Below are 144,179 nucleotides of genomic sequence, written 5' to 3'. Positions count from 1 at the left end.
CCTCACTAAGTAGAATGAGCTGTGCCTGTGTTGGAATTCAACAGACACTGGAATGGAATGGCTGCCATACATGTAGAGATGCTAATTTTTAAAATTTTTGGAGTTGTCCATTTTTTTCCAGAGCTGTATATATATATATATATATATATATATATATATATATATATATATATATATATATATATATATATATATATATATATATATATATGTAAAATTAGGTCATCTCTACCGAGATGACCTAATAAAGCCGGACCAAATGTCCGTCCGTACGTCCGTCAATTTTTCTTTCCGATCTTGATGAAACTTAGTATGTGGGTAGAGGTCGATGAGTGTTGCACAACGATATAACTTTTGTCCGGGTTCAAGGTCAGGGATGAGGTCACGTAAGTTATAAAAATCGCCATTTTCAAAACCTATCTAGTCTGCCATTCTACAAGATATTCAGCAACTGTTTATTGATTATGATAGTAAAAAAATATTATCTTGTATATAACCAGACATATTTTTGAATTTCCTTCCCGTTTGATCGTCACATGATCTGGAAGATGGCCAAAAACGCCGATGCGATTCGCAAAGAAGGAAGGAAGGAGAAATGAAATATAAATAATATGGAATAAGCAAAGCCTAGAATCGAACGTAGAATTCTTCTTACATTCGCTTCTGACTTTACATAAAACTTGTTCACAACTGTATACTTGCCAACGATACCGTGGCACGTGTAAGCGCCGCACAGCTGATGATTTTGACGCAATTTCCGGTTACTTTGGCCTGGATTCTGGATCAGCGAACAAATAATGTAAATCACAATTAAAAAAATATTTTTTGATGATGCGGGAGATATCTTTATTAAAATTAACTTTGGGGGAAAAATAATTGAATAAATAAATAAAGGATCACTTCTGGTCAAAAATAAATTAAAAGTTCCGGAAAGACTTTCAAAATCACTCCCGGAAATGTTAAATACTAAATATACACTTCCTGTCATGAAAAAAAAATCACCTTTGGAAGTATAAATTAACTTTGGGAAATAATAATTGAATATATAAATAAACACTTCCGGTCATGATCTCCCGGCATGCATCATTCTCCATGAAAAAAAACGGAAACAAAAAAACCCAGCAACAAAACAAAAAACGGAAGCAAAATGGTTATAGCCAATGACACGGATTCACAATTGCCAAGGTATTGTGTTGTTTTTGTTGTTTCCTATTCTCTCATGTGTACGCGTTAAGTAATATTCACATGATTGAAATAGAAATCTCTCAGGAGAAGTGAATTCTTGCAGAATATTTTCTGGAGGGCCCACTTGGCTGCGCTTGGATAGTTTGAGGGTTGGGGAGTCGCAGCTGAAACCCGAATCCTATCCAGGTTCCTCCTGATGACTCCATCTTTGCTCCTTACTTCTCTGGGTTCCTTCTTGGTCTTCTGTTTCATCAAGCTCGATGGGGAACGTCGGTGAACAGCAATCTTCAATTCTCTCCACAGATTCTCAATGGGATTCTAGTCTGGGCTTTGGCTGGGCCACTCAAGGACTTTCACATTCTTGTTCTGAAGCCAATCCAGTGTTTCCTTGGCTGCATGCTTGGGTCATTGTCCTGTTGGAACGTAAACCTTTGCCGGTCTAAGATATTTTGCACTCTGAAGCAGGTTCTCCTCAATGATTTGGCTCCATTCATTGTTCCTTCTATCCTCACAAGTCTCCCAGTAAATGCCACTGAAAAGCATCCCCAGAGCATGATGCTGCCACCACCATTGTAAACGGTAGGGATGGTGTTAGATGGGTGATGAGCTGCGTTCTTGGGACCTTTCAACACTCGAGAAATTGTTTAAACCCTTCCCCAGATCAACGCCACCTCACAATTCTATCTCGGAGTTCTACAGACAGTTCTTTGCACTTCATGGTAGAGTTTCTGCTCTGCCATGCACTGTCAACTGTTGGACCTTGTATAGAAAGGTGTGTTTCTTTATATATCATGTCCAGTCAATTGGATTGGCCACAGGTGGACTCCAATCAAGTTGTAGTGACATCTCAAGGATGATTAAAGGAAATTGGATGCACCTGAGCTCATTTTGGAGTGCCATAGGAAAGGGGTTGGATATTTATTAACTCAGGACATTTCAGATTTTCATTTTTATTTAATTTGGAAAAATGTCTAAAAACATGTTTTCACTTTGTCCTTTTGGGGTATTTTGTGTGGCTGTGACATTTAAGTTTAATCCATTTTAAATTCAGGCTGTAACACAACAAACTGTGCCTTAGTCGAGGTGGTGAATACTTTTTGAAGGCACTCGCTGTAGAGAAGACAGAGATGGCTGTCCGTTCGTCTGTTTCGCAGTTTACGTTGATTGGCTGTGTGAGGCTGGATGCAATGTGATTGGCTCCTGGCAAGATTGAATAATGTATCATATAGGCTTATTAAAAGCTGATTATAGAAATCAATTTCCATATTTGACAATCGGAACTCATGGCCTAAATAATTGTCAAATTGGACATTTTTTTTTATTTTTTTTTTTAGGAAAGTGATTCCCCCCTCCCCCAACCCAATATAATTAAATAATAGGCTCCTTGGGTCATGAAGTAAAATGGCTCCAAATTTTTTTTTTCACTCTTTTAAAGGTAATTGTTGTGTCTGATTTTATTTTACACCGCCCAGGGACACCAGTTGTGATCTTTTTGAATTTGGATTCTACCTTTTGGATCTTTCTCCCCTTGAACGTCATTGTCTGTTCTGTGTTGTTGCTCTTCCGTGAGCGTCAATCTGATGCATAAGACAATATAACATCCAGCATTCTTTTATTATGTATATTTCTCATGTTCACGTTTCTCGAGTTGGAACTTCAAAAGCTTTTACTATTTTGGCTCCAAATTGGAGAACACAAAATGGTGTTTACCCAGAAATCTTGCATATACGACTGTCCAACTGATGTATCACATCCAAGACAAGTGTGCGTGAAAATCTAGAATCCTGAGAACTTGAACAAGCATGAGATACAGCACAGAGGCAAAAGAGCCGGTTACGACAACTCTTTGGATCTGATGAGCAGGTCCAGAACAACTTTTTAAAGTCAATGGGAAGTGAGAAGGAAGGGTGTTGGTAGTGATGAGACTTGAAATGCCCATTCACATTTCCCTTCACTGCTGGGGAGGGGGCAGGTGGGAGGAGGTAGGGGAAGGTGTAGGAGAAGGGGTGGGGTGGGAATCCAGGGGAAGGGGTGGGGTGGGAGTCCAGAGGGATGGGAAGGGATCGGGTGGGAGTCCAGAGGGAGGGGAAGGGGTCGGGTGGGAGTCCAGAGGGAGGGGAAGGGGTCGGGTGGGAGTCCAGAGGGAGGGGAAGGGGTCGGGTGGGAGTCCAGAGGGAGGGGAAGGGGTCGGGTGGGAGTCCAGAGGGAGGGGAAGGGGTCGGGTGGGAGTCCAGAGGGAGGGGAAGGGGTCGGGTGGGAGTCCAGAGGGAGGGGAAGGGGTCGGGTGGGAGTCCGGAGGGAGGGGAAGGGGTCGGGTGGGAGTCCGGAGGGAGGGGAAGGGGTCGGGTGGGAGTCCGGAGGGAGGGGAAGGGGTCGGGTGGGAGTCCAGAGGGAGGGGAAGGGGTCGGGTGGGAGTCCAGAGGGAGGGGAAGGGGTCGGGTGGGAGTCCAGAGGGAGGGGAAGGGGTCGGGTGGGAGTCCAGAGGGAGGGGAAGGGGTCGGGTGGGAGTCCAGAGGGAGGGGAAGGGGTCGGGTGGGAGTCCAGAGGGAGGGGAAGGGGTCGGGTGGGAGTCCAGAGGGAGGGGAAGGGGTCGGGTGGGAGTCCAGAGGGAGGGGAAGGGGTCGGGTGGGAGTCCAGAGGGAGGGGAAGGGGTCGGGTGGGAGTCCAGAGGGAGGGGAAGGGGTCGGGTGGGAGTCCAGAGGGAGGGGAAGGGGTCGGGTGGGAGGGGAGGGGGAGGGGAGGGTGGGAGTCCAGCGGGAGGGGGAGGGTGGGAGTCCAGCGGGAGGGGGAGGGGAGGGGTCGGGTGGGAGTCCAGAGGGAGGGGAGGGGTCGGGTGGGAGTCCAGAGGGAGGGGAGGGGTCGGGTGCGAGTCCAGAGGGAGGGGAGGGGTCGGGTGCGAGTCCAGAGGGAGGGGAGGGGTCGGGTGCGAGTCCAGAGAGAGGGGAAGGGGTCGGGTGGGAGTCCAGCGGGAGGGGGGTGTTTAGGAGGAGAAGGGGGAATTGATGTGAGGAGGGACGTTGCGTTTCCTGGCAACACCAGGTACTCTTGCTCGTTATTAATACTACCATACATTACAATGGTTGATCAGTTTGTCAATAGCTAAAATAAAGGTCCCCCAATTGATGCATCACTCCTTAAAATACCATGATGGCCCTTTATTTCAAAGTGGAACCTTTTGACATTTATACTTGTTATTCTTGTCTGTGACATGTGAAAACACTCGAGTGGATATGAAAACTTTTTGCTTTTTTTAGTCTTCAAGGCTTATTAATTTTTTTTCTTTTTTTTTTTTTTCTTCTTCACATTCCTGTTTGAAATCCTTATTTGACTGAGCACTTCCTTTAGTTTCCTTCAAATTTTATTGATGTACCCACCATTCTGTCAGTTGTACAGGAAGCAATTTGTTCATGCCTACTGAGTGTTGTTGTTTACATGAGCCTTGTTATCCTCATGCTTTAAAGAAAAAACAATGGGGGATATTGTGATTAGTTCTGTCTGTCTCTCTGTCCGTCTTTCACACTATCTTCTCAAATGGTTGTGCAGAAATTCACGAAACTTTGTAGTTATGATCACGTAGCAAAAAGGTGTGAGAGCTGTATCATTTTGGCCCTGTTCCCTGGGGTCTTGGGGTAGGGCCAAAATGATAAATACCAAAAAGTATAATTGTGAGCACATTTTAAAACTTTTTACAGCACATGCGCTGTATACAATTGCACCGAGTTTGAAATGTCCCCGGTGTCCCCCCCCCCCCACGTGCCTCAAGTGAGCCAATGACGGCCGTCCGGTAGATGGCAGTGCGTAACCTAGACAGAAATGGCAACAATTGACGGAAATACCCGAGTATTTCAATGGAAATTTGTGAAACTAATGTGTTATATATGTGAAAACCCTTGAATTTATTGCTTGATGGAAAAAAAACAAGAACGCTCCCCTCTCATGTACGAACGAACGAAAGACGTCATTTCCGCCCACCATGGCATTTCGTGCCGAACGCTGAAAGCTAAGTTCTTATGCCATCATTCTCTTTAATATTAGCCATAAACAAGTGTTTTGTCATGCATTAGTAGTTGAAATGTACTTACAATTATGGCAGATATTGGTGGCAAAGTGATAAGTGGTTCTTTCAATGACATTGGTGTACTCATTTGCTTCACCACACGTGCTGTAGTGAATGATTTCACTTGTTTTAAATGAAACTTTGTATATCAATAAACATTGGGGATGCATGAAATATGTAACAATTTTTTTTTTATTATCCCGCCCCCCGGAGGGAGGTAGCGGGATATTGTAATCGTCCTGTTTGTTTGTCTGTTTGTTTGTCTGTCTGTTAGCAACTTTACGGCAAAACAGCTTTCGCAAACACTATCAAATTTAATCCACAGGTGGGCAATGAACCTTGGACGACCCCATTAACTTTTGGGTCCAATTGGATCAAAGGTCAAGGTCAAGGTCACAAAGATCAAAATCGTTTTTTGCTCATAACTTCGTCAAAATGATCTGATTTACTTCAAACTAAGCTTATAGTGAACCTTATTATATTTGTCACTTATAATCCTACCCATTCCTATAGTGAAAATGCATATTTGTGAAGATCGGTAGGGTCCGAAGTTTTGGGGGTCATGGTCATCGGTCAAAATTACAAATTTTCCATTATAAATCAAAGAAGGTTAGGAATATGCATGTTTACTATGGAAGACATGTATCAAGTCCTTTATTGGCTTTCATTTGACACCATGACCTTTGACCTTGTGTGGCCTTGAAAGGTCAAAATCATTTTACGGTCATAACTTCGTCAAAAATGATTTAATTGACTTCAAACTAAGACTAAAATATTCCTTATTATATTCCTTATAATCAACATTCAGGTTGAGGATGTATCAAATTTTAATTTGATCCCCAAAATAACTTTATGCCTTTAAATGGGTGGTATTTGTTGTGCCTGGCACCACTTATTATTATTTAATACAGTGGGGACTTAAGTGGGTCGTTCATGCTCCAAGGTGTGAGGACTTAGGGTCACATGGGTCAAAACAGAAGATTTATTTTTGTAATTCAAAACTTGATGTTGGGTCATTCCTGGTAGAACCTTTTGCCATCTTTCAACTTTGCTTTTGGTGGGAAGCGTGGGGATTTGCGATGTCGTGCCATCAACTTAACTTCAGTTGTAGCTGTATACTGTAATGACGAGAAACGAATGCAGTTTCTATTGTGGTGCAATATTTTTCTTGTTGATCGACTTCTGTTTTTTTTAAAAATCTATTTATTTTGGTCTGGCCACAGACTTGCTAATCACTTGTTGAATGGCTTTACTCAATCACTGCGAAGATATTTCAATTTCTGCAACTTGTTTGATGATTATCAAAGTCAAGAATGACAGTCGCTGTTGATGTGAATGGATGCTTGATACTTATTAGGCTTGCGTTTTCTGCTGAAAATTGTTTGATGTTCACATGCAGCAACATGTACCACTGAAGTGACTGCTTGTGCAGGAGAATTGGATGAGCAGATGAATACTGGTGGTGCTCCAAACTTCGACGATTTTACTTCATCCTTATCAAAGGAGCTTGAAGCACTACAGAGCCCTGTAAAATTTGAGGTAAGAAGAAAGAGTCTAGCTGCTTAATTTTGTTGCAATTTGAGTTTTTCTTGGTATGTATTGGCAGGGTGGTGGAACCACGCTTGTTTTGTTTGTTTATTTGTTTGTTTATTTGTTTATTTATTGATTGATTGAGATCACGCTGAACAGCACCATTTTGCAAATGTCCTCACTCCCTTTTCTGCCTTAACTTGTACTCAAGATGAATATCATCAATGAAAAGCGTTTGGACAAAGGGTGTAGCAAAAGGCACAGAAAGTTAAATGTACCACTGATAATCGTGTTTGATTGAATACCGTCGAAGGTTGAACCCTAAAGCAGCACGACTCGCTATTTTTCAATAAAGAGCTCTTCTCGGTGGTCAACTTTTCCCATCCTATGATGCCAACCCTTTCACTACGAACACCGGCACTCGGCCTGCTTCTCCATGCGATTGGAGAGATGACCATTTTTAACAGTGGTAAAACATTTGGGAAGGAACTTGTGCATGTGTCGCATGCACAACAAAGACAATTGGTGCACATCAGTGTAGTTTTTGGATTCATTACAACAGCATTGGTAAATCGTGAACAAATCAGTGCAATAGATGAGATTTGTCCCTGTGATCCCAGGATTAGGTGGGTCTTTCTGTTTGTCTGTGTTTTGTACCATTATTTATATTTGTTTGATATTCTTTATTATATTTATAAGATAATGTGATACTTTTTGTAACAAATGAATTGCTTAAAGCCGCTGTCACACCTTGACGATTTAGCCAGCGTATGCCGATTTATGAAAAATTTGTCTAAAACGCTGGCACACGTCGAATACGTTATGGGTACGTTTTGTATACGTTAAGAGCACGCTGAAAAACACTGCCATACGTCATATTACGCTGGCTTTTAACGTTGTACTTTTGGGTTGTCCTCAAATTTTTGCATGCTTTAAATTTTACGCTGTATGACTCACACGTTCCGCTACGCTGGCCATAAGTTGTAGGCACGTTATGCGATCGTTGACACACGTCGACACACGTTACTTGTAAGTTACTCAGAAGTCGAAACGCGTCGAGGTAATGTTTAGCGTACCCGAAACTTATTTGTAACCTATGAGTAACGTTTTGTAAGCATGCTACACTAACGTTGTTCACACTTCAACACGTTACTTGAAAGTTCCTCATACGTCGAAACGCGTCAAAGTAATGTTTAGGGCACCCGTGACTTATTTATAACCTGTGAGTAACATGCTTGGGAATTATTTGTAAAGCATGTCCTACGCACAAATACGTATGTCGACGTATTTGACGTCTTCAGGACGACCACAGAACTTACTGAACGCGTTTCTAACTTAGAGATACCGTATAATGGCGTATTGGCAGCGATTAGGGGAATTGGTATATAAAAAGGGGCTTCGCAGGAGGAACCCGTCTTTTTATTAGACTACGTGGTGAGTACATGTACATGTCCATGTCATTCCGAGAGATGGAGGATACGGCAAGGCTGAGACGACAATACCTACCTGTCCTCGAACATCAACATGACCTCATCGAGTTGACACTGCCCCAGTTGCGTGCCAATAGAGCCGGCAGAAGAAGACGTGATCGGAGGTGAAGGAACTGGGTCAGACCATGGATCGGGAGTCAACGCCATTACGGCATATATGACCAGCTCATGGTGGAACTCCGGAACGAGGACCATGCATCCTTCATCAACTTCCTGCGAATGCCCCCAGCGATGTTCGACGAGCTGCTAGCCAGAGTGGGTCCAAGGATAACCAAGCATTATCATTAAATCATTTCAATAGTCGAGTGGAAGCGATTTAACTCGTTCAATGGAAACTATTTCAATTGCCGAGCATCAGCGTCCAAAAACAATAGGCGAGTGACAAGCATTTATTAAAAGTGAAGTTGCAGCCTATGAATAGAAAACCTCACGTAATCATCGACGATGCGCTGCCACGCTATGCATACGTTAGACTATCGTTGGGCATAGGTTGTGGACGCCTAAAACGCGCTAATCAATCGTTGGTATAACTTATCTATAAGTTATCGAAGCGTTCTGTGTTCATTACTAGTACATTATGCATTTGTCCAAGTCGTTTTGAATACTTTACAAACTGAAAAAAAAAAATAGTTCATCGTGGGAATGAGAAAAAAAAAATTAGCCGAAAAGAACATCGAACAATGGTGCAAAGTAGTCTCCTATTCGTGGACGCAACGAGGATCCATCATCACCCACACCCTCCCCATCACGCTCACCTACTACTACTGACATGGACCTACGACTACTACCAATACTAATACTACTACTACTACTGACACGCTCACCTAATACGACTACTACTGATACTACTGACATTGACATCTACTCAACATGGAGTCTGGAACACTGACGGGTTCCTCTTGTGAAGCCCATTTGTACATACCAATTCCCCTAAACGCTGCCAAATCGCCATTATACGGTAGATGTAAGTTAGAAACACGTTCAGTAAGTTCTGTGGTCGTCCGGAAGACGTCAATCAAAGTCGTCTACATACGACAATGTGCGTTTGAGATACGCTACTCATAGGTTCAAAGCACGTTACTCATCAGTTAAAAAATTAAGTTTCGGCTATGCTAACCATTACCTCGACGTGTTTCGACTTGTGAGTAACTTACAAGTAATGTGTGTCAACGATTGCAGAGCGTGCCGAGAACTTATGCCAGCATATGCGGAACTTGTGAGCCATACGTCGAGTACGTCATAAAATTTTCAGCATACTTGAAATTTCACGACGTACTAGACGTACCACGGAATATGACAGCGTACTTCATTGTTTTTCAGCATGCTCCTAACGTATACACAACTTACCTATACCGTATTCGGCGTGTGCCAGCGTTTTAGACACATTTTTCATAGGTCGGCTTACTCTGGCTAAATCGTCAAGGTGTGACTGCGATGTTGACACTTCCAATTCTCAGGCGGTTATGATTTAAATTGGCGTGCGGCAGGGTTTTAACAGGCTACGCCACGAGTTCGTCAGCGATACGTGCAGCGCGCTATGCCCAAGTTAAACTATCGTTGGGCATAGGTTGTGAATGCCAACAACAGGCTAAGCATTCGTTGGTATAAGTTATCTCTAAGACACCGAAACGTTCTGTGCCTGTTACTAATATGTTATGCATACGACCAACACATTATGAATGCGACCAAAACTTAAAAAAAAAAACTCAAAACTTCAGCGTACACCAACGTTTTACATACATTTTTATGCGTTGCCATTGCTGGCTAAAACGTCAGGGTGTGACAGCGCCTTAACATAATGCAATACATTTGACTGTTTTTTATTTTACAACCTTTTTTTGTTCTTTTCTTTTTTCTTGTCTGTGATATTACATAAGCATGTTATTATGAGACCCCATGCTTCAAGCCTTCTTGTTGACCCAAATATCCCTTACTCCACCAGGCTCAGAAAACCTCTGGAGATGTATCAAACAGCCCTTGGTCTGAACCACAGAAGGAATTTGCAGATGCAGAACAGGTAGAAACTTTCTACAGGATTACACTGCACAACAACGATTTAGCTACTGGGGTGGAAACATATGTTCTACATCAGTAATTCTTAACCTGGGGGAAAATTTGCGGATTTCAGGGGGAAAATTATTTTTTAGGTTGAACAATTTTCAAACTATTTATTGTGTTGAATACGTCGTCCGAATATGCTTCCCAAGCGATGAAAAATTAGCGGAACAAAAATTCACTGAAAGTGAACGTGCTTATTTGCAACACTATAAAAGAAAATGTCATACTACGACAGTCAACACGACAGATTTTAGGAATGCTAATGTTAAAATAATATCAGACTGTTAATGTTAAGCAATAAATTGTGTATCAATATTTTAATGAAAATATTTATTGGAATAATTTGTTTAAAAAAAATAATTTAGTGTTAATAATGTGGTGGGGGGGGGGTAGGGGGAATATCATTATTCAGCAATTTCAGAGGGAAACAATACTAAAAAGGTTAAACCCTGTTCTTGATAAAATAGAGTATGCTGAATCTGAAGTCGGAATTTTCTTAGCACGTCAGGATGTTCAGTTATACATATGGTCCAATTATTGGTGCTTGTCCTGGTGGGTGATTGGGTGATCATAAATTATTCTTTTTGTATTTTTGGTTTCAATTATAGCAATACAACTGATGTAGAATTCACTTTAAATTATTTAAAATGGATGAAAACTGACGAAGCTATGAATTTTTAAGTGAAATTTTCCATGCGGCATTACAATTTTTAACTAACCCTAACCCTTATGAAAAACTTTGTAAAGGCATCGGATTACGACGGTAATGACTTCCGATATCTCGGAGAGAAGTTTGGCACACAGAAAACTGATGCTACTCGAAGCAAACATTTTTGTTGGGCCCCAGATATGACAACTGATGTGTGATCCTGAGTTCAAAACTAAACTGAACCCACTCGAGTTTGCAGCATGGGCAGCATTTGTGTTGGTTGTGTAGAACTTTCTTGGGAACCATAGAGCTGAACAGCATGTGGAATTAGTGGATAACATGCTGAAGGCCTATCAGTGAATGGGCTGTTGGATGCCTCTTAAAATGCACTTCTTGCATTCTCATCTTGATTTCTTTCCACCTAATCTGGGTGAGGTAAGCGCTGAGCATGGCTAAAGGTTCCACCAAGACATTTTGGTCATGGAAATTAGGTATCAAGGCTGGTTCAACCCAAACATAATGGGTAATTACTGCTGGTTCCTCCAATGGGAGAACAATTGCACACACAAGCACAAGAGCAAGTGTCTCACACAGTTCTGAACACATCTGAACAGTGCCTACGCTGACTATAGTGAAAGGAAGAGTGTAAACTTCAAGTGTTGTTTCTGAATCACTCACAATGGGGCAGATTTCTCTATCAAGTTTACACCCTCACTAACATTACCATGTTTTATTTACTTATTTTTCTGCAACTTGTTTATGTTCTTGGTTTGTATACTACACATTATACACTGAGATCAATCTTTGTTTTCTAAATATGACGTGAATGTAATTATGAAGCACTGATATTAGATGTACAATGTGGCAATCTGCAACAATATAGTATCTAATATTGTTGTGGGGCCGAGTTTCGGTGGCGAGCACAACCGCTAGATGGAGCAGTAGAGTTGGCACCACCGAACACCCGGAATTTATAGGTCGTCACCCCGGATAACTCCGGAGCCGACGGGTCCCTTATCGGACCGAAGATCGCCAATAGGTCAAACACGTGGGATAGGGTCGATTGCCAATTTCAATTTACCGAAATACCCATGTCGTTCAAACTACCGGGGAAATTCACCCTCGGCGGAGCTCGAGCAGTACAAGCCGTTAGCGTGCTCGAACCATGCGTAACCCGAGAGGATGGTTACTGAGGTCCGTCGGTCCAAATGCACAATTTGCCGCTTCTCAATTTCCCAACACGCACCGTGCTGAACCAATGAAAGAAAACACAGAAACAAGCTGAAACATTTAACAGGGGATTTATTTCTGGGGCGGGGGGGGGGGAGGGGAGAGGGTGAACACACTAAGAGCAGAGTTATCCGACTATAAGAAATGAAATGCAAATTATGTACAAGGCACTTAAACAATTACTACTTATAGACTAGGCCCACAGACACACACATCATAAGAAATGATGGCTGCGGCCTTTATTTGGCCCTTCAGCTCAGGAGGGAAGGTGAGCCGAAGGGGAGAACCTGTCTCGCACCTCTTCGCCTCGTGCGGTTTTCGATGATCCGGTTCGGCGGGACTCGAACCCGCAACACAATGCAATGATGGACGCCAGCCGGTGTGAAGGTGGATCAGACAGAACGCCGGCAGGCCAGACAAGGCGACCAGGCGACGAGGCTGATCAGGCGACGCAACCTTCACTTCAAGACAGAACGCCCCGAACACTTATTCACCCCTTCTCCAGAGGGGAGGAGCCGCCTCTTTGGACCTGCTCTCGCTCACTGGACGGTTTTGGCGTGCAATTGCGCTCTTTGCCCCCGTGATTGGCTGAAAGGTGTGCCAAGTCAGCTGATTGGACCGGCGTGGCGGCCGTCACAGTGGACCGCCCCTCAAACGGGGAGAGTAACATTGTCCTGCGTTGTGGCGCTCATTGGCCAACTGACGGCAACCTCGCTCGCATCCCCCTGATTGGTCGAGAGCTGCCACAAGGTCCCTCCTTGAACTCCGCCCACCGCGAACTCCGCGCTATGACGTCGGGTTGAGGAAGCGCGATGAAGGCGTGTTGTTGTTATTACAAGTGTAAAAATCGTATCTATAAAATAACATCGCAGCGCATGTACACTTAATTCCCATTTGACATAGGGGAAAAGGAGCTATCTATCTACAATTACTTATCGAAATAACTGAGCTATGGGGACCTGAATGTTGAGTGCTCATGGCTTCCAGATTCGCAACAATATGACATGCTGGGTATCATTAATATATGTACATATTTTGAAAACCTGATGTGCTGGATAAATTATGACTACAGGTTTGAAATCGGTTGGCCAGATTTAGCCAAGAACATCTGCATTTTCCCTTGGTAGCAGATGATTTTTTTTTATATTTTTTTTGCCAAATTTGCATGCACCTGCCTTGCTCCTTCTCTCACACAATCACCCGCAGGATGTGATCCCCTCTGAACTGCTGGCCCAGTTTGTGTCCATGACAGACCCAGCACGTGCTCAGAACGTTGACACAGAGATAGCACGGCATTGCGCATACAGCCTTCCAGGTGTCGCCTTCGCACTTGGCCGGGAGCACTGGCGTTACTTGAGGCGCACGTTCAGCTCTCTCGCTGCAGACATGCAGGTTTGCACTGAAACCCCGTGTGCACTTGATGCGCATGTTTGTGTGTGGGAAGTTTTATGAAATTTTTAATCTTGACTTTGCTCCGTGCACTTAAATGAACTGCACGTGTTCTGCTTGTTTTGAGATTCACTTGAATGATAATTTTCTGTTTTGTACTGACTGACATGTTGCTGTGGGCCACGGTACATATGGTCAGTGGAAAGTCCGCCGCACACTAGCCTTTTCCATCCATGAGCTGGCGCTCATTCTAGGGGACCAGGTCACTGCTGCAGACCTTGTACCAATCTTCAATGGCTTCCTCAAGGACTTGGATGATGTCCGTGTCGGCGTTCTTCGACACATGCACGATTTCCTCAAGGTGTCTGTTTCCTCACACCCCCACCATGCCCACACAACTCCTCTCTGTCTTTACTTGTGTTGGTGTTTCTTGTTATTCCTTTTTTTTCTTTTCCACCCCACTGAGATATACGTTTTGGTAAAAACATGATGATGCAAGCGAACTTTGCGGAAGATTTAATGTCTCTGTCTTTCAAGAATCTCTGAATTTGTTTTAATAAGTCTCCTGTGTGAATTGATATTTCAATACAAGATCTAGATTCATGGAAGAGCCTTGATTTTTTTTTCCGTTTGCAGAGACTGACAGGGTAAAATCCAATAAAGTTATTCTGAAAACAAATCTTAAATTAATTCAGTTTATTAGGAGCAGAGTGGGGTGATGGGTGGATGTTTCCAACTTAAAAGCTGCCGTGTACGACTGGCATGATTTTATAGGAAGCATTTTCAGATCATATAGTAAGGATGGATACATATTATTGGGATTGAAAGGGAGGGATGAAACGTAATTGGTGAGTTAGAGTGCGTGCTTGTTATTTATTGGATGATTACTTCATGTACATGAAGCGAAAAGTGGGGTTAAGCATTTGCTTATTTCCATCCATCCGTCCATAAACGTCAGTTTGGTCGAGGAACATCTTGATTTCAATTGGAAGTTATATTTTGAACACAAATCAGAAAACAAATCTGCAACTTAGTAGTACTTTGGGTCTGAATTTGGCCCGATCACACATACGCATAGAGGAGTGATAGTTTTTTTTTTTAATAGTTTTTATAATTCTGTCCATTTAGGAGTCAAAATTGGGAACCATTCAAAACAGGAAACTTGCTGTTTTTAAGGACATCATAAATGACACAAACAGGCACAAATCACTAATAGAAGGTATTTGATTTAGGGTGGTGTAATAGCTGTGCATCAATGGTGGTAAATTTCTGCAATCTTTTTTGTATCTGACCTTGACAATCTTTATTTTATTTAAATTGAGTTATATGCTTGAACATTGTAGAACACAAATCTCCTTCCTACAGCTTCCAAAAACCTCCAGTTTTGCAGTCCTTGGATATGTTAATTAAGGTGGTGTATAAGACTGCTTCAACGGCACTAAATTTTCAGATTTTAAAAAATTATCTTGTATACGACTTTTAAGATCATTATTTTATTTCAATGAATTGTATACTTGATCACTGCTTGGGTCAAGGTGTTCTATGAACTCTCTAGTTTTGCATGCGTCAGTCAGCAGATTAACGTTTCATTGCACACCCTGCTCACCCAATTGGCAAATGCTCTGGGCAATGATTTCTGTAGTGTTTTTATACAATTCATTTCAGAAAATATCACTTTGCATTTTTGTTTTTTAATTTATGCAATTCATTGTCTTAAACCAGAGACGAGTCGATTTTGAGTTCAAGTCAAGGCCGGGACTTCCAGGGAAAAAGTTATCAACTTGTATGCCCAAAAATTCCAGTATTTTTTTTTTGGCAATCTCATCTGTATTTCGACGATTTTTCACTGTAAAAAAAAGTTTCTCCAAAACTGCACACATACGCATGCGATTACTGACATTTTGCTTTGGCCAATGATCATATTTTTAATAAAGTGTGGCTTTTTTTTTTCTTGTAGAATTTCACTTTGACTCGGCTCTTCAGAGATTATTTGACAGAACTTTATTCAGTATTTAGTGCAAGCAATCAAGATCTAGATTCGCAGCACCCATCTTCTGAAGCAGCTGCGATTAACATGAGTGGAGCATTTATTGGCTGTGCTCATGCTCCGGCTGTAGATGGTATCCCTTGTGCATAAAATTGCAAAATACTTTTCATAATTGCACTATCGTACACAAAAATCAAGCGATTTAGTGAAGATTATATTTTAATTTGACCTACCTTATAGTGCACACTATTGCGTTGTATTTTATGTGTATAGTGCACACTTTGTTCCCTCAATTTCTCTTTTCAGTAAGCAGTGCGTATTATACATGGAGATTACAATGTCTACCATAATCATGAGCGGTACGGCCCAATAATAATGTACAGTGCTTTAACCTTACTAGCAAACAAGCATTGAGAACAAATAGTTTGTTTTTATTTGCAAACTGAATTAAAAAAAAAAATCAAGTGCATCACTCTGAGTGCAAAGCCCATGCATGATGTCACAACTCCAAGCCGAAGTAGATATGCGAGGCGTGCCCACATGTCGAGTGCAAAGGAACATGACATTGTTTACCCTTCCCTTGGAGTCGAGCTGCTCATCACGAGTGCTGACTGATTCCAGAAAAAAAATTCTCACACTAACTCTGCGCAGTACAGATGGCAAGGTTTTTTTGTTTGTTTGTTTGTTTGTTTTTTCAGACTTTTAAGTAAAATGTTGGGGATGTGCACTGTATATGTGTGACTGCCACATTCGGGTTTTTTTGGTTTTCTATACCAAGTCATGAATTCTGTCTGTTCTATGATTGAGGAAAATCACTGGCTCTACAAATTGCACTGACATGATGCCCTGCACTTTCCCTTCCTTCCTTTTCCTCAGCTCCTTCCTGAGCAGAAACGTCGTGAGTACCTTTATCATCTGCAAGAATTCCTTGTCACGGATAACATCCGCAACTGGCGCTTCAGATATGATTTGGGAGAGTGAGTTGAATGTGCGAGGGAAGGGTTTTTTAAATATTTAAAACGTGTCTAAGTCTTGTTGCAGATTTTGAAGCACAAACCAACATTCATTAAGATATTAAAATCAAGTGAACTATAATTGCCTTATCAAGCTGAAACCAGTTTAATGAGAAGTAGGCAAAAAAAATATTTATTTATATTTATTTTTGATACATCTACATATGTCTTGGAGTTTGATACAATAGTGTGGTAAATCGCCATATCAAGGGTCTGAAAGGATGAGAAGGACAACCAAATTGAGGTGGTGGTTTCACAAGAAGGGAGCAATTAAGTTGAGGTGTGGAGACAAGTTGCAACTTATCGGTCTGATGAGACTGATGGCAGTTGATGCATCCATGACCCTGAGGTGCTTTAGAATGACTTGCATGCTAAGAGAGCAAATGCTGTAAGACCATAATGGAATAGAGAGGAAATGTGCAAGAGCAAATGGGCTCCAATCCCAGCCTTCCTCATGGGAGATGTTTTTGTCATTCCTCCGTGACGAAGTCGCCGGAAGCATTGTTCTCTAGTGCTTCCGTGCTTCAGTGACGCGTTTTCGTTACCGCAATAACTTTAGAACGGCTAAAGGGATCCAAGTCAAACTTGGTACAAGTATGTATAATGATGTAAACATGAACTACTAAGATTATGGGGCTAAGAGGTCAAAAGTCAGAGGTCATGTTCGGTAAAAATTCTGTTACCAAGCTAACTTGTGAACCAGTGGTGGGATTTTGACCAAACTTGGTATAAGTGTATATAATGATGCAAACATGAACTGATTCGATTTCAGCATCAAAAGGACAAAGGTCAGAGGTCATGGCAGGTAAAAATGTGATAGTTGAGAATGCTGAAGGGATTTTAGTCGAACTTGGTACAAGTATGTGTAAACCTTTAAGTGTGTGCAGCCATGTTAGATTATTTGTCACTAAAAGGTCAAGGATCAGAGGTCACATTGAAACTCGTGTTCATGTGATACCTTTCACGATGGGATTTGAACTAGGCTAAGTACATGTACCATGATAAACATGTTCACATTAGATATTGAGGTCAAATGGTGTTGAGGTTTTAGGTCAAAGTTGGAGGAAGCAAAGACTTGATGTGGGTGGAGGTTTATCGGTTTATGTCTAGTTTTACCTTTGGTGGATCACAATATCCAGAGCCGAGAGGCCAGATAGTGTATTTAATTTAATTTTTACCTCCACCACCTAAGGTGGATGAAGGTTATGTCTTCATCTCTGTCTGTTTGTCTTTCTGTGAAAAGGATGTCTCAAAAAGTTGTGGACAGGTTAAATGTGACAAGGAAGAATTGATTCATTTTTGATGAGGATCAAGATGTGAGAAAAAAAAAATTCAGTTTTTTTTTTTTACCATTGGAGCGATTAGGGGTAAAAAGTATAAACAACACGACATCTCAAACTTATGGACTGATTTGGATGAAACTTGGGTGTATGACAAGGATAAATCGATTCTATTTTGATGAAGATCCAGATCCGGATATATATATATATATATATATATATATATATATATATATATATATATATATATATATATATATATATATATATATATATATATATATATATATATATATATATATATATATATATATATATATATATATATATTTTTTTTTTAAAACCATTTTTTTTAACGGATTTGGATGAAACTTGGTGAATGAGTTGGTTTGGTGATGAAACAAGCTGATTCCATTTTTGCTTCAGATCTGGATCCAGATCCGGCCTATCGGGATGCAAAATATAAACTGGTCAGCCTAGCAGAGGTATGCGCTCTACCGAGTGCCGTTCTAGTTTTGTTTTGTATATGGGGTCGAGGCTTGTAGAGGGGCTAGAACACAGAATGGACCAGGACATAACAACACAAAAAGAACAGTGGAAAGAGGGGGAGGAGGGGCCACATAAATAGCAGGGTATATGGACAAAACAGAGGGAGAATTGTAGGAGTAAAGGACATTGGGAAGAATGAGAGCAATGGGAGGAGGGCACAGAGGGTGAATAAGCTGGATATAGTCACAAACTCTCAATCACAGAAGTGAAAGGGAAAACGGGAAGAGGCAGGAATGCAACAAAAATAGAATCGAGGGTGAGGGAGGGGGTGGGGAGGGGGGACAACATGGAAAGAGTAGAAAAGGTAATAGGTATGAATGGAAGTGAATAGATGTAAGGAATGGCAAATGATAAAGGAACCCCCACCCCTCACCCCTGCAACTCCCCCTCCCCTATGACCTCTTGTAGCTTCTGCGCTGTGTCCACTTACTTTTGAACTCACATGAATGGCTTGTGGAGTTTGTGGTGAAAAATACATCTAACCATGGTATCATTGGTATCTCCCGTGATGAGGCTGAGTCTTTGGGACGCTCACTTTCTCACTGCAAGCAGGTCGGTGGTCTTTCTGTCTTCCACCATCTCCTCTCGGGCCTTGCCCCTCGCACCCCCCCCCGGCTCTGTCCGTGATCTGTCTCACCCATATTTCCGCAGGGCGCTGAAGGTCTGCCAGCAACCCCCTTCTGGTAAAACTACGAGAATCAAGAATCACTGCTCACCTTCATTTTTTCATTCCTCCTTTTTCCCCACCTTCAGAACAAACTCCCACACTCTCTTCAATCCCACTCTTCCCTCCAGGTCTTCCAAACAGCTGTTCACCACAATCTCTTATCTTCCCCCATCCAAAACAATAATCTTTTCTATCCTCATTAATCCACCCCAAACCCACCTCCTTCATATTCCCTGCTTTCCTTCCTGAAAGTCCCTGTAGTGTCCATCTTGTTTACCCCGTGTACCCCACCCCATCCCCCTTCCTTCCACAGATCGCATGTCTTTTCCCCACTGTTTTCTACTTCCCTCTCCCGTCCCTCTTGTCTCCTCTCCTTGTGAAACATTGTGTGTGTTGGCTCTTACACGAGCCTCGACATTGTACATTAAAAAATATAAATGAAAAAACGATTTGGTGCTGCAGATAGCTTATGAAACGTGCGCACACAAATATTCACCTCCATATGACTTGTAGTTTTATAGTAGGCTCTCAAACGGCAGCACACTTGAATTGAGAGTTTCTGGATTTCATTACGGCTTGCTGTTTTCGAGAGTACATTAAACATCAACACAAGTATCATTTGTTGACGAAGCATGAGATGCTTCTCAAGTTTAGTCCTCCATTGCCTCTTCCTTTTGAAGTGTGAGCTACCAAGCATTTAGGCCGAAGTCACATTTGCTCTACGGCGGCCATACGCCCTCTGAATTGACAGAAACGTGCGGCGGCCACAGAGTTTCTGAGGTGGCCTCATGGTGGCCCGACTCCGTATGGCTATATTTTACAGGCCGTAAGGTCGCCGTGGAATTATAACGTGGAGTTATAACTTTTTTCATTTCTACGTTCGCCGTAGCAATTCGACAAGCCGAAAAAAAAAAAAATGGTTAAAACAAAAAATTTAACACATTCGTTACCGTCCATCTGGCCACACATTCGCCTTAGGGTCCCCCTGCGGTCGCCTTGCGGGCGCCTTGCGTCTGCCTTGAAAATTCTATGGCCGCCGCAGGAACGCCCTAAGGTCACCCTGTGACATCAAATCAAAGACCGTACGGCAACCCCACGTTTTCGGTCTCCACAATTTATAAATACACTGTGCAGCTCCCCGAAAAATAAAAACATATGTGACTGCTACATTGTGTGACCGTGGAAATACTGCGGCCGCCGCATAATTGCTAGTGGCCGTAGATTTTGGAGACCCCACGGCCGCCGTGGCAAATGTGACTTGGGCCTTAAAGTTCATTGTTGTCTGTTGGAGTAGGTGAGGAAGTAATTTTTGCTCGTTTAAGAACATTTTTATGCTTTAGACCATGTACTTCCGAGTGCATGACCACAAAGAGGCTGATGCTCCCTTGTTTTTCTTGCTCTTCCAGGCAGCTCATTTTGTTGCTGAGGCTTTACACTGCACCCGATGTGTACGATCATCTTTGTCCTATTGCAATCTGCCTTTGCGTTGACCATGTTGCTGAGGTGCGCTGGATCTCTCATCGCCTGGTAAGATCTCAACCAGAAACATCGGATAACTTTACTCACGTCGGCCGAGTAATGGACCATTGATGAAATGGGAAACTTGGACTGCACGGGACAAACGTTGAAACTAACCGGCAATTTGATCACGGCCCTTCGTTCACACGTAACAGCAAAATTGCAAATCATTCGACCAAATCGGAATATTAGCAAGGCAGTAAAAGGAAATGTGGATCGCTCAAGTAATTTTAACTATTATTGTCATGCTTAAGTTTTCAATGTGTAACGATGGAGCAGCGGCTTCGTTCATTTGGGAGATTGCAGACTCGTCAAGTGAAGCCAGTTTTGATAAACGGCCATTCTGGTTCCAAAGTATCCCTGTAGAGTGCTGCATGCGAGGACAGGGACTGGTAGATTTCGCATCTTTCAAAATTGGAGATGAAACATTAAAAAAAAAAAAAAAATTTAATTGTGCCTTGGGAGAGGGGAGGGTGGGTAGGAGGGTATTAGATCAGTATTTGGTGATAGTCATTGACAACCTAATTTCCTTGTATATATGGGGAATAGCAAACTCTTTATTACATACTAAACTGATGTTGATATTACAAATTATGTGCTATTTATGGGTGCAAGGATACACCTGTGTCATGACACAGTGAACACCTGACGCTACAAAACCTAGTGCAACACATTTAGCCTTTGATATCAAATGAGAATATACATTAGTGCACTATCTTATGTCTAAAACAATATTTATTTGCACCTCTACCTCGATGCTGTAGCTGTTGAGGCTGTTGACATCAGACATCAGAAAAGTATCTTGTTTATACCGTGTTTTGAATGTTTACACTTGTATTGATAAATGTCGAGGCAGTGCAACAGTATGGAATCTACTTTTCTTCTTCTTTTGTTTTATTGATTTTTTTTATCTCCCGCTGCGTGGCGAAAGGGGGATATTGTTGTCACCCGGGTCTTCTGTCCGTCGTCCGTCTAGCTGGCTGAGCGTCAACATTTATAGCTGTGAGTGCAATAACTCATAAACTGTTCGCCATATCGATTTGAAATTTGGGTCACGCATGAACCACCTGAAAAGGAAGAACCCTATTGATTTTGGGCGAGGCCGGATCCAAGATTGCCGAATGGGGCGGTCGTCCGTCCGTCCGGCTGGCTGGTTGGGCGTCAACATTTATAGCTGTGAGTGCGATAACTCATAAACTGTTCGCCATATCGATTTGAAATTTGGGTCACACATGTACCATCTGAAAAGGAAGAACCCTATTGATTTTGGGCGTGGCCGGATCCAAGATTGCCGAATGGGGTGGTCGTCCGTCCGTCCGTCCGGCTGGCTGGTTGGGCGTCAACATTTATAGCTGTGAGTGTGATAACTCATAAACTGTTCGCCATATCGATTTGAAATTTGGGTCACGCATGAACCACCTGAAAAGGAAGAACCCTATTGATTTTGGGCGAGGCCGGATCCAAGATTGCCGAATGGGGCGGTCGTCCGTCCGTCCGGCTGGCTGGTTGGGCGTCAACATTTATAGCTGTGAGTGCGATAACTCATAAACTGTTCGCCATATCGATTTGAAATTTGGGTCACACATGTACCATCTGAAAAGGAAGAACCCTATTGATTTTGGGCATGGCCGGATCCAAGATGGCCGACTGGGGCGGCCATCTTAAAAAAAGTTTTTTTGTGATAAATGGAAAAACGCTTATCTGATTTCAATTATTTTTCAATGGTGGGGGATTCCCCATCTCTGATGGTATATATATATTTTTTTGCTAATTGCAGAACCAGCACTAAAAAGTACTTGAAAGCTGCATGCACTCGGTGCAACATCAATTGGCAAGTTACATAACTGCCTATTTAAAGGTGTCTCGATGCAGCGCTGACTGATTCGCGTCGCCATCAACTCCTATGCTGCACAAAGCCAATTGCATCCGCATCTTACGATTGTCACACGAAGGAGGCATAAACACCCAAACTTGCTCGACTGAGTCAATTGATCTGCTTTTGGAACTCGATTATCACCCATATAAACTGTATTTTCACAAATCAAATGCCACAACCATGTTGTGTTCAAAGACCGTATTATAGTTCGCACCGTTCATGCCATCAGTCGTATCATCGTTGCCAAAAAAAAAACTACCATGTGATGTCAGATGTTCATGCACTGCCATTTGATGTTGTTGTTGTTGTTGTTGGTCTGTCTGGTATGTGTGTATGTTTGTTTTTATTTTTTATACATTAGGACTGAGATTAATTTAGTGAATGCAAGTCATTCACAGTTCTCATGTAAATGCATTCGGCTATTATTGCATAATGCTCATCCTCCATGGATGGTCTCAGATGGGGGAGATCATTCGGAAGCTGGCTGCCGTTGAAGACCGAGGCTTGGCAGACTCGCTGCTGTCCACATTTTTATTGCAGCTAGTGGAGAAATTCTGTCACAGTGGCAAGTGGATCCAACGCAAGACCTTCGTTCATATTTGTCAGGTGTGCGTCACCATTAACAGGCAATTTTAAATTCCTAACTTTTGTGGTTTCAATAAGTTATTGGGTTTTTTTGTTTTGTTTTTGTACTTTTGGAGTTTATTTACAGATGTTGAGAGAGTGCCATGCTGGAATGATTATGAATGAGTTTTGTGGTGGTAGCTGGCAATTCTGTTTTGCAGACCGTGCTGGATGAGAACTGCTTGCCCATGGAAGACTTTTCCCGGGTCCTATTGCCATCTTTGTTGTCTCTTTCCATTGACCCTGTTGCAAACGTTCGTCTGCTGCTTGCACGTACTCTACAACGGGCTCTGCAACTCCCAGGCAAGAACCATTCTCCCACCAAGTCCCTTCGCATTTCTTTGCCATTTTTGGTCCCCATTTGCTTGTTCCTATAACCAGATATAAATTCTGACTCAACCCGGGACTCGAACCCAAGGACCTCATCACTTGAGTGGTGACGGTCCACTGAGCTATTGAGTCTTCGGATATCCTCACAAATGTCTCGCACAAACACAGCAAGCTTTATAATGGCCAACACCGTGTGCGTGCGCGTGCGTGTACGACTAAATATAGGTAGTTCAGGAGATATGTTGTATGGAGAGTAAAAGCATGCTGATCCACAAGAATAAAATTGTTAAAATCCAAACATTTCAGAAGAACGCTGTCTTCCATCCTCAGAGGGAACAGACACCAGACGTGTAGTTGCAGGGACTTTAGCTGCACTTTATTAATTCATAATCTATTCCAAACCTCATGCTGATTGGTCCCCTTCACAGCTCAATTATGGAGCGTAGCCATTCCCATCGGACATAATAGGTACAGCTGTCTCTGCAGCTGCACGTCAAGTGTCTTATTGTTACCTCTGAGTATTATTCTGAAATGTCAGGATTTTAACAAAGAATTTTAATCTTATGGCTCAGCGTACTTTTACTCTCCGTAATGTAATGTGTGTATATGTATATGTATATATATATATATATATATATATATATATATATATATATATATATATATATATATATATATATATATATATATTTATTTACGAATTCGCGCCCACTGGCGTGCGAACTGCCGTCTTCTACTAATAGTAGCAGCTCGCCCACCGGACGGACAATTCAGTCGTGACCCTCCTGGAACTACCGCCAGGAACCAGTCACGGGTGGGGGTTTAACCTCACCACAGCCCAGTCCGCATTCTACCCGCGCGAAATAAGGTGAATTGCTGAATGTCGATATACCTAAATACCCACGCGGGTAACCTACCGAGGGGCTGCACCGCGCCGCAGGTCGGCTTGGGACACGGACCGCTGAAGCGGCTCGTTCCGTTCTAAAGCGATAACCGAGCGGTGTTATCGCCGACCTCGACGGATCCGATTCTCTTTAACGGGTGTTTAAAACCCACTACTCATTCCACGATGCAAGATGGCTTTCAAAAGGGAAATAGGACATGACGAACGGGATACATTTCACACAAGGACATTTATTATAAAGCACACGTATTACACACACAACACAAGCAAGGCAGTAATGCAATGTACAGGCAAGAAATAGAAAACAAAAGCAATACGACTGACTAAGCAAGGGTGTATTTACAGCATAGTTACTTAGCAGGTTCTACTTACAGGGACACTGCGCCACAGCAGTCATACAGAACAAAAGAAATGGAAAGACCTCCTCACAGGCAAGGGGGTAGACGGGGTCCGGAGACCTTTATGGTCGTGGGCCGTGGATGACCGAAAAGGCCCACGAGACCGTGCAGGTTACCTGCACCCTCGAGGTGTCTCGGTGGGCAGGTCGCGACGTCTGCTCCCCACGGCAGCTAGCGTGGCCGCGCCTGACTCCGGGCCTTGCGACGATGGGCGGTAAGCTCTCTCCGGCGCTCCTCGCCAGACGCGCAGGTTCGCACCACACAGCCGGCAGAGCTGCGCCTCCCGTCTGCGTCCCCGATGCGTCGCCCGGACTCGCCACCGGCCCGCGCCTTCGCCAACAGGTCGCTCAACAGGACCACCGGGAGACAGGGGAAGAAATCAGCGCCAAGACAAGAGGGAGGGAGAGGGATCACGACCCGACCTCCACGAGAGAGAGAGAACTCGACCTCGACCTCGACCACCAAGAGAAGAGAGAGCCCGCGTGCGGTCCGCCTTGTATAGCGCGGGGCTCCGCCCTTCGCTCCCAGTTTTCGGCTCCGCCTCCCTTCGAGAAGCTTCCCGGAAAGGGGCGTTCCCTCACTCCGACTGCCTCACGCCGTGCATCCACCAATCGGCAGTGAGCTGCCATGCCCCCTTTCCTTCACGCCAAGCGCGGGGAAAATTGGCGGGAAAAACCCCACAGGCTCCGCAAGAGCTTTTGTTCTGCAAATCCTGCCCGCGTTCTCGGACGGTTCCCGACGCGGAAACCGTCGTAGCTTGGACTGTGGAGGATGGCGTTCGGAAGCGAGGGTAGTGGTGAAGATGGCAGTGGTTGTTGTGAGGGAAATTGTAGCATGGTTGGCGTTGTGACGTACTTGGTGGTGGTTGTTGTCTGTGTTGGTTTGTTGCGTGCTTGGCGTTACGGCGTACTTGGTGGCGGTTGTTGTTTGCGTGTAGGTTCAAAATAACGATAGGTAAAGAAAAACGGCTATCTCAAAGGGTCGCAGACCGGTGAACACGAAGAAATCCCTCGAAACAACGGTGGCGAAAGCTATCTGAACACTCACTTACCGGCATAGCTAATCTAAGGAACCTTTATGGTGTATTGCGAATTTCCACAGCCGTAACTATATATATATATATATATATATATATATATATATATATATATATATATATATATATATATATATATATATATATATATATATATATATATATATATATATATATATATAGTCGAGGTTTGTAGAGGAGCTCTAGAACATGGGATGGATCAGGGCACAACGGAACAAAACAAACAGCAGGGTTGAGGGACAAACTGGAGAGAGACTTAGAAGGTAAGGAATATGAGGAAGAGGGGAGAACATGGGGTGGCCAAGATGGTTACAGAAACTCTCAGGAAGTTGGAAAGAGGTGGCTTGAAGAAGATTAATGGGTAGAAAAGAATATAATTTTGGATGGGGGATGATAAGAGATGGTGGTGAACAGCGATCTTGAAAACCTTGAGGGAGGAATGAGGTTGAAGAGAATGTGGAAGTTGATTCCACAGGCAGGAGAAAAGAGGAACTAATGAGTTGAGGTGAACAGTTATTCTGGATTTTGGGAGTTTCACCAGAAGTTGGTTGTTGGCAGATCTTGAGTACCTTGCAGAAACCTGCAGGGAACAAAGGGTGCAATATCACAGATGAGGAAGTAGAATACAGAGACCACTGACATGTGTCTGATGGGAAAATGATAGGCCCATAGACTAACCTTCATTGAGGAAGGTTCCAATGATCTTGAAGGCCTTGCCTTTCATGGTCTCAAGCTGAGCAAGATGTGAGGCAGCGGCACCAGCTCAAAGGGGAGAACAGTACTCCATTAAGCTGCGGATGAAGGCAAACCTTGGTAGGTGAATTGGGGTTCAGGTCTGCCAAGGAAGGACCTTGCACGATGGAGGATGCCCAGTTGGTGACTGCCTTTGGAGGCCAACTTAGAGATATGGATTGACCAAGAAAGATAATGGCTTGATAGTGAGGCCCAAGAGTTTGAGTGACTGAACTTCAAGAGAATTGTTAATTGTGAGGCTTGAAAGACATATTCCAAGTGTTTGACCAGCTTTTGATTTTGTCAAGGACTGAAGAGAGGCAAGTGGCTGCTGCCAACCTAACTGGAGGATGGGGATGTAACAGCAGAGGGTGGAGTCATCAGTAAAAGAGATGGAGGATTTTCCAGGGAATCAGGAAATCAGGAACACTGCCTTGGGACACTTCAGCCTTGATGGGGAGAGGAAATGAAAGGATCCTGTTGCGAGCCACTGGTTGGCGACGAGGATGGAGAAAATCCAGTAAGCCAAGTGTGGAGTTGGCCTTGTATTCCATAGGCAGAGAGGGTGCCAGACTGTATCGATTGCTCAAGATGTGTCTAGAGAGATGGCCCTGATCTCATGTCTGGCATTGAGGGCCTCCATCTATTGTGATTGCAGAAGCAGCATTTCCAGGGTAAAGTGACCTGATCTGAATCATAACTGGTTGTCAGAGAAAAGGCCATTGGAGAAAATGAAGGATTTGATGTCTGTTGTGATGTTGAATCCCATGACCTTGCTGATGATTGGAAGTAAGCTGATGGGTATAGATTTAAGGGCATGAGTTGTTTTTTAAAATCTTTTTAGCTCACCTGGAACATAGTTCTCATGAGCTTATGGAATGGCGCATCGTCAGTCAGTCAGTCTGTCCGTCCACAAATACTTGCGACAACTTCTCTGAAACTATACATACGATTATGATGAAACTTTGCCACAACGTTCATCACCGTGCTGTATGTACCAAAGTTTGTTCATGGCATTAAAAAAAACAAAAAAAACATGACCTGAGGAGGATCGACAGGGGTTGCCCCACAAAATAGGTATTTGCTTTCTTAGAAACTGCACATGCAATTCTGTTGAAACTTTACCACAACCTTCATCACCTGTGATTTACAAAATTTGTTCATGGCATTCAAACAAAAAAAAATCAAGGTCTTAAGGGGGCTCTACGAAGGGAGTTTATGGGAGGGTTGCCCCCCCCCCCAAAGAGTTACTTGCTTTCTTCTCAAATGCACACAATTTCGATGAAACTTACCCATAACCTTCATCACCAATGATGTACCAATGTTTGTTCACGCCATTAAAAAAAATTGAGGTCTCTGGGGGTTTGCCTCCCAAAATCGTTGCTTGCTTTCTTCTCAAACTACACACACACATAATGCTGGTGACACTTCACCACCACCTTCATCACCCGTGCTGAGCTAAAGTTTGTTCATGACATTAAAAAAATGGGGTCTTTGGAGCTCTACGGGGGGATGCCCCCCAAAATAGGTATTTGCTCTCTTCTTTGAAACCACACACACAATTTTAATGAATCTTGACCACAACCTTTATCAGCCATGATGTACCTAAGTTTGTTCACAGCATGAAAAAAAATCCATAGGTATTTACTTTCTTCTCTGTTACATGTTTTGTCGGTCATCCATGCCTACCAGTGGTACCCTGGTTATCTTATTCAGCTGCTACCAGGTGAGTGCCCAGGGGTATTGCCCCTATGTTTATGTTATGTGGTTGTTGGCTGACTTCAAAGCAGATGGAAGATGACCAAGGTCAAATGATATGGTGAAAAGGCAGAAAGAGGATGTGCAAGAGCAGCAGAGCAAGTTTTTGGGAAACGTGAGCTGATGCCATCCATTCCAGTTGCAGCATCAGAGTCGAGGGTTGCCAGAAGCTTTACCTTCTCAGGTGCAAATGACAGAGTCCAGAAGCAGTTGGATATAACTGGGTAGGGTGGGTACAGAGAGCGAATGGTTGGGGACATACAATTTGTCAGCAAACACAGAATTGATGCATTCGGCCTTCTCACGAGCGGAGTCGGCTGTGGTGCCATTTGAAGTGAAGGAAGGGATGGAGTGTGAGCATACACCAGAGACAGACTTAACAACGTGCCAGCAGGTTTTGGAGGAGAGACACGTTTGAAAGCTTATTCTTGAGATTGGACAGATGTTGTTTTCTTTCTCTCCTGAGAGTGGACACACACTTCTTGTGGGCTTTGTAGAATGATCTGAGGTTGCCCTAGACTTTTCTGATGTTGCTCATGTTGTTGTCCCTAGATTTTCTCTCTGACATAGAGAGCATTTATCAAGATGTGGCCCAGACCTTGGCAATGTTACAGCGAGATAGAGACCCTGATGTAAAGTTTTTTGCCAGTATCCCACCATCAACACTGCAAAGTTCCACGGACGATGGTGGCACTTCCACACGGGCCTCCTGCTGATGTCCCAGTCGTGTGTGTTGACTCGAGGTTGGACTATTCTTTTTATCCTGTCCTGCTGGTGCTTTGGTGAACTGCAATATCTGATGCAGGGGGATTTTTCTTTTGTTGTTTATTTTTATATCTCAATTTTGTGCCTGCCTTCTTGTGAATTTATAGGCTTGGGCTTGCAATAGAACTGCTTGAAGGTATAGAGCAGAGGGAAATGTCTTTACATGAAAAGGAAAAGTGACAAAGTTTCATGTTTTGTTATTCTGAACAAAAAAATCCAAAGTTCCCTTGTGAATTTTGGACTTCCTACATCATCTCGATGCTGCTGTCAGAACCTTGCCGTAAGAACGTTTTGTTTTATGAATTTTTTTTTCCAAAAAAAACTGTATAAATGTCTTTGGGGCGTTCTTTTTTTTTTTTCTTCTTTTTTTTTCCTCGCCAATGCGTTCTTCCAATTGCTGCCGATGTACTTTGGATGTGTTTTTTTTTTAATTTTATTTTGAGTGAATGTTTCGTTTTTGTACACCTATTCACTCCTTGATACAGATTCTTAATAAATTATTTCAATAGGGTTGCTTATGGCATTGTGTATCTTTTTTTTGTTTTTTTTAATTGTGGTAATTGCATTTTGTTTGCAACTTTTGCTATCCGCTTCTAGACTGCTAGTCTAAGCAATGAACGATTTAGGTTGGACAAAAATGTTATCAAAACTTTCTCACCTGAAATGACTTCATTGGCGATATGTCTTATCAGAAAAAAACCCCACCCGAATCCTCCCATGGGAAACCTCGTTTTGACCTCAAATCCAAGATGGCCGACATTGTACAGGCACAAAACTTAAAATGGACCTAATTTTGGAAAGAAACAACAAAGAAACACTTTTAAGGTGTCATTTTTAACTAATTTGAGGACCCCCATTCGTTTAGTGATACTTATAAGATCGTTAGATATCAAGGTCATATGTCAAGGTCAACGTTAAACTTGACCAAAGCAACATTAAATTTGACCGAAATTGTATCAAGAGTTATGCCAAAATTATAGTTATTGATAAAATATATTGGTTGTTATTGCCACATGTACCATTAAGATGCTCATTCATTTATTAATAGTTTTGAGGTGATTGGATATCGAGATCATATGATAAATTCAAGGTCAAGGTCAAATTTGATCCTAATTTGATCAAAATGATGCAAATCGACTCAAAATAAAGTACATTGGATGTATCATTTTCAATGGACTCTTTCAAGATGTCCATTCACTTATTTATGAGATTGGCATAGAGATCATAATCATAGCCAAATTTAACCAAATAAGTAAGAATCCCAACAGATTTTGTGACCTTGCAGTGACATTATTTTGAAACCCGTGTTAAGGTGTCTAATAACAAAGTTTACTATGTCTGATCACTTAAATGATATTGTATGAGTGATCATTTTTTAAAGTCAAATTGCAATGAAAATCCATTGTATTATTATTGAGATCTACATCCTGGTCATCATCATCCTGATTGTCCACATGTGGCACATTCATGCATGTTATTCACCTGCATTGGCCACAAGCTGGTGTGCACTGTAGTCCATTCTTGCGGCAGGTGCATGTTTTTTGTCACACTGGCCACCACAATTGCACCGAATTATCTTGAGTCGCTCTGGTGCTGCTGGCTGAGTCATCCTGATGGGCACAAGACCACCGGGAGTGGCTTTCCAACCCCAAACTGCAGAGGCGATATCATTGCCACGCCATCCATGCACTTGGTGATAAGTCCGATGACTATGAAAGGTGGCTGCGTCACTCGTCGGCGGAAGCTTTTCTGGAGATACATATTGTGTAGAAGTAGCTGCCTTCAATAGGAACTTCGTCACCCTTGCTGTGTTGAGGCTGAGTGATGTAGTGCACCCATATATCTCCAGCATGGCATCTTCTCCTGCCTGTTCGATGTCCTGTTTTGATGAAGACTGAGACATAAAAACGGTGGCTGACTTGCTCAGTGCTGCATACTTCGTAAAAACAGTCACTTTGCCGATTCCATATGGCCTTGATGTGCACCCACTGAAAGCGTGCAGGAAGAGTAGACTTTCCGAGAGGGCAGGATCCAGTTTCTTCTTCAACGTTGTGATGCACACAGTCTGTTTTGCGGTCACCATGTACAGGTTGTCACTGTTATCTGTGGCATCAGCATGATGTATCATCAACTGAAATACATCAGAATCTTCTGCGACAACGGCTGTTTGACTTCTTCGCAGACAAACATGCGAGCATACAGATCTTGTAGTCAGCATCCCCTTCTGCATGCTCAACAGTGATGTCTGCTTTGACCATATCCTCTGCAAGGAGGTTGATGAGGGCCTGCTTGTTTGATGTGTTGGCAAGGAAAGCTTTCTTACTCGTGGTTAGACACATTTCTGCAGAAACTGAGACAAGCACCAATGTCACTCCCTGTCCTACGGCGATGAGCTTCGTCCTTAGTAGTGGAGCCGTGATACCCATCAAACACAACCAGTGCACATCCATAGGTGCTGCGTACATGCCGGACATACATTGCACATATCTCGGCATAACTAGAGTGCTTAGGCCACAAGAATTTGTGGAGCAATGCCCCTCCATCGAGAATGAACTGCAATCCCTTATCCAGTGTGGTTGAGACAACGCATTCTGGAACAAGTTTCAGGAGATGATGTATGAGCTTCGCCTTGTCCCCAGTCCGCATGCACATATGATTGTTGAACAGAGATGTTGGAAAAGAGCATAGCTCGTATTTCATGAGATCGGTCACAGGGATATCGCAGATACCAGTAACAAGAAGACGCTGGTATAGACGCTGGGGATCCATCTCAATTCATTCTCCAGAAGCAGTTTTGGCATGAACAGCCGAGGCCAGAGTCTTCACTTGATTCTTCTGAGAGAACTTGTACTCTGCTACAGAATGACCGACCATGGAGGTTAATATATTCTCGCCCACACTTTGAGCATCTGCTGCATTCATTGACTCCTCCGCCACCAGACCTGTTGAGAGACTTAAGTTTTTCCAAGGTCTTGTTGAATGGTCCCCGCTCAACAAATACCTGAAGCAGCTTCTGTATGTCAGCCATGTCACATCGGATGCGTGATGCCGCCAGGTCACGATGCCCATCTCCTGAATTTGAAGAGATACCAGCTATCTCGAATATGGACTGACTTACGTCAGCACATATCGGTCTGGTGAGTAGAAACAGAAGATGGGTGCTTTCATTGAACCCACGACCATGCGTTAAACCTCCAGTTGACTTTATACCAGCCATCAGAACTTGTTCTATGAAGAGATCTGTGAATATACCTGACCATGCACCATCAGTTCTCCTGACTGGGAAGAGACCCTTCATAAAAGCTGAATGTACATCTGGATGTGTGTGCTCGAGGTCCAGCATTTTGGGGATGAACAGTGCAAGAGACTTTGTGTAGTTGTTGTGCCCAGCAGCTGCAAGATACACCTGCATATCACACAGTGACTGTAAATATAGAGGCCAGCTTCCTATACGTGCAGATCTGTTGAGGGTCCTCAGAATTGAAAGCATTCTCTGATACTGCATCCACAACCTGGCAGTTCCATGTTTTTCAATTGAGGCACGCCAATCCTCAAGTGCAACTTGGATGTGACAGAGTGTGCTGCTCTTAAGCGCACTGAGCGATTTCCCGGGTTAATACTTGTCATTTGGTGAGCTTTGAGATCAAATTTTGATCAAATTTTACAATGACCTTGACCTTAACACATAATCGTGACCTCTAATGGTTCCGAAAATTTCACTAAATAAACGGGAGTCCTCAAATTAGTTAAAAATGACACCTTAAAAGTGTTTCTATGTCGTTTCTTTCCAAAATTAGGTCCATTTTAAGTTTTGCACCTGTACAATGTTGGCCATCTTGGATTTGAGGTCAAAACGAGGTTTCCCATGGGCAGATTCGGGTGGGGTTTTTTTTCTGATGAGACATACCACCAATGAAGACATTTCAGGTGAAAAAGCTTTGATAACATTTTTGTCTGACCTCTGGATCATGATCCGTTTGTTGCTGTGCCTATGCTGACGTCGTCCTTGCACTGGTTCCATTGGTATCATTACTTGGTTGAATATTTGTGCAAGGAAGGATTTATTTTTGCCACTCTACTCAACAAAAGCCTTTCTCTGGTTCAGAAGTTAATGCAGGTTGTTTAACAAATATAGCCACCTTATTTCCTTCAGTTATGCCTTGCGTAAACAACGTGAACCCGAGGATATTTGGTCATATTGTAAGGGCTATTTAAAGCCAGTGAGATGTTCAAAGAAACCGCCTTGACCTCTTACTAAAGGCCCTGTCACACCTTGACGATTTAGCCAGCGTATGCCTGACGTATGCAAAATTTGGCTAAAACGCTGGCACACGTTGAATATGTTATAGGTAAGTTTGAATACGTTAAGAGCACGCTGGCATACGTCTTTGTACGCCGAGGTGTTAGACAAATTTTCCATGCTTGAAATTTTCCGACGTATGCCAGCGTATGACTCGCACGTTCCGCATAATGCTGGCCATAAGTTGTAGGCACGTTACGTGATCGTAGACACACGTCAACACACGTTACTTGTAAGTTACTCATAAGTCGAAACACGTCGAGGTAATGTTTAGCATACCTGAAACTTATTTCTAACCTATGAGTAACGCGTTGTAGGCAGTGCTGGATTAACCATTAGGCAGGCAAGGCATGTGCCTTCGGGCCAGCCAAAAATTTGGGCCAAAAATTATTTTCACATTAAATATTTGTCTTTTTATATTAAATATTTTGTTTTTGAATCAGTTCATCTTTTGTCTGGGGTCCATTTCCATGAGCCCGAGATCTAATTTAAATTTTTCAGGCCATTCTCTAAAATTTCAAAATGTGCCTTAGGGCCAGCCGAGGCTTAATCCGGCACTGGTTGTAGGCACGTTACGCAATCGTTGACACATGTCGACACACGTTACTTGTACGTTACTCATAAGTCGAAACGCATCAAGGTAATGGTTAGTGTCAGTGTTCTGGACTCTGTTTTTTTTTGTTTTTTCTTCGGTATGACGGTGATGTTGACACTTCGATTTCTAGTGCGGTTATAATATCATATAATTAATAGGCTTCCGCTCAACGATTTAAATCATAACCGCGTTAGAAATCGAAGTGTCAACATCACCGTCATACCAAAGAAAAAAAAAACCAGGGAGTCTGGAACATTGATGCTAACCATTACCTCGACGTGTTTCGACTTATGAGTAACGTGTGTCAACGATCGCGTAGCGTGCCGACAACTTATGCCAGCGTATGTGGAACGTGTATCGTACGTCAAGAAATTTTCAACATGCTGAAAATTTCTCGACGTATGCCAGCGTGCTCTTAACGTATTCGACGTGTGCCAGCTTGGTTCGGCAAATTTTTCATACATCGGCATACGCTGGTTAAAACGTCAAGGTGTGACAGCGGCTTCACACTTCGATGTCTAGTGCGGTTATGATTTGAATCGTCGAGCCGCAGCCTATAGCCTACGCCACATGATCGTCGGCGATACGCTGCCGCGCTATGCATAAGTTAGACTATCGTTGGGCATAGGTTGTGAACGCCGACAACACGCTCAGCATTCGTTGGTACAAGTTATCTATATGTGATTAAAACGTTCTGTGTACGTTATTAATATTGTTGCGAATTCACGCCCGCCGGCATGCGATCGGCCACGTAACTCGAATCGCGGAACGTCGCCCACCGGACGGACAATTCATTCGTGACCCTCTCGGAACAACGCCAGGAGCTAGTCACGGGTGGATCTTTCTACCTCACCACAATCGTGCCAATTGGCCAGCCGCGAAGGATAGGGTTGTTCGCCAAACTCGACCTACCTAAGTACCTACGCGGATGGTTAATCGGGCGATCGTACCTCGCCGCAGGTTGACTTCAGACACGAACCACTTAAGCGGTTCATTCCGTACTGCAGAGATAACAGAGCGGAGTTATCGTCGACCTCGACGGTTCAGATTAGTTACCGGGAACTTACACCCACTACCAATCTCTTACGCGATGCAGGATGGAGAGTCAATAAAAAGAAAGGAGACTAAGCAGAGTGGGAACACAGTTCAACAAGCAAGCATTTTATTTGCAGACGCAGACGCACGTATTTACAGCAAAAGAATAATGCTACAAAAGCAAATGCAGAGTTAAGACCGACACACGGCAACACTTACGCAGTTCTACTTTACGGACGGCGCCACCACAAGCATTTACACAAAAAGCAAAGGAAAAAGAAAAGAAGTCACGACTTCCCTTTTCGTGGCTGGTGAGTCCCTCTCCCATGGCCATCAGCGTGGTCGCGCCTGGCCCCGACCTCTCTCGCAGCCGGCGAACCCTCTCTGGCACTCCTTGTCCGGACGCGCAGGTCCACCTCACAACCGGCGCTGCCGCGTCTCCCGGCCGTGCCTTCGTTGACAGGCCGCTCGCCAAGCCGCAAGCGCAGGATCTCTTCCCCCGACTTGACAAGCAGCGCCAAGAAGAAGACTACATCCAGCCCAGAAGCTCAAACCACCCGAAGAACACAGGACCTCTCGAAAAACCTCACTCAACTCAAGGTCCGTGCTCTCCGCCTTTTGTAGCGCGGGGCTCCGCCCTTCACTCCGCCCCGTTTTCAGCCCCACCTCCCTTCGAGCTTCTTGGAGAAGCCTCTCGAAGGGGGGCGTGCCCTCTCGCTCTCCCTCCACCCCGCCCCGTGGGGGGCCGGGGGAGTCAGTTTTTGGCTCGGGGTCAGAGAATTATTCCCCCAAAAAGAGGCCCCCACCTTTTCTCACCTTTGACCCCTGGCTCGGATCGCACTTCCCCCACACCGAACGCGGAGAATTTAGACGGGAGAAACAGGCGGGAAAAACCCCCGAGCATCGTTGGTGGTTTTTGTTCTTCCGCGGAGCTCGTAACCTCACGGGGCCTATTGAATGGCGAGTGGCGAAGATGTGGTACTGTAGATGGTGGAGGTGGCGTGGTTGGCGCTGTGGTGGGGATGGTGTGGTTATTGAGATGCTGTTTGAAATAGAAGATAGAACAGAAAAATGGCTAACTCAAAGCGTCGCAGCCCAGATGGATCACATAAATTCCCTCTATACAATGGGTGTGGACTAACTACACATGGACCTATCGAGATATCTCACCTGAGGAATCTTTATGGTGTAATGCGAATTTCCACAACCGTAACAATATGTTATGCATACGTCTAACACGTTATTATATGCCCAAAACTTTTTAAAAAAACATCAATAGTTCAGCGTACGCCAGCGTTTTACATACATTTTGAGACCTTGCCATACGCTGGCTAAAACATCAAGGTGTGACTGCCCCTTTAGTCAAAGGCATCTATCCATTATTCAATGAGCAAGAGGGTGAAGTGGTCATGAAAGAAGCCAAGCTGGTGGTTGTTAAGCAGAGTGGAAGAATAGAGGAATGCTCTGAGTACCTTGTGTTAAACACATTTCATAACCTTGTTGTCTATGGGAAAGGCATCCAGGTCTGTTTAGCAGGTTAGTTTTTGCCCCATGTGAATGGAGTTTATGCTTTGCACCCTTCCACACAGCTGGATTGTGCGAATGATTTGGTAAAAGAGACCAGTACAACTGCTCAGCTGATTGTGCAAAGGACCCCACCACTGCTATCCAACCCTTCTTGATAAGCTGTTTGCCAATGGCATATTGTCAAGGATTCAGCGGTGGCGGGATTCGCACCCTACTCTTGACAGCCAAATGTTGAAGATTTGGCGTCACTTAACCTCACCGCTGTCTCCGGGGTTATAACGCCGGCTGGTTCGGCACAATTCTCGGGTTACGCGCCCCAGATCACGATACCAAAATACACCTGTGCCTTGCCAGTTGGGGAAATAGACCCTGGTTACAGACTGGGTTTGTCAGAGACCGAGCGAAGTCTGCCAGTCCATAACCATTTTGGTTTTAAATGCAAATCGAGCGAATTGTTCCTCAGCACAGCACGAATAAACTCAAGGCGGCAACTTTCATATGAATCGGCCAGATTTATTGGGGACACATCGGGGACCATGACACAAACAAAACATTCACGAACGTTACAATTAATCTATAACCCGCTCTTAACTAGGGAGCTACGGGGTTCAAAGGGAACCCTAGCGAGATAAACCTTAGACAACATGCAGACAAGACAGAGTACTTGGTGATGCCTCATGGACAAGAGGAAAAGTGTCAAAGGCACGAATGCGGCTCGTGACAAGCCGATGCCAATGGATTCGAGCACCCAGCTCGAGCATGCAGTGTGGCAAAATGGTGCTCATACTCCTCCCGGCACCGCTTGCGCACCAGCGTCAGCCCCCGTAAGGTTGACGGCACAAGAGCGAAAGATCCACGGTGTGCTCCAGCTGGCTTTTCACAAGGTCCAGCATACAAATCCAGACCTGGCCTGCTCACCAGACTAGGCCAAATTGGGGTGTTGGGCTCCGCAGGCAGATCAATGGGATGGAAAGACGTGTCGGGAGCAAAGACGGTCAGAGGCTCCGTGGTTGGATTCAGAATGAACCTGGGGATGACCTGCACGCTGGGTCCATCGCCGAGGAGGAACAGCCATCAAGTCACTCCTCATCAAGCAGATCGCAGACTCGACTCAAGCAGCCTCTCATCCAGCAGAAGGCAGACTGACCTCCTGCAGTTCCTCTTGCCTTTTTTACGAAGCAGATCGCAGACAGACACAGCCGTCCCTTGTGTAGCAGATCGCGACTCGGTACTCAGGCAGTTACTCTCTTGCCTTCTTGGGGCGCGCACCTTTTCACGAAAGCCGATTGCAAAAACCCTCATGCAGTTCCTCTTACTGCCGATCGCCCGACTCGACGTTCAGGCAGTTCCACCCTTGCCTTCCCGGCACTCGCTCTGGACACTCCCCCAGGGACCCGTGATTGGTCCATCGCCGAGGTTGCAGCTGCCCTCCACCAATGGGCTGCCGACACGTCTCGCCGACCGACACTCAGAGCGCTGGGTGGGGAATCGTTCGGAGGGGGGAAGGAAGAAGAAGAAGAAAACCGCCTCTGCATGAACAATGGACAGGCTGCTACAGCTCCCGACACACATGTAATGTCCAATTGCCAAACAACCTGGCTAAACATGCATTTAAGGGGGGATCTGGGCTAATCCTATATTTAACAACACACTAAGGGCCATTTCTGCAACACTATGTCCCCTCCATGCAGAGCTCACCAGTTTTCTCCATGCCATAAAGTAGCGTGTTGCCCTTGATTGGGTGTGATCCTCCACCCTCCCTTTGGCAGCTGGTTTCATCTCATCCAAGGCAGTGTATCTCAAGTCAATACATTTCGCCTAAACATGGATTACCTCTCTCACCCTTTGACCACCGTAACCTCTTCATGAGTTTTTCCATCTGTCCTATTCCAACCCATGCCTCCACTGACTTCTCCAAGTAGAACACTTTTATTACCAGACTGAACAGTTTACATGTTGTATCCCACTGATATGCCGGATCTGCATCTGGACCTTAAGCAAAATCTAATTAGATTGTTCTTGTCACCAACCCAACTCATCCACTAAGTTTTGTCATCCGTCCACAGCGTTTTGAAATATGCTATGTATTGTTTTTGGCCCCATCTATCAAGGTGAAGAATCTCTTTAAAAAAGAATTTAAATTCTCGGATCTGGATCTTCATCAAAATCAAATGTATTTGTCCTTGTCCCACACACAACCTGTCCATCAAGTTTCGTCTGAATCCTTCTATACCTTTTTGAGATTGTCTGTCTGTGAGCAGGCTGACAAAGATGTCGTGCAGAGCACGATGCTTGTGAAATCCCCCCCCCCCAAAAAAAAATGTGAAGAGGTTTTGATTGGTGAACCAATTCAGTGACACAATATGCAAATTAGGTTCAACCCAACAGAGTACCCAACCTCCAGGTGGGTGAAGATTGGGCTTTACTTTTGCAATTGCGCAATATAAAAACTATTGCACTAAAAAAGTATACTCTTTATATTGCAAGAAGACAATTGATGTTTTTGTGGTGTGTCTAAAGAGGTCAAATGGGTCTGAGGTGTCTAAAGGGTCTATTGGGGTCTATTAGGTTCTTAAGGGTCTAAATATCTAAAGGGTATTTTCCAATTCTAGGTAGGGTCGAAAAGGGTGTAAAGGGATCTATAAGGTCTAAATAATCTAAGTGGTCAATTGGGGTCTAAAGCGTATGTTCCAACAGTAGTTACATGTTTAAAGGGTGTATGAGAGTTCTGAGGGGTGTTGGGGTATTAAAACATTTGAGTCTTTTTGGTCTTAAGGTACTAAAGGGTTCTAACAGGGTCTTAAGTGTTCTGAAGGGTCTTAGCGGTCCTGAAGGGTCTTGTGGGGGGGGGTCCAAAAGGTATCAAGGGCAAGGGGTCTAAGTGGTTCAAAGGGTATGTTTCAACAGTAGGTACAGGTATAAGGGGTCTAAAAGATATAAGGGTTCTAAATGTCTAAAAGGTATGTTCCGATAGTCCATAATAAATAATTAATAGACATACATGGGTCGACCAAGGCTCCACCTCGACGAGGTTTCACCGTCACCCATGTTTTTCAGTTTCCTATACGTACAGTATAGATAAAGTGAAACATGGAAATTGACTTTTCACCTCAAAAGCAATAGGTTTCCAGCTTGTCATTACATCTACCAATTGGTTGTTTCATGAAGATCAGAGTAAAAAATATGACCTGTTGCAATTCTCATACTAACAGAGCAGACCAACCAATATATTTGCAAATCTTTGATTTTGCAAGTAACGAACAGACAGACAGACAGACAGAGGTGAAAACATAATACGAGTTCCCTTACAAGGAATTTTGACACAAGAGAAGGCCATTCGGCCCATCAAAGCCTGTGTTATCATTACCAATTTATTGTTGGTTTTCCGTGCTCTATCCTTAAAAAAAAAAAAAGTAGTGAGTGTCGAGTAAGAAAGCAGCACATACCATTTTTAGTCTGGTATCACTCGGCCAGGGTTTGAACTGCCCAGTGCCTACCGCCCAGACTCGATGGACGTTGTAACCGTGATGCCACCGAGGCTGGCTGGTTATTTGACTTTTTATTTTATTTTAATGTCCAAGGTATTTGCCCATTTTAACTTTCATTCTTCCTTTCCTGCCTCGGTTTAACACCTTTCCCTACTTCTATTCCTGATTATATTCATATTTATCACTCCTTTTCCCAATCTACCATTCCCACAAACTCATTCTTTTAAATTTACTTTTGATACTGCCATTTCTTTCCTGGCATCCATAACCAGACACCGTTTGTGATCACTACATTTAATCGGCAACTTTTAATTTGCAACAATATGTGCTTCAACGTATTTTCTTTTTTAAACTGCTTGAAAAATGATCACGCAGAGGGTGAGTACTCTGCAAGTAATAATGAGTGTGAAGGAGTCAATGTAAAAAGCAAGGCTTGTAGTTTATAAACCCCTATTAGTTACTTATTTGTAAACATAGAACGAGAATGTTAGAGTAAGAGAAAATATAAGAAAGAGAAGGAGAGAAAAGGGGGGTGTCCAGCAAATACCGACAGCAATACTGTTGCGGGCCCGGGTATTGGTGGCGAGCACGACAGCTCGAGAGAGCAGTAGAGTCGGCTCCACCGAACACACCGGAATTAAGGTCATGCCTTTTGGATAAGTCCGAAAGGCACGGGTCCCTTACTGGACCATGAATCGCCAATAATTCGACCGCGTGGGGTAGGGTCAATTGCCAAACTTCAATATACCTAGAATTACCCACGCGGACAAAGCTACCGGGGAATTCACACCCTCGAGGGACCTCGAGCGGAACGAGCCGTTACCGAGCCTGAACCGTGTGTAACCCGAGCGGAGATTACCAAGGCCCGTCGGTCCAAATTAACAACTTACGGCCTCGCTACACACCGTACCAAGACAATGAAAGAAACACAGAAACGAGCCGGAACATTTAACAAAAGGGATATTTATTTATAATGGGGCAGGGGAGCACGGAAGAAGGCAGAGTTAACCGAATTATGAAGGAATAGCAATTTATGTACAAGCATTATGCAGTTTTACTTAATAGACTGGCGCCAAAAACACACACACGTACACCCAAAAAGAAACGGACCCCTCAGGTATTTATTGGAGGTCAGAACCTATTCTTGGACCTTCCTGCCTCGTGCAGTCTTCGACGATCTGGTGTGGCAGGACTCGAACCCATCACGCAATGCCGCTCCAAGCCCAGGCAGGCGATCCTCGTGGGACAGGCTAGCAGGCACACAGGCCACAAGAGAAAACGCTCTGTTGGCGGGACCCCACGAAGGCGACGACCTGCTTCAGAAGACCACCAGACGTCCGAAGACCAGCAGACAATTCTCAACTCTCAAGACCAGAAGACAGCTCTCAACAACAACTCTCGTTTTGCCCACGTGCGCTTCTCTTATCCCATGCTCGCACTCCCTCATTGGGCAGAGAGAACGCTCTTTGCCCATATTTGGAGCCAAGCCAGAACGAGAACGCTCTCTGCCCATATTTGGGGCGAAGCCAGAACGAAAACGCTTGTGCCAATATTTGGGGCGAAACCAGAGTGCAACGCTTGTGCCCATATTTGGGGTGAAGCCAGCACACCAATGTCAAGAGAAACCCCGCCTATCACACTGGACTCCGCTCACGTACATGCTGACACGCACAGTGCAATGGATGATGGTTGAAGGAAGCGAAGACAGGTGTTGTTGTCATTGGTAATTTAAATCCTAACTATCAAAATAACTCACAGCGCACGTCCAATTAATCACCCATTAAACATAGGACGGGACCCTAACTAGAAACACGTACTTACCGATATAGCTGATATATAGGACCTGGCTTTTGTGTGCAGTAAGCTTCCAAATTCGCAACACTACCCCCTCCCCTTTTTACAGACTCGTCCCGAGTCGTCAAATTTGCATGTGACCAGCATGTGTAAGTTTTCCCCGAGTACGATTTACCTATTTACCATTTTTTCCTACATGTCCCAAAAATAAATTACCTAGTGTGCTACGTAACTAAAGTATCAGACTCACACAGAAGACTTAACTACATTGCCAGCGCTAAGACAAACATGTGGGTCAATAACTTATTTACAATTTTAACTATTTACACTAACCATGGCCCAGGACCTGTTATGTTATCTGTAGGAAAGAAGCACAGCAAGTCAACAGTCATCTTATGTGGGTGAGTGCACAACAGTTGAAGGTCAGTCGTCCTCAGGGCCTGTTCAAAAGGTCCCCCTTGGGTGTTCCTTTCAGTGAACCTTCTTCCTTTTTTCTTTCATACCCCAGCTGTTGGAGGCAACTCACCCTAACACGGAAGGCCATGTGCCCTCCCACAGGCCATTTGAAGTGGCATTTATGCAAGAACAGGGAGGTAGCCGGCTGCTCAATGCAGTCCCTGGCTCCTTTGAATGAACTGGATGGAAATGGAGATGATGGAAACACACAAAATGATGAGGCTGCCTGCAGGGCAGTCCTTCAAAACACTTGCTGGATGATCCTGGCGCACATGATGGAATAGTTGACACAGGGGCAAATGCAAATAAGGGCAGCAGCAGGCATGGGGTCAAAGCAAAAGGCAGGCAACGAGGCATGGCAAATGCGGACCAGCAGATGTCGCACAAACACAGGCCGGCATATGAAGCTGGCCGGCATATGAAGCTGGCCGGCCTCTGGTCTGATCCCGTGAGGTTCTGGAGGGAGTGCGGTGGTGCCGGCCGCTCTGAAAACGGGCTCGGACCCAACCCCAAACCTATCGCCTTTTCCTGTCCTGTACCCACTCCCTTAATTTACAACAACGAAACAACAAAATTTAGCCCCTTTTTATTTGCTTTTTTTTCTCTATATTTTCGTCTCCCTAACCCCCTTTATCGTCTTTGTCCAGCTAACCTATCCTGTCCATCTACTTCCAACCCCTAAGTTCCTTTTTTGGAGGGGACTAAGGGAGAGACTAGCCTCCTGTCTCGAGGCCCAATAAAGCCCCAGAGTAGCCTCCTACATAATTCAACCATCTTACCAAGGTGGGTCCAGCGGCCTACGGAGAGCGAAGGGATGGATGGTGCGAAGGGGTACATTTCCTAACTCTCCTAGCATTTATTAACTTTAAACTACCTTGGGGCTTTTCCATACGCCTGGCTCTTTAAACTATAGGTTCCAACAACCATGATTCCCGTCACCTGTGTTGGTGTCCATTATTAATTTGAGCTCTGCCCACAAATTTTCACTCGTGCCCTTGCACAATTTCATGGCTGGGCAGCGTGACTCACTTGGCAGGGATTTCCCTCCTGCCGGACTCAAACTACGGCACCCCCGGGCCCTGAGGCTGTCTCCGAGCCTCCCTGCTCCCTATGAACGTGGGGGTTGCAGTTCCTGGCATTGCCCCCCTTCAATGCCCACATGGCATTTTGGTGCTCCGGCTTCCTGTCCGATGGTCGCCCATGCCCACCACACTATCCTGGTCCCTTGGTCTACTCTGGCCGACTAGTCCGGTGCCCGGGAGCCCTCCACTCATTACGCTCATTACAACAGCCACGCTTGCAGCCGGTAAATAAACTCTTGTACCCCTCCAAATGGGTTTCGTGCCTTCATACACCACCAACACAGAACAACCTCCTTCTGGTAAATTTGACTAACCCACTAACTAACATTACACTTACCCTGGGTTCCCTTGGGTGGGTTTCACTCCTCTCCCCACTCATTCATTCGCACCATGCATTCCACATTCCCATGTAGGCCTGCTGTCGCACATTCACTCATTGTACACTTTTTTTTTTCTTCCAATTCTCACATCACACTCCAACAACTACGTCCCCCTAAATAGCTCGTGCCCCTCGTCATCCCTTACACTAGTGCACGTACCATTTAACTCTATCACTAAGCTACTAATGGCGAACTAATATCACTAAGCTACTATCACTAATGTCAGGTCAGGTTCGATCTGTGACCTGCTACAGGTACCATGTAAACCTGTACTAACCTGTTCCATGGTCGGGTTGTCGGCGACTAAACCGTCTCCCCCACCAGGTTTTCTGGTGAGGAGGGTGTTTGGATATGGACACCCAGCAGGATTAAAAACAAAACCTGTCAAAGGGCGGAGGAGCTCCTTGTGAGCCAACGGCCATCCATATCTAGTGCCCAACTGTGTCTGCGGATGTCCTCCTGCAGTTGGGTCACTTCTTATTAGGAGGTTGGTGGCAGGATTTGCACTCCGGCCACCGTAAAACCCTTCATTCCGCAAAACGCAAAAATGCAAAAAAATCTGAAAACCCACTCCGTGGGAGTACCTCCTGTGCAGCTTCCCTTCGCAGGGCAGCTCACCGGATGACGGGATTGGGGCAAAGCCTTCGGGACCCCCAATCTTTGATAGGAGGGAAACCACGGGGTAACATCCCTGGGTCAGATTGCGGGAGAGTGTGTCGAAGTGGTGCTGAGGTGTCGTCCACCAGACGGCGGTCTCCTTGGGTTAACCTGAGGCGGTCCCTTCGGGTGGGTGCCTGGAATGTCCTATCCCTAAGAGAGGATGATCACCTGTCTCTGTTATCATCTGAGCTCAAGCGTTTGGACATCGGGATTGCAGCTCTCTCTGAGGTTCGGAGACCGGATTGCGGCGAGATAATGGTGGGTGGTTACACCTACTATTGGTCTGGTCGCTCTGATGGTTACCATACCCAATGAGTTGCTGTAGCTGTGTCCAATAAGCTGACCCCAATGATAATTGAGGTAACACCGGTCAACGAGCGTATTATGAGATTAAGGATTCGTCACTCCTTAGGTGTCATTTCCCTGGTCTCTGTTTATGTTCCGACTGAGGCGAGTGATCTCACCGTGAAGGATGCATTCTACGCCACACTCGAGTCTGTGGTTGATTAGTGCCCCAGACGAGATACACTTCTAGTCTTGGGGGATTTCAATGCATCGACTGGAACTGATAGGGACGGTTATGAGGTATGTGTTGGTCCCCATGGGTCAGGAACTATGAACCAGAATGGCACTAAGTTCCTTGACTTTGCAAGAAGTCATGGACTTAGGGTGGCTGGTTCATGGTTTCAGCGCCCACAAGCTCATCGCTGGACTTGGTATTCCAACGCTGGCGGTGTGGCAAAGGAGATTGACCATGTCCTCATTGACGGTCGTTGGAGGGTGATCCAGAACTGCAGGGTCTACCAGAGTGCTCAGTTCCTCAATACTGACCACAGGCTTGTTGTAGCAACTCTAAAGCTGCACCTTAAATCCTGGAGAATGGTACCATCCCAGCCGAGGCTGGATGTTGCCAAGCTCAGGGATGAGAGAGTAGCTGAGGAGTTTGCGAACAGGCTGAGTGGACACTTGGGGGGTCTGGGTGCTTTGGGGGGTCCTGAAGAGTTATGGAGCGCCTTCAAGACCACCGTCCTTGATGTTGCCGGTGGATGCCTTGGAGCTCACCGCAGGGCAAAGAAGAATTTTGTCTCTCAAGGGACACTGGATACCATTGACCAGAGTCGCAGGGCCAGGCTGAATGGCAGAGCTGAGCTGTTCAGGGAGCTGAGGCGTAAAACTGTACGTGCACTGAGGGTGGACAAGGAGGCCTATGTGCGAGGAATCTGTGAGGGGGTAGAGCATCACCTGTGGACAGGTGATTCTCGTCCCGCTTACAGGGGAATTCGCGCATTACATTCATCCAAGCCCATCCCTCGGAGCACTACAGTTCGAGCAGAGAGTGGTAGGCTCTTGACAGAGGAGTCTGAAGTGAAGGCCCGCTGGGCCGGTTACTTTGAGCGGTTGTACCAGGCTGATCCCCCAACTGTCGAGTTGGACGTCAAGGGTGTTACAATCCCTGTTGCTGACCCTCGAATCAACTGTGGTCCACCTACGCTTGTGGAAACACGGGCTGCGGTGAACCAGTTGAAACGGGGCAAAGCTCCAGGGATTTGTGGCATCCATGCCGAACTTCTCAAGGCTGGTGGAAATGCTGCACTCGTGTCGTTGCATGCAGTTTTGTGCCCTGCCTGGAACACAGGCATCATCCCAACTGACTGGAAGAGGGGCCTTGTTGTCCCTCTCTGGAAAGGGAAGGGTGATCGCCAAGACTGCAACAATTACCGAGGGGTGACGCTGCTCTCAGTGCCGGGCAAGGTCTTTGCTCGGATAATTCTCGATAGGGTTCGCCACCATCTGCTTGAGCACCAGCGTCCAGAGCAGTCAGGCTTTACACCAAAGAGGTCAACGATTGACCGTATCCTTGCACTTCGTGTCCTCACCGAACGCAGACGAGAGTTTCGGCAGGGGCTGCTTGCAGCCTATGTTGATCTCTGTAAAGCGTTCGATTCAGTGAATCGGGATGTCCTCTGGAGGATTCTTGGTCTTCGTGGGGTGCCACCAAAACTGATCGATCTGATGTCTGAACTCTACTCTGGTACTGAGAGTGCTGTGAAGTGTGGTGGTACCATCTCTGACTTATTTCCAGTTGTTACTGGAGTTCGTCAGGGATGTGTACTTGCCCCCACACTTTTCAGCACTTGTATGGACTAGATTCTAGGGAGGATGTCGGAGAGATCAAGTTGCGGTGCGTCATTTGGGAATGTCAAGATCTCGGACCTTGACTTTGCAGATGATGCAGTCATCTTTGCGGAGACTTTAGACATCCTCTTGGGGGCCCTCGAGGTGCTGAATGAGGAGTCGGAGCTGTTGGGATTACGGGTTTCTTGGGTCAAAACTAAGATCCAGGCTTTCGGTGACATCTTGGATGCTGCTGTCCTGTCTGTGTCTGTTTGTGGTGAGGATGTTGAGGTCGTGGAGAGATTCACTTACCTTGGCAGTGATATTCATGTCTCTGCTGGCTGCGAGTCAGAGGTCAATAGACGTTTGGGTCGGGCCTGGGGAGTCATGGATTCACTGGATCATGGGGTGTGGCGCTGCCGGTACCTGTGCGGGAGGACGAAAGTCCGAGTCTTCAGGTCCTTGGTACTTCCAGTCTTGCTCTATGGGTGCGAGACTTGGACTCTGACCAAGGATCTGAGACGGAGACTTAATTCCTTTGGTACCAGGTCTCTTCGGAGAATCCTTGGCTATCGCTGGTCGGATTTTGTGTCCAACGAGCGGTTGCTGAGAGAGACTCGGATGAGATTTGTTACCTGCATAGTCCGTGAGCGTCAGTTGCGGCTGTATGGACATGTGGCTCGTTTTCCTGACTCTGATCCTGCTCACCAGATTCTCTCAGCGAGGGAGTCTCATGAGTGGAGGAGGCCAGTGGGCCGACCACGTGCCTCATGGTTGCAACAGGTTGACCATCATCTCAAGGAGATGGGGATGGGCCTGGCATCTGCCTGGGGGATGGCCAGACGGAGGCCCCTGGAGTACCGGCGGAAAGTGGACGCAGCGACGTGCTGTTCCGGCACATGCTCCCATACCTGACCTGACCTGACTAAGCTACGTCCCCACGACACATTCCATGTCTGTCCGTGTCTCCCAAAATCCATTCTAAATCTAATTCTACTTTCCCACGAACTAGTCCACGGGCCCCATAGAGGACGGCTCATGCCCACATGAGGCCGGTCTAACTAAGCTAAACCCGTCCCGCTAACGAATGCTCCTCTTCCCGTGCAGGATGTTTACCACATCCCGGCCGGGGCCATGTACTTGGAACAAGGCCCCACAAACCTTGCACCTCCAGTGCGGCGGTCTGCGACTCGCTCGTCTATCCCTTCCGTCAGACGATACCTGGGGTCTCGTCGTCACCCTGCGCATCACAATCAGCACTCGCTTTTGAGGGGTCCGCCATGTGAGCCAACGTGCGCCACTCACCCGTAACTCGGGCCGCCACTTGCACACGGATCGAACCGCCAGGGCCGCCGTGGTGTCCCCGGGGCCCGCTCCGTGCGTCTCGCGAACGCCTCTCACACCGCGAGGTCCCCGGTGACGTCACCCGCACGGTTTCCCGTGCAGGCCAGCCCGAGCGCATCGTCCCGGGAACCCGCTCCACACGCTCTGCGAACAGAACACGCAGCGCGCAGCACCTTGAGCTTCACACACGCGCCCGCACGCGGACCCGTCCATTCCAAATTCACACAACACTCGCCCACATTTTCGCCATCCACGTGGCCGGCTCGCATCCAATGTGGAGCGTTCTCGCGCCGGATTGCGATCACGCAGACGTGCGCGTGCAGGCCGTGTGCGAAACACGCCACGGACCTCGTACGCACCGTCGCGCGGACACGACGCGGTTGCCAAATTAACCCTTTGCGGCCTTCTCGGCTCGCCACTCGAGTCTCCCGTCTGAATCCGTCCGACGTCCATTTCCATGCACGCACTCACGCACGCCATGTTACTCACACAACTCGCACGTTTCAACACACTCGCACCACTCATACACTTTACCACACACACTGGGACTTTTACATCGGGTGTTCGGGTTAACTCAAGGGGTCCCGGGATCTCTACCCCCCCCCCCCAAACTCTGCATGGACCCGTTCGTACCATGACCCGCTCGACCTCGCACGGCCCGACCAGACTTAGCTGGTCGTAATCTGCTTCGAGGGAGCCTTCCATCTCCCTCTGTTCCTGAGGGAGGTTACTCTGATGCTCGCCCTGGGTCCCGACACATTCCACCAGCTCAACCCCATTGTCCCTCACTAACTCTGTGTGTGTGTGTGTGTGTGTGTGTGTGTGTGTGTGTGTGTGTGTGTGTGTGTGTGTGTGTGTGTGTGTGTGTGTGTGCTCCTCTTTTACTTCATCTAATTCGTTCCCCTCTTTTGATTTCTGCGTCACCGTCACCTGGTTTAATTTTTCTGTCGTCCCCTCGTGTCTCACCCTACGTTTCCCCTTTAATTATCGTGGCGGTGTTCGTCGTCCCGACCTCACCCATCTCCATTGCGGGCTGACAAACCTCCACACTCCCCCTTGACTCGGTCGTCTCCCCACGTGCAGACGCCATTTTCCAATCCATCTCCCGCATACTCTCTCTCCATGCTTGCATCCATTCTGTGCTCATTCACATCCATCATTTGTGTGAACCTTTCTATGAACTCCATAATCTGCTGCCTTGTCGGCATCTCCATCATCTGGCCCACGCCAAATGGCCTCGGCGGAGCCGATCCGTCATGGTGGTGTGCGGAACCGGCAGAAATCGCGGGGGAGGGGGGGTGGTGTCATACGCCGCCCCTGCCACTCCCAATACCCCTTCTGGGTTTGGCTGCGGGGGTACGTCTTCTTGCATGGGGGTGTCCTGGGCCACTAGATCCTCTAAACTTAAATTAGAACCCACCTGGGCCAGCTCATCTTGGCTTGCCATGTTGCGTCGTGAGAAATAAATTTTACTCGCTCGCAATTTGGGGGAAACGGGGGGGGGGGTTGTTCCGTATACCCCTGATCCGAATCCCGTTAATTTTGTGGAGGCGGAGGGGTTCGAACCCCGCTCCTGAACACCAATTGTTGCGGGGCCGGGTATCGGTGGCGAGCACGACCGCTAGAGGGAGCAGTAGAGTCGGCTCCACCGAACACACCGGAATTGAGGTCGTGCCTTTTGGATAAGTCCGAAAGGCACGGGTCCCTTCCTGGACCATGAATCGCCAATAATTTGACCGCGTGGGGTAGGGTCAATTGGCAAACTTCAATATAACTAGAATTACCCACGCGGACAAAGCTACCGGGGAATTCACACCCTCGACGGACCTCGAGCGGAACGAGCCGTTACCGAGCCTGAACCGTGTGTAACCCAAGCGGAGATTACCAAGGCCCGTCGGACCAAATGAACAATTTACGGCCTCACTACACACCGTGCCAAACCAATAATAATTTGACAAATCAATATCTAACTCTTGGGTGAGACCAACGGTAGAACCATCTTTTCCAACATGTCATTCATCCATCTAAAAAGAGGTCCATCTAAAAAGTAACGTGACTGAGCCTGCTGTGTGCCCCACTTGCACAACTTGAATGAACGAGTTGCGTCAGTCTTTCGCAACATTCCAGCAATATATGATTGGTGATGGTTGACTGCGCTCATTGTGCGATTTTTTTTTTACAGGTCGTGCTTTACACGTTGTCTAGTCTGAGTCGTTACGCTATGGGTCGTGAGCAGAGAGCCATTTTGAAGTTTCTTGCCAAGCTTGGCAAAACACCTTCCGAATTCTTCGCAATTTTGCAGCAAGTCTACGGGGAAGAAACAATGTCACGTACACATGCATTTGAATGGCACAAAAGGTTCAAAGAGGGACGGGAGGAGGTTGAAGACAATCCACGGTCTGGAAGACCTTCAACGAGCAGAACGGCAGACAACAGAGTGTGTGAAGCAGATGGTGCATGCAGATTGTCGACTCACGGTGCGGATGATTGCTGAGGAACTTTCCATCAACAAGGACAGTCTGGAGCATCATCACTGAAAATCTTGAAAAGTGCAAGGTGTGCGCAAAGATGGTCCCCGAGCTGTTGTTCGAGGACCAGAAACAGCAGAGTCACTGTCTGTCAAGACATTATCGAGCGCCTGGAGGACGATCCAGACCTGCTCGGGAGAGTCATTACCGGCGATGAATCGTGGATATTCGAATACGATCGCAAGACCAAACGACAGAGTCGTCAGTGGAAAAGTCCGGCATCACCAAGACCAAAGAAAGCAAGGATGTCGAAGTTGAAGGTGAAGGTGATGCTCATCGCGTTTTTGACATCAAGGGCATCATCCACTTTGAGTTTCTACCACAGGGTCAAACAGTGAATCAATATGTGTACAAGAAGATCCTCCGGCGCCTCATGAGATCAGTCCGGGACAAGAGGAGGGAACTGTGGGAGAACAACGCCTGGGTGCTCCACCATGACAACGCCCCTGCTCACAGTGCCCTGAGCATCCGACAGTTTCTGGTGGAAAGGAACGTGCCAACTCTGGAGCAACCCCCGTATTCGCCAGACTTGGCCCCTTGTGATTTTTTTCCTATTCCCCATCCTCAGGGGGTTGATAAAAGGGACCCGATTTCCTGATGTGGAGGCCATCAAAAGGGCCGTGATGACGGAGTTTCGGAGGATTCCAGAAGAAGCCTTCCGGGGATGCATCGAAGCGTGGAAGAAGAGGATGGACAAGTGTGTGAGACTGGAGGGAAACTATTTTGAAGGGGACAAGCTGTGATTTCAATATATTTTTTGGAATATAATTTCCCTGAAGTCAGTCCCGTTACTATTGAGACGGACCTCGTATGAGTTTTTTTTGTATACCATGTCGAGGCTCGAATGACAGCTAATACACAACGCACAGCAAGGGGGGCATGAGACAAGAGGTGGGAGTAGGAAGGACAAAAGTGGGTAACAGAGACATTAGGTCTGTGGAAGGGAGAGGGATGGGGTGGGGAACATGGGGTATACAAGATGGACATTACAGGGACTTTCAAGAAGGAAAGCAGGAAATTTGAAGGAGGTGGGTTTGGGGTGGATTAACGGGGGTAGAAAAGATCGAGGATTTGTATGGGGGGTGATAAGAGGTGGTGGTGAACAGCTGTTTTGAAGGCCTGGAGGGAAGAATGGGATTGAACAGAGTGAGGGAGTTTATTCCAAAGGTGGGGAAAAAGAGGAATGAAAGAGTGAAGGTGAGCAGTGATTCGTGATTTTGGTAGTTTTACCAGAAGGGGGTTGTTGGCGGACCTTGAGCGCCCTGCGGAAATATGGTGGGGACAAATCACAGACACAGCGGGGGGGGGGGCGAGACTGGAGAGGAGACGGTAGACGACAAAGACCACCGACCTGTCTGCGGTGAGAGAGTGAGAGGCCCAAAGACTCAGCCTCATCGTGGGAGATGCCAATGATCCAAAATGCCTTGGTTTCCACAGTGCGAAGCTGAGAAAGGTGGGAGGCAGGAGCACCAGCCCAGAGGGGAGAGCAGTACTCCATCAGATTAAAAATAACTTCATAAATTTTTTTCTTATTGTTTAGTAGAAATAACATATGACATAATTGACCACAACACTTGGAATTTAATTCTTGGACCTGAAATGTTTGATCCACACCATTCTGGAAGAATTTCATTACTTCGACAGGTGATGGAAGACCATAACAATCAAAATAATATTTAACCTGATTATTATAAATATACAAACCCAATGAGAACCATTCCCATTATTATCTTCGAAATTCATAATAATATTCTTTGCATATTTTAGACAAGTTTGTTAATTAATCTCTCATCCAAATAACCACATTATCAAATTTTAATTTTTTACAGTATTTGGCAAGTCTATATTTGATGATTTATTCTTTCCAAATTCTTTAAATCACTCATCAATGCTCATTTATTAATGAGAAAGATATAATCCATTCCCCCTTTTAGTTAATTTTACACCAGCTTGTGATAGAAGAAAGCATATCTCAAACTAACATTCTTGCTTTATCAGGTTGGCTTTCAAGTTTTTCAACAAAATCTACAATTACACCACTTTCACGAATTTGTTTCTCCAACTCTTTATGTCTTTCCAACTCTTTTTGAGCCTTCCTTTCGTTGGCAGACTTTACCGCTGCTGAAATACCACCCATCAATAATCCTGCTGCACTTAAACCAGCAAATAAAGGAATTAGAAATGGAAGAAATCTCGACTCATCTCTCTCATTGAATATTTCTTCAACATTGGTTTTGACATTTTAATTTTAAGTGAGCCAGTATCGTTCAAGATTTTTACCTGTTCTCTTGTGAGCAAAACATCAATTCCTACTGCTCCTTTTCTCTGAATTGTATTAACATTAATCATACAAGATGAGAGTTTATTAAGATTGATTTGATTAACATATACCCCAGTTGGCACTTTACTACTCATTTATTTAATTAAAATTATGTGAGACAAATCATAACACCATTATCTGTATTAATGTGTAATTCTGTTTCTTCCAAAAGCAAATAATATGCATCAACTTCTTCACTCTCTCCTCTTTCAATGCATAGGGAAGTATCTACTCTATTTAACATGATAGTTTCCTTTTGAGCGCTCGGGTCAATCGCAGAGATTGTATAAAGGCTTTTAAATGTAACCATGTCCAAAATGGGTTCTTTATGACCATTGCTTTCACACACCTTTTTGGTAAGACTTGTAAGCTTCGGCATATTCATTTTTATCCCAATCAATTTACAATCTGTCTCGTATATAAAATGTTCCATCCAGAGAAACCCGAAGTTGTTTTCTTTCCTTCTAGAACACCCAAATTCCAAGTGTAAGTGGTTTGTTTCAGTTTAACATGTTGACATCTTCTTTTAAGGTAAGATACATTTAGCAGTTCGAGTTAAGTCTTCTATTCAACATCTCTTCTGCATTAAGATTAGGAGCATATTCACGAATATACCAACTTATTTCATCAACAACAAATTTCTTCTGAGTACCAAAAGCATTAGCAGCACCAAAAGCCATCTATTTTCATCATCATTCCCTTGTAGTTGAAATCTAATTCTAAATCTATACAGAACTTTATCATAATCACAACATCCAAATATACCTTGAAGGGGACTGCCACAGTAAAACTGTGTTCTGCTTTTGTATCATTGTTATACATTCCTTTTCTTTGCCTATAACTGGAGTCTGCATTTGTTCCTGTTGTCATATCAGGAATAAAACCTTCGACAGCACACTTACCCATTCTATCACGAAATGAATATAGTGTAAATTTCATCATTTCAGATGTAGCAGAGACATAATCAACTGCTTCAACTTCTTGTGTTCCAATATACAAAGGAACACTATCAAACATTTTCCAGAAGAAATCATTTACAAGTGTAGTGTTTGTGTTTTGAGCAGCCTTAGTGAATGAAAATTTACACAACAAGAAACTATCAGCAAGATTCAAATAAGTTTGTTGATTATTTATTTCAAAACTTTTTGTTCCATTTGTATTCCAGTTTGTTCCTGTTATAGCATTTACCATGAAGTAGTCTTCTTTTGTTAGTACAGTTTGAGATGATATTGGTGTCAACAAAATCATAGATGCTATGCATTGTTTCCATACTTGTACTTATTTAGTTTTTTTTCAAAAAAAGATGTTAAAACTTTTGAAACCCTGATCCAAGTATTTAAATTATTTTGTCATTCTTGGGGAGACAATGGAGTTTTGCCTTTCTTAATTTCTTTTATTGCTTGCAATTTATGGGATTCCCTTTGGGTGTCTTTTATACTCTTTTGAGCAACTGCTACATTTCCCATGGCAGAAGCAGTTGAACCAATTAAGCCTTTATGTTAAAGAATAGTTGAATCTACTCTACCGGTCAAAAGTTTTAGAATACCCAATTTTTCCAGTTTTAACTGAAATTTAAACAGTTTAATGTTTCAATGTACTCTGAAATTAAAGCATAGAACAAATAAACAATTTCAGATGAAAAAGAAATCATGGAATCGTTTTGTTGAACAAAATTTAATCTAAATTTTTGACTCATCAAAGTAGCCACCTTTTTCAGATGCAACAGCCGAACATACTCGTAGCATTCTTTCCACAATGAAAATCAAATATTGTTCGGAAAGTTCTTCCAAACGCTGTTGCAGAAGTTCCCACAAATGTGTTGCACTTGTAGGTTGCTTTGCTTTCACCCTTCTGTCTAGTTCATCCCAAAACAGCTCGATGGGGTTTAAGTCTGGAGACTGTGGCCATTCCATGATTTGAAGCCCATCGTCTTGTTCTTTTCTTCTGAGGTAGTTCTGACATAGCCTGGAGGCATGTTTCGGGTAGTTATCTTGCTGTAGGATGAACCCCTGACCAACTCGGCATAGACCAGAGGGTATTGCATGGCGCTGCAAAATGCTGTGGTAGCCCTTTTGGTTCAGGGTGCCAGTCACTCTGTGCAAGTCACCGACTCTGGATCCAGCAAAAGAGCCCCAGATCATCATGCTTCCTCCTCCATGTTTGACAGTTGGTGTCACAAACAGAGGAACCATCCTTTTGCCCACTCGACGGCATACAAAAACGCTGTGTGATGAACCAAATATTTCAAATTTTGATTCATCGGTCCATAAGACCTTCTTCTAGTTTTCAGTAGTCCACTGGTGGCACTTCATGGCCCAGGCAAGCCTCTTTTTCTTATTTTGCCATCTTAGCAATGGCTTGCTTACTGCCACTCGACCTGTCAAACCTACAGCTCGAAGTATTTTCTTCACAGTTGAAACTGAGACTTCCTTACTTTGACCAGTGTTAAGCTGTGCTTGAAGCTGTGAGCCGACTATCACACAAGCTGTTGACTCTCAGAAACTTGTCTTCTGATTGTGTTGTGGCATTGGGTCTGCCAGACCTCTTCCTGTCAGAGTTTCCTCCAGTTTCCAAGTGCTTTATGATGGTGTAGGAAACTGTACTCACTGACACCTTGGCTTACTTTGCAATTTTTCTGAAGGAAAGACCTACACTTTTAAGGGTTATCATGGTCTGTCTGTCTTTGTTACTTGTCTTTTTCTCACCATTATGACAGCAATACACTACTTCCTGCAGTGCAATATTGTCCAAATAATGCTTCAGAGGGTGTCGCAACACATTCTGTTCCAACACTGCTTTATACAGACAGAGGGTTTGTAACTAATCAACAAAAGTTAGGACACCTGTAGGAATTGCTTGCATCAACTTTCAAGGCTTCATTTATTTTCATTGCTGTAGAACAGCTGCAGTTGCTAACCCATTACTTGTTCCCTGAAAAGGGCCTTTTTTATCAACTCTGAAATTTACATTATTTTTCAGTTTTTGGTAGCTTAAACTTTTTTTTTTAACCTCTGGCAGTTTACTGCTTCTCTTTGTACCATTTCAGGTTATTCACTGGACTTGAACTGCTTAAATTTCAGTAAAAACTGAAAAATGGGGATGTTTTCAAACTTTTGACCAGTAGAGTATACAAAAAAACCACTTTCAAACGAACAAAAACATTCAATCTTTTCAGACAAATATCTCCATCTCAAAGACACATTTCAGAAACTTGAAGAGAAATAAGAAGAAAATTGGATTAGAGGGAGATGTTTGAAATGGTTTTGTCTTAATGACAACTCTTTAAAGATGTTTTAAAGATCAGATAGAGGTTAAACTTATAAGATTTAATATTAGTGTAAGATCCATTTGTGAAGCGATTCATATCTCAAAGGATTCAATTATAAAGGTTGTTAGTAGAATGTTGAAAAATAGCTCCGCAAAGCGGGCGTAACCCCTCAGCCCATGCATTGTAAAAGGAAGCGGTGATATCACGATGATGCAATCAGTTAGAGCACGTTGGACGTCATATCGAAAATCAATCAGACTTCAAGATGGCTACCGTGGCAGCGAGTCAAAATCGCAGCGCGCCCATTTTTGAAAGGAACCTTCCTCTACTCAACTCCAACACACACACTGAAAAAATGCATTTAATCGGACAAGCCAAGCCGTTCTCGATATTGACAAAAAACCAATTTCAAGACGACTGCCATGGCGGCCACACTGAAAATGGCAGCGCGCCCATTTTCGAAAGGAACCTTCCTCTACTCAACCCCAACATACCCTGCAAAAATGGATTTAATCGGACAAGGCGTTCTCCTCAAAATTGACGGAAACCAAAAGTTGACGGACGCCCGAACACCGAAGTATGAACTTTGACCTCTGTGACCTTGAAAAGTAGGTCAAATCAAAAACCTGGGTTATATATCATGTATCCTCATCAGATATACCTGTGATAAAAATTTGGCGATGATCCAGCCATTCGCTCAGGAGAAATAGCCATTTCTAGGTTTTCAGTTTTGGCCCCCTGGTGGCCTCGCCGAGAATCAAATTGCACTCATTATCGAAAGGAACCTTCCTCTACCCAGCCCCAACACACACTGCAAAAATGGATTTAATCGGACAAGGCGTTCTCCTCGAAATCGACGGAAACAAATTTCAAGATGGCTGCCATGGAGGCCACATTGAAAATTGCAGCGCGCCCATTTTCAAAAGGAACCTTCCTCTACCCAGCCACAACACACTGCAAAAATGGATTTAATCGGACAAGGCGTTCTCGAAATTGACGGAAACAAATTTCAAGATGGCTGCCATGGAGGCCACATTGAAAATCGCAGCGTGCCCATTTTCGAAAGGAACCTTCCTCTACTCAACCCCAATATACCCTGCAAAAATGGATTTAATCGGACAAGGCGTTCTTCTCGAAATTGACGGAAACCAAAAGTTGACGGACGCCCGCCGGACAACGCCTGTGACGACAATACCCCTTTTTCAGCCCAATTCGGGCTGAGGGGTAAAAAGCATGAATCATTCAAAAATATACCTTGGAGCCTCCTTTACCTTCTCAAGAGAAGATAATGTTTTTGAAGAAAAATATGAGAATGAATCCACCACACCTTATTACATCAATTGATAGCTTCCTTAAATCTCCTATTTTTGAAGAGCTTATTAGATTTAAACCAGAACAACAAGTAGTGGGGCAGATAACAGCAATTTTTGAGAGTAATCGTGCAAATGATGATACAAGCATCAAATGTGGCACATTTGTTCTCCAGGGGATTCTAATCAAATCTGCCTGATTGGCCATTAGAAAATCCAAATTTTGAAAAATAAAAAAACTTCAAAAAAGTCAATATCATGAATCAATGTTGGATGCTGGCTGAGATTGGTGAATGTTTCAGAAACATCAAAGACGTTCCAAGTCTGCCATGCAGTTTTCTTCCCTTTACCGCAGAAGGCAGACACGACGTCACATCCAGTGAATGCATGGAAGCATGGGATCCCTCGAGCTTTCTCAGGCCCTATTGCAGAAACTACCTCATGGACTGGAATCCATCACGCCTTGGCTCCTTGGCCAAAGGCAATCCACCTGTTCTCAAGACCTAGTTCCTGTAAGGATGGCAGTACAGATATTACTATGACTAGTACGTCCATGTCATTAGCCTTAATGATAATGGACTTGCTGCCATCCGTCGTTGCATCCCTGGCGTGTACAAATATTCCAGTGTCAGCTTCTTCATGACAACATGGAGACACAGCATCCAGTGACTTCCTTGTGTTGCTAATGGCATCTTCTCCTTTTGTGACAATGACTGTGCTTGTCGTCTGTGCTTCACACATCTTTTCCGCAAGGAAGTGAAACAGCTCAGTCTTGTTGCTGTCATCTCGAAGAAAGCTTCTCCAGTTACTTGGGGTCTTACTGGTTCCTGTCACTCTTCTTCTGATTCCTTGCCCCCTTTTCGACCTTGCCTCTGACTTCAGACTTGACTTCTTGTACACATCAAACACTACGTCCACCCTCTCGTACCCGGCACCATAGGATTCCACCTTTGGGATGATGTCTTCTTTAGCATAGTCATCAAATATCTTTGAAGTGCGTGGAGGTAGGGCATTGATAAGTGCTGAGCCATCAATGATGACTGCATCTCCCCTTGGTTCTCTGTCTGGGATGTTCACTTGTGCTTCGAGAATTTCAGACAGCTGTGACTTCAAATTTTTTGACGTTTTTTTTCTTTTTTCAAATTTTGGATTTTCAAATGGCCAATCGGGCAGATTTGATCTGAAAGCCCTGCAGAACAGAAATGCCAAATTTGATGCTTGTATCATAATTTGCACGATTTTTCTACTGTCTACTACACTAAAGGAAGTGGGTTCAACATTGGGAATGTTTCATATGTCGATGTTAATATTCTTAAATCCATTCCGCTGTTTGTTGATTCTTCTTGAATTGATTTACCTAAAGATATAAAGAATAAAAAGGCAATAATTAATATTAAAGATACTGACAATAAATGCTTTCTCTGGAGTATCTTAACACATCTTTATCCACAGGAAAGGGACTGTGAAAGAGTTTCAAAGTATAAGAAATATGAGAATAAATTAGAAAGTGGGGATTTAGGCATCTCTAGAGGAGAACCCATGACCTTAAAAGATATAACAAAGTTTTGAGAATATGAATAACCTATCAATAAATGTTTATGGTTTAATTGATAAAAACCAAAGTCAAAATTCTAAGAGTTGGTCAAATGACCGGCATGTAGATCTCCTTTATTTCACTAATAAAGAAACCTCTCATTATGCTTATATCAAAAACTTTGAGATTGGTAAGTAGTCAAGTTTATAAATCAAAGCATACATCATATCCTTGTAAGATATGTCTCAATATCTTTCAATCTCATCAGACCTAATAAACATTTAAAGTATTGTTCTAATCATAAAACAGCAGTTATTGAGATGCCAGCACCAGGAGAGAAAGTTGTATTTCATGAAACATATGAATAAAAAAAAAATATCCATTTGTAATGTATGCTGATTTTGAGACAATCTTGGAAAAGACTGATGATATTTAAAAAAAATATCAAAAGAATATTTATTGCAGGTTTTGTTATCACATTAAATCATCTGAAGGAAGTAAATATAAATTGGAGTTGCATTAGAGGACCTGATGCTGTTGAATTTGTTGAAAAGGATTGAGGATGATTGTATTAAACTAACTAAAAATATGTCAAGAACAAATAGACCTCTTGACTTATCTCCTAATGAAGAGAAATAATTTGAAGAAGCAAGGATTTGTCATATATATATGCTCAGAAGCTTTTAGTGGGGCAACTTAGCTAAATATAGTATAACAATTGTGCATTTTGAGGAAAGCACCAAATTTGGCACACTAGTAGCCTATCATATTATGAACAGATTTGGATATTGGGCAATCTCAAATTCAGCCGCTGATGGCTGTGGCAGCCATTTTCCACTGCCATCAAAAATTTTGAGATGGCCCAATATCCAAATCTGTTCATAATGATAGGCTACTAGTGTGCCAAATTTGGTGCTTTCCTCACAAAATGCACAATTGTTATGCTAAGTTGCCCCACTATTTGGTAAAAACTGATGAAAGAGTTAGAGATCGTTGTCATATAACAGGGAAATATAGAGGAGCAACTCATCACAATTGTAATCTTAAAATTATAGAATCCCTACATTCATATCTGTATTTCTTCATATTAATTGTCATTATGATAAGCATCTCTTAAAATAAAGAACGAAGTAAGACTCCTGGAAAGATAACAGCAATTCCTAATACAGATCAAAATTACGTCTCATTTACAAAACAGATTTATACTCGTGAAATGGGTGTAAATACAAATATTAGATTTCTTGACTCTTATAAATTTATGGCAAGCTCTCCAAGTTCTTTGATTTCAAAAATCTCCTCTTTTCCTATATTTTCTAGTAAATTTAGGACTGATGCCAACTTGGGTAAAGACATTTCTCTTCTTACTAAAAAGGGAATTTACCCATATGATTATATGGATTCCTTTGAAAGATTTAAAGAAACAAGACTTCTTCCTCAAAAGCATTTTTATAACAAGTTAGGAAGATGTCATATTACGAGTGAAGAATATGAAAGAGCGAAGCAAGTTAGGAAAGAGTTTGAAATAAAGAATATGGGTGAATATCATGACCTTTATTACTAGCTGATGCGTTTGAGACATTTAGAGAAGTTTGTTATAATAAGGATTTCTATGGACTTGATCCTGTCCATTATTATACACCTCCTGGACTAGCCTGGAGTGCTATGTTAAAAATGACTAAACGACCACTTGATCTTCAAAGACCTAAGTGATGTAGATATGCTCTTGATGATTGAGAAGGCTAAAAGGAGGAATTTCACAAGTTTGTTCAAAGAGGTATGCTTAGACAAATAATAAATATCTTCCAGACTTCTCACCTGATAAGCCCATATCTTACTTCATATACTTTGATGCTAATAACTTGTATGGCTGGGCAATGTCTAAATCTCAACCCGATGGCAATTTTAAATGGGTGAAAGAATACGAGTACAAATCTATCTTCGATGATATAATCTCCACAAGTCAAGATTTAGATAAACAGGATTATGGGTATTATTTTGAAGTAGATTTAAACTATCGAAGAAAACTTCATAAACATAAAGACCTTCCTTATGGGGTTGAAAAAGATATCCCCAATCAAGAGTTATTCGGTGGATATCAACAACATTTCTTTAGTTCTTCAAATGAGTTTAAATATATTCCTACAACTAAATTACTCACAACATTGTTTGATAAAGAGAAACATGTTTTCCATCAAAGAAATCTAAAGCAATTTATGGAAGCAGGATTAAAAGTTAAAAAGGTACATAGAGCACCAAAGTTTAGTCAAAGTCATTTGTTAGGTAAATACATTTATTATAATACGAGGATGAGAACAAAGGTTCATAATGATTTTGAGAAGGACTTTTACAAGTTAATGAATAATTCTGTATTTGGTAAAACAATGGAAAATATAAGGAAGAGACAAAATGTAAGACTTACTTCGACTTGGGGGCAGGCAGAGAAGTTGATAAATAAACCAAGCTTTAAAAGAGATGAAATATTTACAGATAATTTTTGTACTGTTAATTTTGAATAAAGATTGATGAACTGATTTATGTGGGAACATCTGTTTTATATCTTTCAAAGTATTTAACACGTGATTACTTTTATTAAAAAAAAATTTAAAAAAAAGATATGGTGAGAATATTGTATTTTTATATATGGATATGGATAGCTTCATGCAAGAGATAACTACAAGTGATGTTTATCAGGATATGAAAGATGAAAATATGTATGATACAAATAATTATGATCCTAATAACCCACTCTTTTCAAATAAGAATAAAAAGGTCATTGGTAAATTTAAAGATGAATTAGGTGAAAAGATACGAAGTGAATTTGTAGGTGTTCGATCAAAGGCATATGCTAATAAATACTTAACAAGAGGGTTAAATGAATTCAAATGTTAAAAGAAACTTCAAGGTCTAAAGAAGAGTGTATTAAAAGAGACCATGAACTTTCAACATTACCGTGAATGTATATGGAAGAGAAAAGATGTTTATAGAGATATTAATTTTATTAGAAATTATAAACATGAAATATTCTCAGAGACTGTTCGTAAGAAAGCTCTAACAGCATTCGATGATTAAAGATATGAGTTATGGAATAAATACATTACCTTATGGGTTTAAAGTATAAGTATTAATAAAAATGGGGTTGGGGGTTTTAACGGTCTTCCGCCGCCTTTTTTTTTTAACTGATGAATAAATTAAGTTATCCCGGAAATAAAACACAAACAAATATTTATAGGATCTCTATTTGACAACTTGGTTAAATAAATGATCATATGAAAGGAAGGTGAAGCCCAGCCCCCAGGGGAGTTGTGTCGAAAGGGAGGTGTTTGATGAAGTAATGTGTTCCAGTTTGAAAAGGACAAATACGAATGAGCGTAAGCGAGCAAATATTGCAACTTTGAGAAATGGGACGCATTACTGCGTCAAACCCTCCCTTTCGACACTACTGTTGCCCTAAACCTTGGTTCACGTGACAAAATGGCGGTATTTTACTTAATTTTAGCCAAAAATCGTTCACTTTGAAAGTAGCTCCAAGTTTGATGGCTTCTCAAATCATCCAATATTGTACGTAGAGTAACCAAAAGATTTCTCATTAAGTGTTTTGAACAATCCAATTTTCATGTTGATATTTACCATTCCTTGGGGTAAAAATCTCAAAATAGACACAAGATCAACTTCCTATGACACTAACTTCAGGAGATATGATAATTTTGACAAAATGTCATAAAAGTGGATATTTAGGGGTTGAGTGTTTTGGGGTTACAATGGGCCCCATCAGCATCATACAGAGCCCTGATGTATCAATATAGTGGCTTCCTTCCTTTTTCTCAGGATATGCACCATCAACTGTGGGACCTCGATGGAACTTTCCTTAAGCCAATTGGCTAAGTTTTGCCACAGAGGAAGATGAGAAGATCACTTCCATTGATCCAAGACCTGAGAATTAGAAAGCCCTTTGTAAATTTCTCAAATCTGCTTCCACAAACAATATACTTCACTATTACAGAGAAACTTTCAACCCTTGATGGTTTCCAGAAACTGAAGCCCTTTTGAAGGAGTACTAGCAGAGTACCTACCTTCTGGCTGGGTCAGGTTTGTGCATCACTTGCTGAAAAAAAAAAAAGAAAAAAAGAGGAGAGTGTGTTTTGCAAGAAGTCTACAGATGTTTGCATGGTGTGTATCCAAAAGGTTTTAGATGGTCTAAAGGTCTAAAGGGTATGCTCCAATAGAAGTTAGGGTCAAAGGGAATGAAAGTGTCCAATCTCTCATGCATGTAAAAAGGGTCTAAAAAAAGTCAGTGGTCTGAAGCTCTAAATGGTCAAGGGTCCAAGTTGTCTTGCATGTCTGCAAGATATAAGGGGTCTAAATGGTGTTAAGTTCCAAGGAGTGTAAAGGAAGTCAAGGGGCTTCAAGGGTGAAGGGGTTTAAAAAGTGTCTTAAAGGTCTTGTGAGGGTATCAGATGTCTTGGGGATTTAAAGGGTCTTAAGGGTATTGGAGGTCTTAACAAGGGTCTAAAGGTTTGAAAGAGTCTTAGGGTCTTTGAGGTGTCAAGGAGTCTAAATGTCTAAAAGGGACTAGAACTGACTGCTATCCATCAGTCTTCTGGCACATCCTTCAATCTGGAGGGAAGCTAAGGTTAAAGCCATACCCAAGCCAGGGAATCTGCTAGATGACCCTACAAGCTACTGACCACTATCATTATTCTGCACATCATGTAAGTTTTTTGAGCTTCTTCTGCTAAGCCATATCTCATCACCAATTGAGGCTTATATCCCAATGGAACAGGCAGGGTTCAGACCAAAGAAAAGCTCTGTGGATCAGGTCCTGGCTTTAACAACATACAATGAGGCTGGATACCAGAGCTCTTTCAAGAGTGGTGTTGCCTTGATAAATCTATCAGCAGCTTATGACAGTTTGGAGACATGGGCTCCTTCTGAAGACAGCAAAGCTCCTTCCCTGCAGTACAACCATGAGAGTACTGGCATCTGTGTTTTGCAACCGTCGTTTGTCTTACTTGGGGATATGACCAGTGCACCAAGAACTCTGAATGATGGTCTCCCCCAAGAATCCGTGTTAGCCTCGATGCTTTGCAACATACTGTATATACAAGTGACCTAACTGTGACTACTTCACAAATGTTTTCTTATGCCGATGACCTCACTCTTGCCTACAAATCATGCAATCTTGATGTGAGCAGAGTTCTTACGAACGACCTCAAGGTTTTGGAAGAATTTTTCACCAAATGAAGACTCCATCCCAATCCATCAAAAGCTGTCACTGCCTTCCATCTGAGCAAATGCCTGAATTATGCCAATTAGATGTCTCCTGTTTTAAGGCGGTCCAGAATGAACCACACCCCAAATAGCTTGGAATCGCAACCCAACATAAAGGGAACATCTAAAAATTGTTTGAGAGAAAAAAAAAAGAAGACTATAGTGACCCTTCATCTTCCGTAAGCTTGCTGGCACGAGCGGGAGAGCTGACACACAGTCTTCACACTTTCTACCATCTCTCTAATGTATCCTACTGAAGAGTACAGTGCACCTGTCGAGGCTGTGAGCAGTCACACTAAGCACCTTGACATCATCCTGAATTCTGCGATGACAATTGTATCTAGCACATTGAAGTCAACCTCTCTCCCTTGGCTCCCTGTGCTGACTAACTTCACACCCCCAAACATTCTCAGGCGAGCACAAACATCCCAACTGTACTTTCAAATACAATCCAATGCTGACCTACCAATCCACAGAGAGCTACGCTACTCAACCCTCCAATAATTTGATTGAAGTCACAGAAGTCTTTTTAGACGAGGGAACCTGCAGTGGCCAATACAAATGATAAGGAATGGTAGCAGGTATGGGAAATTAGACAAATGGTAGTAGTTATCAGTTCAAAATAGCAAGAAAATCCAAGATCCCATGAAGGAGCCCTGAGGCTTTGACATACAGACAACAGTAGAGTGGTCTTAACAGACTGCAAACACTACAGGCAAGGACCGCTCATCACATGTACAAGTGGAAGCAAACTGATAGCCCAGTGTGTACATCTGGCCATCAATATCAGACAGTCCTTTCATGTGTCTTGATCAGACTTGAGAAATGTCATACAGGACTGTATGCAAAAGAGATTCAGCAGGTCCTTTGCAGAACTACACAGGGCTACTGACGCTGCAATGAAATAGCTTCCATTACTACATCTTCAATTATAATTGTCTACACAATCATACGAAAGAAGGTCGTTTTTAATTTCCAATTTAAAATGAATCAACATTGGATGATATTGACTCAATTGATGTTTACATCCACAAGTAAACCAAATTGCATGATCCAAGCTGCGATTTAAACTTTCTTTTGCAGAACTAATGAAATGTCTGACACGGTTTCTTTGGCCGGCCAAGTTCAATTTATATCGATTGCACTTTGTGTTACTCTTACTGTCTTCATTCATTTTCCTCTTAATCCAAGATGTATATTCAGTTGCCAAATATGTATACGAGTCAGAAGTGCTTGCAAAACAGGATGTGCAATGAGAAGATGCTAATGACACCAAGCTGAATTCCTGCAACCTTCAACCGAACGTCAGGCCTGGCCAGACAATTTGCAAAAGACTTGGGCCAAAGACTTTCCTTGGGCAACTGCACAATGTAGAAATAATTGTGGCTGTTAATGTAATTGACTTGATATTTGAATCGCTTCTTGAAGTGAAGTGATTGCCATGCTTTAGACAGCCTTTGCCTTCCTTGATGATGTGCAATCAGCCAACAGTAAGTTGGTGCATCTCAGTAATGACTTGTGCAAAACTACTCTTCTGTGAGTGGATGAGTACTGTATTTAAGTGACTTTATTTTAGGTGCACCAATCTCAGACCATTTTTTAGGAGAAAAAAAAAAGAAAGACAAAAAAACAAACAACAAAAAAAACCTACCATCTCAGATAATCATCCCCCTCCAAAACATCTACCCCCATTAACCACCCGATCTTGTTCCAACCGTGCAACACGTTCTTGAGATGTCCCTTTATTTGGGCAATGTATAGGCAACAGACTGCTGCCTCGATCACTCCCAAAAATAAAAAGTTTCACCCCCAATTTGATTCCAACCTCATTTTGACCCTAGAAAGATAGAAAGGCACAATGGTATATTATCAATTCCTAAAACTTTCAGACATACTTTGTTAAGAAATCACATTAATTCATCAACTGAAGTATGCTAACTCGCATGGAAAGCAAGAAGCCAACATTTCAGGGGTGAACCCCCTTTGTCGGAGCATGAAACGCCAATGATCAATTCAATGCTCGAAGCTTCAGCATCGCCTTACTTCCCAAGGCGGTTAGCATAGTTCGATCGACATTCTGTAGATTTCATCCAAATTCTACCTGTCAGCCGGCACAGAACGACACTAGTCTTCACAAGGCCTGGTTTGCTCTCCTGCTCTGTAAAGTATCATGGCCAACTAGGTGGGCTTTGATACCAGGTATTTCTCCAAAAAAAATAAAATAAATGGAGTTCATAGAATACATTACCCCACACGGTCTTGAGAAACAAGGACGTGTGATTGGCAAATTTGATTGGTCACAACGTAAAATGCTCCAATATTTTGTCCGAGTACTGTGAAACAGAAGGGTTTTGAAAGTGCTAAAAAGGCGATTTGTGTTCTAGTGTTAAAGTATATCTATAATTCAATTTAAATAAAGAGATTTTAAAGGTTGTCAAATAAAATTCTGGAAGTTTATTACCGTTGATGCAGTGGCTTTTACACCACTTCATTTAACACGTTACATTAATTTATTCGTACGTGTTAGTCCTTTACGACGGCCTTAAAAACAGTAGGTTTCCTGTTTAGAATGATTTTAAATTTTGTTTGACTGCCAGACTAAAAAAAAATTCATCACTCCTCTCTGCACATGCAAGATTACGACAAATTCAGAGCCAAAGTACTGCTAAGCTGCAGGCTCGTTTTCCAATTAATGTTAAAAATACAACATTCAATTGAAACAAAGGTGTTCCTCGATCGTAAACTGACATTTGTAGACAGAAGGACAGACACCCAGAAGTGAACCAATTACTTAATCCCATTTTTCGCTTTGCGTGCACAGGGTAAAAATTATCAATTAATGCTGAGCTGCTACAGAAGCAGGGGTGACGTGATCAGGAACTGAGAGTAAAAAAAGAAAAGGCAAAAGCAAGATCACAATTTTTCATAACATCCATAGTAATTTATTCCACTGATCTAAACAAGATTGTTTTGAAGAGAAAAAAAACCCACAATGGACCAGGTTTTTACAACCATGCTGCAACAATGGAAGAGAAAGTGAATTAAAACCAAAACCAGAAGTTTTAGGCCCGTCTCTGCTCCATGATGCAATTAATGAAGCTCCAAATAACAATTTAACATCCACAACATGAAGTATGGTACAGCTTGAGAGGAGTCAGGACTAGCCAGCAAAAAGTAACCAGGATCACAGGATTTGTATGACAATTCCTGGAACCACCAGCCCTATAAGCTTTTCCACTCCTAGCAGTTAAAGAGAAAAAGGGAGGGGTGGAAGGACTTGACCAGTTGAAATCTAAACAGCTTTCCTGATATATTAATCAATTTCAACACAATGGGCAGTTGTATTGAGAAAACTCAACATTTTCAGAAATGAGGGAGGGGGAAGGAGGGAGATGGATGACAAAACTTCCTTAATTTCCACAACGATGCAGAATTCACTGGCCCAGTGATATGCATCAATTTAGAATTTTTTTATTTTTTTTTAACCAGAGTTGACATTCTTCAATGCCCCTGAACTCGCTGCTTCCCCCTTCCCCGTACTCGTCGTGAACTACACACCAACGGGCTTTTGACTAGTTACGATCAGTGTGTGTTTAACACGAAAACAAAGAAATCAATCATTTACAAAATTAAAGCAACCATTTCCCTTGTCACATCATTAGGACAGTGTGAAAGTGGGATATAACCCTCTGACGCAGGGTGTACAATTTCAGTTCCGATAGGATTTATGACATGGAATGAATGGGTGGCCTGCACAGCTCTCTCCACATGGTCCAATTAACACGAGCAATAAAATGTTTATTGTAATACAGTATCAACATGCTCCGACCTCCCACGTGGATACTTTTCCATACTCGAATAAGTCCCTTTATTTCTCGACTTAAGTGTTTACAAGATGACGGCAACAACTCTGTCTGTGGCTCAAACCCTTCACTAGACCATGGGTACACAACTCAAATCAAATGCACAGCTCTCTCCACATGGTCCAATTAACACGAGCAATAAAATGTTTATTGTAATACAGTATTAACATGCTCCGACCTCCCACGTGGATACTTTTCCAGACTCGAATAAGCACCTTTATTTCTCGACTTAACCCAAGCGTTTACAAGTTGCCGGCAACGACTTTCCTTGTGGCCCAAACCCTTTACTAGACCATCGGTACAGAGAATATGGGGGTTGGGTGGGGGTGCAAGGGAAGGTGACAGAGTGCTATTTAAAAGGCAAGAAAGATGGTAAAAAGGAAAAGGCCAGGAACAGAAGATGAAAGCAAAACAGGCATTGAAAATGAGGTATGGTGAGAAAACAAATTCAGATAGGGAGAGAAGATAAATACAGCAGAAAAAAATTAATGTTGAGTTTACACTTTCAAGATTGGTGCAGAAGAGGAAGCAAGGAAATTATAAAGTGTAGCTGGGGAAGGGGGAAGGGGGAAGGAAGAGGAGGACAAAAGATGGCACTGAAAATAGTGATTGATGATAAAGAAAACAGAAAAAGAAAAACAGACAGAGAGAGAGAAAAAGGAAGTCAAGGTGCAAGTTGCAGGACAATGATTTGAAGGACTTCTTGGTAAGGGTGTGGTGCATCAAGCATTGCAAGATAACTGCATCTTCCAGGCAAGGGTTTCATGGAAGTTGAAGGTTAGGAGGAAGGGGAAAAGGCAAGGAAAGCGAGCCGAGGTGAAGAGGTGGGCAAGGGGGGGCAAGTGAGGAGTGAACAAGGTGGGGAAATAGTGTGCAATGGGCACCTACAAGATGAACTTGCCCAAAAAAAACCCAAGGAAAATAGCAGCGATGACAACGATGAGGGAAGGAAAGGAGGCCGTTGGGATCTCCTTCGAAATGATCTGGGTCTTTGTGCCCATCGCCGAGGAGCTGCCAGTCTGGCTAAGCTTATGGGGACGAACACCATCCTCCTCCTGGGAAGCAAACACGATGTACAATGAAAGATTAAGGCAACCAAAGAGTGGTGCATTGTAGACAAATTGTTCAAGGTACAATTTCCATTTGAATACCCAACTCCCCCAAAATCTCCAAATGAGTTATTCAACGAAATGTAGTCAAGATGGAAATACTGGTCTGTCTGACCATAAAACCCATCCAAATCTACACGAATACATGCCTTGCGGGTGCCTACTGAATTGACCAGACCTCAATACCAGCCAACTCACAGAGGTTGGGCTGTTGTTGAAGTAATACCGAGATTTGCCAATAGATGTCATGTGTGGTTTTCGTTGCCCAAAAATTGACGTTTGGAGCAAATAACTCAAAGTTAAGATTAACCACCAAGAAGAATATTGAGATCACAAAATGTTTGGCAGCAGGGTTGAAACTTGATAAAATGAAAGCTGGAATTTTTTATACCCATCTCTCAAACAATGCACTAGAGCAGGCAAAATGTTTGTCTGATCAGGAAACAATACTGTGTTTTGGTTTCCAACAAAATATGCTATTCCCACACTAACAAGTTGTTGACATGTTCTACGAACATCAACTGTGGTTTTACAGCTTCGGTATGCACTCCTGTAAGACGGGAAAACCTGTAATGTACCCTTGGGCAGAATGCACAGCTAAAAGGGGATGCAATGAGGTCATATCTTGTGTATCATTTCATTGACACAGGTTTCATGTGATGTGAAGCATTTGAACCTTTTCTGCAAGGGAAGTGTTGTGGACAGAACCACAACACAATGGTCATTGTCCCATTTTCACTCTGGTATGCCAAGGGTGTTTCAAAACCATTGATATATACTTACCCATTCACAGGAATTAATTTTTGCCATGTGATTGCGAGTTTGGAGCAATTGTAAAGATGAAACGGAAGAAGGAAAAAGTTGAGATGTACAAGAGATGATAGATACCAAATTTGAAATGAAGTATACCATAATATGATCAAAAACTACAAAGATAATCTTATGAAGCAGTTTAACATTATTGTCACGAAAAACAAGGAAAAGTTCAAGGTCAGTGATTACAAGAGGTTCCACTTTTTGGCTGCTCACAAGTATACATACAGTCAATGCATCGATAAACATACCTGTGATGTTTTAAAAATGGAGTTTCCCATTCTGAAAGCAAATGTGAAACCAACATTGCAAACAAAGCCCCTCTCTACACAAGAATGGTCCCCTGTCAAGAAGCCCAAACTGAATGATTGCAAATCATTTTTCAAATACATTGGGAGGTCGGCTATCGAGTACATAAGCAATATACTAGTGAAGCTTGGTGCCGGTGACGATTAGAATTCAGACACAAATCTGTAAACTGCAAGAGAACTGAACTGAAGCCTTAACATTGATTTGACTGATGAAAAAGGCCAAAATATACGATGACAAATCACCTTTGAGCAACATGAAACCGTGTTCGTGAGTTTTTAATTTTGCAGAGCAGGCACAAGACCCATGACAATCTGAACGACGTTAACCATGTGAAATCCCAGCAGACATTTGAATTGAGAGAAAATAACTGGCAGTGTCACCAGAACTGAAGAGAAACAAGCATCAAAAACATATTTGATTACAAACTAAGGTTTAAGAACCTGGTGTAAATCATAAGCCAATGGAACCAATGTACCACTGTATAGAACCAATGGAAAGGCAGATTGTAAATATGACTGGGAAGTATGGCAAAGCACATCAAATCAATAGTTCATTGAATGCAGAGATTAATAAATTGATAGGCTCCTGGAGCATTGGATTTTTATATTCATTCCAATTTACAGCCGTGGCATCACTCTCCATATGCTGGTACCAGCTTTCCATATTTCTTTAGCGGCACAGAGACGGTGCATCAAGCTCTGCTTTAACCAAGCTTCCATGTTTCGGGAAACAGTGAACTTCATCTGCTTTTGAAATTGGCTTCAAATAACAAAGCATATTTTGTTGAATTGTGGATGCTGAAGTACAGTGCTGTGGGTGCGAACTCACAGTTGTATGTGTACAGCATATGCATTCTTTGTGCGCTCTGGTACTGTAATCTCTCAAAGGGCAAATATATTCGCACGTTGGAAATACGCGCTTCTCCATTGTTGCGAGAAATGCACGAAAATTGATGCAGCACAAAAATTTCCACTTCGACAGTATTCCGATGATTAATAAACAGAACCCATTCACAACAGTAAAGAAAACCGTGCCATATTCTCTCAGTTAATGAACAGTTTTATTTTATTGCCATCTCGTGTCATGTCAGTAATGAGACTGCATGTGCAACAGTAACAAAAATCAGGTGAGAAAAGTCGATCAAGTGGAGTCTATTTCAATGACAACTCAACTCCAATATCTTTGGTCTTCCTCAGTTACTTTATTAATGGGTATGCGATAATAATCTTAAAGGATAGTACAGATGACATAGCCATGTAACTCCTGGAAAAATATATCAGATATGGAAATATTCCTCTTATATTGGTGAGGTTTCTTCAGATTGCCCCCCCACTCCCCTCCAAAAAAGTAGCAACAGATTTGGGCTGTTATTGAAGTCAAGCATTCAAATATCAGTCATAAATGCTGAGACACAATATCAAACCATCTCTTTGCTGATGACTCCACCTTCTGTCTTCCCATCTGTCATCCCTCAGATCGGCAAGCAGCAGCCTCTTCACTCGCTGCAGATCTGGATAAAAAGCACAAGCTGCTCCAACATGTGGAACATGTCTTTCAATATTGACAAATCTCACTCTCTCACGATGTCTCTCCAAAAGGACCATCTGGAACCCCCCCCCCCACCACCCTTCCCCATCTACTTTCTCAACAATTCTCTTGAAGAAGTCTTTTCGTTCAAACTTCTGGGCCTCACCATTTGCCATGATCCTTCCTGGGAAAGACATTTCCAAGCTGGCCTCGAAAGCCGACTGGGCATCCTCTGTCGTACAAAGTCCTTCCCTGGCCTACCTGAGCTCCTGACCATGTACAAAGCCTTCATCCGCAGCCTGATGGACAACTGCTCTCCCCTCTGGACTAGTGGTCCTGCCCCTCACCTTTCTCGGTTTCACGCTGTGGAAACCAAGGCATTTCGGATCATTGGTATCTCCCACGATGAGGCTGTCTTTGGGTCTCTCACCGCAGGCAGGTCGGTGGTCTTTGTCTTCTACCGTCCCCTCTCCAGCCTCGCCACCCCCCCTGCTTTGTCTGCGATATATGTTGTTGTTGACGCGTTTTACGAACATGTAGAACTACGAACACCCCACCTTCTAACATCAAGATGTGCTCCAGATTCTGCAACCAGTCCAGACGGCATCAGCCCACGTGTCCTAAAAACCTGCCCTGCTACTCTTGCTCATCCTCTCATTTGCTCAAGGTCATCCGCCATCTGCTTGGAAATCTGCAAACATTACCGCCCTGCATGCAAAAGGTGCAAAAAACAGATCCCTGCAACTACAAACAATCAACCTTCACCAAATCATCAGTAAGGTTATGGAATCCATCATCGCTTCAGATATTAAATCCTTCCTCTTCTCCAATGGTTTGATTTCCGATCATCAATTTTTTTTCAGACCAGGTCACTCCACCCTGGATATGCTGCTTCTACTCTCCCAACAATGGATGGAGATCCTCAATGCCAGACATGAAATCAGAGCCATATCGTGTGCTTTTGACACAGTCTGGCACCCTGCCCTGCTCACCAAACTCTCTTCCTATGGTATCCAAGGACACCTCCACTTATGGTTCGCAGACTTCCTCTCCTGTCGCAACCAACGTGTGGCCCCTAATGGAGTTCCCTCATCCCCTCTTCGTTGTCCAGGCTGGAGTTCCTCAAGGCAGTCTTCTGGGCCCTGTTCTTTTTCTGGTTTTCATAAATGATCTCTCCGACTCTGGAAAATCCTCTTTATCACTTTGCTGATGACTCCACCCTCTGCTGTACCATCTGTCACCACTCAGATCAACAAGCAGCAGCCTATTCATTCTCTGCAGATCTGGATAAAATGACAAGCAGGCCAACACGTGGAGCATGTCCTTCAACCCTGACAAATCTTACACTATCACTATGTCTCTCTGAAAGGACCGCTTGGACCCCCCCCCCCCATCTCCTTTCTCAACAATCCTCTTGAAGTCCTTTCATTCAAGCTTCTGGGTCTCACTGTCTGTCATGTCATTGGTATCGCCCACGACGAGGCTGTCTTTGGGTCTCTCACTCTCTCACCGCAGGTAGGCCAGTAGTCTTTCTGTTTTCTACCATCTCCTTTCCATCCTCACCACCTCCCCCCCACTCTTTCTGATATATGTCCCCCCCCCCCAATATTTCCACCAGCAACCCCCTTCTGGTAAAACTACCAGAATCAAGAATCACTGCTTACCTTCACGCTTTCATTCCTCATTTTTTTCCCACCTTTGGAGAAAACTCCCACTCTTCCCTGTCAAAGTCGTGACGTTGACCTCGACATTGGACGACCTTGAAAGTTTATATCGTTGTGCATGTTTCATCGACCTCTATCCATTCCACTATTGGTTATTTGTCTCCACTCGGCTTGATTGTGGACGGACGGACAGACTTCGAGACTGGGGTTATTAGGTCATCTCTACTGAGATGATAGAGATGACCTAAAAACAAGCAAACAAACATACACACACTGATCAAGCAAGGTCGAGAATCTGGGGAAAGCAATCAATTTCATTCAATTCAACTAACTTTTTGTCCAATTTATTTTAATGTAATATTTTAAATATTTAAATTAAATTTTATTACATATAAATTGAATTACCTTTTAATCAATTCAAATAATAAAAATTTGCATTTTACATGTCACCAGTTGTTGCTTCTTTTTGGCAGGATGAGAGGACAATTTGCCATAGATTTATCAATGAGCTGATAAGACGGACTTGATGATATGAAACTGTGGATTGTCAACTATGAGTGACTTTCCAATAATAATTTATTATAATAAAATTTAAATTTGCCAATGCCTGTGCGATTGTATCTATGGACTGTGCAATTGCTCAATTTATGTGCGATTGTATCTGTATCTATGGGTCATATTTAAATGTTTCCCCAAAGAACTCCAATGGAAAATAAGCTGATGCAATCAGCTTTTTTGGGCTATCCTTGGTCAAAAATAAATAAATAAAACAAAATAAAAATCGTTTAGCTTTTATTATACGTATTTAAATTTATTTTGCTTTAAATATTTTGTATTTTTCTGTCATACCCTCTGTACTCCATAATCACACATATATAATCCGTTACCATGTACAATTCATACAATACATTTTTTTCAGATAAAATTATCAAGAAAATACCAATTTATATGTATAACCCACACCCTGATGATCAACTCCAGCAAAAATGAACTTCATCGAATGAATGGAAATTTAGTTAACTTAAAAGCAGTGTTTTGCCAATATATGCAGAGAGCCATTTTAGATGGTGTTTAATTGAACATAACAGATGACTTCAACCTTGTATGAAACACAATATGATTAATGACGTGGCATGTTTAATGTTCCTAGCAACGATAACCGAGTGATATGTGATGTCTATCAGATCAGCAAAGTAAGAGCTCGTGAGTAACTCTGAAGTCATCAGTAAGTCGTGAGCTTACGGTAATTCTAAAGCAGTCTTGTGCTGCAATGCACATGTTAAACCCTCAGCATTTTTGCCACTATGGCAGTGTATATCTTTTAAAGTTTTGATAAAAGGTTTTAAAAGCAAACCAATGTATTATTACCAAGCAATTATAATTCTTCTATCAAAATTTTTATTCCAAACAAAAATAAAATAAAAAAAAAGATACGTTCAATGTTGCACAATATATCCACCATTTAAAATGCAACCATATTGTTGCATTTTAAAGATAGCAGCACCCAGTAACAAATGTTGATCTTATGTCAGTGCGAGAAACCTGGAGAAATCGAGCTTTCACTTTAGTTCTTGTGGATAGTACACAAGATCTTGTGGATCACCCCAAATGGTGATCAGATATTTCTGGGAATTAAGTGTGGCTTATACATGGGTGATTGCAGTATTTCTTCATGTTGGGGTTACTGAAGAAGAAGAAAAAATATTAAAAAGTCAAAATCAATGAAAAACTTTGTGGAGTCAGTAGCTCTGTGGCCTCGATCGAGGTCAATTTTAGGCAATGCTCAAAAATGTTATTTTTTTAATACGGCACCTTTACCAATAACATAGATTAGTTAGTACTGTATATTTTGTAAACCCTCATCAGTAACGGTCACCTTCACTTTTTACCCTTTCTTGCATCAGCTTTTGGTGAAGAAAAAAAAAGTGCCCTCAATTAACTTGTGAGCCCTACAATCAATAAGAAGAAAAACAACAACTAATTAAATAGCTAAAGAACCAAGCTGCATACAGACATGTTTGATGTTTGCTTTTGAATCTCTCAATCAAAGAGCAGAGGTCTTAACTTGCAAAACTTCAACCCTGCTTACCAACACAAGGCATTCCGATACAAATCAAATCATATAATTTATGACACCATCCACGTTTACCCAAGCTCCAACAATCGTATGGTGTACTTTCAAATCACCCCAGATCCCATGCTCACCCCAAGCCGTCGGTTTTCCTCCCGGAGTTTCTGCATTTCGGCATGCAGTTTCTTGTTCTCCTCAAGCAGTTTGCGTGCTTCATTATCATCAAGCGCAGCACTAAGGGGTTTCCCGACGTTCAGCACACCGTCTGCCTTGGCAGCGGTTAACCCACCTGCCACCATTGCTTTCACTTCACCTTCAACCTGTATACCAAGAGTGCATGTTAATAAAATCAAATTATAATTTCAGTTTTGATCAAAGGGCCTTCAAGCCTAAGAAAATGATGTTCGTGACACACCTCGATTTGATATTTAAAGACATTGATTGCTAAAAAGTTTTGCTATTTTACAAATTTTGATAATTAAAATGAAAATAGCACCCTATATTGTGTAATCATGGAGAAGTCCATATAATTAGATGGGGAATTACTTCTCATCTGAGGTTGCAGATCTTACATCTTATCTCTGGTTGCAGACCATAGCTGTTTAAAGTCTTCTGCATCAATTTAGAAGCAATCACCAATTATCCTAAAAAGGTGGTTTCTCATCAACATTGCTGAAGAGCAACTTGGCAAGGATAGTCTTCCCCTTTCCTATAAACACACTCACGGAGGCACACTTAGAATCAGTCAGGGAGTGCACACCAATCAGCGTGCTTGCTTTTTCCTCACCAAAGGCATGGCTCATCTCCGATATGTCCATTGTTCTCAATGTATTACCCTTGCCGGTGTGAAAAAAACAGAATACCTGCCCTGATAGTCGAGTCAAAATAAAAGTGCCAAAAAAACGTCTGCTTTTGAACTTTTGATGATTACACTGAGTAGTTGAGGAAACCAGGGAAGAGGTAGGAACAATGGAGCAGCAGGTGTGTATCAGGTTCCTGATGACACTTCAATTCTGGTACAGGTTGGCTATTAAGCTCACCCTCAAAAGAAGACAACACATCGCATTCCTCTCCTCAAGTGATTATATATCCCTCTATACCCTTCAACATATTAGGTGACACTTGCTTCTATGTATTGGACATGAACTCCACCAAATTTTCTTTATTGTTATTTCAAAAGAAAAAAATATTACACCAATTGTGACTATCTTGTACCCACACCTTGTTTTTTGTATCCCATGTCAAGGCTCGTGTAAGAGCTAATACACAGAAACGTATAACAAGGCAGGAGACAAGAGGGGTGGGAGAGGGAAGCACAAAACAGTGGGAAACAAAGACAATAAGAGATCTGTGAAAGGGAGAGGGATGGGGGTGGGGTACACGGGGTAAAGAAGATGGTACTACAGGGACTTCATGCTACGACTGTCATCAACTATCTAGTTTGAGTGAACTGGGATATTTTCCATTGGTAGCACCCCAGAGATAGATACCAAATAATGCAGTGGTGTCAATTTGGAATCATTGTACAGGAAGCCACTTTCACTTCTTATGGAAGGTGTAGAGGTCCAAGGCAGTAAAACAGAATGCCCTTCATGTCTGCATTCCTCACTTTACTGAGAACGATTCATGGAGCCAAAAGGTCACGAAATGCCCACAAACTCATGCGCTTCCCCCTTACTGTGATGGGGGATAAGTCTTTACCCTGGTTGGTAAATGTAAGCAACTTCTTTTTCAACATGTCAAAGAAGTCTGTCTGGTCAGCTTGTAACCTCCCCCTTGCGCAATTCAAGGCAAGCCGCATCTCCAATCTGCCAATCCTTCAGGGCAGCACAAACTTTGTCCGATGCAATAGTACCAAATGAGATGCGCAACATGTCCTTTCCTTCATTTTCAAAAGGATTAACTTAATCATGTTACCAATGGTATCATTAACCCTGTGTGGCACTGTTGAGTACAGGATGTATCCAGATTTTTGCACAATCTTCCTCATTCAGGTATTTTACCAACCAATTCTCAATATTTGTTTGTGTAACCAATGCCATTGCTGACCTGCTCCTTTCTTTATAGTAAAGCCTGTCAGGCCTCCCTTTGACTTGGAATTGTGGTTACAAGTTCGTTCTATTGGCTGATCACAGGACAACTGGGCAAAACCATACTTGTCTAACAGTTAAACAGCCAAGCCACCCATTATGAACTGAAAACATGCATCTCTCTGGGTGCGTTGTTTGCAATGCACACATTTACAGACAGTTGGCAGATCCGTACCTTGCATAGTTTACCCTCTCTTAGGCACACACCGAAGACAGTATGATTCTTATGCCTAACATGCAGTTTCTAGTCCCATTCTCGGCTTGTTTGGATGACCAAAAGGAACACATGGACCATGACAACCAGGAACACAAGCATACGATCTCCAAAAAGCAAAGATTTTGCTCTCATTACCTTTACTGACATATTCCTGGGATTACTTCTCAACAAGGGCATATTCTTCACTTCAGAGCTTATTGAAGTCATCACAAAGACCAAAAAAAATTGCATCTTTTGCAGTACGACATTTGTCGACTTTGCTGCATCGATGGAAGAAACTGCTAAGACGTGTGGAGGAAAAGACCAGATGAAATGACAGGCAATCTGATCATTATCAAATGGTCACTTTTGTGATCACAACCTTTCAACCATGATTAGATCACGCCTGGTGGACATGCCATTGGAGATTCAAAGTATTTTGTTTGGAAAAACTGGGGGAAGCCTGTAATTCAATGCAGCTATCATAAAACAGTCCATGGCAACCAGCAGCGCAACGCCACAGCCACTACTCACGGCTGTTCTGCCTCCAGTAACTCACACCTTCCCTTGCGGCTCTGAACCGGTGTTAAAGGCCCAGTCACACCTTGACGTTTTAGCCAGCTTATGCCGATTTTTGGAAAATTTGTCTAAAAACGCTGGTACACGTCGAACACGTTATGGGTAAGTTTTGATAACATTGAGAGCACGCTGAAAAACACTGCCATACATCGTTGTACGCTGGCTTTAAACATTGTACTTTTCGGTTGTCCTCAAATTTTCCATGCTTGAAATTTTAAGACTGATGCCAGCGTATGACTCACATTCCGCATAACGCTGGCCATAAGTTGTAGGCACGTCACGCGATCGTTGACACACGTTACTTGTAAGTTACTCATAAGTCGAAACACGTCGAGGTAATGTTTAGCGTACCCGAAACTTATTTCTAACGTATGAGTAACGTGTTGTACTCACGTTACGCGATCGGTGACACACATTACTTGTAAGGTGCTTATAAGTCGAAACACATCAAGGTAATGGTTAGCGTCAGTGTTCTAGACTTCCTGGTTTTATTTTACTTTATTTTTTTCTTCCTTCCTTCGGTATGATGGTGATTTTGACACTTCGATTTCTGGTGCGGTTATAATATAATATAATTAATAGGCTGCCGCTCAAAGATTTAAATCATAACCGCACTGTACACTGAACACCGTCATACCGAAGAAAAAAAAAAAAACCGTAAGTCTGGAACACCAATGCTAACCATTACCTTGACGCGTTTCGACGTACGAGCACCTTTCAAGTAACGTGTGTCGATGTGTGTCAACGATCGCATATCGTGCGTACATCTTATTCCCATCGCATGCCGAGCGTGTGTCATACGGCAAGTAAGTCGTAAAATTTTCAACATGTTTAAAATTACAAGACGTACTCCATTTAATACGACGTATGCTAGCGTACTTTAGCGTTCTATTCACGCATACCAAACTTACCCATACCGTATTCGACGTGCGCCAGCGTTTTAGACACATTTTTCAGAGGTCGGCATACGCTGGCAAGATCGCCAAGGTGTGACTGCGATGTTGACACTTCCATTTCTGCGGCGGTAATGATGTGAATCGTTGTGCGGCAGCCTTTTCATAGCCTACGCCACGTCATCGTCGGCGATGCGTGCAGCGCGCTATGCCGAAGTTAGACTATCGTTGGGCATAGGTTGTGAAGGCCGACAACAGGTTCAGCATTCGTTGGTACAAGTTATCTATAACACAACGAAACGTTCTGTGTCCGTTACTAATACGTTATGCATAAGACCAAGTCGTTATGAATACGTCCGAATCTTGAAAAAAACATCAAAAGTTCAACGTAAGCCAGCGTTTTACATACATTTTAATACGTTGCCATTGTTGGCTAAAACGTCAAGGTGTGACTGGGCCTTAAGCACCAAACTTGACAACTGCGACCTCACAACCACGGTGTTCAGGCCTTGCAATTTGGAGCGGTGAGATCACGATAGATTCAACACAATGGTCTTCAAATAAATTGATTGGAAATACATGAATTACCAAATGATTGAAAAGGACTGAATTAAGACGAAGACAGATTCACTTATATATTTAAAAACAAATAAACAAACAAACAAACAAATAAATAAATAAATAAAGCAAAAAAATTGTGACAGTCGCTCTTCCGGTTGCCGGGTACGAGTCCGACAAGTGGTATCAACATGACCACGATGGTCGATCGCTTTGGGGGTCTTCCTTCGGACCATATGTTTCAAAGCCACAATATCGTGAGAATTGGAAGTCCGAATCCAGAGTGCGACACCAATGACTGGTTGCACATCCTATACAAATGAGGCCGAGTAAGCCTGACGTGCGACACAATCCGAGTGTACAGTGTTTACTCACCGTAGCTAATTATCCCTCAACAGGTCTTCCTTAACCCTTTGTTAGTCTGCTGTGTCATTCAAACGTGGTTAGTCTGGTGGGGTGTATACACACCCCAATGTGAAAATGCATATAATGTTACTATTTCTTAAAAATGTAAAATAAATGCAGGGTGCTAAAACACCCCATGGGACTAACGAAGGGTTAATCACCTCAGGAGAACTACCAGAATTTACCGAGATCAGGTATATTTATAAAGGGAAACAATGGGTACGGGCAGGTATTACAAGAATAAATTGGAGAGTTCGTAGAACACGATACCCCACGCAGTGTTAAGTATATAGTCCTTCAATTAAAAAAAAATATGGTTAAAAAAGAAATACGGAAATTTAGCGCTACTTAAGCAGTCTGATACACCACCCTTGTACATTCATAAGACGCTGAGTCACAATTTTAGGAGATGGAGGCTTTATTGATCACCATAGAACACAGCGTCAATCGGCATCACATTGTGCATAGCCACATTGGCGGTCTCTCCTTCACCCCGATATGCACTCTCACACAGAGAACGCCCTCTCATGCTATGTCAATCGACATATAGCATGGCTCTTGGAAGTATGATGAAAGTGATTTGTGTTCGAGTGTTCAAGTATATACAGTAATTAAATTTAAAGAAAAGGTTTAAAGGCGTATAAATTAATTCATTCCGGGTTTTACCTAGTGTCTATTAAATCACCCCAACATTATCGTACATGAGCTTTTTTTGTACTTGCTGTTTGTGTTTGTAAAAAAAACTGAAGTTTCTTGTTTGGAATGATTTTCAATTTTGTTTGCTGCCAGGCAGGCAGGCAGAGTGAAAAATATAAACACACTCCTCTCTGAGCATTGTGATAATGACTATTTCAAAGCCAAAGGACTCTTGAACAGCAAACTTGTCTGCCTATTCTTGTTCCGATTTGTGTTCAAAATAGAATATTTGATTTAAATAAATTGTTCCTCGATCATAAACTGATAAGATGGACAGACAGACCTGAACCAATTGCTTAACACTGCTTTTTGCATTGTATGCATGGGGCAATTAATGATGCAACCAACACAATACAATCAGAACATAATAAATAAACCCTTACCCAATACCGATCATACTACTTTACAAATACGGAACAGCGCATCTCCGCAGGTAACGCAACTCCGCGCCCACGGTAACAAATACGGAACAGGATACTTTAATTATCCTATGCCTCATCAGTCACGTCCAATTATCCGATGCTAATCCTAAACCCAGTCATGCCACAGGAGACAGACAAGACAAGAAATACCCGAGCCGTGCCAGCGTGGCACAGCTGTTAAAGATGCAGGTCGAGTCCCCTCACAGACCCAATCAGCAAAGCACCATCCCAGGACTTGAGAACACAGACATGAGGATGATGAGATGCATGGCTGGCTGAGTGGGGGTGTTGTGCCGCAGGACAGCCTGACAATGACGGTGAAGCCTTCTATGGCGATCAGTCTTGGAAACTCCTTTGAGCCTCTTCTGAGAAACTGCTGTTAAGCCAATTCCAGGAAACTCATTTTCACCCCCTAACTCAGGACCCTAAGATCCCAAGCCAGCCACCTTAACCGCAAAGCCAACACACCAGGCTTACTCAAACAACTCTGAGGCATTTCTCTCTGGCTAATGGCACACTATGTTCTCCTTCAAACTGCCACGTCCAGGCCTCAGATGCTTTAAATACTAGAGTAGCTCATGGTGGTTTTGTATGCACTTGCATGTCCAGAGCTAAACTCTTCAAAAATCATCTAATTGAAGGTCATTGAACAATTTTTGGTTGGTAACACATTTGCCACTGATGGCGAAATAGGTGAAATGGCCACGCTCCTTTTTAAGCAAAGTACTACCACCCGCTATTACTGTATCTCCAGAACCGTTGGACCGAGAAGGTTGTGTGACCACGCAAAATGTTCGGAATGTCCACATTATGGGGGGTCAGTAATACATTTCCATGTCCAAAAGTCAATGTTTTTTAAGATATTTGCCAAAAACTGATTTCAGCATGGTATGCACGACAGTTCTGACCCTTTATTATATTACCTGTTGTAATTTTGCACATTGTCCATATTTTAGAGTTTAATTATGTGGATTTCTACACTTTTTGCCTTTACTACAGCCACAAAACACCACACATTTTATGCTCATTCCTCTGCAAGTGCACGTCTTGGTACTCATACATGATGTTGGACATTTGCATGGAGGGGGCAGGTCATCGGGCCTGCACGGTACTGGCAGTATCACAGGTGTAATTCCAATATCTGTTGCTTTATAACCATACTGGCGTGGATCTGGTTTGGTGACTGCAGGATTTGGAGCTTGTAACCACATCTTACATTGCAGATATGCTCCCTTTATGTGTTCTCGTAGCGTTGAAGAACAGCACAAAAGCTGGTTGAAGTCGAGCTGGTTCTTGGAATTGTGGTACTGCTCCCAGCGATACTCATCGAATGTGGAACAGTCGGTCTTCTTTAATCCAGACACAAGGAATTTTTCAGCATTACTTATCATCTGTGGTGACAGTTCCTCTACACCAAACCCTTCCAGTAGGGAGAGATCCATGGATGCTTTCATGCCAGACAGTTTTGGACCCACCTTGCTGGTACTGTCACACCCGCTAAGTGCATGAATGGCTGGGAGACACAACACCAAATTGTTGTCCAGTTGATCAACTAACAGGTGGACTGGTACAGTTTTCTTGTTTTTCCAGTTACCAAGCTTTACAAACAGCTTTTGTAGTTGCCAGGTTTTCTTGAAGTGGAAGATGAGGTTGACAAAGACATCTGTGTCAGGTGAGTCAACCAAGACTGATTGAACCCCGTGTTTCACAATACCATCATTAATATGGAACATTATTCTGTCATCGGCTTCTTCTTGGTTGCTTGAGAGCTCTGCGATCTGTGTTTCAGTGCCAGCTAACAGTTTCCTACACTCACCCCCATATACTCCTCCAAAGATAATTTCCTTTTCTGACACAAAATTCTGCAGCATCCATTTGAAGACGTACTCCTGCAATCTTACTTTGTTCAACATTGAGCTCCAAAACATATCAAGATCGACAGGGAGTTTCTAATTGTCAGACCTAATGGTGATAGTGATTTCTTCAGAAGAACTTCTCTGTGCATGTTCCATTTGCTTGATTGATGATTTTTGATAAACATCAAAAATAATGTCTATTCTTGTGGACTCAGAACCTTCAGCAAAAATGCTGTTGGAAAGACTCTCAGCCAATTGCCAAAATGTGTCAAGGCCCATCTTTTTCATTGGTAGTTTTCGCACAAGTGCCATGAAGTCCACTATTGTCATCTGAGCATCACATTTGACATTCCTTTTCTCCTCTGGAAGTTGATTGACTAGTTCTCTCGATAAGGAGGCTTTATCAGGCTTCTTCAATCTGATGCCATCTTTACATTCAGTGGTGAGGAACTGGGATGTGCTGGTCACTTCATACTTCAGGAGCTCTAGCATGCTGTACCCTCTTTTCTCTGGCATAATCAATGTACCTAATCGTTTCTGCAGCATCTTTTTTGCCATCGATTTCTTCACTGTGGACGGTGCAGAAGCATGCTTCACGAAAACATTCTTGCAGTTAGTAGGTATTGTGTCATGTAGGTGTTTCTCCTTATTCCGGAATCTGGTCTCAACAAACTCTTGATAACTCTTCTCACCAGTTTCCAGGCATTCAAGTAATCCGTCAACAACCTCCTGGGGTATATCAGCTCCAGTAGAGATGTTGTGAAGTCTGATCCCAGTGCTGAATGGATTGTTGATGGATTTTATGTAATCCAAAAGTGTCCTTGCGCGTTCATGGCTAATCTTCGCAGAACTTGGATTGAACTCATAGTGTAGGTTCAGTTCACTATACGAGTATCGTTGGGAGCAGTACCACAACTCCAAGAAAGAGCTCGATTTCAACCAGCTTGTGTGCTGTTCTTCAACGCATCGAGAACACATAAAGGGAGCATATCTACAGTGTAAGATTTGATTACACGCTCCAAATCCTGCAGTCACCAAACCAGATCCACGCCAGTATGGTTACAAAGCAACAGATGTTGGAATTACACCTGTGATACTGCCAGTACCGGGCAGGCCCGATGACCTGCCCCCTCCATGCAAATGTCCAACATCATGTATGAGTACCAAGACGTGCACTTGCAGAGGAATGAACATAAAATGTGTGGTGTTTTGTGGCTGTAGTAAAGGCAAAAAGTGTAGAAATCCACATAATTAAACTCTAAAATATGGACAATGTGCAAAATTACAACAGGTAATATAATAAGGGGTCAGAACTGTAGTGCATACCATGTTGAAATCAGTTTTTGGCAAATATCTTAAAAACCATTGACTTTTGGACATGGAAATGTATTACTGAACCTCCATAATGTGGCCATTCCAAACATTTTGAGTGGTCACACAACCTTCTAGGTCCAACGGTTCTGGAGATACAGTAATGGCGGGTGGTAGTACTACACTTAAAAAGGGGCGTGGCCATTTCACCGTCAGTGGCAAATGTGTTCCCAACCAAAAATTGTTCAATGAACTTCAATTAGATGATTTTTGAAGAGTTTAGCTCTGGACATATAAGTGCATACAAAACCACCATGATTTACTGGAGTAAAAAGAACATTAATGACTCATTCCAAAGGGGGAAGAAAAAAAAAATCCTTAAATATGTCAAAAGGGATGGCTGTTTTAAAAACATTAAAATGGGTCGGACGCCTCTATCCATAACATAAAAATGATGCATGTCTTAATCTTAACTCCCACTACAAATCATTTCCACAACAACATGAAACACGTACAATAGACAGACAGAGTATATCTAAAAACTTACTTAATTCTAAGTTTTCAAAAAAAATAATAATAATAATAACAAGCCGGTAGGCGACGAGGGATCCGCTAGGATCGAAGCGCTGGATACGATGCTTTTCATTCTGATCGATCCACCGACGAAGATTCATTGCCAAGACGTATTGGTTCACATACAATTGTTCCTCTGCCTGGCAAGATTTTTCCTATTGCGTATTTTGCCAACTGGCACTCCTTGAGTGGAGATGGAGGAAAGTGTAAATGACAAAAAATGATCTAGCAACCATGTTCTATCACCATGCCAAAACGCAATTGTCTACATCCAACAATTTCGCCTTGGTGATTTTTCACTTGGCATATTCTCGCAACTGGCACCCTTCGGAGTGGAGATGGAGGAAAGTTTAAATGACAAAAAATGTTCTATCAACCATGCTCTATCACCATGTCAAGACGTATTAGTTTACACTTATCCGTTTAGCCTTGGCGATTTTTCCCTTTGCAGATGTTTGCTAACTTCCGGCAATGGCTCGAAAACCGGAAGTCGGAGGTCAATCACGTAGGAAAACTTTTTGTAGTTCTTGAATAGCTCTATCACGTGGTGCAATAAAATCGCTATCGAAATCCTACCACTGCAGCGCTAGGGACGAATTAAGTAAAAAATGACGGTAAATAGACACCCTATTTTTGAAGGACTACCATTTGAAAAATAAAACCGAAATCAAAAAATCGGCTCGAGTAAAATTTTCTAAATATCTTGAAGTGTTTAATTCCGAAGTCTCGTTTCTCCACATTCAAAACTGTAGGACAAGTATTGAAAATAGTGAGCGTAGGTCGAGAAAAAGTATTTTTTCAAATTTTGCGTATTTCAGCCCCGACACCCTTGGTGATTGAATCTGGAAAAATGCTGCGGTTCAATTTTGTAGTAGTTATTAAACTCTATCCATACACCGAATTTGAACGTTCCGCCGTCGACGATTTCCGAGGTCAAGGTCACTTAACATATTCCCTGTTTCACCACCTTTCCGCATTCAGAGGGCTATGAGAGATAGAAAAGGGCATTCGGAGGGAAACTATGAGAGATAGAGGAACGTTATGCCGTCGCGATAACTAGATGGGGATGCAAGGAATAGGCAGGAGTTGGTCCGGTCGCTCTACCTATCATAGAAGCCACGCTACGTCAGTTACCGTTTGGGTTCTTAAAACACGGTTTTTCGGCCGCTGCATAGCAACGGGTGGTTGCTTAGCAACTAAATTCAAACGCGCACACTCCCATCCCATATGGCACCTGTTCGCCAAGTTTCAATGAAATCGGTTTTGCTGGTTTGTGCTGTGGAGCCTCGCGTTGCAGACACACACACACACAAAACCCGACAATGGATATCTAGTGAATCCCAATGATAGATCTGTACGTGGATCGATTGGATATGATTTTGGAAATCAAAAAATATCTTTCACCGATCATTCAAACGTGTGTTTAGTCTTCTTGCACACAAACCCGACCGGAAGTGTGCACGACAACCAGAGCTCGTTAAATGTCACTCAAGCCTTCATCTCCAAACTGTTTGCCGATAGTTGACGTCATCCAGGAGACACACATCCAGCGTTACAACCAACCGCCTCATGAAAGTATTGTTGTGATTTTCACCTCTGCATAGTAAAATGATGAATCCTTAGTATAAACGGTAGTTATTTCATAGTATTTGCTGAGTTATGCAAATGATTGCATGTAAATAGATGTGCGTTGTGAATGTGTTAAAAGAGTCCATATATGTTCTTTTACCTCACACACCCTCTTCTTTAAACACTTTCATTGCTCAGAAACTTCTTCATCTCAGCTATCAAAAACTTTCCAACCAGTTTAAACCAGTCCGAGTGTGCCTCCTGATGGCACAGTGTGGTAGATGGTCAATCGATCATCATCAACGCCAACAGCACACCAAAACCCAGTATCGTAACCTAGGACCCCAACAGAGATCGGAGCACAGACCCACCAGTCAGGTGAGAGGAGAGAACCCCCAGCTCTCCACAACTCCTCCCATGAAAAACAGTTGGGGGCCGAAGAGAGAGAGAGAGATAGATAGAGAGAGTTAGATAGAGAGAGATAGATAGAGAGAGATAGAGAGATAGAGATACTTTATAAGGGAGTGAAACCAAGTTGTCTTTAAAGAAGAAAGAGCAGAGAGAAGAAGAAAGTGAGAAGAGAGAAACGAGCGTCTTGGAGAGTCTCGGCTTGTCTTTACCATCTTGCGCTCATCAGCGTCTGATCTGGACGCTACAAGCTAATGTTCCGGAGTCCACACTGTGTCCATCTTCTGATCTGGGGTCCATAGACATGTGGAATGGAGCCAGCGCCGGATCAAGACGGACCACAAGTAAAGAGACATTGGCTAAGCTGATGCAAGATGTGCTAGGACACGATTGGTCATCATATATCTATCTCTATCTCTATGTGTAAAAGTGTTCAGTGGCTGCATAAGGAATCCAATGGCAGGAATATTCATGTTGGGATAAGTGGGAATGTTAAATGCCCTGTAAATACAAGCTTAAAACCATTTTGTGTCCCGACGCCTCCTGTCCTGATGGTGGTGTATGGAAAATGTTGATGAGTTGATAAAGAAATTATTGGGCTAGAGATGAGAATGCATCACGTGACAATGATTCCACTCAGCCAATCGGTTAAGATCTGTTATGTGACTGTCGACATGATTCCCCGTTCGTAAGGCTGACCTCATTAGTAATGGCAATACGGCTGTGGACTTGAAGCTGGCTTGAGATTCGTGGTACGAAAGGTGATCATGGTCTTCAAAGACCCACCGTCTATATGGAGTTATTCAAATGGGAGCGAACCACAACAGTACCTTCGCTACAGCCGATTTGTTGTACTTTGGCATACACGGGCCTGGTCGGACACAACTACAACTACATTAGATTTAAGTTTTAGTGATACATTCCAAACACTCAAACCATGTGTTAAAGGCCCGGTCACACCTTGACATTTTAGCCAGTGATGGCAACGTATTAAAATGTATGTAAAACGCTGGCTTACGTTGAACTTTTGATGTTTTTTTTTAAAGATTCGGACGTATTCATAGCGACTTGGTCTTATGTATAACGCATTGGTAACGGACACAGAACGTTTCGTTGTGTTATAGATAACTTATACCAAAGAATGCTGAACCTGTTGTCGGCCTACACAACCGATGCCCAACGATAGTCTAACTTAGGCATAGCGCGTTGCACGCATCGTCGACGATGTCGTGACGTAGCCTATTAAAAGGCTGACGCACAACGATTCGAATCATAACTGCCGTAGAAATGAAAGTGTCAACATCGCGGTCACACCTTGGCGATCTTGCCAGCGTATGCTGACCTAAGAAAAATGTGTCGAAAACGTTGGGGCACGTCAAATACGGTATGGGTAAGTTTGGTATGCGCGAGTAGAACGCTAAATACGCTATCATACGTCGTAGTAAGTAGAGTACGTCAAGAAATTTTAAACATGTTCAAAATTTTACGACGTACTCGGCGTATGTCACACGTTCCGCATGCGATGGGGATAAGTTTTACACACGATATGTGGACGCTTACACACATCCACAAATGCTACTTATAAGCTACTCATAAGTCGAAACACGTCACGGTAATGTCTTTTTTACGCGAAACTTATTTCTAACTTATGTTTGACGTGCTTTGAACCAATTCTTTACGTAGTCCCAACACACATCGACGTATGTAGACTTATTCCAATGACGTCTTCCGGTCGACAAAAAAAAAAAAAATTAATGTGTTTCTAGCTTACAACTGCCATATAAAGACGTGTTCCCAGCGGTTTTGGGAATTGGAATATAAAAATGCTGCTCATAAAAGGGGAAACCCAACAGTGTTTGAGTCCTTTTTGAGTCGATGTCCATGTCAGCAGTAACAGTATCAGTATCAGTATTAGTATTAGTATAAGTAGTAGTTTGTTCATGTTGGCAGTAGTCGGTGAGTGTGAGGGGGAGGGTGTGGGTTATGATGGATCGTCCTTGCGTTTAACGATTTAAATGATAAACTCAACGATTTAAATGGCTGCATCTCCACTATTGAAAGTAGACGCTTGCGCTCAACAATTGGATTTTTTTACACTCAACGACTTTTAAACGGTACCACTCAGCTATTTTCATTGTTTACAATGAACGATTTAAATTGCTGTCACTCGCCTTTGTTTTTTGACGCTGGGGTTTGGAAATTTGAAGCGTTTCTTCTGAACGTGTTAAAACGCTCAAACTCGACTATTTTAAATAGACGCTGCCGATGGACAATTGGAATCATAGCCAAGCTAGACATCGAAGTGTGAACATCCTCGTCATGCCGAAGAAAAGTTTGAAGAATGCTGCAAATAAGTGTCCTGGCCGTGGCCGTGGACGCTGACGCAAGGACGATCCATTATACCGACGTCTTTCAGCCTATGAGTAACTTAAAAGTAACGTCTGTCGACGTGTGGCAACGATCGCGTAACGTGCCAACAACACGTTAATCATAGGTTAGAAATAAGTTTCGGGTACGCTAAACATTACCTCGGCGTGTCTCAACTTATGATTAACTTACAAGTAGCATGTGTTGACGTCTGTCAACGATCGCAGACCGTGCATACAACTTGTGGCCAGCGTAGCGGAACGTGTGAGTCATACGCCGGCATACGTCATGAAATTTCAAGCATGAAAAAATTTGAGGACAACCAAAAAGTACAACGTTTAAAGCCAGCGTACAACGACGTATGGCAGTGTTTTTCAGCATGCTCTCAATGTTATCAAAACTTACCCATAACGTATTCAACGTGTGCCAGCGTTTTAGAAAAAAAAATTCAAAAATCGGCATACGTTGGCTAAAACGTCAAGGTGTGACCGGGCCTTAAGCTCACTTCCACCAAGTATGTTGTCAAACTGAGCTGGCATGGAGGCCACAATGGCATTTGCTGCACAGGCAAGCGCCCGATGTAATGACACTCACTATTGGCCGATTTACGACTGGCCATTGTATTAATCACAATAGAGTCAATTCGTCACTGACGATCTGATAAGCCTTTTTCAAGTGTACTCGTGGACAAACATACCATTTTCTGTTTCAATTACAATCAAAACTGATGAATGAATCAAGCGCAAACTTACATTACACAAATGTAAAATATTCACCTTCTATGTGAAAATAAAGTAGACCCAAGAGGTGTATTAAGAAACTGCAAAAAAAATAAAATAAACCAATGTCACCCGCAGGGTGACCCGTATCTTGCCAAAAGGTGACCACGTGTGACTTCTTTAAGGTCACACTGAGGTGAACAGAGCTGCTATCCACCAGGAGCGACTCCTTGAGGAATATCTGCCTACGAGAGATTCCGATGAGAATCATTCTACAGAGTAACCATGAAAAATATGCGTTTGCCTCATAACGTCACCAAATGACGTCATAATGTCTCAAGCTTGACATATCTAGAAAGCACTCAGAGGTGTTCAATTTGAGGTACTACACGATATGGTTCCTAAAACTTGAAAATTTGACCTTGGGGTCAAATATGTTTGACCTGAGGTGCTAACCATGAAGGTCAAGGCCAATCGCCACCAAAAATTAATCAGCTGAGCGCCAGACCATGAATTATATTCCCATGAAGTTTGAAGACGATCCGATCAAAATTACTCAAAAAATAAGGGTTTCGTCGACTCCCCTGATTTGCGACAGTGACCTTGACCTTTTACCTTGACCTTCAAAATTTTATGCGCTGAAAGGGACCTCTATAGGCCTCTGATATGCGAAGTTACAAAAATTTCCAATGAAAACTGTGCTCTGCAGAGTGATTTATACATGATTACAGACCAAAAAAAAACAAAAAAAAACAAACAAACAAAAAAAAATATGAAGGTCAAGGCCAATCGCCACCAAAAATTAATCAGCTGAGCGCCAGACCATGAACTATATTCCCATGAAGTTTGAAGACGATCCGATCAAAATTACTCAAAAAATAAGGGTTTCGTCGACTCCCCTTATTTGCGCCAAAGTGACCTTGACCTTTGACCTTCAAAATTTTGTGCACTGAAAGGGACCTCTATAGGCCTCTGATATGTGAAGTTACAAAAATTTCCAATGATAACTGTGCTCTGCAGAATTTTTTATACGTGATTACAGACAAACAAAAAATATATATATATACACAAGCTGACTAACATATCTTGCAAAAACTTCGTTTTGGCAAGATAATAAAATAGCCATCCCACTGGTCTACTAAAGGTATGCATAGGAAAGTGGGAGAGGTTTAGGGGAAGAGAAGAGTGGTGGCAAGGGCATTTTAAACATTGATACAATGGTCAAGAAGTGTTAAGAGTGTTAAGCAAGATGATACAATGCTGAATAATAAAAATAAATAAAAACAAACAAACAACAATAAAAACAGGCCACTACGTCAAAAACATTTTGCAAGCTTTCTAGTTGAGGAAATCGAGGCATTCTGCAGTGGCGTTGGTCACCTTCCCAGGTTAAATTCCCCAGTAATGGAAATGTTCAAAACCAAAGTATTCTGGTCGATTTCAAGTGAGTAGCGTACAGCGTGTCATGTGCTCATGACAGAACTGTGTAATGAAGTTTCTGGCGACCGAAAATAGCAAATAAACTCAAATTTAGAGACGAGCTATACAGTTCAGCAATGTGCACCGCGCATCTAAGAGTGTGTGAGTGGTGAAAAATGTTTCAAAATAGGTGTGAATCAGTAATAGATGATAAGCACACTCACATGCAACTAAATGTTGATTTGCATAAGCATTCTGAGTATTGAACAATTGATTTTGGGCAATCTTCATATTGATGTGTGTGTGACATCATTAGCAATTATTCACATCAATGTGACATTTTAGCAATACAAGTGTGGAAACTATCATTCAAAATTAATTAAAGCAAGTGGGGCAGCGGGTTCTCAAAAAAAAAAACACTCATTTGATTGATTGGGATGGGAAGGGTTTAACCGCTCACCACACCCCCGACCCCCACGGTCCAGCCATTTCCTTTTTTTGGACCCTTCAAGAAACATTTGAGTGGCATCAAGTTCCAAAATGATGAGAATGTGAAGGCTAATTCCCTGCAATTACTGCATGCATACCTACCTACCTACCTGTCCCAAAGATTTCTCTCCCAACATTAAAATGGTACCAGAGTGAAGGGACAAATGTAGATACACAGTTGAGGAACAGCTTCAAAAGTAAGGTTTTAATTTATCAACTTCACTTTAAAATTTTCTCAATTGCAGGTTAAAATGAACCACTAAATACTTGCAAAATTACAACCATGAAAGGACCATCTATTTATAATGCAAGCAAAAATAGGAGTCATTGCTCGACAGCATTTTCTTTTCTTTCCATCTTTGTAATTCATGTCTATTGTGCTTGGCGTGTGCCTTGAACAATGATTCAACTGTTCAAAGTCCAAAAATAAACTCACTGACCTCATAAGGTGTTTAGTCACGCGACCAGCAATAACAAAGACAGAATGAGTGGAAGGACAACTTTAGGAGACATTAGTTCACCAAATTGTTTAAACAATGCACAAAATTAACGAGAGTGAAGTCAACGGCGCATCGTTACAAATCCCCACGCTTCCTACTGAAAGCAAGGTTGAAATATGGCAAAAAGTTCCACCAAGAATGACCCAATATAAATTTTTTAGTTTAAAATAAATAAATAATAATTTTTTTTTAATCTTGTTTTGACCCATGACCCCTAAATTTCCACCCCCCTGGGGCATGAATCGGGGGTCAAATATTGCATGCGTCCCCCCCCCCCCCAATGTTGATTGCATACACAAAGATTCATTAAAAATGTGTCATTGCATTTTTTGGTATTTGACCTTTTGACCCCACCACTGGGGGGCAGGGCCAAATCTGATACTGCTCTCACACCTTGCCATGTGGATCATAACAATCAAGTTTGGTGAATGTCTGCACAATGGTTGAGGAGGAAAGAGCGTGATATATGGACAAGACAGACACGGCAGACAGACAGAGCATCTTACAATATCCTCCAGACAAAAAAGGAATGCAACACCAACCATCCCTTAAATGCAAGCAAACAAATAATAAGCAAAGTACAAACATAAAAGTCGGGTCGGAAGATCCAACTCCAGTGGATTCTCATATTAAATGCACCCTCCAACCCCATCCCCACTCCTCCTCCAACAAGAAACAACCTGGTTATTAGAGCCCAGGATAAAGTGAAAATTCCTTTCCAAGCTGGATGCATGTTATTGCCTGGTGAAACTAGGGCATTCAAAAATGTCACCATAGCAGGGTGATAATAGATAAGAATCGATTTAACCCTTACTGGACGTTAAACTCACCGGCTTTTCCAGCTCCGCAGGCAGCTCGAAGACGCAGCGGAGTTTCGAATCCATAAGGTCATCTGGTTTTGCATCTTTCCACTGCCAATGGTAATAAAAGGACAAATATGAAGACATGCACGCAAATGAGAGGATCAAAAGGGTGTCAAGATGAAGAGACCAAGAGGGGTAGATGAATCATCTGGTTCGCATATTATTTCGACTGTTTATGCGAGCACATTGTAATTTGTGCGTTGTGAATTTGAGAACGACTCTAAAATTTGAACATCCACAAATTTAAATGTGCTCAGGTTGCAGCACAATGATTGCACTGTTGCACTATTGGCTCATCCATAGGAATTGATACGAATGGATTGTTCAAATTTTCAAGTCGGTCAGGATGCTGCATTAAAGGTGTTGGACGAAGTGTGTGTCATCTTTACAGAAAATAAGTTTTCACGGATGAATTTAGGTGCCGGTCGCCGGTCTTTTTAACCACCAAATCTTGATATTAGAATTTTTTTTGAAGAATTCATAATAGAAAATTGCTTTGAGTCTCCAACATCGCCTTTCATTGTCATTGTGACGAGTCCCGAAGGTCAATTTGTCCAATCAGAAGCCTTTGCCAAGTAAAAGTCAGCCCGGAAGATCGCCGGAATTTCCCCTGGTGCTGTCAAGCGAAGGACATGCAAGATTAAGCGGACATTGTTTTCATGTTGTATTTTAAGACATGTTATTAATTGAAGTATTGGTCAAACAAATTTTGATTTTTTTAAAGTTAGATTATGCTTAAAAAGTGACAAATGTTGATTTTTTTGTTTAAAGTCATTTTATGGTCAGAAATAGCTGAGAACGCATGAGTGACCCTTTGGGAACCCTACACTGGCTGCTGTGGTAGGACCCTCAACCGGAAACATTTCATTTCGACCTGCAACTGAAAATACTAAATAAAATCACTGGTTTTTAACCACTTGCTTTAGTATTTAATAAAAAGGCATTTCAAACAACTCAGACTCCCTCGGACGGACGTTAAACTGGGCGTCCTGTCTGCTGGTATTGATGGACGTTAAAGAGACCATTGTGTCCTTCGTGAAGTGTGGGCGAGCCATCAAAAGCAACTTGAACAGATTCCAAATTCCTGCACCGACTTCCTGAGTCGGAGTGGCGACCCGACCAGGACTGCAGCCGAGTAACTGCTTTGGCAGCACCAACACTCTGCATAGGAAATAGTACATGGTGGTGGTGGTGCTGGTGGTGGTGGTTATACAGGGAAGGTACACTAGATGGTTGTATAGAAAGACAAAGATAGACAAGATGCAGCAAGACAAGTTTTGATTATTTTAAAAGAACAGGTTTTGGGTTGCTGATGACTTCGCATGATTCGAAGGTTATAATCACATGAATAATTAATCGTTGGGCAATTATTTTCTTACATTTGAAACTCAAAATATGCTAAAATTAACTTTTATATCAAAACTTTTGTCAGTGATTGAAAAACAGACCGGAATTTACCGAAGATGCTATGACGTCACGTTCTCCGAAAACTTCGGGAACATTCGGAAACAGCGTGTGAACAATGGCGAGATGCGAATCAGAGAGTGATTTCAGCGGCGATGGAATTGAGTGTTTTCATTCTGATATTGCCGAGGACGAGTCGGAGGATGATGGGAATTTATACTATGGAGTTTCTGGCCCTGAGCCATATAAATTTGAGCCACTTGCAAGTGCCAGAAAACGGCCTATTTCGTGTACAAGTGGCAGGACCGACTGGCCGGCAGTTCACACTGACAGACTCCACCAGACAGATTGGTTTGTAGATTTTCATTTTCCTGTTCGATGCATAAAATAATTTAAAGTTTGATACGTCTGTGACTTGATATAATAATTTTTAACCCTCTAGTCACTCAAGTCAGAAATAGAATGAATCAATAATGGACCCAAATATATGACACACCGGAGCCTTGGCGTTGAAGTCTGACAGCTGAGGTTAACCCCAGCGAAAGTGAACAGTTAGAACAAACCCCAACTTTCAAGAGACTGTTGTGGCATAGAAATACCAAAACATGTTTAGCCTCATTGGGAAATATTCTACCAAATTTAGAAAAAAAAGTGGAAAATTGATCAATTTTTTACAATTGAAATGAAATAGCCCAATTTGCTGATGCTGTTAAAAAAGTAATTTAATCAACAATAAGTTGATTTGTTGAGAAAAATTTTCATACTTGTGTTTTTCAGAAAGTTTACTTATGTGTTTTTCCATGTACTCTTTAAGAATACATTTCAAGGTTTTTCTCACTTCAACTCAACAATTGATTGTGAAAGAGCAGTATCTGGAGAACTTGTCAACCAACAACTCATATTCACAGAGTGGTGATCAGATGGGTTTATGCGTTCGTAATCCTCGGCTGTGAAATGGTCACTACAAATGACAAGTCTATCCAAAGCGTCCTCTTCACCAGTTTTCTTTGGGGGAAATTCACCCGTTTTGTTTGTACAAATCAAATCCACTGCTGGCGAATGTTTGATTCCTTTGGAAATCGGTGGGAGCGATTACCCATTTTCCAGCCATTTTCGCAAAACATGACGACACACGTACGAGACATGATGTACATATATCCAAATAACTTTGTTCTACAATAATTCAAAATAAAAAAGGATAATATAGATAGTTGCAAGCTCAAAAAAAGCCAAAGAACGACCCGCTGAACTGGACACTTCTTCAATGAGCGAGTAAGCGTCCGCTTTGTTTTGGAGAACGTGACGTCAACATCCATATATGACATGCGTCTGTTTTTTTTTTCAACAGCCTCGAGAAATAACAACTTTGGAGTTACATTTCATTAATTTTCCCAATAGTTAGGCAACCACAATAGTTTGCATCGAAATATTTAATGCAAATATAATCATATTGATAAATTTTCAGAACATGTTTGGTGACTCGCAACCTGCTCTTTAAAAAAGAAAAGAAGATGAAACCCATGTCTGTTGTTGAGATACCTTCTCTACTGGCTTTAATAAATTATTTACATTATTTGAAATAAACAAATTAAGAGTATAATAAATTATAATAACAAAAGAAAAAGTAACCAAATGCGGGTTACATGGCCGAATCTCATAACTATCCAAACACTCTCATTAGTATTTGATTCCAACCTTTACCCTGAGGACTTTCCTAGTCACTCACTCAAGGCTATGGCAATAAAGGATTATATCTGGGGCATGTTGACTCCATTAGCACAATGGCTATATTTTTTACATTTTAGGATGTCTCACTAAAGAAGTGACCATCATAGAGGAGGGTGGGGAGGAAAAGAAAGGAGGGGGGAGAGGAGGGGCATGCACCAAAAGAGGGAGGAGGATAAAAGACCGTCAAATGGGCGATTTGGGGGAGTGGGAGTGAGAGAGAGAAGTGCTCGGGGTGTGGTAAAGCTGTGACAAGGACAGAAAAGGATAATGGTGAAGGAGTGAAACTAAAGGTGAGCAGTGGATGGGGGAGAAGGAGTGCATGAGGAACAAAAAAGGTGGCTCTAAGGTATGGCATGGTCACCGTTGGGGCACCAACAGGGAAAAGATGGGGAAAATGTGCGATGCAAAGGCCCAAGGAAAGGAAAAATAGGCATACAAGGGTTTTTCGTTGCCATTGGCTACTGGAGAATTCAATGGATAGTTACATGGCTGAATGTCCCAAACTAAAAGTATTGCACTTAAAATGACCCTGCTAAATATATGCAAAGTTTTCACACCTTTCTCCACTTATTGGATCATTGGCAGCAATGTATTTTTGACCGCATTTTAGTGGCCATGACATGGGTTTGAGTTTACTCAAAAAGTTCGAATTCTGCTGCTGGTCGGGAACACAATTTGAAATATTTTCAGGCGAGTGTCAAAAGCGAGTCAACTTGTACACTCTCAGATGCGGTTAGGCCGAGTGTCTAATCTGTACAAACAAATTCATACGTTCCACTTACCACAGCATCCATGTCTGAGATGTCCTGTGGAGCAAACATCGTCTGCACCATAAACTTGTGCCGACTTTTCTCATTGGGGTCATAATCAAATGGCTGGAGCATGACTGGATAACCAGAGGTAGTATGCAAAATACAGGAGTCATTTATATCCATAATTTTTCAACAGCTCTTCCCCAACTACCCAAATCTGCACCATCCCAACATTTCCTCTGCAAAACACTTCATTCCCCACTTTCTGGCTATTCCTACCACCCCTCTCCCCATTTCTCATCCCAATACATTGCAAGTATTCTACCACCCTCCACCCTTACTTCTCCGGTCCCAACTCTTACCAGACACGTTGATAGAAGAAGCAGCATCCAGTGTGCCGCTGTTGGGGCGCACGCAGTATCGGCGTGGCGCTGTCGTCTTTACCTTGAAACATACTCGTTTATCAGATGGATTCGACAACTTCAGATTGGTGGTGACCACATCTGTGAAAGGACCTGTCAAACCAGGGTGTTATAAATGGTTTTCATCAACGTAGGAAACCAAATGTAAAAAATAAATAAAAGCTTCACAAACCTCTCGATTTAATATAGATTTCTTTCAAATGTCATCTCATTGTGAAATCAGTATATTTTAAATTTGACACAGATAAGAATAACTAGGGGTATTCCAAAATGGTAAACAAAGGAGATACAAACAAGAATATATTTATATATTTTCATACCAATTACATTTCCTTGTATGGATATATTTAAAAATAAAAAATAAATGTTGGCATGCCTGACGATTGTAAGCATCTTGTTTGTAGAACCATTCGAATGTCCGAAATAAGAAAAAAAATCAATCAATCATATATACCATACTTTTGACAAAGCATCAGTGCTGTCGAAATAGTTCCTGGGCAAAGGTCATGCTGTGTAGTTTGCCAATGGCTTCCGAGTAATCAATGAGGGAAGGAATTGTGTAGCTCATCAAGTTGTCAGAGATAACCCACCTACTCGTTGCAAAAGACAAAGCTGTTCGGGGCATTAGTGAGTCAGCTGGGGTTTTATTGATAATGGTGTGTTAATTTTGCCACGTATAACTGTTTCTACAAGTATTTGTCCGTAGATAAATGGAGTATTACTCTCCCCTCTGGGCGTGCATCCGAGTATCACATCTGCCTCTCCTGGATTCTATAGCATCTCAAGCTCTCAACATTATTGGAATCTCCAGCGATGAAGTTGAAGCACAAGTTCTGCTGATCTCGCATTGCAGGCCTCAATGTTTTGTTACTGCGTAGCCTTGGGTCTAGCCCGCTGCTCTTTACTGCTTCAGCCCTCCGGCCATACTCAGAAATTCCAGAGTGTACGAGTTCTTCTCATAACCCCTCCTGGTTAAACTGGTTAAACGTCCAAAATCCAGACCATCTGCACATCCAAACTCTGTTGTTCCTCACTTCTCCAATCCGTAGAACTACCTTTGAGAGGCTGTTCTAGACAGTTTCCTCCAGAGCTTCAAAAGCAGGCAGTGCACCACCTTCTCATGTCACCACCCCCCCCCCCCCAATCCCATTAGCCCTTTCTACACCAGCCCTCATACTTGCAGGTTGCATTGCTCCCCTCTTATTCTGTCTTCCTCTCTATTTGCTCGTTAATTCCCTCGATTGTTGCATCCAACTTTCATCCCACTGCCCACACAATCAGTTCATAACCTTCATCACCTTCATCACCTTGCTCCTCCATGAGCCTCCTTTTGAAAATAAAAAAATTACTGTTTAAAAAAATTAAAACATCCACACCGTTTGCAATGGCATCTTTAACCTCCTAGTACCAAATAGGTGCTGGTAGACGGGTTCTCCAGCTTAACATCTATCCTAAGGAAGACAAATATTGATGCCGCGCCCTGCTTGCAAAACACCTGCTTGAGATCTTGTAACCGAGTCAACATTCAAACCAAGGTTTAACATCTAAAACGTGGGTGTACATACATTTAGGATATTCAGCCAGCAAAAACACACACACACAAATTTAAGGAATCGCTGCAAATGATATTAATTTCACAACATCCTATATTCAACTTTATTTAAATTGTAAACCTCAAAACATAGTTCCTTTATCTAAAATAAGAACCTTAACCTAAAAGCAAATGAATGACTGCATGGATCATCAGCTGGGCACCGTTCTTCCTCGAGGTTTTGATCCCTTCAGCCGAGAACCTCTCCAAACGGCAAATCCACAACATCGGTCACAGATCCACAGCCTCAGTTGCGTCCAGGCAGTCAACTCATCAATTAAACAAAACAAAAACAAAACACCTTTCACAATAGAAACTAGAGGAGCACTTGGAGTGCATACCTCTGCCATGCAATACCTGATCCACAAGAACATATCCGGTCCAATACATTTTTCAAATATCATGCTATAGTTTTTGGCACAACCTCTCAATGGTGAAGAATCACCTAAAAAAGAAAAAAAATTATCAGATCCGGATCCAGGTTCAAATTCTCACCAAAATCGAATCAATTGTCCACCAAGTTTCATCCAAATCCATCCACAACTTTTTGAGATATCGTGCTATATATCATTTTGGCCCCATCTCTCAATGGTGAAGAATCACTTAAAATTTTCAAGTCGTCGGATCTGGATCTGGATCTGGATCTTCACAAAAAAAATCTAATCAGTTCGTCCTCGTCGCACACCGAAACTGTCCACAAAATTTCATCCAGATCCATCGACAAACAAACGGACACAAAGGGGTGAAAACATAACCTCATTCACTTTCAGTGGCGGAGGTAATATAATAAAATAGCAGTTCAGGATGCACGTTATGCGAACCGGTTCTCAAGGTTGAGGTAATGTGGGGGTGTATATCCACATTGTTTTAATCAATTAGTATTTCCTTACTCTCATCTCATTATTTATAAATGAAAATACTGTCAGCTTCATCTAAGAAGGAACGTCTGTTGTCATGCAAGATGGTCCCTCATAAAAGATGCAAAATAGATAGAAATGTCCAAACTGTCCAAGTCCCTCGTAACTGAAGACGACCAATGTTGGGTTTTTATTTTATTTTATTAGCACTGCACATCATGTCACTGAGCACTGGTGTTTGCTCTTGAAAGCATCATGCAATACTTTGCAATTAAAAGGGATATGTTACGTGACCACGTGTTCAGCTGAGTTTAAATTTATATCTGTCCAAGTAGAATATTACTCGTGCAGATATTTTCAGAATATATATACACATATATCTAGATCTATCTTATAGTTTCCTTATCAAAAAATATTCACTTGTGTCTAGTTGTACATACAAGCAAGCACGTTTAGATTACATCTGTCGACATGTAAAACACAAGGATACAAGTGGTAAAAATGATCTAATATGACTCACAAATTGTGTGCAATGAATGGAACAAGAAAACGAGCCTGTAAAAGTAAACAAACAAACAAAGCTAAATTAAGTGAGCTCACTTGAATGAAGAAAAACAAACAAACAAACAAACAAACACAACTGTGCTAAATCAGGCATGTTAGCTCGTGCTGTTAGAAAGCTTTCACTTTATTGATTATGCAGACATTGTTGTTCCAATACAATGTTGTTGTGTTTTTTTTTTTTTCAGTTACTGCAGTCAACTGTGGTTACAAAGGAACCCCTATAGCCATCCAAACTATCCATGATAGGTAAAGCTCCCATATAAAAGATGTAAAATAGATTGACATTCCAAACATCTGCCGTGAAGATCAATCCCTCATAACCAGTTAATTGTGTTGACATACACGACACTCACACGGACATTTCAACTTCATATAATTATAGGCTAATGCTGACTGTCTGTCGCACCCTGAAACATGGAAACATTCCCCAGAGTAATAATAATAATAATAATAATAACAACAACAACTAGCGAAACCCGTGCAAAGTTTCAAAAGTGAGGGTTCGTTAGGACATCAATATATCCAGTGTTCACAATGTGATTTATAAACAATGTTTCTTGTTACATTTTTTTGTGTCAAATGCACCTTCTGAGGTAGTCAGCATGTGCAGAAGAGGGTTTTACATTGCAGACACCGTTTTCTAGGAGTGGCATTACGCCTCTCAGCGGTAACGGTCTGTCAAGTGTCAACGACAGACGTGTCAGTGAATGACCGATGATGTCATGACGTCATTACGCCTCTCAGCGGTGACATCACACGTCACCATTCAAACTAATGTAAAAATTAGAAAAACCACCAAAAATTCCCAAACCTGTTCGTCTGGCGTGATCTCACATAGCCTATGCTGTACATTAGACCAGATCACCCGCATGCCGAAAGTGGTGCAAATCATTCCGGCAGTTTCGGAGGAGATACGTCCACAAAATATGGCTTAGCGTATTAATATAATAATAATTCAAATTTTTTATTTATTTATTTTCTTTACCACTATGAAATATTTAACTTTCTATTTTTGAGTTATTTAAACCAGCGCAAGAATAAAAAGCTTCCTTTTAAAAAAAAAAATATAGTGTGGCATTTTTCTTTTAACAACAAGATTCTGCGAGTTCACAATAAATGTCCAAATGAGCTCCAATTCACAATATCCTGAAACTATTTCATCATTGTCAAAACCCAAAATGCCTTCGACTTGCTCGTGCATACGACCGTAGATCCTCATACAAGGAGTCGCTTTTTATGACACATGCACACAACTTACATCACGTGCAGTCATTAGATTGCACGTTACAAATGGCATTACAACTCTACTCACAAATGTACTTGCATCGACTATTCAAACAAAACAAACAAAGCATGGCATATGTCACATGGTTATTTTATTGGTCAATTTGGCATCACAGGGCCACAACTTTTCACTTAAGTGAGCTCAATTAATTACTTTCGTCTTGTTTGTTTACCTTCACAGGCTTCGTTCTCTTGCTTCTATATTTATTTATATCAATCAAAGGCACAGAGTAGAGCTTGCCCAAAACACAAACAGAACAAAGACATTAATTAATAGACTTCAGTGTACTTTTCCATGAACAACAAGGACGTTAGTAGATAATGGGCAAACATATAAATGTTTGGTGCATCAGTTGTTGGATATCAACCTGGGTTCCACGGATTACAAGCCAAAAGTTTGGAAGGAAACAGACAAACAAACTCAAAACTATTATTATTCACCAATTACTTGCATCTCTGCCGATATCGAGCAACCCCATCACCCGACTGAATCTCAATCAAACATAAAAATTTAAAATAAAAATAATGTTACGGCTGTGGAAATTCGCAAACCACCATTCAGGGCCCGTAGGTGAGATAACTCGAAGTACATGTGTAGTTAGCCCTAAACCCGTTGTTTAGAGGGAATTTATGTGATTCATTCGGGCTGCGACGCTTTGAGATAGCCGTTTTTCTGTTCTATCTTTATTTTGAACCAACGATGTCTCAACCGCCATCACACAACAACCACCTTAACCACCACGCCAGCCATCGTCACCAACTACAACCACGCTCCAACCCTCAGACAACAACAACGCCAACAGCCACGAGCTTTACCTTCACAACTCAATCCCGCAAACATCGCATCACCGTCATTCCCAAACGGCACCAAAACCATCAAACCACCACCGATAAACCGTCCACCACCCTCACCTCTCCTTCTACGGCCATTCCCGCACCACCTGTGAACACTGAGCGTCGGGCTGTCTTGGGCTCGTTCAGCGATACGCACCGAGCCGCGAGCGCAGATGGCGGCCTTTCCGAGGGAGAATTCGGATCAGGAACGCTGCATGCCCACTTGTGATCCGTCCAATTAGCAAGCGCGGAGCGGCTTGGCCCCGCCTCCAGGCGTGTCTGTGTGAAATCGAGATATGTAAATTCTAGGATCAGGGGAGGTTCCCGCCCACTTTTCGTCCGTCCAATTGGCGAGCGTGGCTCCGCCCCCGAGGTCATCCTGATCCGGATATTTGCATATTGTTTTCTCCTGCCGGCCTATAAAACGGCGAGCGCAAGGCGAATCAGAGCAGAGTGTGGCAGTAGCAGTGTGTGTCGGCAGGGCAGAGTGAGGCGAAGTCATCGGTGTGGCATCGAGTTGGGTTTTGCAGTCGGCTGAGGAGAGTTGCGGGAAGAGGCCAAGGAGCTCGGGTCCGAGGCGAGAAGGACGGCGGTCGGCGACGAGGTCGCGGTGTGAGATCGCTCGTCGCGGGACCCAAGCCAGTCAGCCAGCCATTCTCCCTCCCCCAGGGAATCAACAATTCCCCCTTTCCCCCACGCTGAGATAGTGCAACAAGGGGGCCCCGTTCACACCCCACTCCAAACGTCGTGCCAACGAAACCCGCCAAGGAGCACGGAGTCGGGGCACAGCCACATCTGCGGCTCATCTGCCAACGCGTCACGAGGACGCGGGTAGGACCCACTCGGTCTCGCGGACCTGGCCGCTCCTTCAGGTCATGCGCGCATATTGGCCTACAGGTCTGTCTGCCCCCTTGTCTATGAGGGTGGCTTCTTTCCTTTGCTTTTGAGTAAATGTGTGTTGGCGCAGTCTGTAAAGTAGAACTGTATAAGTGTTGCCGTGTGTGCGCGTATTCGGTAGTAACTCTGCGTCATTGTTTCTTTAGTTTTAACTGCTATAGGTGCATTTTGACTGTACATGTGTGCTTTCCGTGTGTCGCGTAATAAATGTGCATTGTGTGAACAGTTTTCCCGTTTCGCTTCGTCTTTTCTTTGACCTTCCATCCTGCTTCACGTAAAGGGTTCGTAGTGGGCTTAATACGCCCGGTAATTAATCTGAACCGTCCAGGTCGGCGATAACACCGCTCGGTTATCCTGATAGCACGGAACGGGCCGCCCAAGCGGCCTGTGTCCGGAGTCGACCTGCGGCGAGGTGCGATCGCCCGATCGACCATTCGCGCAGGTACTTAGGTAGATCGAATTTGGCGAGCGACCCTATCCTGCGCGGGTGGGCGATTGGCACGATCGTGGTGAGGTTAAACCCCCAGCCGTGACTAGCTCCCGGCGTTGGTCCGAGAGGGTCACGAAAGAATTGTCTGTTCCGGTGGGCGAGGCGGCCGCCATTCGAGTCGAGCGGCCGATCGCACGCGAATTCGCAACAATATATATTTTTAAAATTTTCTGAACTTGGCTCAGGATAATTTCATCAACCTCATCTCATTGTTGTAATTTTTAAAATGCAATTGGAAGATATAAAAATAAACACCGACCTGTTTTAGCTGAAATTAGATGGCAAATGCCAAATGAGTTACAGCACTTAAAAATACCCCCGAGCGGGAGTGCCGGTCATCCCTGCCAGAGGTCGAAAGTAACTCTGTGCCAGACTGGAATAGGGGCAGTTCATAAAGTACGTACGCTCTACTTCCGGGTTTCAAAACCACCCACCCCCTCTCTGTATGCAGGCTAGTGACCACCCACCCACCCCCCTCATACATCGCTAATCACTTGCAAAGCCAGCAGTTCCTTATGAACCGATGTTTGCAAGTCATGACAATGCAGTCCCTAGCGGTGTAATTTACCTTTTTCTTTTAATATCACAGCACGTCATTTATGAAAATAAAAGTACAAATTGACATTCAAGACAATGTTAATGTCATAAATGAAAGTAAGTGTGCATATAAACTTGTGTTCCATTGTTTTAGTTAAATCTGACAAAAGCTTCAAATGTAATATTTGTATCGGAGAGTTTCGGTTGTTAATTTAATACTTTTATTTTTGTATGTACTTTATGAACGGCCCATACGGGGAATCATAGCGAAGTTTGAAGGGCTATAAAATTGGAACGAGAGCAAATTTCAAAAAAATGGCTCGTGTTGTTCCAGATAATAGTCCATAGTATCTGAATCACTAATAACATTTGATCTCTCTTGATAAATGAGGGAGGAGATACGATTTGAAAGACGATTTTCGAAACTTTGACAGCCTCGTGACGTTGACCTCGACCTTGAAAGTTATATCGTTGTGCATGTCTCGTCGACCTCTATCCATTCCACTATTGATTATTTGTCTCCACTCGGTTTGATTGTGGACGGACGGACGTACGGAAGACTTCGAGACTGTTATTATTAGGTCATTTCTACTGAGATGATAGAGATGACCTAAAAACTGGAAAATAAAATAAACAAATAAAAAATAGGTAAAAAAATTAAATGCTCACCGTTTTCAAAGTGATCCACATAATCATGTAAAGGGTAAGCTCAAATATAAAACAAGGACAAATGTGTCCACGAGCAGCGTCCTAAAGGTTTTGTCGGCTAAAAAAAATAATTTTTTTTTTGAAAAAAAACAACTTCCGATATTTCGTCACATGCCTTGATTAAGCCAATAGCGAAACGCATCATAATGTATTTACATATATCGTGTATTTACGAAATTACAATACAATAAATGGAATAATCTTTAAATAGTAACGTGAACTTTTCGAAACTTTAAAGCAAATGTCCGAATATATTTAAAAGATCATGATAGAAGCTCTCAAAAGGCACCGTCTATGTGAGGATGTGTACATGTGCTCAGTATTTAAGGAGATCCGGATCTTGTATATACAAGAGCTGAGTCCTTGAGATTAAGGTTTTGTCTTCACAAGAAGAACAAGAACAAGAAGAAGAAGAAGAAGAACAACAACAACAACAACAACAACAACAACGCCGAGCTCTCTATGAGCAGCGTTCGCTATGCGAGACGCTGCTAAAAATTATAGCTTCTCCAAGAGCTCCCAGCTTTTAGTTCCAATAGGATGGTGCAGAGGGAGAGCACTTACACTTGAGGTGTGTAGTCTGGGTTCAGTTCTCAATCCAACTATAATCGAATTGGCATTCGCAAGTCAGAGCATTGCATCAGTTAATGCGCCATCCATCGGTAGAAGGGCAAGCAGGGCATCCCATCTGCTTGCATTAGTCGACGGACGTTAAAGATGCCACGGTGTCTTTAGCAAAGAGTCGGTGAGTTATCACCGGCAGCCTGAACAAATTAGAAATTCCTGTCACCTTCAGTCGAACATCAAGCCTGGGCAGTTGATTCGTGAAAGACTTGAGCCAACATAAGATGGAAATAAGAGGGCATGAAAATGATAAGATTAGTTGACTCAAGACTATAGCTTTTAGTTAACAATAAATAAATAAATAAATCACTCTGACTTGAATGAGGACATTATGAAAAGGAAGTGCATGAAGAACAAGATTTATAAAGCTCTTCTTGATGCACCCATAATTAATCAATAAACTATGAGGGCCGACAAATGAAGAACATCATGCACGGCAAATATTACACTGTTCAAGACAAGTTAGTTTATAAACTAAGGTGTGTGTATATTATTAATGGTTCAACAAGAACAACAGTTTGGTCTCATGAATGCAAACAATGCATTGCTGCTGTGAAGAGGATTATAAAAACGATAAAAGTAGTGAAATACATCAGCGAGGAATAAAATAAATAAAACAGCAGCAATAAAAGGTTAATAACTAAATAATAAAAATAAAAACAAGACGAAGATGTACAGAGCACGATACTTACAAAATGCATAAAACAAATTTGATCTTAAAAATAATTAGTGGTTGAATTCAATGATCAAATATGCAAATTTCAAATCAATCGGATGAAAATTGAATATTTTAGAAATTCGACAAAGTTGTTGACCTTTTGACCTCAAACAATAGGCTTCTTGCTTATGATGAACTCTACCTTGTGGTGAAGTTTCATGAAGATCGGTTTAAAATTGTGACCTGCAGGCGATTGACAAACAAACAAAACGACAAACAATAACATACAAGACCAACCAATATAAAATACTTGAAAAATCTCCGATTTTCACAGGGAATAAACCTACAAACTTTAATGTCCGTATATTTGGGTTTTTGGAAACGGCGTACCTGCATTTAAATGGTGCAAAAGTATTGGTAACATATTAAATATTAAAACTGGATATTAACGATCACACGTATGTAAATGAATTATTAAATCTTTGCAAACACGCAACATCGTGTGTGCATGTCAAAATTTGTTCGAGGGACTACATCATTACAGCGCAGTTCACACAATTTACTTGGCATGACAGCAATGCGGTGAAAGAGGTTTTGGCGAATACCCACAATGCATCAGTAATTAGTTGGCAAATCGCCGTTCGAGAAGCCTTTTAAAGCTACGAGCATTTTGGGTTACAGGGTAAAGGCTCAGTCGGCTAAGCTAACCAACCCATCATCCTTATGACATGTGCCTTGCTAGGAACACTGTGCCAAAGTTACAGCGGACCTTATGAGCAGGGAGGGGGTCATGGTAGGAATGGAAGGGCAGGCCTAATTTTAGTTGCAAGATCCCGGGCCCAGTTTCAGCACTCGTGAGGTGATAGTCAGAGGAGGTCCAAATCCACCGGACCAGGGCGGTCTGAGCGATCGCAGATCCGACCGTCGTTCCTCGCACGTGGTGTTTGGCAAATCACCTGTTGGAATTGAATATGGCGATGCAACAATATGCAATCCTGCACACGCTCGAACTCCCTTAAGTAAGTCAACGCCAATGAAGCTTTCATTTTTGGGGCTGGCAGGATGGCCCAAAGGTACGCACACTCGCCTCCAAGCTGTCTCGTCTGGGTTCAAATCCAGACCCAGCTATCAAGTGCCATCATGGTGTTTCATCAATGTGTGCCGTCCCTCAAACAGACAGCAAACTGGGTGCATCTCCTCCCCCACATCTGCTGACATCAGTTGGTGACCATTAAATACGACAAGGTGTCCATTGTGAAGAGTCGGCGAGCTATCGCCGACAACCAAGGAGAAATTCCAAATTCCAGCCAAAACTACCTACTCGAGCATCAGGCCTGGCCAGCTGGTTTGTAAAAGACTTGGGCCAAAGACTTCCCCTGGGAAACCCCACAAGAATGTGGGAATAATTGTGGCCATTAAAGAAACAACTTACGATACAAAGTATGGTACATATAATTGGAAACATTATAATTACCTATTACTTATATGGGGGGGGGGGGGATGAAAGGTGGTTTACTGGAATTGTGAGCAGGTCGTTCCAACAACTTTTTGAACGGTGCACGTATAGACCCTGAAAGTATTCATGTCAGTTGGTCAGTCACATTGACATTAGGTCAGTCACAGCCATGTGATTAGCAACCCAGGAGTTGTGCTGGAACCCATCCAAACTCTCTGAGCAGAGACGACTGCCATGGAAATAAATATCAGTATGCAAACCAGGGAAGCTGCAGTGAGCAGCTAGGGTTTGAACCCATTGCACAGGCCTTGAAAGACAATTCCATGCTCTTTATCCGTTCACAAACACTTCGTCCACGTTGCCATTTGGAACGCATTGCAGCAACCAAATCAGAAATGCAATTAGAAGAGCTGCTCATAAAGAAAAGGTATTCATTTGTACCACAGTAACTACAAGGACCAATTAATAAATCCACACAACTACAAGGACATGTATGCACTGGAGCTTGCACTGCAAAGGCGGCCATTTGGCCCGTCATGGCCGTGCTTTATCAACACCGCATTAATTTGATCCATCAGTACATTCACTCAACTTCACGGTTTTGTGGTGGGGGGGAGAAGAGTAGGGCAGGTAGCGTGAGTGACATCACCAGGGTGGTTATTTTATTTGTTTGGGGATGAAGAGGGTCCTAGGAATGGTTTTATGGGGATGTAAATCTTGATCAAAACATTTCTTCTTATATACAGCATGTATGGGTATACTGGAATGGGTGAGTGAGGTCAAGGGGTGGATGTGTGGATGTGTGGATGTGGCTGTGACAGCCTACAGAAGAGAACAAAAAAAACAGTCATTCAGGTAACAGGCACAGGTGTGGATGGGTGGATGGGTGGATGTGACAGCCTACAGCAGAGAACAATAAAGCAGTCGTTCAGGTGTGGATGGGTGGGTGGATGTGTGGATGGATGTATGTGTGGATGGGTGGATGGATTTATGTGTGGATGTGTGGATGGATGTGTGGATGGATGTGTGGATGGATGTGTGGATGTGTGGATGGATGTGTGGATGTGTGGATGGATGTATGTGTGGATGTATGGATGGGACAGCCTACAGCAGAGAACAATAAACTAGTCGTTCAGGAAACAGGCACAGGTATGGATGGGTGGATGGGTGGATGGGTGGATGGGTGGATGGGTGGATGGGTGGATGTGTGGATGGGACAGCCTACAGCAGAGAACAATAAACCAGTCGTTCAGGTAACAGGCACAGGTGTGGATGGGTGGATGGGTGGGTGGGTGTATGTGTGGATGGGTGGATGTGTGGATGGGTGGATGGGTGGATGGATGTGACACCCTACAGCAGAGAACAATAAACCAGTCGTTCAGGTAATAGGCACAGGTGTGGATCGCTAGCAAAGTGGGGTTGACGAAATGGACAGAGGTGGGCCCGTGGAGGGATTGCAGGGAGCAAAGTTAAGTCGGTCCAAGTCGTCCACTCCGCGTGGCGCTGCGGGTTTTCTGCAAGGGCGGAACCCAATCAATGGATGCCAATCCTTCTTCCTCCTCTTCTTCAACTCTCCCCCCCCAAACCCACCTCCTTCCCCCGCCCTCCAACCCCCCCCCCCCAACGATTCCTCAGTTCCTCCCAATGACAACCAAAGGCCAAAATTCCAAGACTTTTCCTCAATAACCATCCTAAATGGCATTTCCCACGATCCATCCATTCAATCCGAACGCTCTCCTCTCGCATCAAGCACCGCTCGTTCCTCACACGCGACGCCGGTCCGATTCGGCGAAACCTTGAGCAATGGCACACACGATTTCAAGTCCCTCTAATGCTGAAGCTGCAACGACTCGCTCGGGTACTCAGGAGGGTCCATGTACCCGAGTCTGAGGTGAAAACCTTGAATGGGCCCTGAAGAGGAAGAGGCCCACGAGGGCCTACGTACCCCGCGGCATTGTGCTCGCACCATCGCTAGTCCCACCGGCGTCACGACTCCGTCGGCGAAGGTTAAAATCCCCCGAGGAAGCCGAGGAAACCAGGCAAACAGGCCGCGACTCAAAAATGGCGAGAAAGGCCCGAGCGCGTCCGTATCTCCTGCCGTGTTATTTGTCCCTCGTCCCTCTCATGTCCCCCCGAATCTTTCACCCTGTCCGTGTCCGTCCGTCGCTGCCGTTCCCTTCGACCCTTTCTCCTTCCATGAAGCGCCATTCTCTTACCTCGAAACTTGAGTTCTTGGGGAGGATCCAGCTGCAGTACCTGATCGCACTTCGACATGGTGGAGCTGGGCGGGAGGCGGAGGGTGGAGGATGTTGAAGGAGGGGCACAATGGGATCATCTACCGGAGGAGGGAGGGGAGAGGAGAGGGACGCCTTCCACGAAGGGCCTTTTAGCCCTCGATTACGGACACTTGTCGGTTTAAAGAAATAAAAATGGAAACTCTCCGTCTCTCGTCACGAACACGTTGATTAATGGACGGACTCGTGATTTTAACATTGACGACCACGTGCCTCGAAAGTATCGATTTAACTAATTCCACTGGGTGTTTGTGCATAACGATCATCCACAGAGTATGTTCATTGTACCATAATGATAATTTTAATATAATATATAGATGAGCAACGCACGTGGAATTGCGGGGTTCAACTGGAAACTACCGAGCCCTACTTGGTCCGGGGTGAACGGTAGTTTTTGGGGGTGCCGCATCTCGGAGCACGCCGTCCTGCGAGTTGGCTCGCAAGTTGGTTGTCCCACGTACATTAATTTGGGGGTTAAAGATCCCATAATGTGTTTCAAGAACACAAGAGACCGTTCGCTACCATGGCGTGCTTGAAATTAGTTTCCTGGTTCTTTCGAGACCAGCATGATGAAGTGAGTCATGGTGTTGGGATGTGGACATGATACAACACAATGGACCAAATTGTCTTTTCATGGCAAATACTGGATTATTATTATTATCTTCTTCTTCTTCTTCTTCTTCTTCTTCTTCTTCTTCTTCTTCTTCTTCTTCTTCTTCTTCTTCACCTTCTTCTTCACCTTTTCTTCTTCTTCTTCTTCACCTTCTTCTTCACCTTCTTCTTCTTCTTCTTCTTCACCTTCTTCTTCACCTTCTTCTTCTTCTTCTTCTTCATCTTCTTCTTCTTCTTCTTCTTCTTCTTCTTCTTCACCTTCTTCTTCACCTTTTCTTCTTCTTCTTCTTCACCTTCTTCTTCACCTTCTTCTTCTTCTTCTTCTTCACCTTCTTCTTCACCTTCTTCTTCTTCTTCTTCTTCATCTTCATCTTCATCTTCTTCTTCTTAACCTTCTTCTTCTTCTTCTTCTTCTTAACCTTCTTCTTCTTCTTCTTCTTCTTAACCTTCTTCTTCTTCTTCTTCATAACCTTCTTCTTCTTTATCCTCCTTCTTCATCCTCCTTTTTCTTCTTCTTCATCCTTCTTTTTCTTCTTCTTAATCCTCCTTTTTCTTCTTCTTCATCCTTCTTTTTCTTCTTCTTCATCCTCCTTCTTCTTCTTCATCCTCCTTTTTCTTCTTCATCCTCCTCCTCCCTTGTGCATCAATCACGTGCAGGACAGACATGAGTAGACATCAATGCACATGAGTTACAAGGACATCAGTAGACAATGAACAAACACATGCTCCACTGGGGTAATTGCCAATTATTTTTGGATCAAGACATTCTCTTTTTAAAAACAGTTGACTCATCTATTTATTACATATGCAAATATAGTGTTATGGCCTGGGGTTGGAGGTTCACCATGAGGAGAAGTGCTCGAGTTTCTCCTGAACAACTGGTCCTGAGGCCACCGACCACAGATAACTCCATGGTCCAACGGGCTGTAGTTCTTATACACAACCACAGCCATTTGATTTAGACTACCGTCCAAGCAAGCTGGGTTACCCTTTGATGTTTCCACGACACCTTTCGATTGGCACAGCAACCTGACAAGATGCCACACCCTTGGCACCACACCTGGTGATCTTCTGCGGAGCGGAACAGATGGGCGCAGCACCGGCTAACAGAGCAAATCAGGTGGGATACAACTTCCCGTAGAACTATACTTGTACACTGGGACGGACCAATGGAGGAAAGGACAACCGAGACAGATTTGAAATAACCAACAATTATTTATTTACACACACACACACACACACATTTAAAAGCGAGTATCTACAGGCAAGCAAGCAAAAGGCACAAAAGAGCAGATTTTACCATAACACATATTCTTATTCAATCATATTTCCACAAAAGACACATGGCCATCATTCAATCTGGGGAGAAGAAGACATGAAGAAGAACTTGAGAAGAAATGAAAAGTACAGAGTGTGGAGTCAACTCCTTCCTCTACCATGCACAGCCCAACAGGGCTGTGCTAGTCCAAATATACTGGGGAATGGATTGGGAAAATGGGTCATGGGACGTCCAGCTGTGTTTCTGACATGTCCAGACCCGGTAGCGGTAGGCAAGTGTGCAAAGATATGTGACGGCAAGCAGCACGTTCGATTTCTACTGGGCCGCCATGTCAAACAGCTCCCCACAAACCAAACTGCGTTGTGGGCTTTTTATACTGACCTCCTCCACGCCATGGCCTCCCTCCCTCTCTTCACACACTCTCAGCTCCTCGCGGGCCAAGCTTTTTGGCGTCTCTGTCCGTCCACTCCTGGTGAAGGGTTTGGTGAAGGAGATAATTGGTGGGTCAAGAAAGGCAGAGGGGAGAATGGACCGATGGTGTGAAGGAGGGATTGTTGAAAGGAGAGGGTGGGGGGAGAGGGAACAGACTGATGGGGGTAAAGGAGGGATTGTTGAAAGGAGAGGGTGGGGGGAGGGAACAGACTGATGGGGGTAAAGGAGGGATTGTTGAAAAGAGCAGAGGGGAGGGGGGGAAACGGACCAATGGGGTAAAGGAGGGAGTGTTGAAAGTTGCAGGAGTTTGGTGAGGGGTTTATTGGGAGATTAAGAAAGGCGGAGGGAAGACATCACACCAGGAAAACATGAACTAACCTCAACACATGCCCCCCCTCCAATCCGAAGACGAGGGGCAAAGGTCTATCTACACATAGACTAAAGAAAAAGCTAATCCTCTGGTCTCCTCAATGTCCGTGTACACTCTCCCCCAGGTTACATTTCCAAAACCATAACAGTATGCCTCCTCAGTGGGCTCTTTTATTTGCCTCTTCAATAACTGTTCTTACTTTCATCTCCTCCCAAACTTCTCTCCACTCTCCCCACAACCATACCCTCCTCTCCTCATCCCTAACATTTCCTTTCTCCTCTTAGTACTGCAGCATAGCAAACCAATTGTTCGACTTTTCATAAAAGCACCAAAATTGGTACATATGTTGACTAATGTATTCTGAACAATTCTGGATATGGAGCCACTCGAGATTTTGCCTTGGTCAGCTTTGGTGGCCATTTTGGAAAATGGCTGCCATTCTACTTTAACAACATGGGATATCTGTCATTGTTATTCTCTTTGTAGGTTTCTCAGAGGTGATAAATACTCCATGTGATGTGCATTTACAAAGGAAAACAATACAAATGTCATTTGTGTTGATTCATTATATTTCCAACCATTGTATTGGGGAAAAATGGTCATTTTTATGGGAAAATCCATTTTCGCACACAGTATCAGTGACAGGTTCAGAAGTATTTTGTTGTGGTGGTAGTGGTGGAAGTAGTGTTGTAATTGGTAATATTGGCTACATGTGGCCCATGCTGCAGAACATGACCACCGTCGGATTCAAGTTCGAACCGTAGACACCGACGTCGTCGTCTTGGCGGTGATGGTAGCCCAGGCACTACCATGTGTGGATGAACTCTGGATTGCCTTTGGGACGGGCAAGAACTACCGCTACATCCCTGCCCATGAAATAGCTGCCTCCCTCGATCCACAGAAGGCACGTGCCCTCCCTGTCTTCCACGCCATGACCGGATGTGACACGGTATCAGCATTCGTGGGGCATGGGAAGAAATCTGCCTGGGCCACATGGAACTCGTTTCCAGAACTGACAGATTCTCTTGTGACCCTGACCACCATGCCAGTCAACATCCAGGATGACACAATGCACTGTATTGAAAGGTTTGTGGTGCTCCTCAATGACCGCACCAGTCCAAGAGGAACTCCGTCCAGCGCATCCCACCTACCTACGATGCTTTGGAACAGCATGTGAAGAGATCAGTCTTCCAGGGTGGCTATGTCAGTGGGCAGGTCTTGGTCCCTCAACCCGTGCTTCCATCACCAACAAGCTGGGGCTGCCGGCAAACAGAGGATGGGTCCTACGAACCGCTCTGGACCACAATCCCTGAGGCTTCAAAAAGCTGCTTCGAGCTGGTGTCGTGCGGCTGCAAAAAAGTCTGTAGAAACTGTTGCAAATGCAAGAAGGCTAATCTGCAATGCACTGGACTGTGTGCTTGTGAAGGAGAATGCCAGTAGACAGACGCAGTAGACACAGACTGAGATATCGGCCTAACTTAGAATGTGCAAATGCAAAGTCGCATTGCTTGTAAAAGTGTTGACTTCTTGATCCAGAGCCAGTACACTTGAGCTCAGAAACTCATATTGTACTGGACTGATGTATGCGTGTACCATGTGTCCTGGTAGATTGGTAGTAGACAGTAAACCGTAGCCGCTTCAAAGTGAAGTGTGCAATAATTTGACTACATTTTCTGAGTTTGTCATTATCACGATTATCAGTTCCCTTTTCAAAATAGAGTAAAGTATGTAATCTATAATGCAATTTTTGTTGATTCCAAACCCATTGAATGTGATGAATATCATTTGACTCTTGTACTCCAGACAATAATGGCTACTTTTCAGCGAAAAGTTTCAGGAGAGCAGAAATTTACAAATCAAATAATGCCTTTTTTACCGAAAATACTGGCTCATAATATTTGAATACGTCTTTTCATGGTCAATTTACTGAATTTTACACTTTCCTTATATCTACCACCGATACAATAAGAAAATAAGAGCATATAGCCAATTTCGCTAAAGTAGAATGGCGGCCATTTTGGAAAATGGTCGCCGAAGCTGACCAAGGCACAATCTCGGGTGGCTCCACATCTAGAATTGTTCGGAATACATTATTCTACATGTGTACCAATTTTGGTGCTTTTATGCAAATTGGAACAATTGATCTGAAATATCAGACTACGCTGCAGGACTATCTTACTTTTCTCAAATTTCATTTTCTTATTCTTACCCCTTATCCCCCAGTGTTTACATAAAAAAAAAATTACCTGAAGTTAAATCCACTAGTAAAAAAATAAAAATTACGGTTTGCTGGAGTTTTAATAAAAGCGTTTTCATAAAAGGATAATTATATGTTTGCAATCGTTAAAAGCAATAAGCCTGGTGTTGGTTTAATGGCTAAGGTGACTGGCTTAAGATCTTATGGTCTTGGGGACAAGCCCCTGTCGTGCTGTCAAATAACACCAGGTGGGTTGACTCAGCCTGTCGTCCTTCTGAAGTCAGCAAAATGAGTAGCAGCTTCCTGGTAACAGGGGAAACTGCATCCGTGTCACAGCTGTGCTTCCAGAAAATGACGTAATCATGCAGCCATAGGCTGCATACAAAATGATGTGATGATGAGTTAAAAGTTTAACCTAGATCATATTTCAGAGCAACTTTGGTAAATGATATGACACAATCAGATGTGTTCAGTTACAATACCAAGTTTCTTGTAGAGCACTCGCCAAGTGGCTTAAGCACTCAAGCAAGCATTTCATTTAAAACCGTTGATAAGGAACGGCTGGCTTGGCAAGCTCTGGCTCGCTGTTTGGTAACTGAACCCACCCCTGATGTGTACTGCTGCTTTGGCTGTGTTTAGGTGTGAGCTTTTCAATAAGTTTTCCAGAAGGATGATGTAATACTCAGAGTGTATGGGTTATGATGTAAGCATACTAAGAGAGTGTGGGGCTGACATCAATTATAGGTATGTTCACAGGTAGGACTAGAACGGCACTCGGCGCATTCCTCTGCCAGGCTGAACAGTTTACGTTTTGTATCCCACTGATAGGCCAAAACTGCATCTGTACCTTAACCAAATTTTAATCGGCTTGTTCTTGTCACCTAACCAACGTGTCCATCAAATTTCCAAAATCCATCCATAACCTTTTGAAATATCCTACTCACAGACAGAAAGACAGACAGACAAACATGGGTGAAAACATAATGCGACACTCCTTAGTGATAGGCAATCTTATCACCCCTTTCCCCCTCTCCCCCATCACCCAAACTACACCAAGATATTGATGTGAGACCAAATCGCTGGAGAAAATAGACCTCTATCCGAGGTTGATTGCACAGATATTGAGGAAGATTTGCCAGTTCTCTAAAAGTAGAACCAAGGCATCCATCCTATGGTATTGGAAGTAATGATGAGAGGTTGGTTCTGTGATTGGAAAATGCAGGAGCAATGAAATCTTAGGGTTCAGGTGCTCGGCATCACAGCCAGTGATGTCGGGGCCGGCTCACCCAGTATGGGCAAAAAGTGATGAACCATAAAGTAGGAGTCTGCTGGTGAACCGCAGAGCACCTAAGTTGACCTCACCTCCGTGTTGGTGCACCCCGAAAACTAACACCTTGGGGTGAAGGCCGACGAGGCTCTGGTAAGGGAAGGAAAACCCCCAAAATAAACCTGCTGCAGAGGGACAACAACCCACTCTGTTCAAAACTGTTGTTACGGAAACTGCAAGTGAAACTCAAATACCAGCTCGTGTTGGTTATGGTTATGGTGAGGCGACGGTCCAAATCTCGGAGGATGACGACATCAGGTTTGTGGACAGTATGGCGCTTCTGGACCAAAGCAGAAAGGACGTTCAATGGCCGACAATGTCGATAACCAGGCCAAAATAAATACCTAATATAGGATGCTGGAATGTAAGAACCCTATACACAATTGGTAAATCCACTCAACCTGCTAACGAGATGGCAAGATACGATATTGATATATTGGGGATTAGCAAATGCAAGTGGACAGGGAATGGAAAAGTCAAGTTGAATTCTGGAAAGATTGTCATATTTTCAGGGAGAAAAGATTATTTACACCACTATGGAGTTGCAATTATGATGTCAAACAAGGCTGAGCAATCACTATTTGAATGGAAACCGATCAATGAAAGGATAATATATAGCAGATTCTTCTCTAAATATGTGAAGCGTTCTGTGATTCAAGTTTATGCACCTACCAATGAAGCAAGTGAGGAAGAAAAAGAAAGCTTCTCTGAGCAAATACAATCAGTGGTCGATGGGGTATACCATCCATCCATTGGGACCATACTCTGTGCAGAGCGTTGGTGCTGCCTAAGCAGTTTCCTTGGCTATTGGGCAGAATCCTGGACGGGTCACCACTCCGACACAGGATACCAGCAAGCGAGTATCTACTCACTGCTTAGGTGAGTCATTTTTTTTGGCACTCATTTTTTTTGCACTCATTTTGCCGACCACAGAAGGATTACAGGCAAAGTCAACACACACACACACACACACACACACACACACACACACACACACACACACACACACACACACACACACACACACACACACACACACACACACACACACACACACACACACACACACACACAAGCATTTAAAGGCCATTTTCCCCGCTAAAGCGGGGGTTAGCCTTGCGGGCCCCATGACAATCTTCTCCACTTTACCCTGTTTTCTGCATCTCCCCTTCTTAATCCCCTTGCCCACATTTCCTCTTCCACCACATTTAGCCAAGTTTTTCTCGGTCTTCCCCGTCCTCTACTTCCGACTACACTCATTTCCAACACTCCTCTCACCCAGTCACTTTCATCCTTCCTCAACACATGACCCAACCATCTCAACCTGTTTCTCTTCACAACCTCCATCACAGACTCTATTCCCATCATCTTCCGCAAGTCATCATTTGTCTTCCTCTCTCTCAACGATACTCCACACATCCACCGAACCATTCGCATTTCCACCCTTTCCACCCTTTGTTGCTGCTCCATGTTCAGTACCCATGTCTCACTCCCATAAATCATCGTACTCCTCACACATGTAGCATACACCTTTCCCTTCAGCTTCAACGACACTCCCCTCTTTGTCAGCACGCCACTCAGTTCCCGAAACTTCTTCCATGCACATCTCACTCCAGCAACCGTCGAAGAGTCTGATCCACCTTCTCCATTCAGCATGTCTCCGAGATAGCAAAATGTTTTCACCCCTTCCAGCTTCGCACCATCTCCAAGATCCAACTCAACAATTCCTTCATCTGCTGCTCCCTCGATGCACACCTTACACTTGAATGTAGCTGCCACACTGGTTAATGACCCTCTCACCCCACTACATTTTCGATTAACCCATTCAGCACACATTGTACACTGAATGGAGTTCACTCCGACACCCTTCCTGCACACAGCACACGGCCATTTCCCAGTCCTTTCCACCTCACCACATGCTTTACCACTTGCCATCACCTTCGTCTTTCCGATATTCACCTTCAAATCTTTTGCCTCCATACATTCCTTCCACTTGTTCATCTTCTCCTTCAGTCCATCCATACTCTCTGCAATCAACACCAGATCATCTGCATACAGCAGCTCCCACGGGAAACCCTCCTTTACCCTCCGAGCCAGCACCTCCATCACAACTACAAATATAAGTGGACTTAGTACCGACCCTGGTGCACTCCTACCCTCACCTCAAACTCACCACTGTTCCCATCCTTCGTCCTTACAGCTGTGCGTGCTTTCTCGTACATGGCCATCACTACTCTGATTAACCATTCCTCCACTCCTAACTTCCTCAATGCCCATGTCATTACTTCGCGTGGGACCCTATCAAATGCTTTCTCCAGATCAACAAACCCAAAAAACAACTTCTTCCTCTTCTCCATGTACTTCTCCTGCAACTGCCTTACAATAAAAATTGCATCTGTCGCTCCTCTTCCTGGCATAAATCCAAACTGCATTTCGTCACTCTTTACCTTCTTCCTTATCCTCTTCTCCAACACCCTTTCCAATACCTTCATTCCATGCTCCAATAACTTTATTGCTCTATAGGAGCCACAGTCCAGAGGGTCACCTTCCCCTTGTACAGAGGGACGAGGGTACTCAGTTCCCAATCCACTGGAATGCGGCCTTCTTTCACCACCAGATTACAGATCTCTGTCATTCTCTTCACACCCCAACTTCCCGCTGCCTTCAACATATCTCCCACAACTCCCGTCGGCCCTCCTGCTTTTCTACTCTTCATTGCTCTTATAGCTTCCTCAACTTCCTTCTCAGTTATCTTCTCTGCTGGTCCTAAAACTGGGTTACTCTCGATGTTTCTATCCCATTCATTTTCTACATTCAACAACCTTTCCATATATCTCTTCCATCTTCCTTTAATTCCATCTGAATCCACAACAATTTGTCCCACTTCATCCTTCAAGCAACTCACCCCCGTCACATCAAATCTCTCTCTCGCTATCTGCTTTGCGATCCTGAATACCGCTCTCTTACCCTCCTCCGAATCCAAGCGTTCTCCAAACATTTTCCTATGGGCCTCCTGCGCCTTTGCAACCTCTTTCTTTGCAGCCTTCTTGGCTTCCTTATAACTTTCATGTGCAGCCTCTTCTTCCACCGTATCCTTTGCCTTTTGCCATTCCTTGAACTTCTTCCTCTTCTCTTCAATCCTCTTTCCAACTTCATCATCCCACCACCATGTTTCCGAGTGCCTCGGTGGTCCTTTTGTCCATCCACATACCTCACCAACGGCTCCCAATAGACTATCTTTCATTGACATCCAACCACTTTCAAGCTCAACCACATCATCTTCAACCATACTCAGCCTCTCTCTTAATGCTTCCTTCACTGTTGCCTCTTTCAACCTCCACACCTTCATCCTCGGTTGGTACTTCACCCGCCGAATTCTCCGCGCACCTTTCACCCTTATATCGCAGACAACCAGGTGGTGCTGCGAAACAGTCTCCTCCCCTGGGATCACCTTTGTGTCCCGGAGGTTTCCCCTATCTCGCCGACGCACCATCAGGTAGTCAATGGTTGTCGTCAACCCACCTGACGTGTATGTAATAAGCTTATTATCCGCTTTCTGGAATTGAGTATTACAGAGCAACAAATCAGCTCCATCAGCAAACTCCAAGATCCTTTCACCTTCTCCATTTCTCACACCATATCCATAACCCCCATGGACTCCCTCAAAACTGTCTGGACTCCTTCCCACATGTCCATTCAAGTCTCCTCCAACCACAACAACTTCCTCATCTTTCACATTTTCCATCAACTTCTCCATCGCACACCAGAACATGTTCTTCTTTTCATCGCTTCGACCGACCTGCGGGGCATATCCCGAGATGACGTTCACCAAGAGATTTCCGATCACGATTCTCACAATCATCAACCTTTCACTCACTCTAGTCACACTCACTACACTGTCTTCAAACTCCTCAGAAAACATGACACCAACACCATGCACGCCTTCCGGGCACCCTTGCCACATAAACATGTACTTCTGCCCCTGCCTTCCCTTCACCATTCTCACACCACTTCCCTTCCACCGTGTCTCCTGCACACAACATATGTCCACTCTTCTTCTGACCAATGTTTCAACCACTTCTCCAGATCTCCCTGTCATTGTCCCTACATTCCATGTACCAAACCTCAGAAACCGATCTCCACGTGGGGCATCAGACGATTGGTCATCATAAATGGAAAAATTTCCTCCCTTGCTTCGATCGGGTTCCCCACCTTGAGTTTTAATGAGAGGGCGTGAGGACCCCCACGGGGTACTTCGGGCTGTACCCTGCCCATCAGTTGTACTCATCATGGTTTCCTTTTGAGGCGATGTTTTTATGGCCGGATGCCCTTCCTGACGCCAACCCTTTTAGTCGCCTTTTACAACACGCAGGGATACGGTGTACCTATTCTGACCGGGGTACACACCGGGGATATTCAAAGGCAAAGTCAACCCCACCTGATATTAATTCAACAGCTGAGGGGCATTTGAATTCAGGATCCTAGGATCCCAAGCCCACCACGATGGGGTATACAAACACGACTTATTGATAATAATCGGTGATCTGAATTCCAATGTGAGAAACACCAACAAGGGATGTGAGAGGGTCATCGGAAGTCATAGACGGGTGACAGAAATGAAAATGGAGACTTCCAAAAATGGAGACTGGGTGACAGAAATGAAAATGGAGACTTCTGTGGACTCGGTAATCTTGTGATAACTGACACCATTTTCCCGCGTAATATGATACAAAAGCAAACATGGACCTCACCAGGAAGAAAGGCAAAGAACCAGATGGACCATGTGGTGATAAGCAAACAACATAGGACATCGATGATGGACACTCGAGTCATGAGGGGTGCAGATATTGCAAACGACCACCAACTAGTATGAACTAAAATGAAATTGAAATTAAAGAGAAAGCAAATGGCCAAGGAGAACAGAAATATATTTGATACAATCAAACTTCAACAACCAGCTATCAAAACACAGTTCTCATTAAAGATAAGAAACAAGTTTGATGTGTTACAAGGTTATGAGGAATTGAAGGACATAGTGGAGAGAAAGTGGCAAAATTTTAAGAAAGCATATGATGAAACTTCAAAAGAAGTGCTAGGTTACAAAAAGAGAGGTCAAAAACCATGGATCAGTGAGGAGTTTTGGGAGCTAGTTGAGGAGAGAGGAAGATTGAAGGGCAATGCAGAACAGGCAAAGTCAAATAGAATCAAAAAAATCCTGAAAACAGAATACAGGAATAAGGATAAAGAAGTAAAAAAAAAACAGCATGAGAAGAGACGAGAGAAAATAGGCAGATGACCTTGCTCTGACGGCTGAAAAAGCAGTGTGTAATGGGAGGATGAAAGCTATACGTGATTGCAAAGACCCTCAGTAATGAAAGAAGCAAAACTGTGAATGCAGTTAAGGATAAGACCGGAAATCTACTAACAGAAGAAACAGCCAAGAAAGAAAGGTGGAGAGAATATTTTGAAGAAATCTTAAATTGACCAATACCTGATGATCCTACAACAGAAGAGGAGTGGGATCCCTTTTTTGGAAGAGTGCTGATGCACATAATTAGAGATGGAGTTGACAACAAGTTGAGGGATGAGCAAACAGGCTTTAGAAGAGGTGTAAACACAGGTGAGCAAATCTTTATTTTGCACAACATAATTGAGCAGGTAGCAGAGTAGTAACTCTATACATTACTTTTGTGGACTTGGAAAAAGCCTTTGACTCCGTGCACCGATAAAGCCTTTGGAAGATCATGGCTTATGGAATCCCTCGCCAAATAATCAGAATGGTACAGATCTTGTTTGAGGATATTGCAATGTGCATTGCTATAGGAGGGAAAGGAATCACAGTGGGTTCATGGTAAAAACAGGAGTGAAGCAAGGAGGTGTAATGTCCGGTTAAGCTATAATTTGGTCTGGATTTATCACTTGGCCCATGGAGGATAGATGGGATGATGATGAAAAATTTGTGCCCATTTAAACATAAAAAATGCTTGTTTTTAAAAGCCCATCTTCCGAGTTTGAAGAGAAAGATGCGGGCTTGCAGCTTCATGTAGAAGTTCCAACGGTGACATATATTATTTTGTGACAAGCAAGAATCATTTAGAAGGATACGGAAGGAGCACACAAACTACAACCACAGGCACGACAACAGCAGCAACAACTACTACGTGTTATAAAAGATCCTTTTTGCATGTTCGTTACATTTTACATTCTCATTGACATTCGCAAATGGACATGCACTACTTATACTATAAAAGGAGCTGTGCATGTGTCTGTCCATCTGTCCATCAGTGCGTGCATGCGTGCGAGTTCCACCCATTGGTTGGACAGTCCGTCTGACTCCACGCACAATTTCTATATTATGGCAGCCAATTTAGGAACCCTTTAGAATGTATCCTTTAGAACCCTTTCTCTCAAGCAGCACAAAAATGTAAGTGTGTGTGTGTGTGTGTGTGTGTGTGTGTGTGTGTGTGTGTGTGTGTGTATGACTGTAGGGGGGGTTATGCAATCACCCTATTGGGAACGTGCCAGTGTTTGTGAAGTACAACATGCTGTCTTTTGATTAAGCCACGTCCTAGTTTTCTACATTCAGATCACACTGACAGCCTACCTACAACACTTCACCCAACATCACACCTGGCTGCACCGATCATTGCCTGATGTTCGTGATGAAACGATCGCATTTATGTGCCTTCTAGACCTTACACATCCCTTCTATGTGGGACTATCTGCTCAGCAAACATGATTAAAGGTTTTTCACTGGCCGACACTGGACTTTTGGAGTTTTCTCATCGTCCTGTGGTCAATGGACAACTGGAGATTGATATAAACAATTGGTTTGATGTGTTTAGGTTCGCAAATTTAGATAAAGAAAATTAAAGATAGCACCCGGAACCTTTTTCATTAAAGGTTCACGGATAAGCCAATTTCTCCGTTTTCATTTCCTTACCTTGTCGTTCCTAACTGCTGTTCTTGCAGTTTTTAGCCAGTAGAGAGCATCATACATACACAACATTGACAATTCCACAAATATACATGTATCAACACGAATATCGTGATATAAATTACTAATCTGTGCTCACGTTTTCAGTACTATTTAAAGTGTTAATTATAAAGTTCTATATTGTTTTGATATTAAAGGCAGGTTACATCAATATTACAAAATTATTTAATAATTATTTACAGGATGATTGCACTGCAACACGAGTTGGTGAATCATCTGTGTTTGTTAAGACTTATCTTGCTACGTCGGCCGAATAAAAGTATAAAATACATTCCAAAAGGTCGTTTTCCACTGTTTGGCTGACTTTATTAGGGAAGCAGGGTCCTAGAGATTTAGGGGTAGTTCACTTAATTAGTAGTAACAGAGAAATAATGGGAAGAGTTGTCAGGATTGCTTAAATGTATGTGCACTTCTAGCCTGGGTTTGAATCCCAACCCAATTATAAACTAGATATCTGTGATCACAATGTCACTGCTGAGGGTAAGCCTCCCTGGTGCCTGAAATCCAATGATGGGCCATTTTTTTTTTTGAAAAAAAAACCTAAATGGTAGTTTAGTATTCCTCGGGATCGAAGAAATTCTGAGGTAGGCTACCATAAAAAAAAAAACTGGGGGCACTAATTGCAGAAACAAAACCCTACAACAGGCATAAACTTCCCCCTTTCCTACAAGGGGAGGCTTAACTACCATCCTGGTGTTTCGCAGGCAGAGCGAGGCATCAATGCGTGTGCCGTCTCTCGGATGGACGTGAATCCGGAGGATGCGTCTATCAGAGCTGGTAGCATTGGCATGCGTTAAAGATCCCACGGTGTCCTTCGCGAAGAGTACGTGAGTTATCGTCCATCGGTACCTTGAACAAATTACAAAGTTCTGTCCAGGTAGGATCGCCAGGTAGGCACTAACAACGGCAATAAATAAATGAATAAATAAACATAACTATCTAATTAATTAAAATAAAATATAATTAATGAATAAACTATTATGTCCATCATGCCTGTGTAATGGCAATGGTTATCAGCTTATGGTTGCTTTTCCATATTTCATCCTTTAAAATGCTGATCCTCAAGCTAAGAAGCAACACGTACCATTTATTAAAGTCTTTGGTATGACTGCCGGGTTCGAAGCACCGAGCTCCCAATCTCAGACCATTACGCTCTCACCATTACACCACCAAGTCTGAGGATCGAATGTGATTCGGTGAGTAAATGGAGACGATGGTGAATACTGGAATTGGAAATGCTTTACCGATGCCACCATCAAATGGCATCCTTTGCGATCAGCGTAAATTTCTGCAAACTCGTCCAGAAGTTTGAAAAGGCAGTTATTATAATCACCTCTATTTCAAAAGAGTTCGCCGAGGGGGTTATGAAAGGTAATTACAAAAGAATGGCTGAATCGTGAGTTTTGCGTTTACTTAGTTCGTTATTCCTACGTCATCTCTTTGACAACCATGTAATCTGTGCAAGTGCTTCCAAGCAACTACGCAGTATGTTGTAAAACAATACTGCAGGGGCGGATCCAGAATTTTTTTTAGGGGGGGGGGGTTCACTTAAGGTTGAGATGTTCTCATATTGTCAAATATACCACCAAGCCTTATTCAAGTCAATGTAATCATCAAGGTAAAACCGGTTAATCTATCCAGTGTCCAACCATTAATTTACTTTCTCCACAGGAAAATTTGGGAATATCAAGCTACTTGCCGAAAAGGCCTCAGGCCTGTCACTAAGAAGAAAAAAACAGTTAATCTATCCAGAGCTAGCAGTGTCCAACCATTAATTTACATTCTCCACAGGAAAATTTGGGAATATCGAGCAACTTGACGAAAAGGCCTCAGGCCTGTCACTAAGAGGAAAAAACAGTTAATCTATCCAGAGCTAGCAGTGTCCAACCATTAATTTACATTCTCCACAGGAAAATTTGGGAATATCGAGCAACTTTACGAAAAGGCCTCAGGCCTGTCACTAAGAAGAAAAAACAGTTAATCTATCCAGAGCTAGCAGTGTCCAACCATAAATTTACATTCTCCACAGGAAAATTTGGGAATATTGAGCAACTTGACGAAAAGGCCTCAGGCCTGTCACTAAGAAGAAAAAAACAGTTAATCTATCCAGAGCTAGCAGTGTCCAACCATAAATTTACATTCTCCACAGGAAAATTTGGGAATATCGAGCAACTTGATGAAAAGGCCTCAGGCCTGTCACTAACTGATTGTAAAGAAAAGCTGAAGATTTTGGAATCTCCTCGACAGATATTTACAACAATGTAAATACACAAAATGTTTGCAATACAAATCAATGAAAATATCGAACGGACAAGCACAAAATGCATTCAACCTAAACTCGCCATTGCGGATCATCAGATCATTAATTATCACTAGACGACCCTTGAACCCGTTGGGGTCCCGTTGTCATAGCGGTTGATGAAAAAAAATTATTTCAAGAAAAAAAAAAGCTCTAGCAAACTATACCTCTGAGGTTGTTTGCATCTATCTATAATTCCAGCAATCTCTGTGTGTCTGTGACCGCTGTTTCTCGACAACCACTGGTCCGATCTAATTGAAACTTGCCAGGTATATTGCTGGGGACCTGAGTATGTGCCTGTTTAAGGTTTGATATTAATCGGACAAGCGGTTCCCAAGTTATGGCCATTTATTTACCAAACCAATGACAGGACACATTGCTGCGTAGGCATGGCCGATGGGAAAGGGCGCCATTTAGTTACCAATGACAGGACACGTTGCTGCGTAGGCGTGGCCGCTGGGGAAGAGATCCTCAGTTACCAATGACAGGACACGTTGCTTGGTGTTTTGCACCCACAGTATCTATCTTCTATCTGTCTATCTATAATTCCAGCAATCTCTGTTTGTTTGCTTTTTCAAGGTTTGAAATTAATCGGACAAGCGGTTCCAAAGTTATGGCCAAGTTAGAGCGTGTTCTCCATTACGGGTTACAACGTACGGACTTCCGGATAGTGATGACTTACTGTATTATAATAATTTCTCGATTTCTTATGCGCATTTATAGATAAACACAATGCCCCAATCCAGTCGTCGTTTACGAGAGCGAAGGAACGGCCTGTGTAGTTGTTTGAAAGTTTGTTTTTTTTTTTTTGCACATACGGCCACGCACGTACGGCCACGCACGTTCGGGCATGCGAGGGCGAAGGAATAGCCTGTGTGGTTGTTGTTTCTGGCACGTGGTTTGAAAGTTTTATTTTTTTGCATGTACGGCCACGCACGTATGGCCACGCATGTACGGGCACGCACGTATGGGCATGCACGTACGGGCACGCACTAGTTAATCAAATTCTCCCAAAGAGTACTTGACTGAATCGGGAATTGATTTTTTAATAATTTTTTTGTTGTCCGATTTGAACGAAACTTGATACTGCACACCTCAGGCGAATGGTGAGTAAGGTGGCCCTAAAATTTTTGCGCTATCGTGTACCGTTTTGGCTGTATTTTGGGAACATACATACAAGATGAGAGTTTTAGTAATATATAGAAGATAGATAATGGACGATGTAGCCACTGAAACTTTGAATTACTGGGGTTAAGGATTACACTGTACTTTGCTGGAGGACACGATCCCGAAAATGTTGCCTTTCTCTTCAGAGCCATAACTAAACACTGAGTCGCAGGGATTAATACAGAAAAATATCGCGGCTCGAATTAATTGGCGAGTGAAAGCAAAAGACATGCCATTGTCCAGTGATATCTCACACGATGATCATGCAACAATTGTAAGGGCAGAGGGGAGGAGGGGGTTCACGTGCACCTGGTGAACCCACCCCCCTGGATCCGCCATTGAGTGACTGAGTTTCTGTGTTGTGTTATCACTGCTGAGGTCAAATGTATCGATCTTAAAAACTAGCCAACAACATTTTTATACCACATATCTATTGAAATTGTTCATTTGGCTGTATGAGTGTTCGATTTTGTCTGTTAAAAACTGTGGAGCAGAATTCTCCAAACTTTGTACTGCATTGTTTATTACACCCGAAAGTCAGGATTGAAGACCAGAGTTGATGATGCTTCATTAACTTGCTGTCTCGTTAAACAGCCATCCATGACTTTTGCTTACGATAGGAACCTTCTGATCAGATTGTATTTAGAACAGAGGTGTGCTCAGTTTTGACCAAGTTTCTTGGAGAGCGCTTTCCAAGTGGCTTAAGCACTAAAGCAAGCACTCCATTTGAAACCCTTGATAAAGGCCCGGTCACACCTTGACGTTTTAGCCAACGTATGCCGATTTTTGAATTTTTTTTCTAAAACGCTGGCACACGTTGAATACGTTATGGGTAAGTTTTGATAACATTGAGAGCACGCTGAAAAACACTGCCATACATCGTTGTACGCTGGCTTTAAACGTTGGACTTTTTGGTTGTCCTCAATTTTTTTCATGCTTGAAATTTCACGACGTATGCCGGCGTATGACTCACACATTCCGCTACGCTGGCCACAGGTTGTATGCACGGTCTGTGATCATTGACAGACGTCAACACATGCTACTTGTAAGTTAATCATAAGTTGAGACACGCCGAGGTAATGTTTAGCGTACCCAAAACTTATTTCTAACCTATGATTAACGTGTTGTTGGCACGTTACGCGATCGTTGCCACACGTCGACAGACGTTACTTTTAAGTTACTCATAGGCTGAAAGACGTCGGTATAATGGATCGTCCTTGCGTCAGCGTCCACGGCCACGGCCAGGACACTTATTTGCAGCATTCTTCAAACTTTTCTTCGGTATGACGAGGATGTTCAGACTTCGATGTCTAGCTTGGCTATGATTCCAATTGTCCATCGGCAGCGTCTATTTAAAATAGTCGAGTTTGAGCGTTTTAACACGTTCAGAAGAAATGCTTCAAATTTCCAAACCCCAGCGTCAAAAAACAAAGGCGAGTGACAGCAATTTAAATCGTTCATTATAAACAATGAAAATAGTTGAGTGGTACCGTTTAAAAGTCGTTGAGTGTAAAAAAAAATCCAATTGTTGAGCGCAAGCGTCTACTTTCAATAGTGGAGATGCAGCCATTTAAATCATTGAGTGGCAGCCTATGAATAGCAAACCCTACGTCACCGGCAAAGATAAACTGCCGCACGATATGGATAAGTTAGGCTATCGTTGGGCATAGTTTGTGAACGCCGGCTTCACGATAATTATTCGTTGGTATATCGTATCTATAAGTAATCAAAGCGCTCTATGCACATTATTAGTTCATTGTGCATTTGTCCAACCCGTTATGAATAGACCTAAGTCGTAAAAACAAGCTATAGCTCATTCTTGAAAAAGCCCCATAAAAAATTAGCTGCGAAAAAGTTCGAACAATGGTTAAAAGATGTCTGCTACCCGTGGACACGCGGACGCAAGGACGATCCATCATAACCCACACCCTCCCCCTCACACTCACCTACTACTGCCAACATGAACAAACTACTACTAATACTAATACTAATACTGGTACTGATACTGTTACTGCTGACATGGACATCGACTCAAAAAGGACTCGAAAACACTGTTGGGTTCCCCTTTTATGAGCAGCATTTTTATATACCAATTCCCAAAACCGCTGGGAACACGTCTTTATATGGCAGTTGTAACCTAGAAACACGTTAATTTATTTATTTTTGTCGACCGGAAGACGTCATTGGAATACGTCTACATACGTCGATGTGTGTTGGGACTACGTAAAGAATTGGTTCAAAGCACGTCAAACGTAAGTTAGAAATAAGTTTTGCGTAAAAAAGACATTACCGCGACGTGTTTCGACTTATGAGTAGCTTATAAGTAGCGTTTGTGGACGTGTGTAAGTGTCCACATATCGTGTGTAAAACTTATCCCCATCGCATGCGGAACGTGTGTCATACGCCGAGTACGTCGTAAAATTTTGAACATGTTTAAAATTTCTTGACGTACTCTACTTATTACGACGTATGATAGCATACTTTAGCGTTCTACTCACGTATACCAAACTTACTCATACAGTATTTGACGTGCCCCAACATTTTAGACACATTTTTCTTAGGTCGGCATACGCTGGCAAGATCGCCAAGGTGTTACAGCGATGTTGACACTTCCATTTCTACGGCAGTTATGATTCGAATCGTTGTGCGTCAGCCTTTTAATAGGTTACGTCACGACATCGTCGGCGATGCGTGCAACGCGCTATGCCTAAGTTAGACTATCGTTGGGCATCGGTTGTGTAGGCCGACAACAGGTTCAGCATTCGTTGGTATAAGTTATCTATAACACAACGAAACGTTCTGTGTCCGTTACCAATGCGTTATACATAAGACCAAGTTGCTATGAATACGTCCGAATCTTTAAAAAAAAAACATCAAAAGTTCAACGTAAGCCAGCGTTTTACATAAATTTTAATACGTTGCCATTGCTGGCTAAAACGTCAAGGTGTGACCGGGCCTTAAGGAACGGCTAGATCAGGAACTGAACACACCCCAGAACACAAGTCCTCAACAAGGACACGCACACAACGACATCCTCCCTATAATTCACGGACTGGTGTTTGTTTGTCAGGCCACTCCGAAAGTTCTGGGCTATTAACACCCAGGCTTACTACATAGGATCATCATGACCCCAATGAATGTAATGGGGTGTTTTTGTCTTTGCTGCTGGTCTTGCAGGGAGGGGGTGGAGACCCAAATTCTCTACGTAAATGTGTATCGTGTAGCGCCGCCTCCAGGTGAGGGAGGTGAGATGTACGAGTAGTTTATGATAATGCAGGTGTGGAAGAAATAATTATATTAATGTATTCTAAATTGTAATTGTGCTGGTGTTTTATAAATGTAATTTTTATGCTATAAGTCGAATTGGCTGTCAGTGTTCCTTCCCTTTGCCAAGAGTCTTTTGCCCTAAATGTTGATTGTCTTGCTCTGGAACAAGGTGACCTTTCTGATAACACCAAGATTGTTATGATTACAAAGTTGCTTTTCACCTAGAAGACACGTATTGCATTTTAGAGTTCTTTGTTTAAGGCTTAACAGCCCCTACCACTCTCCCATGAAAGGCATATAAATACCAGAAATTGTAATCTTGTTTTAGTGCAAGCACGTGTGATGTATAGCATCTCAGTGGCTTGTACTCCTTGGGACTGACCAAGTACAAATAATAATAAAACTCCCTGATGTAATGCACTTTCACGCTGTGATAAGTGAATTAATCGGGTTGGTTTAACGGTTAACTAAAAAGTAAGAATAAAATAGAACCATAATAATATTGCAGCAAATGGGGGTTCTCAAGTTCATTGGGTGAAGTGTATGAGGGAACAGGTACATGATACATTTAAAACCGAGTCGACTCGACGTAAAACCCTGCAAGTTAAATAAGATTCCACAACAACGCAAGAATTATACAACGATCACTACGAGGTTCAAGGAGAAAGAATCCACATCAGTTGGTGCCGTGACCGGAGGTGCCTAATCTGCTGGAGGCTGTCCCTGGAGGAACAGCAAGTGCTTGAGCGAAGGTAAGCAGAGAGCGTTCCTCGACGGTGGGCTGTCTTAGCGGGTAATGCATTCTCGAACAGAGAGTACATGCCAGAGAATATTATTGATAGAAAGAAGAGGAGTAATTAAAGTAAACGATAAGTGTATATATAGTTGTTTTAGAAAAGTGATGGAGGAGAAGAGGAGTCAGATGATGGCATAGTGCAAGAAGAGGCTCGACGAGGAGCCAGAGGAGTAATTAAATGGGCATGACGAAGTGACATGCCACAGAATGGCTGAGAGAGGCCGAGGAATCGCGCGAGATCTATGTTTGCATTGATACGGACCGGCTGAGAGAGGCCGAGGGGCACGACTGAGAGAGGCCGAGGAGGACCGGCTGAGAGAGGCCGAGGAGGACCGGCTGAGAGAGGCTGAAGAGCAACGGCTGAGAGAGGCTGAAGAGCAATGGCTGAGAGAGGCCAAGATATGGTTAGGAAGGACAATGGTTAAGAAGTGGAAAATAGATAAGTATTATAAGTTACCTGTTTGTAAGGGTTTGTAAGAGATTGTAAAAGTTATAAGAGTTACCTGTTTGTTCATTGAACTCACTGGAAGTTTGTTTGCAGTGAGGTTGTTGTATTGTATTGTGTGTAGGGGTTTTACGGATTTGTAAATGCAATGATTTGCACGAAACGTTTTGTAGGGTGGAGACGATTGACCGGCTGGGAGCGTGGCTGGTGATTTGCATTGAGATGCATGTGTTGCTGAGTGAGTGGAGAAATGAAACTTGTGCGAGTCCAATAGATTCACTGCAATGAAACGTGCTCTATTGGGACTTGGCTTTGAAACCGGATTGAGAGGTGTGGGTGTGTGTGTGAACTCGATAGGGAATTGGAATCACGCGTGGTGGTCAGGAGGGGAGTCTGTGCCAGCCTGACTTGCTAAGCTGTTGGATTATGTAAAGATTGTTTGGGGATGGCTGAATATCATGGTGTTATGACATTGACTGAGAAAATAGTTTTTTTTTTAAATAATTGTGTGAATTGCTGTGGGGATCTGAGATTTTTGCTTCGATCGACGTTATGGGTTCGTTTTAAAGTCAATTTAAATTGTTTTCATTTTTGGTGCTTGTATTTCATGTATTGGTGCTTGGTCGCTGACGTGGATTTTTTAAACCCACCTTGTTGTGATCGTTGTCCTCCTGAAGGATTCTAACTGGTCGATTGTGGAATCCTATTTGACTTCGGACAGAGTTTAACGTTTGTCCGATTTGATTATAAAATCCTACAAAAAACCCTATCGACACTGATAAAACTGATGTCCACACAAGTCCTTCCTTGTGAAACAATTTATTTCCTAATTATACACCATACACTTCTCACCCTTGTACAATGAACTTAAGAATCCCCATTTGATTGCAATATTATTTGGTTCTATTTCATTTATTCTTACTTTAGTTAACAGTTAGACCAACCCAATTCAATTCACCTCTACATTACATCAGAGAGTTTTATTCTAACTTGGTACTTGGTCAGTTCCAAGGAGTACAAGCCACTGAGAAAATATACTTCCTCACGTGCTCGTACTGAGAACAATGTGCCTTTCAAAATATTTATACTTCCATGAGAGAGAGGTTGGGGGATATTCACCCAAACTGTAGACGTGTCCTTTAGACAAAAAGCCACTTTGTACATTTTCTAAGCAAAGGTTCATTTATCAGCTCGGTCACTCTGCTCCAGAACCATACATTTCTTATTTAGGGCAAAAGTCTTTTGGCCAGAAATGACAGCCAATTCAATTTGCAGCATAAAAGTTACATTTCTGAAACTCCATTTGTTACAATTTAAAATACATTAATATAAATTTTTCCACCACACTCCCCCGTTTTTTTTTTTTAAGGAAAATTTGAATAATTTTTCTTACACATGATTACCATGTCCCATTCCTGAAGGAGAAAAGATTTCCATTATTCAAGTTCAATCAACAATGGCAGCGAGTGTTCATATCAGAAAATGAGTGAGTTTCCATTTAATTTATGGCCTGTTCATCAGCATGTGTCACACATTGAAAACATGCTACCCGAAGTCAGAAGATAAACAGGTCAGGGTGTGGATAGAGCGGCACCCCACGGGAAACACAATCGAAGCACTCCTTGAGCTGAGGAGAAGGTAGATGTGGGCAAGTACAAGTTTGGGCCAGACACTGGGTTGAAGGAGCGCAGTGTGGAACTCCAGGCCTGTCGTACATTGAAGCAACCACAGCAAGTTCACGATGTATTTGCAGAGCGGCAATCGAGAGTGTGGCTGAGAACATTCCTCCACGCAGGCACCACACAACGCCGACGTTAAGACTTTGCTCAACCTTCTCCTCAGTGGGTTTTTTCTTTCTTTTCCCACATTGGTCCATCTTATCTCCTCAGGAAGGGGAGGCATAATTATGTGTTGAATGCTCAATCACCCAAATGTGGCTTCTCCCATCGTCCAATCTTTGTGTGGAAACTTCATTTAGATGAAATCGTACATTGCTTCAAAGACTGCTTTCAACACTCCGAAACAAACAAAGCATCAAGTAAACACCAATCAATAAACGTCATGGGCACATGTAGTTCTACAAGACTAACAAAGATTCTTATGGAAGCATTTAACTTGCATTATATGTCATATCAATATTTTAATCCCTTTCCTTGTTATTTCCCAAAACAACATGCTAAAATATACAGAAATCCCAGTTGTACGTATACTCAAAACATCCATCTCATTTGCTATTTCCATCGACATTTTAAATCTCTGACATTTCTCCATCTGTCCACTTCTCTCTCACCAAAACAGCAAACATGCTGCCATTTTTCCAATTCACATACACAAACCATCTATCACTTCCTCCGACCTTCTTAATTACGAATCCATTTTCTTTTATCAAAACAAATAAATCATTTTAAACAGTTGTTCAAAAATTGTCAAATCACTTGTCAAATCTGTTATGAGGCGAATATCGTTTAAATTGCAGCTCAAACACTCTGTCTACACATGCAGCTTCACCCTCCACAATCTTTATCCCAGTCTTGGAAAAGCATCTTAAACTTCAGACAAATAAACATCCAAACTCTCTTAAACAACTTTTTGGTCAAAACAATAAAATATTTCCTTTTAAAATCCATAAATGAAAAATTAAATCTTCAGCATCTATCAAATTATATCATGAATTTACCTTGACTGAATCGATCAAAGGGTTACACTCGGTTGTTTGCCATTGCCTTCCCAGCACAAGTTCAGGTAACCTCAACATTTGCAGACAAATAAAACAATATTTCAACGTCCATCCGAGGGAATCATCTATTATCTGTGAATTGCCCCACGTGCTAAACATCATCAAATCATTAACATCATTCCAAATCACGTTTCTACATTTAAATCACATACAGTATATCCACATTCACAATTGTTATTTCACAATTTATTCAAAATCCTGATGGTTGTAAAATAAAACTTCAACACTTTTTCCTAAATGGACTTCACTTTAAACATTCAGTAGAGAGGGTGCACCACAAACACCAAGGAACGAGGAACAGGAAGTTCTCTCCACATCCAGTGGGAAGAAAAAGGAAAAAAACTCTGACAGGCAAAACCCACAGTTTGCATTACTCTGTCATGGCTTCAACACATACACTAAACAGCATTGCATCTCATAGACTCGCGTGTGATCACGTGACAAATACCAATCACATTTCTATCTCATCCTCTTGAATCTGCATATGAATCGAATTTCATACCTAAAGCAAAGGCTCGAACAAAGACTCAGTGTAAAGATAGGCCACCCCCCACAGATCGAGTGGAGGGGGTCTCACACAGTGTAGTTTGCGACCTTCGCGTGGAAATACAACGCCAAGAATGTATAACATGCCATTTCAAACAGACCCACAGCTCAACTCAGCACGAGTTAAAATATCGTCAAAATCCCAACAGAACACGTTTCATTGCAGTGAATATTGGAATCGCACAAGTTTCATTTTTTTTTTTTTTACTCTCAGGAACAAATCACCCACCATGCTCCCAGCTGGTTAATCATCTCTTGCACTCTACAAAACGTTTCGTGCAAATCATTGCATTTACAAATCTGTAAAACCTCCACACAATATAATATAACAACCTCACTGCCAACAAACTTCCAGTGAGTTCAATGAACAAAAAGTAACTCTTAAAACTCTTACAAACAGGTAACTTACAATGTTTATCTATTTTAACCCTATCTCGGCGTCTCAGCCATGTCCTCGGCGTCTCTCTCACAGCCGGTCCGTATCAATGCAAACATGTGGCATGTCGCTTCATCATGCCTATTTGATTACGCATCTGACTCCTTAACGAGCCTCTTCTTGTCATCTGACTCCTCTTCTTCTCCAGCACTTTTCTAAAACAACTACAGTACTTATTGTTTACTTTAAAATGGACTGTCTCCGCCAGATCCTCTTCTTTCTCTCAATAAAATTATCTGACAATGAACTTTTCTTTGTTCGAAATGCGTTACCTGCTGAGAGCGCTCTCCCTTACCTTCGCTCAAGCACTTGTCGTTCCTCCAGGCACTGCCTCCGGCAGATTAAGCACCTCCGGTCACGAGCACCGCACCAACGTCAGTTCGAATCCGAGTCTCGGCGCCAACTGACGTGGATTTTTTAAACCCACCTTGTTGTGATCGTTGTCCTCCTGAAGGATTCTAACTGGCCGATTGTGGAATCCTATTTGACTTCAGACAGAGTTTAACGTTTGTCCGATTTGATTATAAAATCCTACAAAAAACCCTATCGACACTGATAAAACTGATGTCCACACAAGTCCTTCCTTGTGAAACAATTTATTTCCTAATTATACACCATACACTTCTCACCCTTGTACAATGAACTTAAGAATCTCCATTGATTGCAATATTATTTGGTTCTATTTTATTTATTCTTACTTTAGTTAACAGTTAGACCAACCCGATTCAATTCACTTCTACATTACATCAGAGAGTTTTATTCTAACTTGGTACTTGGTCAGTTCCAAGGAGTACGAGCCACTGAGAAACTATACTTCCTCACGTGCTCGTACTGAGAACAATGTGCCTTTCAAAATATTTATACTTCCATGAGAGAGAGGTTGGGGGATATTCACCCAAACTGTAGACGTGTCCTTTAGACAAAAAGCCACTTCGTACATTTTCTAAGCAAAGGTTCATTTATCAGCTCGGTCACTCTGCTCCAGAACAATGCATTTCTTATCATTTAGGGCAAAAGTCTTTTGGCCAGAAATGACAGCCAATTCAATTTGCAGCATAAAAGTTACATTTCTGAAACTCCATTTGTTACAATTTAAAATACATTAATATAAATTTTTCCCCCACAGTCGCTAAGCATGCTTAATATTTGATTGTCGAAAATCTGTCGAAAAAACTGATATTTATGGGGTTTTTGCAGGTCACGTGATGCCGCGGGGTTTTTGCAGGCAAAAAGGAAACCTGAGAATTGTCCCATGGTGGACTGCTTATCGTGAGGGTCTACGAGATTAATGATAACATAGAAGGTTTAAGGACGTCCTTCACAGGTTCCTGTAAAAAATTCCGATGAAAAATGAACATTTTAAGGTTTTGTAAAAATATTTGTCACGTGATCGCACGCGATCACAGGCGAGACGATGAGATGCAATGCTCATGAGAGTGCGCATTGACGTAATCGCGCGTCGGCTCAGCGCTTTTTCAAGCTTGAGAGTGCAATTAAATCTGACCTTTTACTTGTGTTCATCTGCGTTAACGGTAAATTGTTAGGTAATCCTTTCTTTCCCCTCATCATATTGCAAATTCTCATCCAAACTTAAAATGAAACGAATCCGAAATATACTTTTAATGAGGGAAATGTATCCTGGGTTTGATAGCAATATGTGTCAGGGAAAATTATGCGTCCTGTGTAAGTCATAGTGGTGTAATGCCAACCTATGGCTCTTGCCTGTGATAGCGTTTTTTTTTTTCCCACCAGATGTGGAAAGAACTTCCTTTTCCTTGTTGCTTGGTGTTTGTGGCGAGCGTCGCGAGCTACACTGTACGGGCCAACCCTCTCAAACTGAGTCTGTTTTAAGTGAAGTCCATTTAGGGAAGCAAGTGTTAAAGTTTTATTGAAAAGCCATAGGTATTTTGGATAAATTGTGAAATAACAATTGTGAATGTGGGATATATTCGGAAGGTGAAGTCCAAGGGAGGTGAGCTCTCACTGGCATTGTGAGGAAATTGTAATTACTCAACCCGGCAGGTTTGAGTGCTGGGCAAGCTGTCCGGACGTGTCAGAAATGTTTCGAAGATTTTGATCTGAGTTGTAACCATTGTACTTAAAAGATGTGATCTAAATGTAGAAACGTGATTTGGAATGATTTTAAATGATTTGATAATGTTTCGCACGTGGGGCGATTCACAGATAATAGATGATGCCCTCGGATGGACGTTGAACTCGGCGTGCCGTTTTTATTCGTCTGTGAAAGTTAGTTGCCTGAACTAGTGCTAGGAAGGCAATGGCAAACAACTCAGTGTAACCCTTTGATCGATTCAGTCAAGGTAAATTCATAAGATTTAATTGGATAGACGCTGAAGATTTTATTTTTGATTTATTGATTTTAAAAGAAAATATTTTATTGTGACTTAAAATAATAATAAAAGACCATAAAGCCGTTTAAGCAAGATTTGACAAATGATTTGACAATTTTTGTACAACTGTTTAAACTGTATTTATTTGTTCTGATCAAGGAAATGGATTCATATTGAGAAGGTCAGAGGAAGTGATCGATGGTTTGTGTATGCGAGTTGGGAAATGGCAGCATGTTGCTGTTTTGGTGGGAGAGAAGTGGATAGATGGGCAATGTCAGAGATTTAAAATGTTGATTGAGTTCTGGAGTAATGATAGAGATTGGTCAAACAAAGAAATGGAGGCTCACCAGGTTAATGAAACTATGTTAGCCTTTGGTGTTGTTTAAACTGTTTGGAGAAAATTTGTAACAATGTTATCAAAGTTCTTGTTTCAAAATGGACGCTCTGCAGCCAAAGTGTGATCTGCAGTTCGGCAACTCGCCATGCCGACAACAAAGGAGTGGAACTTTCACCATGGGGGGGGGGGGGTTGCACAGCTGAGAGTCCGTGGAAGACTCAAAAGAATCACTCTGTGATTATGATGATAGCCATGCGACTCTTGTTTAATTACTCCTGTGAATTAATGTAGGAATGTGCAACTTAGCTTTGAATTATTTTGGGAATCTATTTAGTAAATTATAATAACTTTGCACACAGGTATGCTTTGTTTTTGACCTGTAATGGTAGTGATGGGGATAATCTTATGGTCAAAAGGACCAACAAGTGATACTCATGATAATGTTTGCATGCACTGGGTTTGTTGTCACATGCATAAACATGGGGAACAGTAAGCAAATGGGGGTTGTGCGGTAACTATGTTAGTTACTTTCAGACTAGGCTCATAAAAAAAAAGGGAACTCATTGAGAACGAACTATCATGTTTCTTTTGGTTAAAATTGATATGAACTTTTGTTTCGAGATTACAATTTGAGAATCATTTTACCTAAGGACCTTGTTAATCTGTTAATTGAGGATAGGGAAAAGTTACTGAGAATTGAATCAACATAATATTATGGCAGTTGCTCTGGAACTACTTGTGAATGAAACTGTAAATTGTTTATTAGATGTGAATGTTAAATGGTAACTGTGCAAAATCGAATTTATTTGGATTCAGTACTCGAAAGAAGTAGCTTACTTTTATATTTTTGTATAGATGATGGAATATTTTTGGTGAAAAGAATTATTGATTGCAAATTGGAACCCTGATAAAGACTGTTGCTTTTTCTACATGGAAATAGCAAATGAGATAAAATGTTTGAGTATACACATGCAAATGAGATTTCTGTATATTTAAGCATGTTGTTTTGGGGAAAAAAATAACAAGGAAAAGGATAAAATATTGATATGACATATAATGCAAGTTGAATGCTTCTGAAAGAACCTTTGTCAGTCTTGTGGAGATACATGAGCCCATGACGTTTACATGATGACATGTTTAATCGATGCTTAAATTTGATTTTGTTTGTTTCGGAGTGTTGAGTGCAGTTGAACCATGCACTGTACGATTTCGTCTCATGAAGCTTTGAAAAGTACTTCCACCGAAAGATTGGACGATGGGGAGAACCCAGATTTGGGTGATTGGGCATTCAACATGTGATTATGAAACTACCCCCTTCCTGAGGAGATAAGATGAGCAATTTAAAAAAGAAAGGAAAAAAAACCCACTGGGTAGAAGGTTGAGCAAAGTCTTAACGTCGCCGTTGTGTGGTGCCTGCCTGGAGGAATGTTCTCAGCCACACTCTCGATTGCTGCTCTGCAAATACATCGTTAACTTGTTGTGGTTGCTTCAATGCACGACGAAGGCCTGGAGGTCCACACGGCGAGTCCTCTGCAACGTGTGTTCAATGGTGCAAATGGGGGCTCGTGCTGCCACCGCAACTGCATCTAACGTGCTCTGTTGGGGCTGGATCTCTGTTCACCTCTCGAGTCCTTTTCGTCTCCTTCAACCCAGTGTCAGGCCCAAGCTCGTCGTTAAACATCTACCTTCTCTTCAGCTCAAGGAGTGCTTCGACTGTGTTTCCCCTTGGGTGCTCTATCTACACCCTGACCTGTTTATCTTCTGATTGCGGGGAGCATGTTTTTCAATGTGTGACACATGCTGATGAACAGGTCATAAATTAAATGGAAACACACTCACTCACTTTCAGATTATGAGACTGAGCACTCACTGCCATTGTTGATTTAACTTGTATAACGAATATCTTTTCTCCTTCAGGAATGGGATATGGTAATCATGTGTAATATATTTATTCAAATTTTCCTTATAAGGAAAAAATGGGTGAACTGTGGAAGAAATAATTATATTGTTACGGCTGTGGAAATTCGCAAACCACCATTCAGGGCCCGTAGGTGAGATATCTCAAAGTACATGTGTAGTTAGCCCCAAACCCGTTGTATCGAGGGAATTTATGTGATTCATCCGGGCTGCGACGCTTTGAGATAGCCGTTTATCTGTTCTATCTTTATTTTGAACCAACCACGTCTCAACCGCCATCACACAACAACCACCTTAACCACCACGCCAGCCATCGTCACCAACTACAACCACGCTCCAACCCTCAGACAACAACAACAACGCCAACAGCCACGACCTTTACCTTCACAACTCAATCCCGCAAACATCGCATCACCGCCATTCCCAACGGCATCATAACCATCAACCACCACTGAAAACCCTCCACCACCTTCACCTCTCTCCTTCTACGGCCATTCCCACACCACCTGTGAACACTGAACGTTCTCGGGCTGTCTCGGGCCCGTTCGGCGATTGGTGCCAAGCGCACCGAGCCACGAGCGCAAATAGCGGCCTTTCCGAGGGAAAATTTGGATCAAGAACGCTACATGCCCACTTCTCCGTCCAATAAGAAAGCACGGGGCGGCTTGGCCCCGCCTCCAGGCGCGTCTGTGTGAAATCGATATATGCAAATTCTAGGATCAGGGGAGGTTCACACCCCCATTTCCTCCAACCAATGGGCGAGCGTGGCTCCGCCCCCGAGGTAATCCTCATCTGAATATTTGCATATTAGCTGCTCCTGCCAGCCTATAAAACAGCGAGCACAAGGCGAATCGTGGCAGAGTGAGTCAGTTTTGGTTGGAGAGTGGAAGAGAGCCGGGGGAAGAGAGTGTCATCGAGAGAGTTGGGTTCTGGAGTCGGCTGAGAAGAGTTGCGGGAAGAGGCAAAGGAGCTTGGGTCCGAGGCGAGAAGGACGGCGGTCGGCGACGAGGTCGCGGTGTGGGATCGCTCGTCGCGGGACCCAAGCCAGCCAGCCATCTCCCTCCCCCAGGGCATCAACAATTCCCCTTTCCCCCGTGCTGAGATAGTGCAAAAAGGGGGCCCCGTTCCCACCCCACTTCAAACGTCGTGCCAACTAAACCTGCCAAGGAGCACGGAGTCGGGGCACAGCCACGCGGCCACATCTGCGGCTCGCCTGCCAACGCGTCACGAGGACATGGGTAGGACCCCCCCAGTCTCGCGGACCTGGCCGCTCCTTCAGGTCACGCGCACAATTGGCTTACAGGCCTGTCTGCCTCCTTGTCTATGAGGGTGGCTTCTTTCCTTTGCTTTTGTGTAAATGTGTGTTGGCGCCATCTGTAAAGTAGAACTGTATAAGTGTTGCCGTGTGTGCGCATAGTCGGTAGTAACTCTGCGTCGTTGTTGCTTTTGTTTTGGTTGCTATACGTGCATTTTGACTGTATGGCTGTATATATGTGCTTTCCGTGTGCCGGGAAATAAATGTGCATTGTGTGAACTGTTTTCCCGTTTCGCTTCGTCTTTTCTTTATTGACCCTCCGTCCTGCTTCACGTAAAGTGTTCGTCGTGGGTGCAAAACGCCTGGTAAATAATCTGAACCGTCGAGGTCGACAATAACACTGCTCAGTTATCCCGATAGTACGGAACGGGCCGCCCAAGCGGCTCGTGTCCGGAGTCGACCTGCGGCGAGGTACGATCGCCCGGTTTACCATCCGCGTAGGTACTTAGGTAGGTCGAGTTTGGCGAACAACCCTATCCTACGCGGGTGGCCGATTGGCACGATTGTGGTGAGGTCGAAAGGCCCACCCGTGACTGGCTCTGGGCGATAGTTCCCGGAGGGTCACGACTGAATTGTCCGTCTGGTGGGCGACGCGGTCGCGATTCGAGTGATGTGGCCGTCCGCACGCCGGCGGGTGCTAATTCGCAACAATATTAATGTATTCTAAATTGCAATTGTGCTGGTGTTTTATAAATTTAATTTTTATGCTTTCAGTCGAATTGGCTGTCAGTGTTCCTTCCCTTTGCCAAGAGTCTTTTGCCCTAAATGTTGATTGTCTTGCTCTGGAACAAGGTGACCTTTCTGATAACAGCAAGGTTGTTATGATTACAAAGTTGCTTTTCACCTAGAAGACACATATTGCATTTTGGAGTTCTTTGTTTAAGGCTTAACAGCCCCAACCACTCCCCCATGAAAAGCATATAAATACCAGAAATTGTAATCTTGTTTTAGTGCAAGCACGTGTGATGTATATCATCTCAGTGGCTTGTACTCCTTGGGACTGACCAAGTACCAAGTAATAAGAAAACTCTCTGATGTAATCTACTTTCACGTTGTGATAAGTGAATTAATCGGGTTGGTTTAACGGTTAATTAAAAAGTTAACTAAAAAGGAATAAAATAGAACCATAATAATATTGCAGCAAATGGGGGTTCTCAAGTTCATTGGGTGAAGTGTACGAGGGAACAGGTACATGATACATTTAAAATCGAGTCGGCTAGACGTAAAACCCTGCAAGTTAAATAAGATTCCACAACAACGCAAGAATTTCTACAACGATCACTACGAGGTTCAAGGAGAAAAAAAAATCCACATCACAGGCATACATGGGTGTACCGGGGCGTGGTTAGGCAGAGTGATGTATCCGCCCATGTTCCGATGCTGTGCTGCATTGTGCCCGTGTCCAAATAAAACCTGTTATTCCCACTTCAGAGCCTTCGTCCTTGTCTATCGAGTACATTATAGTGGCGACGAAGATGTCTTCGTGCATCGGCATATTGCAAGAATACGCAGTGGGGGATGATTGGGAAGACTATACCGATCGTCCGAAGCAGTACTTCGTGGCAAACAAAATGGACGCCGATGAGGACGATGAAAGGCGGCGGGCTGCATTACTGACCGTATGTGGCGCCCCGATGTGTCGCCTCATCAAAGATCTTCTTACCCCAGCTAAACCTTCTGACAAGTCATATGAAGAGCTCGTCAATCTCGTGAAAAGACATTATCACCCTACACCGGGTAAAATCGTCTCGAGATATAAATTCTATTCCCACCATCTTCAAGATGGTCAGTCAACATCCGAGTTCGTGGCTGATATACGGACTTGCCGAACATTGTGAGTTTACAGATAAACTCGAAGAGATGTTACATGATTTCTTTATAATAGGTATCAATGGGGACTCTTTACTTCTGTGGAAACTCCTGACTGAATCCGACCCCAATTTGGCTAAAGTCATCGAAATAGCCACTGGGTGTACGTGTCGGAGCATCGGTCACCTTTCCAAATATAGTATAATGACGTCGATGTACTTGAGAGAAAACCGTTTATTATCTATCATTCGTGTACATGGAGAGCAACAAACACCAGGAACACCAATTATGTAATTGAGGAAGCCCGGAGGGTGCCCCTCTGCCAGAGTCGGCTGGGTCACACTCATATATTCGGTTCCTATCTTTGACAAATGCTTATTTCGCAATTGTCCTTTGTTTCAACCGAACCAGCTGCAAGCAGCTGGCTTATTCTTATTACCAACTGTGAATAAGAAAGATAAGAGGAAGTAAAAGTCACTCCCTAATGCTGCTCGCACAGCGTTCCTCTGGATCACTCAAGGTTAACCACATTTTATCTTTTACACACACTGTTCCAATGTTCTCTTTTCTAAGCAGCCACCAAGAGTATATTTGATCAACAACAAGCCTTTAAAAGCTAGCAATACAAAAAAGGAAGTTGGGAACAAGCAAAGCTAATAAGAAAAGGTACAAATCCCAACATACGCAAACTGCCGAGAGCCTGGCGTGTGATCTCTAACAAGTCAAAACTTATCCAGCGGGACCCATGGGTTAATAAGGTAACCTTTGGCTACAAGCAAAAGTGTTTTAGCAAGCCACTAAATTCACCTCCACCTCCTGACATTTCTTAAGCTACCCAGAAGGTTGGGGTAACTTGTTGGTGTTGTGGTGGTAATGTGGTGGTAAATGCCTGGTGTTGACTTAATGGTTAGGGTGGTGGGCTTGGGATCCTAAGATCCTGAGTTCAAATCTCCCTCGGCTGTTGAATTAATACCAGGTGGGGTTGACCCTGCTGTCATCCTTCCGAGGTCGGCAAAATGAGTGCCAGCTTGCTGGTATCCTGCGTCGGAGTGGCAACCCGTCCAGGATTGTACCCAATAGCCAAGGAGACTACTCAGGCAGCACCAACACTCTGCACAGAG

At 43.0% G+C, this 144,179-nt stretch overlaps 2 protein-coding genes and 1 long non-coding RNA gene across 6 annotated transcripts in view; 2 read left to right on the top strand and 1 right to left on the bottom strand.

The window, feature by feature from the left end:
- Positions 1–29,556, top strand: part of PPP4R1 (protein phosphatase 4 regulatory subunit 1) — a 66,943-nt gene extending 37,387 nt beyond the window's left edge. For 3 of the 4 annotated variants that reach the window (XM_085892653.1, XM_085892652.1, XM_085892654.1), the window contains exons 12-20: positions 6,642–6,781; positions 10,205–10,279; positions 13,406–13,591; positions 13,788–13,949; positions 16,452–16,552; positions 20,491–20,611; positions 22,938–23,084; positions 23,264–23,405; positions 28,834–29,556. In XM_085892653.1, the coding sequence (XP_085748779.1) occupies positions 6,642–6,781; positions 10,205–10,279; positions 13,406–13,591; positions 13,788–13,949; positions 16,452–16,552; positions 20,491–20,611; positions 22,938–23,084; positions 23,264–23,405; positions 28,834–28,997 (1,238 nt within the window). In that variant the 3' untranslated portion in view covers positions 28,998–29,556. The remainder of the gene's footprint in view (positions 1–6,641; positions 6,782–10,204; positions 10,280–13,405; positions 13,592–13,787; positions 13,950–16,451; positions 16,553–20,490; positions 20,612–22,937; positions 23,085–23,263; positions 23,406–28,833) is intronic. The other variant, XM_085892655.1, reaches the window with a different exon arrangement.
- A 37,413-nt stretch (positions 29,557–66,969) lies between these two features.
- LOC147022074 (vesicle-associated membrane protein-associated protein B-like) lies at positions 66,970–110,590 on the bottom strand. The gene is made up of 6 exons (XM_085892651.1): positions 110,345–110,590; positions 97,569–97,721; positions 97,237–97,340; positions 93,290–93,370; positions 75,544–75,729; positions 66,970–68,968 (listed from the first exon to the last, which is right to left on the bottom strand). The coding sequence occupies exons 1-6, from the start codon at positions 110,400–110,402 to the stop codon at positions 68,798–68,800; spliced, it is 753 nt and encodes a 250-aa protein (XP_085748777.1). The 5' UTR covers positions 110,403–110,590; the 3' UTR covers positions 66,970–68,797.
- A 25,814-nt stretch (positions 110,591–136,404) lies between these two features.
- Positions 136,405–141,473, top strand: LOC147022073 (uncharacterized). Its single transcript, XR_015061055.1, has 2 exons — positions 136,405–137,301; positions 139,193–141,473. It is a non-coding gene; the product is annotated as an uncharacterized LOC147022073 (long non-coding RNA).
- Positions 141,474–144,179: the final 2,706 nt, after the last annotated feature.

This window comes from Eptatretus burgeri, chromosome 8, assembly GCF_056783735.1.
Source record: "Eptatretus burgeri isolate ZD-2024b chromosome 8, Ebu_testis_v1, whole genome shotgun sequence".
Lineage (NCBI taxonomy): Eukaryota > Metazoa > Chordata > Myxini > Myxiniformes > Myxinidae > Eptatretus > Eptatretus burgeri.
The sequence above is the reverse complement of the archived record's forward strand: the minus strand, read 5'-3'. Positions and strand labels throughout refer to the sequence as shown.

Excerpts from the sequence above, each read along its gene's own strand:
- LOC147022074 (XM_085892651.1), bottom strand. The coding sequence starts at position 110,402 with ATGTCGAAGTGCGATCAGGTACTGCAGCTGGATCCTCCCCAAGAACTC. Across the intron at positions 97,341-97,568 it reads TTCTTCTATCAACGTGTCTG|TCATGCTCCAGCCATTTGAT; the intron begins GTAAGAGTTGGG and ends CTGGTTATCCAG. Across the intron at positions 75,730-93,289 it reads CTGCGGAGCTGGAAAAGCCG|GTTGAAGGTGAAGTGAAAGC; the intron begins GTGAGTTTAACG and ends CTTGGTATACAG.